This window comes from Hemiscyllium ocellatum, chromosome 13 (genome assembly GCF_020745735.1).
Source record: "Hemiscyllium ocellatum isolate sHemOce1 chromosome 13, sHemOce1.pat.X.cur, whole genome shotgun sequence".
NCBI classification, from domain to species: domain Eukaryota; kingdom Metazoa; phylum Chordata; class Chondrichthyes; order Orectolobiformes; family Hemiscylliidae; genus Hemiscyllium; species Hemiscyllium ocellatum.
Genome location: NC_083413.1, coordinates 31,887,394 through 32,008,026, shown reverse-complemented (window position 1 = coordinate 32,008,026; position 120,633 = coordinate 31,887,394). Strand labels below are relative to the sequence as shown.

The window sequence follows — 120,633 nt, the reverse complement described above, 5'->3', positions numbered from 1 at the left end:
AAGTCCCTTGAGTGAATTTAACTATATATGATCATAGTGAATGTCAGAACAGGGTAGAAGGGTCGAACTGCCAACACTTGCTCCAATCTCCTATATTTCTATACAGAATTTTTGTGCTTACTGAAAGTAGGCACAGCTAATTATATAAGATGCATGCACTGAATTGAATGCATCATTTCACTTCTTTTGTTCTCTCAACAGGGTTTCAGCAGCTCACACCCATCTCCGGGAACAGAATATCTTGTGAAACCTGACCAACAAGAATTATTGACCAACAAAGCACAATTCTGTGGATACGGGAAATTACAAATAAAATAGAAAAAGACATAATGATTTAAGAATTATTTACTTTCTGTCGCTGTTCATTTAATTATCACTGGATAGTCATACAATCTTCTTGTAAGTATTTTAAAGCTGGTGCACTTTGATATGTTGCATTTAAATTCTATGGCAATTAGTAACATAAATGAGTCTGATATAGTGACAGTCAACTGTGTCAGACAACATTCTGGACTAGAAGGATTTGGGTATATGAATAGGAAGGGTTTAGAAGAATATGGCCAAATGCTGGCAAATGGGACTGGATTAATTTAGGATATCTGGTCAGCAAGGATGAGTTGGACTGAAGGGTCTGATACCATGCTATACAATTCGACGACTATGACTCTATCCTGCAGTTCTACTTTGACGTGGGACCATCTATTCCTCTCATCAGCTACATCACCACCCAGGGTATTTAAGAATAACGACAGACATTGCTTTCTGCGTTATTTGTTTTATTGTCCAGTACCACTGAATTTAGCTGTAAGAAATCAAAATGAAACAGTTTTAAAACATTTTAAACCATCTTAAGAAACTTATTTTACAATATAAATGAAAACAAAATGAGTCAGTTGTCAAACATCATCACTGAGCAAGGAGGAGATCAATGTTTGGTAATTTAAGTTGATGATTAAGGTAGTGCACAACTGGCTACCTATAAAATCACCTGGAAACTTGCTGTTGTCTAACATTGAAACAAAAGTTTTTTTATGAGCTTTCTTTTTAATAATCATGACAAAAAATATTCTTGTGTGTGAAAACATGAGATGAACATTCTGAGCTAGGCTTGCAGGCCCTACATCATTTTTTTGCCAATACTTCTAGTTGGGAAATCATTCCTGGATCTTGTTGCCACCTTCACAAATAGGTTTGTATCCAAGATACAGATGGGAACAACCTCTCAGATGTGCATTATGCAGTGACTGACATCTTCGATTTTTCCATTCATTTTTATTAATCATCACCGCTGCCACACATGACAGCTGCACACATTTGCAAGGCCGCTCTGAAATATTAATTTTTAACTTGATTACCAGAAACTGTACTTGGTGTAATTGTTCACAAAGTTCACACAGGCTATAATCTGTTTTCGACCAAATTTGAGATTTTGCACATGTTGCTGCTGTCACGGGGACTCACAACTGAACAACTTTAGAGAATAACCTGATAAATGATCAGTTTTATCTTGTATTTACTTAAGGAGGTGATGTTTTAGTTGCTATGGCTGCAATTGTTCACTGCCTGGCTCAACAGCTTTATGTTTGATCAGTAATTACCTGTTGTTGAATAGACCTTCAGGAATGTAAACATTCACAAAGCAAGAGATGGTGATTGTCTGATGACATACTTCACTTACTGTTGAAAACAATAGTCAAGAAACCTTAAACACTAGTCCACCATATTCCCAAATTATATATATATATATACACACACACACACACACAAACACACACACACACACACACACACACACACACACACACACACACACACACACACACACACACACACACACACACACACACACACACACACATATATATATATATAAAAATTATAATAAGGACCTCAGAAGGTCCTGAGGAAGTAATGTACAATTTGGCCTCTTATCTATTTCACATGCGCAGTTGTGCAACAAGATTTAAATGAAACAAACCAGCCTCTCACCAAAAGAAAAATTGCTTGGATCTCAGGACATATTAATTTTCAGATCAGCCTCTCATGAGGGACAAAATCATAGGCCTTGTGAAAATCAATATTGATTATACCAAATGCGCTATCTTCATTAACTCTCCTTCTAGCTCCTCAAAAAAATTAATTCAACTTAGTCTGATACAAGCTTCTCTTATCAAATATTTACTAACTGTAAATGAGAATTTTTGCTGTTTTAATTTAACTTGACCACCCCGCAGCTTAGGTTGACAGGTTTGAATTACTCTGGTTATCTCTCTTCATGTTTTAAACAACAATGCAACATTATAGCTCTGAAGACAACTCGACGCATTAAGTCTGTTTTTCGCTCCATAGGTGCTGTTGAGTTTCTCCAACATTCTCTGTGTTTATTTCAGATTTTCAGCATCTATAGTATTTCGCTTTTATTCCAACTCTGGTAATGCTCTAACCCTCTGAAATCATGATGTTGCCTAACAGGATTTGAAAATGATGATTAAAGCCTGTGCTATTTTCTATCTTGTTCAAATTACTAACTTGGGACACATTTTATTTTCAGTGCTTGTTTATCCAGTTGTAAGGATAATAAATACTTCAATCTTCACAGGATGTATTCCATCCAATACCTCACATACCTTTTCCTTCATTACAATGCCCGAAATCTTTGGATCTGGGTTGGAATGCCTACTTCGGAACCAAACTCACCAAACGCAGAAATCTTTGGAAGGCTTCTTTGCAGAAGCCAAACCTCAGCACTTGCTGCTGTTATCTGGTTTAAAAGAAAAGATAGTTTAAAGGCTCCAGGTGTCATGGAGAAGATGCAGAGAGAAGCTAAGTGTGTGAAGTTAGTGGGTGAGGAGTAGGATGCCACATATGTGAGAGTTAGGCAATAGGTGAACAGTTAGGGAGTCTGATGAAGGGCTTTTGCCTGAAATTCTCCTGCCTCTCGGATGCTGCCCGACCTGCTGTGCTTTTCCAGCACCACACTCTTGGCTCTAATTTCCAGCATCTGCAGTCTTCACTTTCACCGAGTGAGGGGGTCTGGCGAAGTCACTGAGGCCTCTACTCATGTTCTGACTAAACAGGATGAGCAAGCTCTCGAAGTTTGTCAAATTCGAGAACTTAAGTAGGGAGGAAACTGTGCTGTACATCTCTGTTAGTCTATGACTCCATGATTGCCAGGGCATGTAAGAACGATGGGTTCCTCAGAGCCATCAGAATGAATGAAAGGTGGTGGGGCTCTTGGACTAGAGGTGAACGCCTCCGTTTGGATCACTGGTGTTGTGGGGATGGCTTTCGATGTCTGTGACCTTTTCCTTTCGACTACAGTTCTGGCTCCAATGGATTTGTGCAAACAGGCTGCCTCCATAAAGCTGGCAGCTGTGGATGGAGTGAGGCATCATTCAGCCACTGGCAAGATGCTGACAAGGAAGGAAAATTGCTTCAATATGGGACATAAGAAGGTAAATTGGCTGCCCCTGAATTTTAAAAAAATGTACCTTTCTATTATTCTATTATTTGCGTGGCAAAAATAGTCCCATTTATTTCTGTGTAATCCTCATCTATTCTAATATTCATGAGCATATAGTTGGTGTAGTTAAGAAGGTGTTTAGCATGCTTGCCTTCACTGCTCAGATCTTTGAGTATAGGAATTGGGAACATTATGTTGAGGTTGTACAGGATGTTGGTGAGGCCTCTTTTGGAGTACTGTGTCCAGCTTTGGTCTCTCTATTAAAAGAAGGCTAATGTTAAGCTGGAGAGGGTTCGGAAGAAATTTACCAGGATGTTGCCAGGAATGGAGGGTTTGAGGTATAAGGAGCAGCTGGATAGGCTGGGACCTTTTCGCTGGAGCCGTAGGACGTTGGGAGATGACCTGAAATAATGAAGGGTACAGATAAGGTGAATGGCAGGTGTCTTTACCCTCAAGTGGGGAATTTCATGATTGGGGGCATGTATTTAAGGTGAGAGGAGAAAGATTGAAAAAAGGCATGAGGGGAAACATTTTTTAAGCAGGGAGTGGTTTGTATGTGGAATTAACTTCCAGAGGAAGTGATGGATATGGATACAGTTACAACTTTAAAAAAAAAATTTAAATAAGTACATGAATAAGAAATGTTTGGAAAGATATGGGCCAATGCGAGTGGGTGGTAGTAGTTTAGTTTGGGGTTATGGTCAGTATGGACTGGTTGGACTAAAGGGTTTGTTTCCGCGCTGTACAACTCTATAAAAAAAGCACCATTTTGCAACATAAAACCCAACCAAAGCAGCCCGATTTAACAGACTAATGTCCTGCTGCTTCTATAATGTAGTTGCCATTAAGACTGTTTTATTTTGTATAAACTTCCTCAGCATCCCACTGCACCTCTTCTGTCCACTTTCACGCACCTTTCTCAGCTCTCTAAACCCTCTTTCTATGCCCCCCAATTCCTTAGAAAACATCCAGCCATGGGTTGTGAAATAGTCCAAGAGCCCCACCACTTTTCATTCATTCTGATGGCTCTGAGGAACCCATCGTTTTTACATGCCCTGGCAATCATGGAGTCATAGACTAATAGAGATGTACAGCACAGTTTCCTCCCTACTTAAGTTCTCGAATTTGACAAACTTCAAGAGCTTGCTCATCCTGTTTAGTCAGAACATGAGTAGAGACCAGTTTAGACCAGGAAAATAATTCTCTGCATGTGAAATAATATTCATAGAAATAAACACAAGATAATACACATTTCAAGTAAAAGGATAATCAATCACCTCTCCCTGATTTTCAGGAACCACAATATCGCTGAGGTACTGCCATTGACTAGTAGCTAACTGAACTAGGAGAGAGTGAGGACTGCAGATGCTGGAGATCAGAGTTGAGAGTGTAGTGCTAGAAAGGCACAGCAGGTCAGGTAGCATCCAAGAAGCAGGAAAATCGACATTTTGGGCATAAGTCCTTCATCAGGAATGAGGCTTGTGGGCTAGGGAGGCTGAGAGATAAACGGGAGGAGGGTAGGATTGGGGTGGAAGGCAGCTGAGAATGTGGTCGGTAGATGAAGGTGAAGGAAAAGGTCGGAGGGAAGGGTGGAGCTATCCACTATCCCCCAACACCCCCCCTTCACCCCCCATTTATCTCTCAGCCCCCTGGTCCACAAGCCTCATTCCTGGTGAAGGGTCTATGCCTGAAACATCGATTCTCCGATGCTACCTGACTTGCTGTGCTTTTCCAGCACCACATTCTCGACATTTAACTGAACTATCAACACACTGGAAATCATACAGCTGAAACAAACAATTTAGAATAATGTGATAAATGGTGTGAAAATATGTAGTACTCTATATACCCACTGTTAATTCTTACAAATTCTCAATTAAGATAAGGATTTCAACTAGCTGTAGAGGTCAAATTTCGCAGTATCTTCAACTTTATTCTGCTCAGATTACAGTTCTAAAATATTTATAATCAGTTTACTTTATCGTTTCCTTCTTATTCACTGAAATTGAGTGTTACTTCCTCATATTCTTATCCCCATTGTCTTGAGCAACAAGCAAGTACCTGTTTCTATCTGAAATTGCTATTCTGATTATGAATGGCATGACAACCTTGTTAGGCTTGCTTTTATTATTGTACTCTTCCTTAGAACATTTTCAGATTCTACAATGTCATTCTAAAATTAAGGTAAGCTCAAACAATAGTTTGAATGCTTTACCAATCACAAACAGCTAAAATACTCATTTTGTGTTTGTCACTGGTCCCCTGAATCTCATCCTGTATCTTGAGACATAACAAACCAATTAACAATAGCCTTTAGATACTTTCAATGAATGGTCTTTTCATATTTTCATTACTCTCCCTTTCTTTCCTGAACATGCTGATTTATACTGGTGTAGAATTCCTCCTGTATTGTCAGCACTCCGTTGCCTTACTCAAGGGAGCATTCTTCATGTGTATACCTTGACAATGATGTAGCCTGACTATGTGTCACACATCATCAACATAAAGGCACCTTTCAGCATTAGGTCACTAAATAATGATCAGAATAGAAGCTACAGTTGAGTCCGCTCCCCTCTCACTTACCACAGGCTGAGACCAATGCAATTACAAACTCAAATACAGGACAGATGGCTTCAATTATTTTAGCATTGGTTATGAAGTCTGGATCCAAGTGATCCTAGCAGAACCCAACTGGATATCCATGAGCAGGTTGTTGCTGAGTAAATGTTGTTTGGTCACACTGTCAAGGACACTTTCTATTACTAAGGAAAGATTGAGAGTAGATTGTTGGGGTGGTAACTGGCTCAATTGGATTTGTCCTCCATTTTATAGGCAGGACATACACAGCCAATTTTCCATTTTGTTTGGCAGTGATTATACTTTATTGTCACCATATTGGTAGCTGGTTGTAGAGTAGCCACCATTTTACGGAGTCAAAATATCTCATCATGATAAAATGGTGCTGGGGAGTCCAATTTTCTGGTTTTGGCATTTGTTACCCAAGATCTAATAAAATGAATGAATGTTATCCTTATATTGAAAACACTGTACAGATCCAGTTCTTTATCTTTCATGCCAAAGCTCTTCTAGTATAAAACGCAAGGGCTTTTACTTTTGTTGCACAAAACCAAAATATTTTCTAGTCATTGGTGATTTTCCTAAGTTAATTTATTCAGGTGATTTTTACTTAAACTGTGAAATTATCCAGCACTGTAGAAATTACACTTATCTTTTCTCTTATCTTTGGCTCTTTACAAATCAGCAAGTCATACTTTATTTCCTCATTCCATTTGTACTAAACCCAGGTGAGTAATTGGGACATTCAAGAAATGTCTGTGGATTCATCAGGATTGACAGTAGTTGATTAACTGATTACAAAACTATTTCTTCCAAAAGTGAATTAACTCATCACTGAGAGTCATTTGACGTTGGTATTTTTTCAGTGCCATTTGATATAGGTATCTTTTCCATTCTCTTGCTTTCCTGTTCTCCAAATGTTTCCTTTAAAATTTTATGAAGCAGACAACATTATCAACTCAGTATTAAACTCAGTATTTGTGGGTGGCACGGTGGCACAGTGGTTAGCAGTGCTATCTCACAGTGCCTGAGACCCGGGTTCAATTCCCGACTCAGGCGACTGATTGTGTGGAGTTTGCACGTTCTCCCCGTGTCTGCGTGGGTTTCCTCCGGGTGCTCTGGTTTCCTCCCACAGTCCAAAGATGTGCGGGTCAGGTGAATTGGCCATGCTAAATTGCCCGTAGTGTTAGGTAAGGGGTAAATGTAGGGGAATGGGTGGGTTGCGGGTCGGTGTGGACTTGTTGGGCCAAAGGGCCTGTTTCCACACTGTAAGTAATCTAATCTAAGCATAAATTTTTGTGCTCCCTATTTTCTGTACCACTATGTAGAATGAAGCTTGTTATCAGCAGTGGTTAAGGATTTCATTACTGTTTTAGTATTAGCTGCGTTTTAGCCATTGGTCTAAAACCACAGAAAATTGCGAATATAGCCCAGACCATCACACCAGCAATCATCCATCCACTGACTCCATCTACTCTTCTCAATGCTGCAGAAAGGCAGCCAACATCATCAAAGATGCCTCCTACTCCAGATATAATCCTTCTAACCTCTTTCATCAGGCAGAAGAAACAAAAACTTAAACGTATGTTCCAACAGGTTCAAGAACAGCTTCGACTCCACTGTTTTTCGACTCTGCGATTCTATCAAATCCGGAAGAGTCCCTGAAGATTGGAGGGTTGCTAATGTCACTTCAATATTCAAAGAAGGAGGTAGAGAAAAACCAGGGAATTACAGACCAGCAAGCCTAACATCGATAGCCAGGAAAAACCTTGAATCCATTCTCAAAGACTTTAGAAAGCAGTGACGGGATCAGACCGAGTCTGCATGGATTTATTAAAGGGAAATCATGCTTGACAAATCTGTTGGAATTCAATGAAGATATAACTATTAGAGTTGACAAAGGGGAACCAGTCACTGTGGTATATTTGGACTTTCAGAAAGTGTTTGACAAAATCCCACTAAAGAGATTATTATGCAATATTAAAGTGCATGGGATTGTGGGAGGGGTATTGAAATGGATAGAAAACTGGTTGACAGAGAGGAAGCAATGAGTAGGAATTATTGATCATTTTCAAATTGACAGACTGTAAATAGTAGGGTGCCACTGGGATCAGTGCTGGGACCCCAACTATTCACAATGTATGTTAATGATTCGGATGAGGGAACAAAATCTAACATATCAAAGTTTGCAGATGATTTGAAGTTGGATGGGAGGGTGACGTATGATGCAGATGCAGAGATCCTTCAGTATGATCTGGACAGGTTGGGTGAGTGTGCAAATCAATGGCAGATGCAGTATAATATGGATAAATGTGAGGCTATTCAATTTGGAAGCAAAAACAAGAAGGCAGATTACTATTTGAATGGCTGTAAATTGGGAGAGGAGAGTGTGCAGTGGGACCTGGGTGTACTTGTGCACCAGTCACTGAAGATAAGCATGCAGGTGCAGCAGGCAGTAAAGAAAGCAAATGGTGTGTTGGCTTTCATTGCGAGAAGTTTTGAGTACAGGAGCAGGTATGTGTTGTTGTAGTTATACAGGTTTGTGGTTAGGCCCATCTAGAATATTGTGTGCTGTTTTGTTCTCCTTTTCTGAGGAAGGATGCTCTTGCTCTCAAAGGAGTGCAGCGAAGGTTTACCAAACTGATTCCAGGGATGGTGGGATTGACATATGAGGAGAGATTGACTAGGTTAGGATTGTTTTCACAGGCATTCAGATGGATGGGGGTAATCTCATCGGGACTTATAAAATTCTAACAGAACCAGACAGGGTAGATGCAGGGAATTTATTCCCGATGGTGAGTGTGTCTAGAATCAGCAGTCACAGTCTGAGGATTATGGGTAAATCATTTAGGATGAAGATGAGGAGATATTTCTCCATCCAGTGGAATTCATTACAACAGGACGTAGTGGATGTCAAAACATTGGGTGCATTTAAGAGGCGATTGGATATAGCACTTGGGGGGAAATGAGATCAAAGGTTATGGGGAGAAAGCAGGACTAGGTTATTGAGTTGGATGTAAAAAATGAGGTCTGCAGATGCTGGAGATCCATTCCTGATGAAGGGCTTATGCTCGAAACGTCGAATTCTCTATTCCTGAGATGCTGCCTGGCCTGCTGTGCTTTGACCAGCAACACATTTTCAGCTATTGAGTTGGATGATCAGCCATGACCATGATGAATGGTGGAGCAGGCTCAGAGGGCTGAATGGCCTTCTGCTCCTATCTTCCATGTTTCAGTGTTTCTGAATGGACCTCTCAAATTTTAAATTTAATGTTGATCTGGCATTTTGAGCCATAATTGCAGCCATAATTTTGTATTCCTCACTCTGTTCAATCATCCAATGAACAGTGAACACATCTTGGTGTGTTATGATCTGTCTGTACTGCAAGCAAAACAAAACTTTTTACTTTGCACTAAACTAGGTTAGCAATAAGTCAGCTTTAATTAACAGTCTAAAGGTGTGTGCATATTTAGTAGCAAATGCAGTGTGATCAAGTTGAAAACAATTTTTAGAAGGGAGAAACACAAAACAGTTCCTGACATTCTAGATTTCGGCGAAGCTGTTTTCAGTAGGATGGAAGGGAAACTGTTTCCTGCGTACAGTGCAACACATGGGTCCGAATTTTACATTTCTTCGGTTAAATGTCAGTTGCGATCAAATTTTTTAGGAGGGCTTTTGTTACAAGGCCCAGTGAAATTTCTTGCTGTATCTTTGCCTCATTAACTACCTACCCACTTCTGTGGTGTCCCTTATGTGCGATTTTCCCTCTATTTTCCCAGAACTATTTAATACTATACAGATAACCACTGTCTGTTGTATTTGCACCATCTTTAAAGGGTGGTATACACTCATACAAGTGTTGGCAATCAGTGTTGCCCCTCACCAGCAGTGTTTTGGCACCATAACCATAAAACCATTCTGCTCACGGCTGATAGGGGGCATGGCTTACTTTTCCCCTCACATAGAGCTCACCCGAGTCTGTTTAACCATCAGGCCATACAGTTTACCTGTCCTTAGCTACCGTCTCAGCTAAATACCCCTCTAGATCACCTCTCGTCTGTCTCCAGTACCCACTCCAATGAATCCAAAGATGGTCATGTTGCAGCTAGGACCTTTAAATCAAGGCAAGTAATTCAATACTTGTAAACTGGAGTTTTTAATGACAATCTGCAAAAGTGAACACAAACAAAATGAATAAAGGCTGCAGTTTGCCTTTCTTTCAGCCTGAGACAAGGTAATCAATCTCCACAGGAGGAGGTGATTAGTTAACTTGATAAATTGGTTCAGTCCTGTTCTCGCACAATAGTTACAAGCAGTATACATATTGAGGTTGCTGTGCACCCGGCAAGTGGAGTGCAGACTTCATGCAGAGTGAGTTCTATTAATGTGAGTTGGATGACAAAGGGAGAAGATACATTTTACTTTGCATTTTTAAATCTTTTTATTTACTTTCTTCAATGTCCAGTAAATGGCTCCTACGCCAGTGCAGTAAAGAAGCTATTGTTGCGTTACTAATAAACTATTCAACTTGTAATAAATAATGTGTACAATAACAATGTGGTAGGGCAGTTTGGCCAAGTAGACTGTAGAGCGTATAGTGTGTGAGAAGATGTAAATTCACCATCCGTTCCAGATAAACACATGCAAGAAGTCTCACTATCTGCATAAGTGGAGTTTGAACTCCACATTTCAAAACTCAAGTCACAGCTGGAGATAGCATGTGCATCTGTGAAGCAGAGAAATTATGTGGACAACACATTGAGAGGGGTAGTTACACTTCAGCTTAAAGTTGCGTTGGCAGATAAGGAATGGGTGACCACCAGACAGTACAAGATATCAAGGCAAATGGTATTGCGGAAGTCTCTTTAGGCAATCTCATTCAGTTTTCTGCTTTGGATACTGGTTTGGGTGGGAGAAGGTGGGGAGGTGTTGACGGTGATGGTCTGGTGAGATACTCTTAGAACAGTTCTTGTACACTCAATGGGTTGAATTGCCTCTTTTTGCACTGTAGGGATTCTATGATTTTACCTGACTGGTGATAGTTTATCTGAGGGGCATCTTATCTCAGATGAGGGAAGAGGCTAAAAAGAAGAGTCATTCATGGTAACCTGAGTCAGTGCGGTATTGAACTGTTGGCATCTCTCCATACTGCAAACCAGCTGGGTCAAGCCAGTACAAGCACTGAAGTCCAGGAGTGTTTACAAAATGGGTTTCTGGGACAGTATGTTGAGGAGCCAACTAGGGATCAGGCCATTTTAGATTTGGTGTTTTGCAATGATTAAAAACTAATTAATAACTTGTGTAAAGGGGCTTTTGGAAAATAGTGATTATAATAATAAAGTGAAACAGAATGTGACATAGTTCATTCTGAAACCAGGTCTTAAATTTGAATAAAGGATTAGAGGTAAGTTGGTTGGAGTGGATTGGGAAAATGCATTAAATGATTTAAAGGTAGACAGGTAATGCCTCATAGTTAAAAAAACCTCACCAAGTTAACAACAGATATACATTTGAGGCATGAACATCTAAAAGAAAAGGTGAATCACAATTCAAATGAAATACTTTAAAGAGTGCATTATATCACAGGCAATGATTATATGAATGCCAAAAAATAATGATAATCAAAAGGATTGCAACCAAGGTATGACCCAGCAAAGGAAGTGGCATAGAGATTTTGTCACTGGACCTCCCTGATGAAGGGGTTTTGCCCTAAATGTGATTTTCCTGCTCCTCAGATGCTGCATGATCTGCTGTGTTCTTCCAGCATCACACTCTTGACTCTAATCTCCAGCATCTGCAGTCTTCACTTTCACCTGGTAATTCAGGCTCCAGACTAAAAGTCTAGGTATATGTTAGTGAATTCCACCATAGCAGACAGTGAGCTTACCTGGTCTGGTCTGCAGGAGATTCCAAACCCATTGTAATGTTGCAGATTCTTAATTGTTCTTTGAAATAGCTCCAGCAAACAATCAATTCAAAAGGCAATTAGGTTTGGACGCTGGTGCAGCCTGTGATGCCTGTATCTCATTTATAAAAAGTACTTGAAATATTAACTGGATTGATCAATCTATCAGACGAGATTCACCTCAGATTTTTACAGGAAACAGCAGCACAGATAATGGACACACAGGTGGTTATCTTCCATAATTCCATGGATTCTGGAAAGTTTGCTGTTGACTGGAAGGTAACAAATGTAACTTTGCTATTTGAAAAAGGATGAAGAAGATCGGGGGTTAGTTTGATGTCAGGAAGAGGAAAAATATTAGAATATGTTATAAAGGAAGTGATATTAAAAATTTTAAAAATGGCAAAGTTGGACAAAGTCAACATGGAATTATGAGATAGATATTATGTTTGACAAACATGGAGTTTGAGAATGATACTTGCAGCATAGATGATGAAGATCCAGTGATATGGTGTGTTCTGATATCCAGAAGGCCTTTAGCGGTCTCGTAGGAGGTTAGTGAATAAAATTAAAGGACAAGAATTAAGGGGAATCTACTAATGTAGATGGAGAACTGGTTAATAGTTAAAAAGTAGATAATGTGAATAATGGGGCATCCTCAGGATGGCAGGCTGTACCAGCAGTGTACTACAATGGTCAGTGCGAGGTCCACAACTGTTTCCATTTATGTAAATTATTTGGATGGGAATGTAAATTGCAATATTTTCAAACTTTCTGAAAACTCCAAACTAGTGATAATATAAGTTGTGACAAGGACACAAGGAGGTTTCAAGGGGATTTGGACAGGCTAAGTGAATTGGTTAGAACATGGCAGATGGAATATCATGTGAGCAAGTGTGAAGTTTTTACTTTAATAGAAAAGCGAAAGAGAGAATATTTCTTAAATGGTTGGAGCTTGGAAAGTGTAGGCATCTAAAGGGGTCTATGAGTCAGTAAAAGGTGCATGAGTCATGCAGGTACAGCAAGCAGATAGAAATACAATACATTGATATTCATTCCAAGGAGATTGGGCATGAAGGAACTGTTTTATGAGGAGAGATTCAAAAAACTAGACCTGAACTCTTTGGAGTTTCGAAGATGAGAGGTGATCTCTTTAAAACATACAATGTTTTTACCGTGTGCATGCAGGTAGGAGGCAAATAGTAATTCTAGAAGCATGAGACAATCTCAAGACTAAGGGCATCGCAGGAACAGTAGCAATGAATCAGAATTTCTTCACTCAGATTCTTTGGGATTCCCCAACCAAGAAGTTTGTGGAAACTCAATCACTGAGGAGATTCAATGCAGAAATCAAGAGGCTTATGGAGATTAATGACATTAAGGAATGAGAAGTAAATATTAGGAAATAGCTTTGAGGAGATGGCCAGCCAAGATCTGGAATGGTGGAACAGGCTGAATAACCTGATTATATGATCATGTAAAATGTGCTCTTTCCGATTACGCATTTGATAGGTATACCTTCAAATGCATATTTGAACCATGGAAAGGAGAAATGTGCCTGGTTTCAATCCTTGCTTTAGATTTCACTACCAGATCTGAGCTGAACTGGCAGTAGTGATGCTACAATTGTTTCCTCTTATTTAAACTCCAACAAACCCTTCCAAGAATACATGGATATGTGGTATGCCCATTCTTCAGTTATAGTCCCTCCCTCCCTCTCTCAACCACCAGGCTATTAAAATAAAAATAACCTGGTTTCAACCATACAATCTCTAGGAATCACAAAATCTGATCACATTCATTCACTCCCTGAAGCAAATAGCTTTCACACACTTGAGCAATTACAAAAGGTAATGAACTAGAAACATGAGTAATTATAATACATAGCTGGAAATCTCAGGATAAAGGGAAAGAACAGGGTATAAAGAAATACTAGCTCAATGAAGCACTGAGTTTCCTACACTGACTCAAACTGGAAGAGATCCTAATTAATAGAATTGTTAATTGATTGAAAAACAATTAATAAAATTGTTTGATTCAGTTGTTAAAAAGCGTGAGTTGGACACATTTATAAGGATGGAAGCATTATACAAATAAATTTGCAAGATAAATAAGAAGGCAGTGATATGTACAAGAACGCAAAAGAACAATCTTACAACTTACACAACACCAGGTTCTAATCCAACAGGTTTATTTGGAAGCACTAGCTTTCAGAGCACTGCTCCTTCATCAGGTGGTTGTCTGATGAAGGAGCAGCACTCCAAAAGCTACTGCTTGTAAATAAACCAGTTGGACTATAACGTGATGTTGTGTGATTTTTAACTTTGTCCACCCCAGACCAACACTGGTTCCACCACATCAATTTTGCAACTGGCATTGAACAATGAGAACTTGTATAGCACAGAGTCTTTGTATCTGAGACTATACCAAACAACTCATATGCAAGGGAAAAGGGAAGATTACCAATGAGACAATCCAAACCAACCTACAAGCTAATAATGGAACAACTTACGATCTTTGTGCTGTTGGTAGAATCTCACAAAATTTGGCAATTAATCAGAAAATCATGGAGAGCAGAAATTCAACATTTGGCTATCCATTCAGGCAACCAAGTGGTGAAAATTGGGAATGTCTTGGTGTACCTCACCACTTCTTGGATACATAAGATCTGTCTGACACATTTTCAGGCAGCCTGTAAACAAGAAAGCAGCCCAGTCATCTGAAACAGGTATCATTCTGCTTTATATTAAAATTGGCGTCCATAGACACTTGTGGAAACATGATACTCCTGGACTTTCTGAAATCTTCTCCAAGACTCCTGGATCAGCATGTAACCCCAGCTCAGAATGCTAATCCAGGATTCCCTTGTAAAGAAAAGTTGACACAGTCAACATCTCATGTAAGATCTATTGAGCCAATTTATTCATCAGATACAATAATTGCAAACATACTCTTATTTGATACTGTTTCAATTTGCTCCTCCCTTCTGTTCATCTCCACCTTCTTTATCAAGTTTTTGATTCCTCTTTAGTTTATCCATATCAGACCTCAGGATCAGGGCATGACTGCAATTTCAAACAGAAGACTTGAGCAAGTAATGATGATTCAGTCTATTTCCCAAGCCAACCCACTCAATGACTGAATTTGTGCTGGGGGGAGATGTCAGAGGAAGGTTCTTAATGCAGAGAGTGGTGGGTGCGTGGAATGCGCTGCCAGCGGTGGTAGCAGAGTCCGAGACATTAGGGTCATTTAAGCGATTGTTGGACATGCGCATAGATGGCAGTAAATTGAGGGGTGTGTAGATTAGTTTATCTTAGATTTGTATAAATGTTTGGCATAACATCGTGGTCTGAAGGGCCTGTACTGTGCTGTACTGTGATATGTGGTCCACTTATGGTGGTCAGCAAATATTTTTATCTTGTTTTGGGGTCAGTGCTCCTCTGCATCCCACCCCGTGCCCTCCCACCTCACCACCACCACCACCCCACCAAAAGAAACAGAGGCCTCAATAGTTACAATCTTTATTCTGTGCAGAATGGGTGGGCCTTTAGCCATGGATTTGAATGAGGCCGAGCTTCATTCAAAAGCCCTAAGCCTCTTCCTTCCACTGGTGATATTTCAACTGAGATAAGTACACAGTTACACAATGCTGCACCCCTAGTTATGGTTATAGCAAAAAAAGATGAACTTCTTGTTTTGGATGCCAAAATCTTTACCACACCTCTCAGTTTGTTATAAAATATTAAAAGAATATTTGTTAGTCATATTACTGCAATGTTATTTAAGTACTATCATCATGGCTGGGATTCTGCCAATAGCACATCATTCTTTATCTGCAGCAATTCTAGAAGACAGCTCATTCTCACCTTCTTCAGGGTAACCAGGGACAGGGCAATAAATGCTGGTCCAGCCAGTAACACCCATGTCCCATGAGTGAATTAAAAAGAACGTTCCCAATGTCACATCCTGAATTGTGAACCCGTTCAATTTTCTTTCATTTTGCTGTTTCTCATTTGATTATAATTAACATTCGGATTAACAGTTGCATGCATGAAACAGTTGTTCAATTTATTGAAGCTTGTCATTGGTGAAACCCCATCATATGACTATGTTACATCCTATGCAGCTGAACAAAGAGCGTCCTGGTCAAAGAGACTCTTCACCTGATATATCCTGCAGCATTAACAAAAGACTGGAGGGCACAAAGAGGCATGGGTGTTTTTTAAAATTAAATTTCACTTGCAAATATTTCACACTTCAATAGTTTCACTTTAAACACGTGCATCATTGTTACTTGTTTATATCTCTAGCTAAGAGATATAAAGTTATGTACACCTCATGTTTGGTATGCATTGAAGGAAGTTATTTCCTTTATTGTGAAAGAAACCTCTTTGTTCACTTCTGTTGAATGCTGTTGTTACTGTCCAATGTTATACTTGGAGCATTGTGGGACATTGCTGATCTTGCAGGTTCCGTGATCCTTCCTCTTTCGCATTACAAAAGAGCATTGCCAAGATCAATGTCTGAGTAGGTATAGTTGAGATATTGGGGGTGATGAAGGCCTTATCCCCGAAACATCGATTCTTCTGCTCCTCGGATGCTACCTGACCGGATGTGCTTTTCCAACACCACACTCTGGACTCTGAGCTCCAGTATCTGCAGTCTCACTTTCTCATAATTGAGATGTTGCCAGTGAACTCAAAGTTCTGTCAGAATGTCACCAGCTAACAACTGAGAGCACTGTTCTTTTGGATAATATTGATACTGTGGTTTAAGCCACTGCTTTTTAAAACTTGATTGTCTGGGGAGTGTTGGCGAACAGAGAGACCTAGAGCTGCAGGTACATAGCTCCTTGAAAGTTGCATCATAGGTAGACAGAGTGGTGAAGAAAGCATTTAGCATGCTTGCTTCCGTTGCTCAGAGTAGTGAGTATAGGAGTTAGACATGGGACATCATGTTGTGTTTGTGGAGGAGGTTCGTGAGGACGTTTGGACAATTCTGGTTGCCCTAGTAGAGGAAGGATACTATAAAATTGGAGAGGGCGAAGAAAAGATTTACAAGGGTTTTATTGGGAACTGGGGTATTTCAGTTTTAAGGAGAGGATGGATAGGTTGGGACTTCCTTCATTAGAGTGTAGGAGCTTGAGGGGTGGCTTTATCATGGTTTATAAAATCACTAGGAGCATAGATAAGGTGAATAGCAAAGGTCTTTTCCCTAGGATAGGCAAGTTGAAAACGAGGGGACGTACTTTTGAGATGAAGGAAATTATTTAAAAAGGACCCGAGGGACAACTTTTTCACATAGTATGTGGTGCATATGCAGAATGAACTGTCAGAGGAAGTGATAGATGCAGGTACAGTTACAACATTTAAAGGCTTAAACCACAGTATCAATATTATCCAAAAGAACAGTGCTCTCAGTTGTTAGCTGGTGACATTCTGACAGAACTTTGAGTTCACTGGCAACATCTCAATTATGAGAAAGTGAGACTGCAGATACTGGAGCTCAGAGTCCAGAGTGTGGTGTTGGAAAAGCACATCCGGTCAGGTAGCATCCGAGGAGCAGAAGAATCGATGTTTCGGGGATAAGGCCTTCATCACCCCCAATATCTCAATTATACCTACTCAGACATTGATCTTGGCAATGCTCTTTTGTAATGCGAAAGAGGAAGGATCACGGAACCTGCAAGATCAGCAATGTCCCACAATGCTCCAAGTATAACATTGGACAGTAACAAGAGCATTCAATAGAAGTGAACAAAGAGGTTTCTTTCACAATAAAGGAAATAACTTCCTTCAATGCATACCAAACATGAGGTGTACATAACTTTATATCTCTTAGCTAGAGATATAAACAAGTAACAATGATGCACGTGTTTAAAGTGAAACTATTGAAGTGTGAAATATTTGCAAGTGAAATTTAATTTTAAAAAACACCCATGCCTCTTTGTGCCCTCCAGTCTTTTGTTAATGCTGCAGGATATATCAGGTGAAGAGTCTCTTTGACCAGGACGCTCTTTGTTCAGCTGCATAGGATGTAACATAGTCATATGATGGGGTTTCACCAATGACAAGCTTCAATAAATTGAACAACTGTTTCATGCATGCAACTGTTAATCCGAATGTTAATTATAATCAAATGAGAAACAGCAAAATGAAAGAAAATTGAACGGGTTCACAATTCAGGATGTGACATTGGGAACGTTCTTTGATAGATACATGAATAGGTAAGGTTTAGAGAGATATGGGCCAAACGCAGGCAAATTGGACTAGTTTATTTGGGAAACTTGGTCATAGAATCATAGAATCCCTACAGTGTGGAAACAGGCCATTTGGCCCAACAAGTCCACTTGGACTCCCTGAAGGACTCTCCGTTCAGTCTCATCCCCCCCATCCTATCCTAACTCTATAACCCTGCATTTCCCATAGCTAACCTACAACTCCCTGTGATGGTATGGGCATTTTAACATGTCCAATCCACCTGACCTGCACATCTTTGGACTGCGGGAGGAAAAGGAGCACCTGGAGGAAGTCCACAGAGACATGGGGAGAATGTGCAAACTCCACACAGTTGTCTGAGGCTAGACATGGACAAGTTGGACCAAAGGGTTTGTTTTCATGCTATATGACTTTAAGACTGGCCCCATCATTCATGACCACATTCAGGGTGCCAGGCTCACCACTTTATGCTCTTCCATTCTGCTAACCCCATTCTCTGTCCTCCCCAGACCTCTCCTCCACTCTTCCATGAGGCCGATGCCATTCCAAAACTCCCCACTAAGTCATCTTTCCCAGTCCTGAGTCTCCATGTAAGCTGCTATTTTCTTGCTCCCCCTTCTTTGTGCAAGGCATCGTCAAATGATGGTTAAAAAGGATGCTACAAGATGCTCATGCACCGCTGATTTAATCTTGAAGGTATGTGACAATTAAAAATAGTTTTGCTTTGATGAGTATTCATGGTAGACAAACGTATTACAAATACGAATGTTACTACTGCTTGGTGTGCTGCAAACATTCCTCTGGCTTCATCTCTGCAGTGCAACCTGTCATCAGGAAATTACAATTCCACTGAGTTAAGTCACCCCACAATCACACATGTCACAGAAGCAGGCTCCATAAAATCCTCTCACTTCCATGTTAATACTGCACAAACATAGTCTTCCAAACCCACCAACTTATGGCCAAAATTTAGCACGCTTCTCATTTATCTTACATAAAGTTTATCTTTTATCTTTTCTTACCATGTGTGTACTATTCTACATTCTCTTCAGTCTTTCAGTATATATAACAAAGTATAAACATCAGAAATGTACTGCCATGGTAGAAAGGATTGTCTCTGAAATATGAGAAGTTCACTTAACCCGGAAAAAAGTGTCAGAAAAAGAAATCACAACTGGAAAAATTCCAGAGGAGGGAGGAGTTTTCACAGAGACTGAAGGCTGTTAACAGACTGAAACTGAATCACTTGCTTTAAAAAAATTAATGAAGACTACAGTATCATTCTGTCCAAAGGTGCAAGGGAACCAGCGATATGGGGAGAGCAGCAGTGTGGACATATCTCGTTCTTTTGTTGGTAATCAGCGACTTGATTCATGGAGAGAGTACAACAGGTAAACAAACCGGGCATCTTTGTTGTCAGTGATTCATTTTAGCTGAGGTATAAAAAACAGAGTTTCACATAAAACTAAAAATCAAGGGTTGACTGTATTAGATGTTGAAAAATACGTTCTTTATATTTTATTGCACTTTTATGGCAAGATGCATGATTTTAGCTGGTTAAACTTTTGTGAACATTTGCGAAGGTCTCTAAGTTTTGCTATTGCCAACCTGTGCCTGAAAGCTCCTAGGCTTGGATTAGGTGTGTGTCTATGAGGGAGAACATGCACTCTCTGTCAGGTGAACAGAAACTATGTGGATTGAAAAATTAAATTGTAAATGTGTACATGTGACAGTCAGTTTCTCAGCAAAAACATATCTTTGATGCAAATATCACTTTGAAACTTCCCCTTATTTGTTCGACAAAGTGGATTTCTTTTTGAGTTCCACATTCACTATCTTTTATCCTTTCATGGGAGCATGATCTTTGCTGGCAAGGCCAGAATTTGTTGTCCATCTCTAAATATCATTGAGAAGGTGGTGGTGAGTTCCAGCAGCAGTTGCTTCAGACAATGGATTGACATGGATTTATTTTATCCACAATAGAGTTAAGAGGGGACAAAATAGACTGTGGCCCGAACAGGTAAGACGCCAACAGTGGATTGCTCAGTACATAAACTGGCACAGCCGGGAGTGTGAGCTGCATGAAGTTTCATTTTTATGGAAATCTTAAATAATGTCGCCAGCAAATAGAGCTTGCTGGTTTGGGTCTGAAATATATGATAGGGCTCCAACATCCAACCACTTTCAGGCTGGGCTCCCAGTGGTGATTCGGATTGTTGGCGTGGGATATGAAGCTAAAGGTTGTGAGCCCAGGTTTGGCACAACACACAATATTTTTCTGGAATGAGGAGGAGACAACAGAATCATGACTTTGACAATGTTTTACAGTTGTTTTCAAGGTTTCACCAGCAGTCACACCTGAATTTCAGAGTGATTCACTGACTCCTGAACCCCAGTTTTGTAAAGCAATATTATACATGCTTCAGGTACATGGGCTACTCATTCATTTAGTGACCTGCATATAATTGGACTCAGGTGGTCAATGAGCTTCCACAGCTCCGTAAGGTGTACGCTATGTCTCCATCCTCAATTTTGAACTTCTATTTGCCCGAACAGCTCAAAGTATAATTTCTTCCCCCCGGTTCTTTGATGAACTGCCTATTTGTGAAAAACCTACTAAATCTGACATCTCAGGAAATTCCAGCGTAACAATATTCTGGTATAACTTGCATTTACAACATTAGGTTCAACTAGCTTGTGAAGGAGATGCAATTTTGGGAGGGACGTGGGGAAAGGTGAGGATCCTTGTCATAGTGTCATAGAGATGTTCAGCATGGATAGAGACCCTTCAGTCCAACTCATCCATACTGACCCAATGACCTAAATTAATCTCCTCCCATTTGCTAGCACTGGGTCCATATCCCTCTAAACCTTTCCTATTCATGTACCCATCTAGATGTCTTTTAAATGTCATCATTGTACCAGCTTCCTCCATCTCCCCAGCATTAATTCAATACATGCACCACCCTCTGCAGGAAAAAGATAACCCTTAGGTCCCTTTTAAATCTTTCCCTCTCATTTTAAACATATACTCTTTAGTTTTCAATTCCCCTAACCTTGGCTATTCACAGTATCCATGCCCCTCATGACTTTTCAAGTTTCACAACATCTCTCCGATAGCAGGAAGACCAGAATTGCACACAGTATTGCAAGAGTGGCCTAAACAATGTGCTGTACAGCAGCAACAATGCCATGAGAGTGTGTCAGGCTTGAGGGACCAGCTGGTGTTACCTTGCTGGTCAGTTTTGCATGTTCACCCTGTTTTATTTGCTTTGATGGACCACATCAGCTGTATCAGTACAACTTGTTCAAGGTGAAATGAAGCCAGCTGCATGTGGGTTGCTGTATGTTGCTGTATGTTATTCAGTGGGGAGGGGGGTGCATTCAGTTCCTCCTGTTTATTCTGGACTTTCCTCTTTCTTGGTTTTCATCTCACACTCTCATTCCTTCAGAGGTGTGGAGCAGCCTGTGAATTGTGGGGGTGTGGGGGACGGGGGGTGTGGGGGGCGGGGGGCGGGGGGGGGGGTGTGGAGGGGGGGAGGGGCGTGTGGAGGGGGGAGGGGCTTACTGATGGATGGGACAACTTTGATGTGGATTGTAGCTACGAAGTTGATTGACAACTGTAGGAGGTAGCACCTGACTGGGAATGCAGACTCAGGAGGCAGGCATGATTCAAGTGAGTGAAAGACTTCAATTCGTGTAAAAACTGGTTAATGCAGGGAGAGGGCCAAAGGATCTTCCCTGAATCTGGCTTTGACGTACGAGCTTAATTATTCAATAATCTTTAACTCACATTGGAAGAGAGATCAATGACACACTCTGATTTTACAGTAAAAAAAGGTATTCTTACACATTTTGAGTTACAATGATCACATGCAATTTTAAAAATCACACAACACCAGGTTATAGTCCAACAGGTTTAATTGGAAGCACACTAGCTTTTGGAGCGACACTCCTTCATCAGGTGATTGTCACATGCAATTTGGTCACTATGTCCTTCCCTCTTAATCCATATACCCAATCCTATCAGACACTTAATCAATGATTGACATGCCAAAAGACAAAGCCAGATTCAGGGAAGATCCTTTGGCCCTCTCCCTGCATTAACCAGTTTTTACACGAATTAAAGTCTTTCACTCGCTTGAATCATGCTTGCCTCCTGAGTCTGCATTCCCAGTCAGGTGCTACCTCCTACAGTTGTCAATCAACTTCGTAGCTACAATCCACATCAAAGTTGTCCCATCCATCAGTAAGCCCCCATGATTTTATGGTGTTTAACAGACACTATCGTCTGTAGGCTTTGGGATCTTCTTATGCATTCTATTTATTCACATTACAAAGTGACTTGCTATTGTTCTTCAGGTCTGTCCCAGACATGCTTATCTCTAAGGACAGCCTGAATTCTGTTATTCATTGTATTCCATGTGCTGCCTTTATCACGTTCAGTTACTTCTCATATTTCCCACTGTCCTAATTATATATGTAAAAGTGCAAAAGCAGTTACATAGATTACTTACAGTGTGGAAACAGGCCCTTCAGCCCAACAAGTCGACCCCGACCCTCCGAAGAGCAACCCACCCAGACCCATTCCCCTACATTTACCCCTTCTCCTAACACTAAGGGCAATTTAGCATGGCCAATTCACCTAACTTGTGCATTTTTGGACTGTGGGAGGAAACCGGAGCACCTGGAGGAAGCCCACGCAGACACGAGGAGAATGTACAAACTCCACACAGTCAGTCACCTGAGGCGGGAATTGAACCCAAGTTTCTGGCACTGTGACAGCAGTGCTAACCACTGTGCCACTGTGCCACCCATACTACTTGCTATAAGACCTGTAATATTGATTTCTGTTCTGATGTTTGTTATAACGTGATAGTCCTAACACTGAGTCTTACAGAAAACCACTTGTCACTGGCTGCCATCCTGAGGAGGACACTTTTATCCCCAATCTCTGCTTTCTTCCAGATAGCCAAGCTTCTATCTTGTCTCTAACACTATGGGTCCTTACCTTACTCAATAGCCTCCTGTGTGGCACCTTGTCAAGGCCCTTCTTGAAGCCAAGGTAGATCACATCCACTGGCTGTCCTTGGTCTCACCTGCTCATTACTTCCTCAAATGCTTCTAGTAGATTTGTCTCTTGAAATTGTTAACAATATGGAGGAGGAAGTGGTGGATGTCTTGAAATGCTTATAAGTGGATAAATCCCCAGGACCTGATCAGATATACCCCAAAACTCTGTGGGAAGCTAGGGAAGTAATTGCTGGGCCCCTTGTTAAGACATTTGTGTCATCGATACTTACAGGTGAGGTGCTGGGAGACTGGAGGTTAGCTAACGTGGTGCCACTATTTAAGAAAGATGGTACGGACAAGCCAGGAAACTATAGACCAGTGAGCCTGATGCCAATGGTGGGCAAGTTGTTGGATAGAACCCTGAGGGACAGGATGTACATGTATTTGGAAAGGCAAGGATTGATTGGGATAGTCAACACAGCTTTGTGCCTGGGAAATCATGTCTCACAAACTTAATTGAGTTTTTTGAAAAAATATCAAAGAGGATTGATGAGGGCAGAGCGGTAGACATGATCTATATGGACTTCAGTAAGATGTTCAACAAGGTTCCCCATAGGAGACTGGTTAGAAAGGTTAGATCTCATGGAATACAGGGAGAACTAACCATTTGGATATAGAACCTGGCTCGAAGATAAAAGACAGAGGGTGGTGGTGGAGGGTTGTTTTTCCGACTGGAAGTCTGTGACCAGTGGATTCCCATAAGGATCGGTGCTGGGTCCACTACTTTTCATCATTTATGTAAATGATTTGGATGTGAGCATAAGAGGTATAGTTAATAAGTTTGCAGATGACACCAGAATTGAAGGTGTAGTGGACAGCAAAGAAGGTTACCTCAGATTATAATGGGATCTTGATCAGATGGGCCAATGGGCTGAGAAGTGGCAGATGGAGTTTAATTTAGATAAATATGAGGTGCTGAACTTTGGGAAAGCAAATCTTAGCAGGACTTATACACTTAATGGTAAGGTCCGAGGGAGTGTTGCTGAACAAAGAGACCTTGGATTGCAGGTGCATAGCTCCTTGAAAGTAGAGTCACAGGTAAATAGGATAGTGAAGAAGGCGTTTGGTATGCTTTCCTTTATTAGTCAGACTATTGAGTACAGGAGTTGGGAAGTTATGTTGTGGCTGCACAGATGTTGGATCGGCCACTTTAGGAATATTTCATGTAATTCTGGTCTCCTTCCTTTTGGAAGGATGTTGTGAAACTTGAAAGGTTTCAGAAAAGATTTACAAGAATGTTGCCAGGGCTGCAGGATTTGAGCTATAGGGAGAGGCTGTATAGGCTGGGGCTGTTTTCCCTGGAGCGTCGGAGGCTGAGGGGTGACCTTATAGAGGTTTACAAAATTATGAGGGGCATGCAAAGTTAAAAATCACACAACACCAGGTTATAGTCCAACAGATCTAATTGGAAGCACACTAGCTTTCGGAGTGACGCTCCTTCATCACCTGATCATTATCCTTATAATGCAGCTTGATAACACGGGTTGGGGTGATTTTTGTTCTGGCTTGAAGGTGGTGACAGCTGAATAATTTTCTGCTGGTTCTGTAGGTTAGCTCCGGCGGGGAGCTTGTTGGCAGTGAGGCAAACCATTGCAGTGATGTAGATCAAGAACAATGCTGGGTGATGACACAGCCCTGTTTGACACCGGTCCGAATGGGGAGTGGGTCGGTGGTGGAGCCATTTGTCATTACCACAATGCCCATGTCATCGTGGAGCAGGCGAAGGAGGGTGACAAACTTCATGGTGCAGCCAAAGCAGAGGAGGACACCCCATAGTGCTTCCCGATTGACAGTGTCAAAGGCTTTTGTAAGGTCGAAGAAGGCCGGGCACAGGAATAGTTTCTTTTCTCTACATTTCTCCTGCAGCTGTTGTGTGATGAAAATCGGGCCCATTGCTCCCCATTTTGGCCAGAAACTGCACTGTGATTGTGAGAGGAGCTGCTTATCCATAGAGAGGAGGTAGTTGAGAGGGACGGTGGTGATAACTTTTCCAACAGTTATCAAGGTTGGACATGTTCCCTTTTTTGAAAATGCTCATGACTGTGGCATCTTGGACCACTCTCAGGATGCTCTCCCCCATCCAGATACACCACATAAGGGTGTGCAGCTGCAGCAGCAGCTCCTTGCCTCTGTACTTCAATGCCTCAGTGGGGATACTGTCTGCTCCAGCAGCCTTGTTGTATTTAGATGGCCTTCTTGGTGCAGGGCTGGGGTGCTGCTGAGCTCATAGCATGTAGCATGCTGCGGGATGTAGTCAAGGAGACTTGGATTGAAGACAAAGCCTTGGCTGAGGATGTCTCTGAAGTGGTCCCCCCAAGCATTGTTCGATGCTGTTGCTGGCCAGCAGTGGAAAAAAGCCTTTCGGTCCATAAGTAGATTTAGATTACTTACAGTGTGGAAACAGGCCCTTCAACCCAACAAGTCCACCCCACCCTTCCAAACAGCAACCCACCCAGACCCATTCCCCGACATTGACCCCTTCACCTAACACTACGGGCAATTTAGCATGGCTAATGTTTTGGACTGTGGGAGGAAACAGGAGTACCCAGAGGAAACCCACGCAGACAATGTGCAAACTCCACATAGACTGTTGTCTGAGGCAGGAATTGAACTGTGAGGCAGCAGTGCTAACCACTGTGCCACCATGCCTTAACAGCACAGAAGAAAGCCTACATGTTATGATTGTCTGCCATTCGTTGTGCTTCCAGAGCTTATTCCAACCCCCCCCACCCCCACTAGTCCTTTATGTCACAGGTTCATTTTTGACTTTTGTGTCAAGTTACCTACAGGCCTGACTTTTCTCTTCTGTGTGTGGTTGTTGTTTTACTCTCAGACATTCCATGCTCTTCCAGCTTATCAGTTTTTGGATCTCTTGATCATTCTTGTCAAATCAGTTTGATATTTCCTGGTTAAGTGTCTGACTGTATGTTGCACGAAGTGATGATGGTGGCCTTGAGAGTGGACCAGAGACTGTTGGAGGAATCCTGCGACTTGGTGTTGCCAAGGGTCGTTAAGTTTGGAGAAAGGGGCTGGTTGTATGACATTAACTTTCCCAAGCATTTGACTGCCTCAATGTTGAACTTCTTGCGGCACTTTTCTTTGTCTCCATTGAGGCAGGGCTATCTTTACGTGGATTCTGGCTCGAATTAGGCAATGGTCCATCCAGCAGTCGTCAGCTCCTGTCATGGTGTGGGTGATTCTAAAATGTTTCCAATCCCTTGCTCTGATGATGACATTGTCAAGGAGGGCCAGTGTTTGGAGCTCAGGTGTTGCCATGTTGACTTGTATTAGTCCTTTTGAGGGAACAGTTTGCTTGTCATAAGGAGGTTGTGTTCTCGGCATTTGATCAGGAGCAGGGTGCCATTGGAGTTTTGCTTCCCTACCTCCTCTTCCCCAACTACATCATCCAAAAGGTCTGCACTTTTGCTGACTCTGGCATTGAAGTCACCAAGAAAGATGAGTTTGTCTGCTGCAGGACTCATGTGAGAGAGAGATTGGTCAAGGCTGGAGTAGAATTGTTCTCAGCTGCTGCATCGAACATTACTGCATTTGCTCTGAATACCGTGACATTCAGGTTCCAAGCAAGTCGGAGAATGTGAGGGCTGCAGATGCTGGAGATGCTGGAGAGTTAGAGTTGAAAAGCAGGGCACTGGAAAATGCACAGCGGGTCAGGCAGTATCCCAGGAGCAGCAGAGTTGACATTTCAGGCATTAGCCCTCAGATGCTGCTTGACCCACTGTGTTTTTTCCAGCACCATGCTTTTAGGTTCTGAACAAGGATGAGTCAGTGAGTCATGGGGCGTTCTGCAGGTGGAGTCTGTGTGTTGATCCGTCAGTTTATTTTTGATGGTGAAATCAACTCCAGGAAAAGGTGTATTTCCAGAAAAAGATGTAGCCCTCACCTTGCTGTCTGAGTTGCCCTTCCCCTGTCCATCGGGTTTCACTCAGGGAGGCAATGTCAATATTGTAGCACCTAAGTTCCCAGGCAATGATGGTAGAGCAGTGTTTCAGTCTGTCACTGGCAGGATTATCCACAAGGGTCCTGACATTCCAGGTCCCAAACTTCATCCTGTGTGTGGACATGCGGAAACCGTTGCATACTTGCTACCTGACGGGTTCAGCAGCGCAAGGTTTTGCTCCAGTGATGAGTGGTTTCTAAGATAACTGGAGACCAAGCACTACTGCTTGGCCTGGAATGGAATGCAGACAAAGTGTGGCACTGGGCAGCACCCCCTGCTGGGGCAGTGTGAGCTGTACAGAATGTTTGTTCAGTGACAGTTGGAGTACTCATGGATTACTGGTAGCGACACTATAGGAAGGATATGATTATCTAAAGACAGTGATAATTATACCAGAGATGGAAGAAATTCAGCAGGACATTGCTTGCCTACAATGATTCAGCTATGAAGTAAGACTGGATAGGTTGGCCATGATTTGGAGGTGCTGGTGTTGAACTGGGGTGGACAAAATTAAAAATCATACAACACCAGGTTATAGTCCAACTGTAAGCATTAGTTTTCAGAGCACTGCTTCTTCATCAGGTGGTTGTGAAGCAGGGCCAAAAGACACAGAATGTATAACAAAAGATTACAGTGTCATGCAATTGAAATGATATATTGAAAAAACATAGATTAAGTCTTTCATCTTGTACAACGGATCTGCTGGTTTCGATCCTTTAATATGTAGATCCTAGAACTTCTTTTAAGTCACATTCTCAAGACAGCTCAAGGTTCTATAATAAAAGGTGCTATCTCAGCTCAGACAATGCATTAAATGTGTGAGGTTAAAGTCTGTCTGTATCTCAATTTTGAGACAGAGTGGTTCTATTTCTACAGTGAAATTTACATAATATTATATGGATTGACTGCCTGTAGGTTATGCATTTTTTCAGCAAAATAGAATATATCTGCAAATATAATTCTGCAAATACAAATTCACCCTACAAGCTTATATCTGTATGCACATGCAGGAGAGAGACAGGGTACGTGTGTGCATGTGAGTGTGTGCGTGAGTGCATGTGATGGAGTGTCTGTAAGCTTGGTAGAGTGTGTGTGTGTGTGTGTGTGTGTGTGTGTGTGTGTGTGTGTGTGTGTGTGTGTGTGTGTGTGTGTGTGTGTGTGTGTGTACGCGCACGTGTGTGTACGCGCGCGTGTGTGTGTGAGAGAGATGGAGTATAAGCCTGTGAGAGAGTGCGTGCATGGGTGTGAGTGTGGCAGGTGTATGTGTGTGCATATGAGAGAAACCGTGTGTATGAGAGAAGGTCTGTGTTCGTGTATGAGTATGTAAGAATGTGTGTGTGAGAGAGAGTATGTAGTGCAGTGGGGTCACCTGTAGTGTAACATGAACCCAAGGTCCCAGTTGAGGCCATCCCTATGGGTACCAAACTTGGCTATCAGCCTCTGCTCAGTTACTTTGCGTTGTTGCCTGTCCTAGAGTCTGCCTTGGAGGATGGTCACCTGAAGATCCGAGGCTAAATGTCCCTGACTGCTGAAGTGTTCCCTGACTGGGAGAGAACAGCCCTGTCTGGTGATTATTGTGTTGTGTATATTTATCCGTTGTTGTAGCATCTGCTTGGTTTTGCCAATGTACCATGCCTCAGGACATTCTTGTTTGCAACGTAACATCTGAACTACATATGAGATACGCTGCAGGCAAGGTTGCCCTGTGGCATGATACATTGGCAAGACCAAGCAGACACTATGACAAATGTTGAATCTACACTGCACAACACTCATCAGACAGGGGTACTCCCTCCCAGTTGGGAAGAACTTCAATGGTCAGGGACATTCGGCCTCGGATCTTTGGATGACCATCCTCCAAGGCAGACGTGGGAACAGGTACCCATGAGGATGGCCTCAACCAGAACCTTGGGTTCATGTCACATTACAGTGACCCCAACTGCACTATACACTCTCTCTCACACACACATACACACACACATATTTGTACATACTCACACAATGACACAGACCCTCCCTCATACACAAACTCTCTCTCATACACACATACATACACACCCACCCCATACTCATCCCCATGTACATACCCTCTCATGGGCTTATACTCCATCACACTCACACACTATACCAGCTTGCACACATGCAAATACACACACTCTCATGCACTCAAACACACACGCACATAAACACTCTGTCTCTTTCTCTCCTGCACGAGCACATAGATATAAGTTCATGAGGTGAATTTATATTTGCAGATATAAACTATTTTGCTCAAAAATTCATAACAGACAGGCAGTCAATCCATATAATATTTCACATTTTAGAAATGGAACCAGTCTGACTCAAGTTTGGGATACAGACTGACTTTTAACCTCACAGCTTTAAAATATTGTTGGAGCTGAGCTGACATTTTTTGTTCTAGAACCTTGGGTTGTCTTGAGAATGTGACTGAAAAGAAGTTCTGGGATCTGCATATTAAAGAACCAAAACCAGCAGATCCATTGTAGAAGATGAAAGACTTAATCTATGTTTGCTCAGTATATCATTTCAGTAATCTTTCGTTATAAATTCTGTGCTTTATGGTCCTGCTTCACAACCACCTGATGAAGAAGCAGTGCTTCGAAAGCTAGTGCTTCCAAATAAACCTGTTGGACTATAACCTGGTGTTGGGTGATTTTTAACTAAATAGGCTGAGTTTGTTTTCCTTACAGCAGAGAAAGCTGAAGGGGATCTGACTGAGGAGCATTGACAAGGTTAATGGGTAAAACTTTTCCCTTGAGTAGAGGATCAGTAACCAGGGAACAAAAGGGTTAAAGGGGATTGGAAGAAAAATGTTTTCACCCAAAAGGTCATGGGTATCTGGAGGTGTCGGGGAACCTGCCTGACACAGGTCCTCTCTACCCTCTCTACCTTCATTTCTGACTCCAATTCCACTTCTATTGGACTGGTAAAATTTTACCCAGATATTCTTGCAATGGAGAAATATCAATTAATTAATCCTCTTGTTTTATTTTTAATAGTTTGACAAATTTTGGTTTGCCTTACTGTGGTTACTTTACACGGCATCACCAGATGGTAAACATGATGATGCTCATTTGAAGGGAGTACAGATGAATAGATTGCGTGGCTTCTGAGATAATTCTGTGGTTCTGCAATTCTATGAATGTCAGATAGCGAATTTCACTTGATCGACGCAGAGAAACAAACCCACTGTGCAGCATCCATTTTTTTCTTAAATGAAGTTTTATATCCAAAACTGTATCTGGGAGGTTATGTTGCATTGAGATCAGCATTTGAGTGAAGATGAATTTCCAAAAATGTTTTAAAATTATTTAGTTTAAATCTATTTGAAATTAAACGTTTTTAACAAAACCTGCCAAACTGGCTTCATATTCCAGCAAGGAGTCGGTCAAGTTTGTCGTGGTGGCGAAATAGTGTTCATCACTAAGTTACACCATGACCTGACTTCCTTCTCCTCAGGTATGCTCTTCTCCTTTGTACATCTCGCTCATCTTATTCCTTTTTCTCATTTGTTTTTAAAAATCACAGTTTCCCAACACTCTCTGAACCATTTTTACAAAATAAATCTTTATTTCTTCACTTAGCCTCTGTGCCAACAGCTTGTTCTCTTCAATGATTTGAAATTCCAACTCAATTCCTCATGTTCTCCTCCTGAGTTCACTGCCTTCTTTCCTTCTTTATGGCTCTCCCTTCGTGTAAACTTTCAAACTGCCTTGACCGTGCCAAACTATGCCTTATTTCTAGTTCCATTGAATTAGTTTCAGGTAAAGCCACCTCTAATTACTTTCTTCTATAACTCCATACTTATTTCCCCAAACCCAATCCCATCTTTTTCTGTACCTGTCTCTGCAAAAAAGTAAATTCAGTTACCATTACAAAATTATAGCCACATAGCCTCTGGCTCTTTGCATGCCTCAACATTTCTGCAGCTATTGTTTTGCTTAACTGTACCTTCGCCTCCATTGATGCCCTCAATTAAAGCATTTCTCTCTCTCATCTCTGCTTCCTTAGTTCACATGACACAGGCTGAAAAGGGTAATGAGGATGACAGATCTGGCTGGACCACCTTAAACAAAGTCTCACAGGTTTTTCTTATTTACAAAATTTGCTCACTATTCTAGCATCACTCCTAATCCAAACCATCTCCTGTAAACCAAAACCTCCTCCTCCCCCCCCGCCCCCCCCCCACCCCCCACCAACTCATCTCCAACAATAGTTGTGAGATGTTCACGGGCAATGTTGTGATCATCTCATTGGTTGCTTCGATCTCCTGTTCACTCACCCTCCTGGCCAAACCTCTCCTAAAAGTGACCATCTTCTCTAGTGCTGAACTCATTGCTCTGTTCTCTCAATCCCACTTCCACTGAACTGATTGTCCTTCAGAAGGTGATGATGGAGCACAATTTGGACTGCTGTAGTCTATGCCATATAAATGCACTCATAGTGCTGATAGGAAGTGAGTTCCTAAATGTTGAACCAATGACAATGAAGAAATTATGGTATATTTCTCAGCCAGATACTAACTATTTGTAAAGGAACTTACAGGTAATAGAAGATAGTTAGAATTTAGAATACCACGTCAATGGTTCTTGTCCCTGTTGCACACTGTTCTCTGTCCCCATTTTCCCTCCTCATTCTATAAAACTGTTTGTTCTTTATACTTGCAATCTTATTCTGTCTGAACAAAACCAATGGTAAATGAAGCATGAAGAGTTATATGTTTAAGTGTAATTGTTCTTGCCAGAGAATGTTGTATGGTATAGTCAATGTGATACATTTAGCACTTGAAGCTGATGTGACAATCATAGACTTTCAGAATAATTAATTGTAGTGCAGAGTGAATAAACAAGAGAGTGTGCTTGATCATGGAAGTGCCCATTCAAAATTCTTTAAACTTCAAATAAAAAAAACCAGAAGAAGCAACTGGGTCACTCCAAGTCAGGTGGGTACTTTGGCCAGGGGCAATAAGATCAGGAAGAGTCATGTGGGGGGTGGTTGTGTTGGTTGGATTGTTAGCTGGCTCAAGTCAAGTCAGATTAGGTCGTAGTCAGTTTGAGGGGCTGTGCTTAGGCACATAAGGACTGTAGCTGAGTTACAGGCAACTATGAGGGAGTCAGTTGTTATGTAGTTGGCTGGCTAAATACTGAGTTAAACCAATAAGGTTAACATTTCCAGGTCTGATATTCTGATTTTCCTTACTGAAGTGGATGATTGAATACTTATCCACATTTTCCTACATCGGCCCCAATATTGGCCCACTCACTCAACTTATCTAAATCACTGCGAAGTTGTTTTAACACCACCATGTCTGCTCACAGTCCCATCTTGTTTGGTGATATCAGCAAACATGGAAATATTACATCTGATTCCCTCATCAAATTCATGAATATGTTTTGTCCATGAGGATAAAAATTTTCGATATGCAGGATTGGGATCTGGAACGTAATGCCTTGGAATGTCGTAGAGGCAGGTTGAATCGTGGCATTCAAAAAGAAACTGGATATTTCAGCAAGGGAAAAGCAGCTTCAGGGTTTTGGGGAAAAAGGCACACCAGTGGGATTAGCTGACTTGCTTTTACTTCTTGACCTTCACTCATCAGCACAGGTATTGATAGATTAGCACATTGTTGTTTCTTTGGTGATTTGATGTTTTTTGCGATTCTGTCCTGATGAGTGTAAGTTAGAAAAGCTTAACAGCATGCTTCCTTTTCAGCAGTACACAACATCCTAACTATGGAAAGGGTTCTTGATTTGAAATGGCAATATTGTATCAGGATATTATGCCAGACTTAATATTACTTTTGGATAGAACAAGTAAAATACAACCTCAGTTATAATTCAAGATTTAATTTTGATTTTGTTTACACTGCTACATCAAATGTTTCTATAACTACTGTTGCTGAGACCTCAACACTTGTACAATCAACTAGTGCGACACCAATCTCTACATCCATAATAGAACCAACAACTGACACCACCACTCAGCCAGTAACCAGTGAGTTCACAACTACAACAGCAATAATTCAACTCATGCCAGAGTTTATAATTGAATTAAAAATTATTACATTTTGTTGCTTCATCGTCTGGAATATATAACAACTTAAGTGCACAGGTCATTCTAATTGACAAAATACCATCACACCACATAGGAAGGGCATGAGTTAGATCATTTTGTACTTGAATGCTAATATTTAGTTTTGTTTAAGCAGCTTCATTAGATAATCTTATGAATTCAGATATCACATGGCTTATGAAACCAATACTTGCCTTGTTTAAAAAAAGTGACAAAATCTTTTCATTGATTTAAATAAATCCAGGTATTCATTACTCTCAAAATTCAAGCCCACAAATATAATTAAATATGCAGCCTTATATCATTTCCATGCTTAGCGTAAAGAAACAGCATTTTCAAATGGATTTCTTCCCAAAGTTCTACGTATTGAATCTTTACAGTGTGGAAACAGGCCATTTTCACCCAACATGTCCATACTGACCCTCTGAAAAGTATCCTACCCAGACCCATTCCCCTACTCTATATTCCCCCTGACTAATGCACCTAACCTACACATCCCTGAACACTATGCACAATTTAGCATGGCCAATTCACCCAAGCTGCACATCTTTGGATTGTGGGAGGAAACTCACCCAGACACAGGGAGAATGTGCAAGCTCCACACAGACAGTTGTCCGAGGCTGAAATCAAACCTAGGTCACTGGCGCTATGAGGCAGCAGTGCTAACCACTGGACCATTAAGACATCTGTACACACTCACCTTCATTTACTTCTTATCTCCTTGTTAATGATATAGCTATGGAGGAGAAAGTGAGGTCTGCAGATGCTGGAGATCAGAGTTGAAAATGGGTTGCTGGAGAAGTGCAGCAGGTCAGGCAGCATCCAAGGAACAGGAAATTCGACGTTTCGGGCATAAGCCTGATGAAGGGCTTATGCCCGAAACGTCGAATTTCCTGTTCCTTGGATGCTGCCTGACCTGCTGCACTTCTCCAGCAACACATTTTCAGCTCTAATGATATAGCTATCTCCATTTTTGATGTAGATTTAGCTTTTTGGTGAAGTAGCCCATAGACTTATTTATACCTGGCTCATCTCCCTCTTAGATTGTATCCACCACAAAATCATTGGGATTGCTTGTAAGCTTGAAGGATTTAGTGTAATTAGGAACAGCCAATATTGGTTCAGTGATTAAAGTGAATTTCAACCCATCAAAAACTAATTGGTATTCCCTTAACTACACTACATTGGCTCTGTTTTGCCATGGTTAATGATTAACATTGTCCCATGATTAATAAAGGAGGAAAGAGCAAGGAAGTTACCTCTGTGGTGGGAAATTTATTAGAAAGCTATTTTATTCTGATGGCAGGAAAAATAATTTGATTCTTGTTCAAGGTGTAATTGAATTTAAAATATATTATGTTTTGTTCCCTCAGAATCATTGTTTAAAAGTAGTCCTAATTATAAACCATAACATAACATTGCTGTGTATGTCAAAGTCATTAACTTTGTAAGTATGCTGTAGCTTGCGGTCACGGCAAGTGGATACTATTGGAATTCCTTGGGTAGAATCATTGTTATCAATCGTTCCTATTGGTAACTGGGCTTGTTAGTTTATTGCTGCAAAGTGAAGATGGATGCCCCCCACAAAGTGTTCAAGAAAAGATAGGCTTAATCTTAAAATTTGAAGAGGTTGTTCCATTGTACTGGTTCAATACAGAGAGTGCAGGAGGGCACATTAGGAGCAGTACAAACATACCTGAAGTTGAGGTGGCAACCTGATGAAGCCACTAACCATGAGAGAGAGTGAGGACCATAGATGCTGGAGAGCCAGACTCGAAAAGTGTGGCATTGGAAAAGCATAGCAGGTCAGGCAGCATCTGAGGAGCAGGGGAGATGTTGTTTTGGGTATAGGCCCTATATCAGGACTGGTTTTAAAAAGAAGTTGACAAACATGGCACTGTAGCTGAATTCGGCTTCAGAGTAAGGATGGCATGAAAGGAAGTGCATAGTAAGAAGGGACAGAAGGGAACACTGTACATTGGCTGGTAATCAAACCCGGGTCTCCGTGTGGCAGGCGAGAATTCTATCACTGAATCACCAATGCAAATGGAGCCTTTTCTTCCTGATGAAGGACTTATACCTGAAACATTGACTCTCCTGCTCCTCGGATGTTGTCTGACCTGCTGTGCTTTTCCAGCACCCCACTTATTGATTCAGGATTACTTGCATGCCAAGCAACATAAGCAGCAAGTAATAATAAGACTTAAATGATCCCACAACCAACAGATCAGATCTAAGCTCTGCAGTTCTGCCATGCCCAGTCATAAATGGTGGTGGACGACGAAACAACTCACTGGAGGAGGAGGCTCCATAAATATTTCCCATCCTCAATGATGCAACAACCCTGCACATCAATGCAAAAGGTGAGGCTGAGCTTTCACCTCAATCTTCAGCCAGAAGTGCCAAATGGATGATCATTCTCACCCTCCTCCATTACAAGAAACATTTGGAACCACTGGATGCTGCAAAGACTACAGGCCCTGACAGTATTCTGGCAATAGTACTGAAGAGTTTTTGTTCCAGAACTTGCCACTCCCCTAGCCAAGCTGTTCCAGTACAGATACTAAACTGGCATCTACCTGACAATGTGGAAAAGTGTCCAAGTATGTTCTGTGCATTAAAACAGGACAAATCCAACCTGGACAATTACTGCCCCATCAGTCAACTCTCAATCATTACTAAAATGATGGAAAGTATCATCAACAGGGCTACCTAGCAGCACCTGCTCAGCAATAACCTGGTCAGTGATGCCCAGTTTAATTTCCGCCACTCAGCTCCTGACCTCATTAAAGACATGCTTCAAACATGGACAAAAGAGCTGAATTCCAGAGGTGGGGTGAGAGTAACAGTCCTTGATATCAATGCTGCATTCGACTGAGTAGGGCATCATGGAGCACTGGCAAAACTGGAATCAGTGGGTAATCAGGGGCAAACTCTCTACTGGTTAGAGTCATACCTGACACAGGAAGATGGCCGTGATGGTTGCAAGTCAGTCATTGCAGTTGCAGGACACCTCTGCAGGAGTTCCTCAGGGTAGTGTCCTCACTCAACTATCTTCAGCTGCTTCATCGATGACCTTCCCTTCATCATAAATTCAGAAATGAGGATGTTCACTGATGATTGCACAATGTTCGGCACCATTCGTGACTCCTCAGGCACTGAAGCAGTCCATGTCCAAATGCAAGAAGATCTGGACAATATCCAGGCTTGAGCTGACAAATGGCAAATAACATTTGTACCATACAAATGCCTGGCAATAACCATCATGAATAAGAGACAATCTAACCACTGCCCTTTGATACTCAATGGAGTTACCATCACTGAATTCCCCACAATCAACTTCCTGGGAGTTATCATTGACCAGAAACTCAGCTGGACTCACCATATGAATGCAATGGATACCAGAGCAGGTATAGGCTAGTAACTCACCTCCTGACTCCCCAAAGCATGTCCACAATATACAAGACACACGTCAGGAGTCTGATGGAATACTCCCCACTTGCCTGGATGAGTGCAGCCGCAACAACATTCAAGGAGTTTGGCACCATCCAGGACAAAGCATCCCATTTGATTGACACTGCATCCCCAAGCATCCACTCCCTCCAGCACCAACGCTAAATAACAGCAGTGTGTACTATTTACAAGATTACTGCAGAAATTCACCAAAGTTCCTCAGACAACACCTTTCAAACCCACAACCACTTCCATCTAGAAGGACAAGAGGAACAGATACATGGGAACACCACTACATTTAAGGCTCCCTCCAAGACACTCATCATCTTGACTTGGAAATATATCGCCGTTCCTTCACTGTCACTGGGTCAAAATCCTGGAATTCCCTCCCGAATAGTATTGTGGGTCAACCCACAGCAGGTGGACTGTAGCCATTCAAGAAGGCAGCTCCCCACCACCTTCTCAAGGGCAATTATGGATGGGCAATAAATGCTGGCCCAGCCAGTGGCAACCCACACCCCACAACATGAATACATTTTTTAAAAAAACTTAATATTTCGTAGCTTTGGAGTTCCTGCCTTTTAGATAAGATGGTAACTGGAAAATTCTTTGCCTGCCTTGCTGAATGTAAAAAACCTCCAAGGCACATTTGTGATGAAGTGTGGAGCATATATCATGGCCAGTCTTGATCTCTCAACCAGCAGGCTGATGTAATCCTTGGTGTGGAGAAAGTGAGGACTGCAGATGCTGGAGATCAGAGCTGAAAATGTGTTGCTGGAAAAGCGCAGCAGGTCAGGCAGCATTCAAGGAGCAGGAGAATTGACGTTTATGCCCGAAACGTCGATTCTCCTACTCCTTGGATGCTGCCTGACCTGCTGCGCTTTTCCAGTAATCCTTGGTGTGAGCAAGATGGTGTCAGTAACCTGGTCTGTAACCCCCTGAGAACACAACTGCCTGCTTGCCCTCTGTCTGCCACCTTATGTTACCTTCTCATACTCTGCTGCTCACACAGCTGCCAGGATTGAGCATCACAGCCCCCGTCTTCTGGCTGCCTCCGAACTGGATCCCCTAGCACCTGGACTGGGGCCTGGCTGTGGCTGCAATGATGATCGATGATAATGCTGATGATGATGAATATAGTTTTCCAGTATTAACTGTCGTATGCATAATATATCTGTGAGATGCTAACTTCATGCCAGTAAGGTAGGGCAAACATTTTTCAGCACATCTTGAAAGACACAAAACTTAAATTTTGTTTGCACAGCTGCATTGAGTGTTTTAACGGTTTCTTTTCCTGAAACACCTAACAGCTGTACATTCAACAACTACAGTACCAGTTTTTACATCACCAACAGCACTCACAAGTCCACCCGAACCACCAACTTCTCTGCTATAAACATGTGATTCCCTAACAGCAACCTTAAGAACAGTAATTGGGTCAATAATAACCAATGTTAGTAACTGTAAGATGATTCATGTTTCTGATATTTTATACTGATTTTATTACAATTGATTGAACTCACATCAGTATTTATAATTGAAGTAAAAACTAATGATATCTTCTCACGTCAGAGATACAGCTTGAAAAATGACACAGAGCAACTGCATTACACAAGCGCCTGGTGATCAGGTATCATGATATTTCACAGGTCAGAATGTAAACGAAGGGTTAGTGAGAGACAACTAATGAAATAATTAATTATTATACTTTGAATTTGGTTTTACAGCTACAACAAGTATATCAGCTCCTGAGACACCTTCAACAGTTGAACAATCAACAACGACAACATCCATACAAGAATTGACAAGTACACCAGAACCAACAAGCTCCACCGAGCCATTAACAAGTGAGTCCTCATCAACAACCTGGACAACAGTGACCAATGTGACTACAACAGGAAATACAAAGCATCGGTCTTTTTGCATCACAGCGATTCAAAAGAATCCAAGACTTGAGAGAAAGGTTGATTAGTTTTTAATCAGTTTAGGTCCAGTTGCTTATAAATGGGTGGCACGATGGCTCAGTGGTTAGCACTGCTACCTCACAGTGCCAGGGACCCAGGTTCGATTCCCACTTTGGGCAACTGCCTGTGTGGAGTTTGTACATTCTCCCCGTATTTGTGTGGGTTTCCTCCTACAGTCCAAAAGATGTGCAGGTCAGGTGAATTGGCCATGCTAAATCGTCTATAGTGTTAGATGTGTTAGTCAGGGATAAACATAGAATAGGGGAATGGGTCTGCTTGGGTCACTCTTTGGAGGTGTGGACTTGTTGGGCCAAAGGGCCTGTTTTCACACTGTAAGGAATTTAATCTAATAACATTGCTATATATGTCAAATTTTGTCAGTACACTGTAGCTTGCAGTCATGACAAGGGGATACATTTGGAATACATTGGGGAGAATCAGTATCATGAGAATCCTTCTAACTTGGTTTGTTAAATTATTAATACAAAGTGGAGAAGGACGCCCACACGAAGTGTTTAAGAAATGATAGACTCAGATGTAAAAAGCAGAAGAGGTTGTTGAGTTGTGCTTAATATGTAGTGCTTAAATTCATACCATACTTATTTAAGTTGGTTACATTGCTCTTAAATTACTTGCCAAATGGATAAGAGTCCTCTTGAAGACTTTTATCCAAAACTAAGAGTCAGTGTATATTTCTGCTAATGATACCATTGAGATAAGAACTTAGAAACAACTGAGAAATTGATCCACTTTTCGCAGGATGAGTTCATTATATTGAGAAAGGTTTTCATTAATGTTTGGTGTCAGTTACAGGTTTCAGGTATTAACTGTCCTACACAGAAAATATTAGTGAGTGTTTTACTTCTTGCCAGTAAGGTAGGGGTAAGATGTTTCAACACATCTTGAAAGACACAAAAATTAAATTTTGTTTGCACGACTGTATTGAGTATTTTTACACATTATTTTGTTGAAACACTTTCTACAGCTGTACATTGAACAACTGCTATATCAGTTTTTACAACTACAATGCCACTAACAAGTACACTAGAGTGAGTAACCTCACTGGTATTGGAAGTGAGCTCCCAACAATAACCTGAAGAACAGTAATCAGGTCAGTAATAACGATGGTAGGAACAATCAGATCATTCCTGTTGCTGGTGTTTTAGACTGGTTGGATTATAAATAGTTGAACCCATACCAGAATTTATTACTGAACTTAAAAATAGATGGATGTCTTCTTGCCTCAGAGACACAGCTAGACTGAAATGACACTGAACAACAGCATTACACAAAGGCCTCATAATCAGATATCACGATATTACATTTGTCAGAATCTAAAACAAGACATTTCTGAAGGGAGAGTAAGAAACAACCCAATGTAAAATTAATAATTATACTTTGATTTTGATTTTACAGCTACATCAAATTCATCAATCACTGAGACACCTTCAACATTTGATCAATCAATGACAACATCTACACAAGAAGTGATAACTACATCAGAACAAACAACGACACAGAGTTCCACTGAGCCATTCACAAGTAAGTACCAACCAAAACCTTGAATTACAGTGAACAATAGAGGGGAATAGAAAGCGCCATTTTCTGTTGCAATACTTTGCTACTGACAGTATTCAAGAGAATTCAATGCATGCTAGAAATTGTGTTTAAATTAAGAGCACATTAGGTGTAGCTACCATACAATCCACAGTAGTAAAATAATGATTGTCAATATGCGCATCGAAAAGAGATGCTGTTGGGAAAAGCAAAGTTGTATCTACTAGAATTAATAAAATGCAATAAAGGAAGGACAACTACGAGTTCATTACTGTTGCTTTGACTATTTTTGCAGAAACATATCTTCCAAGGGTACATGCAGAATCTACGTTAACGATGTTAACATCCACAACAGCATGAACAAGTACATCAGAACTAACAAACAGAGAGATCTCTGACAAGTACAATTGAAAGAGATGTTTCAGTATGTTAACCTAATCTTGCATATTAACAAGAAAGTAAACAGCTTCAATCCATTCAATAAGATTTGAAATGAATACTTACCAGACCTTTACTGTTAGAGCTGTTGTGTTGTGACAGTAGGGAAAGTAATTCCGGTCCTGCCAAAGTTGTCAATGAATTTTAAGCATATCATGGAACAGATTTTTTCAGCAGCAGCTATTCTATTGTGATATTCAGGAAAATAGTTCTATTTCTGACTAAGCTGTCAAAGAATTTTAAGCATTTAACATTTGGTTACCTCAGAATCACAGCTGGTAAAATAACAGCGAGTAACTTCATTCTTAAAAATATTCCCGATTGCAAATCATGATATAAATTGCTACATATGTTAAAATTATTAACGGTATCAGTACACTGTCGCTTACATGGCAAGTGGATACTTTTAGAATGCTGAAGATAGAATCAGTGTCATTATTTCATCTTATTGATAATTTATTTTGTAAAGCTATTGACATGAAATGGGGAAAGATGCACACACGAAGTGTTCAAGAACAGATAGGTTCAGTTATAGAAACAGAAAAGGTTGCTGTATTGTGCTCCAAATTTTGTGCTTAAATTAACATTCTTATTTCAATAGCAAACATTGCTCTTAAATTACTTGTCAAATGCAAGAGTACATTTGTCAAGAGTACATTTGAAGACACTTATTTAAAATTAAAAGTCAGTGTACATTACTGCTACTGATAACATTTGTATGACAACTTAAAAAGAAGTGAAAAAATTGATTGATGTTTGAAGGAAGACTTCAGTTTAAGGTGAAAGATACTCATTATCATTTGATATCTGTTGAAATTTACAGGTATTTACTGTCGTATGCAGGAAATATCAATGAGATTTTAACCTCATGCCAGTGAGGTAGAGCAAATATGTTTCAGCACATCTTGAAATGTACAAAAATTAAACTATTTCTGCACAGATGTATCAAGCGTTTTAAGAATTTCTTTTGCTGAAACAAGTTCTTTAGCTGTTGTTTCAACATCTACACTACCAAGTTTTACATCATCAACAGCACGTCCAAGTACAACAGAAACACTAACCACTTTGCTGTAAACGTGTCACTCCCTAATAACAACCTCAAGAACAATATCATGAGGCAATAACAACAGGTGGTAGTAACAACCAGATAATTTGTGTTGCAAATGTTTAGTATTGTTTTTATTATAATTTATTGAACTCACATCAGAATTTATAATGAAGTAAATACAGATGATAGCTTCTCACCTCAGAGACACAGCTGGACAATGACACAGAGCAACCCCAGTACACAAAGGCCTCATGATCAGATATTATGATATCCCATTCAACAGATACTAAATCAAGACATTTATGAAGGGAGAGTAAGAAACGATTCATGGCATAATTAGTGACAATCCTTTGACTGATTTTACAGCTACATCAGGTACATCAGTGTCTGAGACACCTTCAACGTTTGAACAATCAGCAATGACAACATCCACAGGTGTGCTGACAACGACAGCAGGGACAACTACACCAGAACTGACAACAACTGGAGCAGGGACAACTACACCAGAATCGACAACAACTACGCAGACTTTCACTGCACCATTAACAAGTGAGTTCTGTTAAAAACCTGAATAAAAGTAAACAGTATGACAACAGCTGGAAATAGAAAGCATTGGTCCTTTCTTTTTCGCAGCCCTTTACTCCTGATGATAGTCAAAATAATCCAATCCACGCCCAAAATTCCAATTAAATTGAGATGAGATTTAGTGTAGCAACTTCAGAGTCAGGTGTAGCAAAATGTCATTTGTCAATATGCATATCCAAAAGAGATGCTGATCCCCCAAGAATGTACTATCCACCAGTATTGATAAAAAGCAATTAAGAAAGGAGAATTGTGATTTAATTCCTGTTGGATTTAAAAGCAACATTTTATTACACAGGCTATAATAAATAGTTTGAGCATTCCTGCTGAATCATATATTTTAAGGGCAGAACTAATGAGCTACAAATTAATTTTACATCCACAACAGCATGAACAAGCTTATCAAAACAAATAAAAAACACAGAAACTTGTGCCAAGTCCCAATGATAGAGATGTTTCAGCATGTTAAACTAATCATGTATGTCAGCAGCATGGTTAACAGTATCAATCAATTTAATGACATCAGAAATTAATGGGCAACAGATTATTTCAGCAGCAGCAACTCTATTGCGGTATTCAGAAAAATAATTCTATTTCTACCAAAGCTGTCAATGAATTTTAAGTCTTTCACTTTTAGTTATGGCAGAATTGCAGCTGGAATAATAACAATGAACATCATCATTCTTTAAACACAGTCCTGATTCTCAATCATGATATACGTTCAAATCATTTACTTGGTTAGTATACCATAGTTGCAGTTATGGCAAGTGGATATTTTTGGAATGCCAAGGATAGAATCAGTGTCATCAATTTTTCTTTTTGATAATTTGTTTTGTTAGGTTATTGATACAAAGTGGAAAAAAAATGTCCACAAAAGTTTTCAAGAAAGGATAGGCTCAGATGTAGAAACAGAAAAAGGTTGTTACAGAAACATTTATCCTTCATATTTATTGCTTAGATTTCAATTTCTTATATCAATTGCTAACATTGTTCTAAATTACATGCCAAATGCATTGGAGTCCATTTGAAGACGTTTATTTAAATGTAAAGTCAATGTATTTTTTTGTGAGAGATAACACTTGCGTGACAACTTAGAAACAAGTGAAAAAATCGATTGCTGTTTGAAGGAAGAAATCATTTTAACGAGAAGGGTACTCACTGTCATAGAGTCATAGAGATGTACAGCATGGAAACAGACCCTTCGGTCCAACCCATCCATGCCGACCAGGTGTCCCAACCCAATCTAGTCCCACCTGCCAGCACCTGGCCCATATCCCTCCAAACCCTTCCTATTCATATACTCATCCAACTGCCTCTTAAATGTTGCAATTGTACCAGCCTCCACCAGATCCTCTGGCAGCTCATTGCATACACGTACCATCCTCTGCGTGAAAAAGTTGCCCCTTAGGTCTCTTTTATATCTTTCCCCTCTCACCCTAAACCTATGCCCTCTAGACTCCCTCTGGACTCCCCAACCCCAGGGAAAAGACTTTGTCTATTTATCCTATCCATGCCCCTCATAATTTTATAAACCTCTATAAGGTCACCCCTCAGCCTCCGACACCCCAGGGAAAACAGCCCCAACCTGTTCAGCCTCTCCCTGTAGCTCAGATCCTCCACCACTGGCAACATCCTTATAAATCTTTTCTGAAACCTTTCAAGTTTCACAACATCTTTCCGATAGGAAGGAGACCAGAATTGCACGCAATATTCCAACAGTGGCCTAACCAATGTCCTGTACAGCTGCAACATGACCTACCAACTCCTGTACTCAATACTCTGACCAATAAAGGAAAGCATATCAAACGTCTTCTTCACTATCCTATCTGCCTGCGACTCCACTTTCAAGGAGCTATGAACCTGCACTCCAAGGTCTCTTTGTTCAGCAACACTCGCTAGGACCTTACCATTAAGCGTATAAGTCCTGCTAAGATTTGCTTTCCCAAAATGCAGCACCTCGCATTTATCTAACTTAAACTCCATCTGCCACTTCTCAGCCCATTTGCCCATCTGGTCCAGATCCTGTTGTAATCTGAGGTAACTCTCTTCGCTGTCCACTACACCTCCAATTTTGTTGTCATCTGCAAACTTACTAACTGTTCCTCTTATGCTCGCATCCAAATCATTTATGTAAATGACAAAAAGTAGAGGACCCAGCATCGATCCTTGTGGCACTCCACTGGTCACAGGCCTCCAGTCTGAAAAACCCTCCATCACCATCCTCTGTCTTCTACCTTTGAGCCAGTTCTGTATCCAAATGGCTAGTTCTCCCTGAATTCCATGAGATCTAACCTTGCTAATCAGTCTCTCATGGGGAATCTTGTCGAATGCCTTACTGAAGTCCACGTAGATCACATCTACTGCTCTGCCCTCATCAATCTTCTTTTTTACTTCTTCAGAAACTCAATCAAATTTGTGAGACATGATTTCCCATGCACAAAGCCATGTTGACCATTTGTAATCAGTCCTTGCCTTTCCAAATACATGTACATCCTGTCCCTCAGGATTCCCTACATCATCTTGCCCACTACCGAGGTCAGGCTCACCGGTCTATAGTTCTCTGGTTTGTCTTTACCTCCCTTCTTAAACAGTTGCACCATGTTTGCCAACCACCAGTCTTCCAGCACCTCACCTGCGACTATCCATGATAGTCTACCTTCCCACAGAGTTCTTGGGTACACCTACCAGGTCCTGGGGATTTGAAATTTTCAGATATTAACTGTTGTATGCATGAAATATCAGTGAGATTTTAACTTCATGCCAGTAAGATAGAGCAAATATATTACAGTACACCTTGAATGACACAAAAATTAAACATTCTGCACAGCTGCTTGAGTGCTTTATGTATTTCTTTTGTTGAAACAACTTCTATAGCTGTACAGTCAACAACTACACTAGAAGTTTTAGATCATCAAATGCACTTACAAGTTCAACAGAATCACCAACCACACTGCTGTAAACACACCCTAAAAGAAAACTCAAGAATAGTAATCCAGGGCAATAACAATGGGTTATAGTAACAATCAGATCATTTGTATTGCTGATGTTTCATATTGATTTTATATAACTTATTGAATTCACATCAGAATTTACAATTTATGTGAGATCAGTTGATATCTTCTCACCTCAGGGACACAGCTGGAAAATGACACATTGCAACCCCATTCCACAAAGGCCCGGTGATGAGATATCCTGATATCACATTCATTAGATACTTAATCAAGACATTTATGAAGGGAGAGTCATGGCATAATGAGTGACAATCCTTTGACTGTGATTTTACAGCTACAGCAAGTACATCAGCATCTGAGACACCTTCAACATTTGAACAATCAACTGCAACAACATCCACAGGAGTGGCAACAACTACAGCAGGGACAACTACACCAGAACCGGTAACAACTACAGCCGGGACAACTACACCAGAACCGACAACTACAGCAGGGACAACTACACCAGAACCGACAATTACAGCAGGGACAACTACACCAGAACCGACAATTACAGCAGGGACAACTACACCAGAACCGGTAACAACTACAGCCGGGACAACTACACCAGAACCGACAACTACAGCAGGGACAACTACACCAGAACCGACAATTACAGCAGGGACAACTACACCAGAACTGGTAACAACTACAGCCGGGACAACTACACCAGAACCGACAACTACAGCAGGGACAACTACACCAGAACCGACAACTACAGCAAGGACAACTACACCACAACTGACAACTACAACAGGGATAACTGCACCAGAACCAACAACTACAACAGGGACAACTGCACCAGAATCGACAACTACAACAGGGACAACTGCACCAGAACCGACAACTACAGCAGGGACAACTACACCAGAACTGACAACTACAACAGGGACAATTGCACCAGAATCGACAACTACAGCAGGGACAACTACACCAGAACCGACAACTACAGCAGGGACAACTACACCAGAACCGACAACAACTACAGCAGGGACAACTACACCAGAACCGACAACTACAACAGGGACAAATGCACCAGAACCGACAACTACAACAGGGACAACTACACCAGAATCGACAACTACAGCAGGGACAACTACACTAGAACCGACAACTACAGCAGGGACAACTACACCAGCACCGACATCTACAACAGGGACAACTGCACCAGAATCGACAACTTCAGCAGTGACAACTACACCAGAACCGACAACAACTACAACAGGGACAACTGCATCAGAACCAACTACAGCAGGGACAACTACACCAGAATCGACAACTACAGCAGGGACAGCTACACCAAAATCGTCAACTACAGCTGGGACAACTATACTAGAACCGACAACTACAGCAGGGACTACACCAGTACCGACAACAACTACAACAGGGACTACTGCATCAGAACCGACAACTACAGCAGGGACAACGACACCACAACCGACAACTACAACAGGGACAACTACATCACAACCAACAACTACAACAGGGACAACTGCACCAGAAACGACAACTACAGCTGGGACAACGACACCACAACCGACAACTACAGCAGGGACAACTACACCACAACCGACAACTACAACAGGGACAACGGCACCAGAATCGACAACTACAGCCGGGACAACTACATCAGAATCGACAACTACAGCAGGGACAACCACACCAGAATCGACAATTACAGCAGTGACAACTACACCAGAACCATCAACACCTACAGCAGGGACAACTACACCAGAACTGACAACTACAGCAGGGACAACTGCATCAGAACCGATAATTACAACAGGGACAACTGCACCAGAACCGACAACTACAGCAGTGACAACTACACCAGAACTGACAACAACTACAACAGGGACAACTGCATCAGAACCGACAACTACAGCAGGGACAACTACACCACAACCGACAACTACAACAAGGACAACTACACCAGAACCGGTAACAACTACAACAGGGACAACTGCATCAGAACCGACAACTACAGCAGGGACAACTACACCAGCACCGACAACTACAACAGGGACAACTGCATCAGAACCGACAACTACAGCAGGGACAACTACACCAGAACTGACAACTACAACAGGGACAACTGCACCAGAATCGACAACTACAACAGGGACAACTGCATCAGAACCGACAACTACAACAGGGACAACTACACCAGAACTGACAACTACAACAGGGACAACTGCACCAGAATCGACAACTACAGCAGGGACAACTACACTAGAACTGACAACTACAACAGGGACAATTGCATCAGAATCGACAACTACAGCAGGGACAACTGCACCAGAACCGACAACAACTACAACAGGGACAACTGCATCAGAACCGACAACTACAGCAGGGACAACTACACCACAACCGACAACTACAACAAGGACAACTACACCAGAACCGGTAACAACTACAACAGGGACAACTGCATCAGAACCGACAACTACAGCAGGGACAACTACACCAGCACCGACAACTACAACAGGGACAACTGCATCAGAACCGACAACTACAGCAGGGACAACTACACCAGAACTGACAACTACAACAGGGACAACTGCACCAGAATCGACAACTACAACAGGGACAACTGCATCAGAACCGACAACTACAACAGGGACAACTACACCAGAACTGACAACTACAGCAGGGACAACTGCACCAGAATCGACAACTACAGCAGGGACAACTACACTAGAACTGACAACTACAACAGGGACAATTGCATCAGAATCGACAACTACAGCAGGGACAACTGCACCAGAACCGACAACAACTACAACAGGGACAACTGCATCAGAACCGACAACTACAGCAGGGACAACTACACCACAACCGACAACTACAACAGGGACAACTGCACCAGAACCAACAACTACAGCAGGGACAAGTACACCAGAACCGACAACAACTACAGCAGGGACAACTACACCAGAACCGACAACTACAGCAGGGACAACTACACCAGAACCGACAACTACAACAGGGACAACTACACCAGAACCGACAACTACAGCAGAGACAACTACACCAGAACCGACAACAACTACAGCAGGGACAACTACACCAGAACTGACAACTACAGCAGGGACAACTACACCAGAACCGACAACAACTATAACAGGGACAACTACATCAGAACCAACAACTACAGAAGGGACAACTACACCAGAACCGACAACTACAACAAGGACAACTACACCAGAACTGACAACTACAGCAGGGACAACTACACCCGAACCGACAACAACTACAGCAGGGACAACTACACCAGAACCGACAACTACAGCAGAGACAACTACACCAGAACCGACAACAACTACAGCAGGGACAACTACACCAGAACCGACAACAACTACAGCAGGGACAACTACACCAGAACCGACAACTACAGCAGAGACAACTACACCAGAACCGACAACAACTACAGCAGGGACAACTACACCAGAACCGACAACTACAACAGGGACAACTGCACCAGCACCGACAACTACAGCACGGACAACTACACCAGCACCGACTACTACAACAGGGACAACTGCACCAGAAATGACAACAACTACAGCAGGGACAACTACTCCAGAACCCACAACTACAACAGGGACAACTACACCAGAACCGACAACTACAGTGGGGACAACTACACCAGAACCGACAACAACTACAGCAGGGACAACTACACCAGAACCGACAACTACAACAGGGACAACTACACCAGAATTGACAACTACAGCAGGGACAACTACACCAGAACCGACAACTACAGCCGGGACAACTACGCCATTAACAAGTGAGTCCTGTTAACAACCTAAATAAAAGTAAACAGTATGACAACAACTGGAAATAGAAAGCATTGGTCATATTATTTTGCAGTGCTCTGCTCCTGATGACAGTGAAAATAATTCAATATACGCCCAAAATTACAATTAAATTGAGATGAGATTTAGTGTAGCAGCTTCAGAGTTGGCTGTAGTAAAATGTCAATTGTCAATATTCGCAACCAATAATGGTGTGTCCACCAACATTGATAAAAAGCATTTAAGAAACGAGAATTTTGAGTTAATCCAGTTGGATTTGAATCCAACCTATTATTACACAGGCTATAATGAATGGTTTGAGCATTCCTGCTGAATCATATATTTTAAATATAGAACTAATGAGTTCTAAATCGATTTTTACATCCACAACAGCATGAACACGAATATCAGAACAAATAAAAAACACAGAAATTTGTGACAAGTACCAATGATGGAGATGTTTCAGCACGTAAACCCAATGGTGTATGTCAGCAGCATGGTTAACAGTATCAATCAGTTTAATAACATCAGAAATTAATGGGCAACAGATTGTTTCAGTAGCAGCAACTGTATTGTGATATTCGGAAAAATAATTCTATTTCTACCAAAGCTGTCAATGATTTTTAAGTTTTTAACTTTTAGTTATCACAGAATTGCAGCTGGAATAATAACAGTGAACATCATCATTCTTTAAACACTGTCCTGATTGCCAACCATGGTATACGTTCAAATCATTAACTTTGTTAGTATACTGTAGTTGCAGTTATGGCAAGTGGATACTTTTGGAATGCCAAAGATAGAATAGGCGTCATCAATTTTTCCTTTTGGATAATTTGTTTTGTTAGGTTATTGATACAAAGTGGAAAAAAGAAATGCCCACACAAAGTGTTCAAGAAAGGATAGGCTCAGATGTAGAAACAGAAAAGGTTGTTGCATTGTCCTTCATATTTTGTGCTTAAATTAACATTATTTCAATTGCTAACATTGCTCTAAATTCTTGTCAAATGCATTTGAAGACTCTTATTTAAAAGTAAGAGTCAGTGTACATTTCTGTGACTGATAACACTTGCGTGACAACTTAGAAACAAGTGAAAAAAATTGATTGCTGTTTGAAGGAAGAGTTTATTTTAACGAGAAGGGTGCTTACTATTGCTTGATGTCAGTTGAAATTTTCAGATATTAACTGTTGTATGCATGAAATATCAATGAGATTTTAACTATATGAAACTTTCCTCGGATGGAAGTGACCTGATCAAGATGGATGGATTGTGTCTGAATTGGAAGGGCACGATTATACTAGCCGAGAGATTTGCTAGAGCTGCTCAGGTGGATTTAAGCCAGTAAGTTGGTGGGGTGATGGGACCCAGGGAAATATTGACAAATGAGAGCAAACTGAGACTGGTGCAGCTGGGAAAGGGAGCAAGTCAAACAGTTAGGGCCGGCAGGAACAAGGAAGAGAACAAGGTAGATCTGATAAATGAAACTGCATTTAGTTGAATGCAAGAGGATATCATAGCAAACACTGAAATATGGCTCAGGGATGGACAGGACTGGCAACTTAATGTTCCATGATGCAAATGCTACAGGAAGGACAGAAAGGGAGGCAAGAGAGGAGGGAGAGTGACATTTTTGATCAGGCATTACTGCTGTACTTAGGTCAGATATTCCTGGGAACACATCCATTGAAGTTATTTGGATGGAACTGAGAAATAAGAAAGGGATGATGACCTTATGGGGATTGTATTATAGACCAGTTAATAGTCAGCAGGAAATTGAGAAACAAATTTGTAAGGAGATCTCAGTTATCTGTAAGAATAATAAGATGGTTATGGTAGGGGAGTTTTACTGTCCAAACATAAACTGGGACTGCCGCAGTGCAAAGGGTTTAAATGGAGAGGTATATGTTAAGTGTGTGCAAGAGAATTATCTGCTTCAATATCTGGATGTACCTACTAGAGAAGGTGCAATACTTGACCTACTGTTGGGTAGTGAGGCAGGGCAGGTGGGGGGGATTGACAAGGGCAAGTCTACCGGCTAGTATATTAGCCCACTTCCAATTCAGGTGCAATCCACCCTTCTTTTACAGCTCTCATCTACACCAGAAGAAATGCCAATGATCCAAAAATGTGAACTCTTTTGCCCTGCACCAGCTCTTCAGCCACACATCCATCTGCTTCATTCTCCTATTCCTCCCCTCACGAGCTCATAGCACCAGCAGTAATCCAGATATTACTACTCTCGAGGAACTCCTTTTTAAATTTGTGCCTAACTTTCTATATTCACCCTTCATAATCTCATCTTTTTCCCCTCGTATGTTGTTAGTTCCAATGTGTATAACAGCCCTCTGCTGGTCCCTCTCCCTTTTGAGAATATTTTGCACTCTCTCTGAGATATCCTTGATCCTGGCACCAGGGAAGCAACATACTATTCTGATTTCTTGCTGTCAGCTACAGAAATGTTTGTCTGTACCTTTGACTGGAGAGTCCCCTAACAAAATCACTTGAAACCTGATGTACCCTTCATTACATTAAAGCCAGTCTTGATACCAGACTCTTGGCTGTTTATGCATATCCCTCTGAGAGTTCAACACCCCCTACATGCTTGTTTGTCATAGGGATAGTGACAGGAGACTCATGCATGACCTGCCTCCTTCTCCTACCTTTCCAGGAGCTAACTTATCTACCTTCCTTTAACTGACATTAATCACACCCTCTACCTCCTGTAAATTCCACATTTCCTCTAACTACGTCTCCAAGCTATCCATGCAATTTGATGGGATTCGCAACCAAACACGCTTCCTGCAGACATAATCATCAGTAACATGGAAACTCTCCCTAATCTCCCACATCTGACAGGAAGAGCACATCACTCTACCAAAGGCCATCTTTGCACCTTAACAATCTACAGACCCAGAAACTAGCACAGTCCGTATGCTCTAAAAAACATTGCTCCTGGCTAACTTAGTCCGTATGTTTATATAATTTTTAAATTTAATGAAAAGACAGATCTCAATGAAATAAATAATCAAGAAAGAACCCACTCTACTCACTATTGTAGATTGACAAACAAAAGAACAGCACAGTTACACATAAAAACTAAGCACTTTTCTGCTCCTGTGCAGTGACCCCTCTCACACAGGTTCCTCCAAAGTCAGCTGTGAATGTCGCTGTTTGTTAATATTTCTTAGAAGTGCTCCGATACTTGAGATGCTTGAACTCTCTCAGCAAAAACAGTAGATGTGTAGATTTACTGCTGGGTCAGACAGCAGTGTAAGCTTCTTTCTCCGTTTAAATCACTGTCCATGTTATCACTACCTTTGTCTCTCTTCCTCCATTATAAAGTGCTGTTGTTTTGATCTTTCTTTTCCCCCAAAAGTTCCAAAACAATGCAACAGCTTTTAAAGCAGTAATTACTGCTCCTGGATTTTTTTTTGCACAGTTCTATCATGTGAATACCTTCTAAGGCTGTACATTCAAGCATTTTGATACCAATCTTTACATCATCAACAGCACGAACTGTAAACCAGAACCAACAGCCACTCTGTTACTAACATGTGACTCCCCAACCACAATGTCAAGAACAATAACCGGGTCGATAATAACGAGTGATAGTAACAATCAGATCATTCCCATTACTGATGTTTTATACTGATTTTAATATAAATGATAGAGTTCACAGCAGAATGCATAATTGATGTAAAAACAGATGATGTTTTCTTTGCTTCTGAGACACAGCTGTCAAAAATCACAATGAACAATACCGTTACACAAAGAAATAATGACATTATTTTCAATGGAATCTAAATCAAGTCATTTATGGAGGGAGAGTAAGAAAGAACCCATGGCATAATTAATGTTTATACTTTGATTTTGATTTTTATAGCTATAGCAGGTAGATTAGATTACTTACAGTGTGGAAACAGGCCCTTCAGCCCAACAAGTCCACACTGACCCGCCGAAGTGCAACTCACCCATACCCCTACATTTACCCATTACCTAACATGACGGGCAATTTAGCATGGCCAATTCACCTGACCCGCACATCTTTGGACTGGGGGAGGAAACCGGAGCACCCGGAGGAAACCCAGCAGACACGGGGAGAATGTGCAAACTCCACACAGACAGTCGCCTGAGGCGGGAATTGAACCCAGGTCTCTGGCGCTGTGAGGCAGCAGTGCTAACCACTGTGCCACCGTGCCGCCCACTGAGACTATCAAAGGTACTTGTCAGAATTCTTTATGTTTCTTTTGGAAACTGAGGTACATCAACCCCTGAGACATCTTCAACGATGACAACATTCACATCAGAGCTGATAAGTACACTAGAATCAACAACCACAGGTAAATCCTGCTATCAGAAAGTAAAGTGTTCCTGTGAAATCAAAATGGCATAAAACAAAGAAGAATTAATGTATATGGGAGAAATTTTGCATATTTTCCAAACAGCAAAAATCCTCTTTGGATTTCTTTTGGTGTTTGAAAACAGGTACTAATATTGGTCTTTCGTGAAAGTAAAGTAGTGTAAAGTGAAGTAATGTAAAAGCGGGTGATACATCTACTCAGAGTTCCACTGAGTCATTAACAAGTGAGTCCCCATCTACAACCTGAATAACAGTGAACAATATGACAAGAACCGGAAATGGAAAGCATTGGTCATTGTGTGCCACAACACTTTGCTACTGATAATATGCAAAACATTCTAATACATGCCAGAAATTATGATTAAATTAAGATTAAATTCAGTGTACCTGCCTCATAATCTGCTGTAGTAAATATCAATATGCGCACCCAAAAGAGATGCTGGTGGGAAAAGTAATGTTTTATCCACCAGAATTAATAAAATGCAAGAAAGGAGAATTATGATTCAATTCCTGTTGGACTGAAAAGCATCCTTGTACTAAACAGCCTCCAACAAATGCTTTCAGCCTTCGTGCTGAATCATAGCTTCCAAATGTAGAACTAACGAGTACAACATCAATTTTTACATCCACAACATCATGAACAAGCATATCAGAACCAAAAGAATAATAAAGAATTCTGACAAGTACCTTTGATAGAGATGTAGTCATAGAGATGTACAGCATGGAAACAGACCCTTTGGTCCAACCGCTCCATGCCGACCAGATATTCCAACCCAATCTAGTCCCACCTGCCAGCACCCGGCCCATATCCCTCCAAACCCTTCCTATTCATATATCCATCCAAATACCTGTTAAATATTCCAATTGTACCAGCCTCCACCAATTCCTCTGGCAGCTCATTCTATACACGTACCATCCTCTGCGTGAAAAAGTTGCTCTGTAGGTCTCTTTTATGTCTTTCCTCTCTCATCTTAAACCGATGCCCTCTAGTTCTGGACTCCCCGTTGCCAGGGAAAAGACTTTGCCTATTTACCCGATCCATGCCCTTTGTAATGACCTCTATAAAGTCACTCCTCAGCCTCCGACGCTCCAGGGAAAACAGCCCCAACCTGTTCAGCCTCTCCCTGTAGCTCAGATCCTCCACCACTGGCAGCATCCTTGTAAATCTTTTCTGAAACCTTTCAAGTTTTGCAACATCTTTCCGATAGGAAGGAGACCAGAATTGCACGTAATATTCCAACAGTGGCCTAACCAATGTCCTGTACAGCTGCAACATGACCTACCAACTCCTGTACTCAATACTCTGACCAATAAAGGAAAGCATATCAAACGTCTTCTTCACTATCCTATCTGCCTGCGACTCCACTTTCAAGGAGCCATGAACCTGCACCCCAAGGTCTCTTTGTTCAGCAACACTCCCTCAGACCTTACCATTAATTGTATAAGTCCTGCTAAGATTTATCTGAATTAAACTCCATCTGCCATTTCTCATCCCATTGGCCATCTGGTCAAGATCCTGTTGTAATCTGAGGTAACCCTCTTCACTGTCCATTACATCTCCAATTTTGGTATCTTATGTTTTAGCATGTTACCCTAATCGTGTGTGTCAACAAAATTAACAATTTCAATCAGATTAATAAGATCAGAAATTAACAAGCACCAGATGTTTTCAGTCACAGCTACTCTGTTCTGATAATTCTATTTCTACCAAAGTTGCCAATGTATTATAAGCAGCAGATTTATAGTGCGGGAGGTGGTCATGGTTGGGTCTGTAAGAATGAATGACGGAAGATGCCATATGCAATGGTGAGAGCATGAGATTTGATGGAAGGTGAGTACAGTAGCAGAGACAGAGTAAGTGTGAGGGAGAAGAGAGAATATGGTGGTGCTTATCCTTGAATAGTCAAGAATGTCATTCACCTTCCTACGCTCCTATGTATCCCTACAAATAACTGTGATTCATTTAATCACGTAACAGTGTGAACCATTGTGCTTTAAGGTCTGCTGGAAGTTTCTAGTCCTAAGGAGTTTTATTTAAGCTTAGGAAAACATATATATGTCAGAGAGAGAGAGAGAGAGATAGAGAGAGAGGCTTTGGTTTCAGTTTTACTTTGAAAAGGCCTTGATTTCAGCCTGGGATCTGATTTGCACAGTAACTACATTAGCTGGGAGCAAAATTAGAAGAACAATGACAGAGCTTGGAAAAAAGGACTGTGTGGAGAGATCCTGTCAATAGTACAGGACACTCAACACTCTGCTCATCTTGACTCAGAGGATGACCCTCAGTGACCGTCCATGAACAATGAACTTAACGACAAATGCATTTATAGGCACGGGAGAGTAATTAGAATTTGGGAGATGTGTGAAGAATTGATAGTTTCTACTAATCTTGAGTTCATTAATAGAGACAAAAGTACACAGAAAATTGTGACAAGTTGCTTTGATAGAGATGTTTCAACATGTTAACCTAAATTGTGCATGTCAACAGCATGGTTAAAAGTATAAATCAGTTTAATGGCATCAGAAATCAATTAGCAACAGATTTCTTTTCAGTAGCAGCTATTCTGTTGTGAGATTTGGAAAGTAGTTCTGTTTCTACCAAAGCTGTCAATGAATCTTAGGCTTTTCAGTTTTAGTTCTCTCAGAATTGCAGCTGATAAAATAACAGTCAGCAGCATCATACTTACAAACAGTCCTGATACAACAATTCTACATACGTTAAAATCATTAACTTTGTCAGTACACTGTAGCATGCAGTCACAGCAAGTGGATACTTTTAGAATGCTGAGGGTGTAATCAGTCTAATTAATTCTTCTTATTGATAATTTGGTTTATTAAGTTATTGATATGAAGTGGAAAAAGATGACCACACAAAGTGTTCAAAGAAGGATAGTTTCAGATGTAGATACAGAAAAGGTTATTGCATTATGCTTCATATTTAGTGCTTAAATTAACATTCTTATTTCAATAGCTAACATTGCTGTTAAATTACTTGTCAAATGCATTAGAGTCCATTTGAAGACTCTTATGTAAAAGTAAGAGTCAGTGTACATATCTGCTCCTGATAACATTTGCGTGACAACTTAGAAACAAGTGAAAAATTTGATTGCTGTTTGAAGGAAGAATTCATTTTAACGAGAAGGTTGCTCATTACTGATTGAAGTCAGTTGCAATTTTCAGGTATTAACCGTCTTATGCATGAAATATCAATGAGATTTTTAACTTCATGCCAGTAAGATAGCGCGAATATGTTATGACACATCTTTAAACATCAAAGATTAATCATTTGGTGAACTGCTGTGTCGAATGTTTTAAGAATTTCTTTTACTGAAACACCTTCTATAGCTGTACATTCAACAACGGCACTACCAAGTTTTACGTCATCAACAGCGCTTTCAAATACAACAGGAGCACTAGACAGAGTTCCACTGAACCAATAACAAGTGAGTCCTATTAACAACCTGAATAAAAGTAAACTGTATGACAACAACTGGAAATAGAAAACATTGGTCCTTTTGTTTTGCAGGGCTTTGCTTCTGATGATATTTAAAAGAATCCCATACATGCCGAAATTACAATTAAATTGAGATTCAGTGTAGGAATTTCAGAGTCTGCTGTAGTAAAGCACCAATTGTCACTATGCGCACCCAAAAGAGATGCTTTTCTGAAACGTCATGTTGCATCCAGCAGTATTAATAAAAAACAATTAAGATAAGAGAAGTATGACTTGATTCCTGTTGGACTGAAAAGCGTCCTTTTTGATACACAGCCGACAACACATGCTTCCTGAAGAAGGGCTCATGCCTGAAACGTCGATTCTCCTGCTCCTTGGATGCTGCCTGACCTGCTGCGTTTTTCCAGCAACACATTTTCAGCTCTGCTCTCCAGCATCTGCAGTCCTCACTTTCTCCGGCAACACATGCTTCAAGCATTCCTGCTCAAGCATATCTTCCAGATGTAGAACTAACAAGTACCACATCAATTTCTACATCCACAACAACATGAACACCATATCAGAACCAAACCAAAAGTATAGAAAATTCTGACAAGTGCCATTGATAGAGATGTTTCAGCATGTTAACTTTAACGTGCATGCCAACAGGATGGTTAACAGTATCAATCAGTTTAATGACATTAGAAATTAACAAGTAACAGATTGTTTTTACTCTTTATTGCTTCAGAAGCTCAGCTGGTAAAATAATTGTGAGCAACATCATTCTTAAAAATAGTCCTGATTGTAAATTCTCCTATTTTCCATGCATCTCAAACAGTAACTGTTGCTCCTGGAATTCGAGCAAATCACCTCCAACACCTAAAATACTTAAAAAAATGTGCAGCTCCTGCAGCCACAAATTTATCCCTTCCTCCATCTTGGTAAGCTTCCCCGTAGGACACTGGTTTGCAATGTTAGATCTCATGGAATACAAGGAGAACTAGCCCTTTGCGTACAGAACTGGCTCGATGGTACAAGACAGAGGGTTTTGGAGGAGGGTTGCTTTTCAGATTGGAGGCCTCTGACCAGTGGAGTACCACAAGGATTGGTGCTGGGTCCACTACGTTTCATCATTTCTATAACTGATTTGGATGTGAACATTGGAGCATAGTTTGTAAGTTTGCGGATGACACTAAAATTGGAGGTGTAGTGGGCAGCAAAGAAGGTTAGAGCTGAAAATGTGTTGCTGGAAAAACGCAGCAGGTCAGGCAGCATCCAAGGAACAGGAGATTCGACGTTTCGGGCATAAGCCCTTCTTCAGGAAGCCTTTCCTGAAGAAGGGCTTATGTCCGAAACATCGAATCTCCTGTTCCTTGGATGCTGCCTGACCTGCTGCATTTTTCCAGCAATACATTTTCAGCTCTGATCTCCAGCATCTGCAGACCTTACTTTCTCCTCTTCAGCAAAGAAGGTTACCTCAGTTTACAACAGGATCTTGATCAGATGGGCCAATGAGCTGAGGAGTGGCAGATGGGTTTAATTTAGATAAATGCATGGCTCTGCATTTTGGAAAGGCAAATCAGAGCAGGACTTGCAGACTTAATGGTAATGAGCCCTTCATCAGGAATAAGAGAGAGAGAGAGCCAAGCAGGCTAAGATAAAGGGTAGGGAGGAGGGACCAGGGGGAGGGGCGATGGAGGTGGGATAGGTGGAAGGAGGTCAAGGTGAGGGTGATAGGCCGGAGTGGAGTGGGGGCGGAGAGGTCAGGAAGAGGATTGCAGGTTAGGAGGGCGGTGCTGAGTTGAGGGAACCGACTGAGACAAGGTGGGGGGAGGGGAAATGAGGAAACTGGAGAAATCTGAATTCATACCTTGTGGTTGGAGGGTTCCCAGGCGGAAGATGAGGCGCTCCTCCTCCAGCCGTCGTGTTGTTGTGTTCTGCCGGTGGAGGAGTCCAAGGACCTGCATGTCCTCGGTGGAGTGGGAGGGAGAGTTAAAGTGTTGAGCCACGGGGTGATTGGGTTGGTTGGTTCGGGCGGCCCGGAGGTGTTCTCTGAAGCGTTCCGCAAGTAAGCGGCCTGTTTCACCAATATAGAGGAGGCCACATCGGGTGCAGCGGATGCAATAGATGATGTGTGTGGAGGTACAGGTGAACTTGTGGCGGATATGGAAGGATCCCTTGGGGGCTTGGAGGGAAGTGAGTGTGGAGGTGTGGGCGCAAGTTTTACATTTCCTGCGGTTGCAGGGGAAGGTGCCGGGGGTGGAGGTTGGGTTGGTGGGGGGTGTGGATCTGACGAGGGAGTCACGAAGGGAGTGGTCCTTGCGGAACGCTGATAGGGGAGGGGAGGGAAATATATCCTTGGTGGTGGGGTCCGTTTGGAGGTGGCGGAAATGGCGGCGGATGATACGTTGTATGCGGAGGTTGGTGGGGTGGTAGGTGAGAACCAGTGGGGTTCTGTCTTGGTGGCGGTTGGAGGAGCGGGGCTCAAGGGCGGAGGAGCGGGAAGTGGAGGAGATGCGGTGGAGGGCATCATCGATCACGTCTGGGGGGAATCTGCGGTCCTTGAAGAAGGAGGCCATCTGGGCTGTGCGGTGTTGGAATTGGTCCTCCTGGGAGCAGATGCGGCGGAGACGAAGGAATTGGGAATATGGGATGGCATTTTTACAGGGGGCAGGGTGGGAAGAGGTGTAGTCCAGGTAGCTGTGGGAGTCAGTCGGTTTATAATAGATGTCTGTGTTGAGTCGGTCGCCCGAGATAGAAATGGAGAGGTCTAGGAAGGGGAGGGAGGAGTCTGAGATGGTCCAGGTGAATTTCAGGTCGGGATGGAAGGTGTTAGTAAAGTTGATGAACTGTTCAACCTCCTCGTGGGAGCACGAGGCAGCGCCGATACAGTCATCGATGTAGCGGAGGAAAAGGTGGGGGGTGGTGCCAGTGTAGTTGCGGAAAATGGACTGATTCACCACGTCAGAGCTGACAAGTACGCTAGAATCAACAACCACAGGTAAGTCCTGCTATCAGAAAGTAAAGTGTTCCTGTGAAACCTTTCAAAATCCAAAACGGCACAAAATGAAGAAGCATTAATGTATATGGGAGAAATTTTGCATTTTTTTGGAACAGCAAAAGTCCCTTTGGATTTCTTTTGGTGATCGAAAACAGGTACTAATATGGGTTTTTCATAAAAGTAAAGTAGTGTTAAGCGAAGTAGTGTAAAAGCAGAGGATAACTCTACTCAAGAGTTCCACTGAGTTATTAACAAGTGAGTCCCCATCTACAACCTGAATATCAGTGAACAATATGACAAGAAGAGGAAATGGAAAGCATTGGTCATTGTGTGCCACAATACTTTGCTACTGATAATATTCAAAAGAATCTGTCACCTAGACAGGAGATGAAACGTCTGCAACACAAATTCCCAGCTCGGCGAACAGAACCACAACAACAAGCACCTGAGCTATAATTCCGTGCTTATTCTTATTTCAATTGCAAATATTGCTCTTAAATTTATTGTCAAATGCATTAGAGTCCATTTGAAGACTAGAATCTAAAAGAGTCAGTGTACATTTCTGCTCCTGATGGTATTTGCGTGAAAACGTTGAAACCAGTGAAAAGTTTGATTGTTGTTTGAAGAAAGAGTTCATTTTAACAAGAAGGGTGCTCATTATTGTTTGACACCAATTGATATTTGGAGATGTTAACTGCCGCATGCATGAAATATCAATGAGATTTTAACTCCATGAAACTCTGCTTGGGTAGAAGTGACCTGATCAAGATGGATGGTTTTCATCTGAATTGGAAGGGCACTAATATACAGGCAGGGAGATTAGCTAGACCTGCTCGGGAGGATTTAAACTAGTACATTGGTGGGCTGATGGGATCCAAGGAAATAGTGATGAATGAGATCAAACTGAGACTGGTGCAGCTGGGAAAGGTAATAAATGAAACTGCATTTAATTGAATGCAAGCGGCCTAACAGGGAAGGCAGATGAACTCAGGGCATTGTTAGGAACATGGCACGGGGATATCAACGCAAATACTGAAATATGGCTCAGGGATAGACATACTGGCAACTTAATGTTGCAGAATGCAAATACTCCAGGAAGGACAGAAAGGGAGGCAAGAGAGGAGGAAGAGTAACATTTTTGATAAGTGATAGCATTACACAGACCTACTCTTGGGAAATAAGGCAGGGCAGGTTGGGAGGAAGGGCAAGGGCAAGTCTACTGACCAGTATATTAGTCCACTTCCAATTCAGGTGCAATCCATCCTTCTTTTACAGCTCACGTCTACCCCAGAAGAAATATCAATGATCCAAAAATATGAACCCTTCTGCCCTGCACCAGCTCCTCAGCCACGCATTCATCAGCTCCATCCTCTTATCTTTTTCCCCCCTTATCTTATCTCATCTTTTTCCCCTCGTAAGTTGCTAGTTCCAGTGTGTACAACAGCCTCCTGCTGGTCCCTCTCCTTTTGAGAATATTTTGCACTCTCTCTGAGATATCCTTGATCCTGGCACCAGGGAGGCAACACACTATTCTGATTTCTTGCTGTCGGCTACAGAAACGTTTGTTTGTACCTTTGACTGGAGAGTCCCCTAACACAATCAATTGCTTGAAACCTGACGTACCCTTCATTACTTTAGAGCCAATCTCGATCCCAGACACTTGGCTGTTTGTGCTACATTCCCCTCAGACTTCAACACCCCTACATGCTTGTTTGAGATAGGAATAGTGACAGGAGCCTCATGCATGACCTGCCTCCCTCTCCTACCTTTCCAGGAGCTAACCCATTTGCCTTCCTTTAACTGACATTAATCACACTCTCTAGCTCCTATAAATTCCTCATTTCCTCTAACTGCCTCTCCAACCGATCCATGCAATTTGATGGGATTCACAACCAAACACACTTCCTGCAGACATAATCATCAGTAACATGGAAACTCTCCCTAATCTCCCACATCTGACAGGAAGAGCACATCACTCTACCAAAGGCCATCTTTGCACCTTAACAATCTACAGACCCAGAAAATAGCATAGTCCGTATCCTCTAAAAAACACTGCTCCTGGCTAACTTAGTCTGTATGTTTATATAATTTTTAAATTTATTGAGGGGACAGATCTCAATGAAACAAATAATCAAGAAAGAACCCACTCTACTCACTATTGTAGATTGACAAACAAAAGGACAACACAACATAAAAACTAAACACTTAACTGCTCCTGTGCAGTGACCCCTCTCACACAGGTTCATCCAAGGTCAGCTGTGAAAGTCGCTGTTTGTTAATATTTCTTAGATGCGCTCCGATACTTGAGATACTTGAATTCTCACAGCAAAAACAGTCGGCATGCAGATTCACAGCTGGGTCAGACAGCAGTGTACGTTTCTTTCTCCATTTGAATCACTGTCCATGTGATCACTGTCTTTGTCTCTCTTCCTCTATTATAAAGTGCCATTGTTTTGATCTTTCTTCCCTCCAAGATCCAAAACAATGCAACAGCTTACAAAGCAGTAATTACTGCTACTGGATTTTTTTTTTGCACAGCTCTATCGTGTGAATATCTTCTAAGGCTGTACATTCAAGCATTTTGATACCAATCTTTACATCATCAACAGCACGAACTGTAAACCAGAACCAACAGCCACTCTGTTACTAACATGTGACTCCCCAACCACAATGTCAAGAACAATAACCGGGTCGATAATAACGAGTGATAGTAACAATCAGATCATTCCCATTACTGATGTTTTATACTGATTTTATTATAAATGATAGAGTTCACAGCAGAATGCATAATTGATGTAAAAACAGATGATGTTTTCTTTGCTTCTGAGGCACAGCTGTCAAAAATCACAATGAACAACACCATTACACAAAGAAATAATGACATTATTTTCAATGGAGTCTAAATCAAGTCATTTATGGAGGGAGAGTAAGAAAGAACCCATGGCATAATTAATGTTTACACTTTGATTTTGATTTTACAGCTATGACAAGTACTTCAAACCCTGAGACAACTTCAACGTTGACAACATCCACATCAGAGCTGACAAGTACGCTAGAATCAACAACCACAGGTAAATCCTGCTATGAGAAAGAAAAGTGTTCCTGTGAAACCTTTCAAAAGCCAAAACAGAAATTTTGCATTTTTTCAGAACAGCAAAGATACCCTTTGGATTTCTTTAGGTGTTCGAAAACAGGTACTAATATGGGTGTTTCGTAAATGTAAAGTAGTGTTAAGCGAAGTAGTGTAAAAGCAGAGGATAACTCTACTCAAGAGTTCCACTGAGTCATTAACAAGTGAGTCCCCATCTACAACCTGAATATCAGTGAACAATATGACAAGAAGAGGAAATGGAAAGCATTGGTCATTGTGTGCCACAACACTTTGCTTCCAATAATATTCAAAAGAATCTGTCACCTAGACAGGAGATGAAACGTCTGCAACACAAATTCCCAGCTCGGCGAACAGAACCACAACAACGAGCACCTGAGCTATAATTCCGTGCTTAAATGGACATTCTTATTTCAATTGCAAATATTGCTCTTAAATTTATTGTCAAATGCATTAGAGTCCATTTGAAGACTAGAATCTAAAAGAGTCAGTGTACATTTCTGCTCCTGATAACATTCGCGTGAAAACTTTGAAACCAGTGAAAAGTTTGATTGTTGTTTGAAGAAAGAGTTCATTTTAACAAGAAGGGTGCTCATTATTGTTTGACACCAATTGATATTTGGAGATGTTAACTGCCGCATGCATGAAATATCAATGAGATTTTAACTCCATGAAACTCTTCTTGGGTAGAAGTGACCTGATCAAGATGGACGGTTTTCATCTGAATTGGAAGAGCACTATAATACAGGCAGGGAGATTAGCTAGACCTGCTCGGGAGGATTTAAACTAGTACATTGGTGGGCTGATGGGATCCAAGGAAATAGTGACGAATGAGATCAAACTGAGACTGGTGCAGCTGGGAAAGCTAATAAATGAAACTGCATTTAGTTGAATGCAAGAGGCCAAACAGGGAAGGCAGATGAACTCAGGGCATTGTTAGGAACATGGCACTGGGATATCATCGCAAATACTGAAATATGGCTCAGGGATAGACATACTGTCAACTTAATGTTCCAGAATGCAAATGTTCCAGGAAGGAGAGAAAGGGAGGCAAGAGAGGAGGAAGAGTAACATTTTTGATAAGTGATAGCATTACACAGACCTACTCTTGGGAAATAAGGCAAGGCAGGTTGGGAAGAAGGGCAAGGGCAAGTCTACTGACCAGTATATTAGTCCACTTCCAATTCAGGTGCAATCCATCCTTCTTTTACAGCTCACGTCTACCCCAGAAGAAATATCAATGATCCAAAAATATGAACCCTTCTGCCCTGCACCAGCTCTCAGCCACGCATTCATCAGCTCCATCCTCTTATCTTTTCCCCCCTTATCTTATCTCATCTTTTTCCCCTCGGAAGTTGCTAGTTCCAGTGTGTACAACAGCCTCCAGCTGGTCCCTCTCCTTTTGAGAATATTTTGCATTGTCTCTGAGATATCCTTGATCCTGGCACCAGGGAGGCAACACACTATTCTGATTTCTTGCTTTCGGCTACAGAAACGTTTGTCTGTACCTTTGACTGGAGAGTCCCCTAACACAATCAATTGCTTGAAACCTGACGTACCCTTCATTACTTTAGAGCCAATCTCGATCCCAGACACTTGGCTGTTTGTGCTACATTCCCCTCAGACTTCAACACCCCTACATGCTTGTTTGAGATAGGAATAGTGACAGGACGCTCATGCATGACCTGCCTCCCTCTCCTACCTTTCCAGGAGCTAACCCATTTACCTTCCTTTAACTGACATTAATCACACTCTCTAGCTCCTATAAATTCCTCATTTCCTCTAACTGCCTCTCCAACCGATCCATGCAATTTGATGGGATTCACAACCAAACACGCTTCCTGCAGACATAATCATCAGTAACATGGAAACTCTCCCTAATCTCCCACATCTGACAGGAAGAGCACATCACTCTACCAAAGGCCATCTTTGCACCTTAACAATCTACAGACCCAGAAAATAGCATAGTCCGTATCCTCTAAAAAACACTGCTCCTGGCTAACTTAGTCTGTATGTTTATATAATTTTTAAATTTAATGAGGGGACAGATCTCAATGAAACAAATAATCAAGAAAGAACCCACTCTACTCACTATTGTAGATTGACAAACAAAAGGACAGCACAGTTACACATAAAAACTAAACACTTAACTGCTCCTGTGCAGTGACCCCTCTCACACAGGTTCATCCAAGGTCAGCTGTGAAAGTCGCTGTTTGTTAATATTTCTTAGATGCGCTCCGATACTTGAGATACTTGAATTCTCACAGCAAAAACAGTCGGCATGCAGATTCACAGCTGGGTCAGACAGCAGTGTACGTTTCTTTCTCCATTTGAATCACTGTCCATGTGATCACTGTCTTTGTCTCTCTTCCTCTATTATAAAGTGCCATTGTTTTGATCTTTCTTCCCCCTAAGATCCAAAACAATGCAACAGCTTACAAAGCAGTAATTACTGCTCCTGGATTTTGTTTTGCACAGCTCTATTGTGTGAATATCTTCTAAGGCTGTACATTCAAGCATTTTGATACCAATCTTTACATCATCAACAGCACGAACTGTAAACCAGAACCAACAGCCACTCTGTTACTAACATGTGACTCCCCAACCACAATGTCAAGAACAATAACCGGGTCGATAATAACGAGTGATAGTAACAATCAGATCATTCCCATTACTGATGTTTTATACTGATTTTATTATAAATGATAGAGTTCACAGCAGAATGCATAATTGATGTAAAAACAGGTGAAGTTTTCTTTGCTTCTGAGGCACAGCCGGCAAAAATCACAATGAACAACACCATTACACAAAGAAATAATGACATTATTTTCAATGGAGTCTAAATCAAGTCATTTATGGAGGGAGAGTAAGAAAGAACCCATGGCATAATTAATGTTTACACTTTGATTTTGATTTTACAGCTATAACAAGTACATCAACCCCTGAGACAACTTCAACGTTGACAACATCCACATCAGAGCTGACAAGTACGCTAGAATCAACAACCACAGGTAAATCCTGCAATGAGAAAGAAAAGTGTTCCTGTGAAACCTTTCAAAAGTCAAAACAGCACAAAATGAAGAAGCATTAATGTATATGGGAGAAATTTTGCATTTTTTCGGAACAGCAAAGATACCCTTTGGATTTCTTTAGGTGTTCGAAAACAGGTACTAATATGGGTGTTTCGTAAAAGTAAAGTAGTGTTAAGCGAAGTAGTGTAAAAGCAGAGGATAACTCTACTCAGAGTTCCACTGAGTCATTAACAAGTGAGTCCCCATCTACAACCTGAATATCAGTGAACAATATGACAAGAAGAGGAAATGGAAAGCATTGGTCATTGTGTGCCACAACACTTTGCTTCCAATAATATTCAAAAGAATCTGTCACCTAGACAGGAGATGAAACGTCTGCAACACAAATTCCCAGCTCGGCGAACAGAACCACAACAACGAGCACCTGAGCTATAATTCCGTGCTTAAATGGACATTCTTATTTCAATTGCAAATATTGCTCTTAAATTTATTGTCAAATGCATTAGAGTCCATTTGAAGACTAGAATCTAAAAGAGTCAGTGTACATTTCTGCTCCTGATAGCATTTGCGTGAAAACTTTGACACCAGTGAAAAGTTTGATTGTTGTTTGAAGAAAGAGTTCATTTTAACAAGAAGGGTGCTCATTATTGTTTGACACCAATTGATATTTGGAGATGTTAACTGCCGCATGCATGAAATATCAATGAGATTTTAACTCCATGAAACTCTTCTTGGGTAGAAGTGACCTGATCAAGATGGATGGTTTTCATCTGAATTGGAAGGGCACTATAATACAGGCAGGGAGATTAGCTAGACCTGCTCGGGAGGATTTAAACTAGTACGTTGGTGGGGTGATGGGACCCAGGGAAATAGTGATGAATGAGATCAAACTGAGACTGGTGCAGCTGGGAAAGCTAATAAATGAAACTGCGTTTAGTTGAATGCAAGAGGCCAAACAGGGAAGGCAGATGAACTCAGGGCATTGTTAGGAACATGGCACTGGGATATCATCGCAAATACTGAAATATGGCTCAGGGATAGACATACTGGCAACTTAATGTTCCAGAATGCAAATGTTGCAGGAAGGAGAGAAAGGGAGGCAAGAGAGGAGGAAGAGTAACATTTTTGATAAGTGATAGCATTACACAGACCTACTCTTGGGAAATAAGGCAAGGCAGGTTGGGAAGAAGGGCAAGGGCAAGTCTACTGACCAGTATATTAGTCCACTTCCAATTCAGGTGCAATCCATCCTTCTTTTACAGCTCACGTCTACCCCAGAAGAAATATCAATGATCCAAAAATGTGAACCCTTCCGCCCTGCACCAGCTCCTCAGCCACACATTCATCAGCTCCATCCTCTTATCTTTTCCTCCCTTATCTTATCTCATCTTTTTCCCCTCGTAAGTTGCTAGTTCCAGTGTGTATAACAGCCTCCTGCTGGTCCCTCTCCCTTTTGAGAATATTTTGCACTCTCTCTGAGATATCCTTGATCCTGGCACCAGGGAGGCAACACACTATTCTGATTTCTTGCTGTCGGCTACAGAAACGTTTGTTTGTACCTTTGACTGGAGAGTCCCCTAACGCAACCAATTGCTTGAAACCTGACGTACCCTTCATTACTTTAGAGCCAATCTCGATCCCAGACACTTGGCTGTTTGTGCTACATTCCCCTCAGACTTCAACACCCCTACATGCTTGTTTGAGATAGGAATAGTGACAGGAGACTCATGCATTAGCTGCCTCCCTCTCCTACCTTTCCAGGAACTAACCCATCTACCTCCCTTTAACTGATATTAATCACACTCTCTAGCTCCTATAAATTCCTCATTGCCTCTAACTGCCTCTCCAACCGATCCATGCAATTTGATGGGATTCACAACCAAACACGCTTCCTGCAGACATAATCATCAGTAACATGGAAACTCTCCCTAATCTCCCACATCTGACAGGAAGAGCACATCACTCTACCAAAGGCCATCTTTGCACCTTAACAATCTACAGACCCAGAAACTAGCATAGTCCGTATGCTCTAAAAAACACTGCTCCTGGCTAACTTAGTCTGTATGTTTATATAATTTTTAAATTTAATGAGGGGACAGATCTCAATGAAACAAATAATCAAGAAAGAACCCACTCTACTCACTATTGTAGATTGACAAACAAACGGACAGCACGGTTACACATAAAAACTAAACACTTAACTGCTCCTGTGCAGTGACCCCTCTCACACAGGTTCCTCCAAGGTCAGCTGTGAATGTCGCTGTTTGTTAATATTTCTTAGATGCGCTCTGATACTTGAGATACTTGAATTCTCACAACAAAAACGGTAGGCATGCAGATTCACTGCTGGGTCAGACAGCAGTGTACGTTTCTTTCTCCATTTGAATTACTGTCTGTGTGATCACTGTCTGTCTCTCTTCCTCTATTATAAAGTGCCATTGTTTTGATCTTTCTTCCCCCTAAGATCCAAAACAATGCAACAGCTTACAAAGCAGTAATTACTGCTCCTGGATTTTTTTTTTGCACAGCTCTATCGTGTGAATACCTTCTCAGGCTGTACATTCAAGCATTTTGATATCAACCTTTACATCATCAACAGCACGAACTGTAAACCAGAACCAACAGCCACTCTGTTACTAACATGTGACTCCCCAACCACAATGTCAAGAACAATAACCGGGTCGATAATAACGAGTGATTGTAACAATCAGATCATTCCCATTACTGATGTTTTATACTGATTTTATTATAAATGATAGAGTTCACAGCAGAATGCATAATTGATGTAAAAACAGGTGATGTTTTCTTTGCTTCTGAGACACAGTTGGCAAAAATCACAATGAACAACACCATTACACAAAGAAATAATGACATTATTTTCAATGGAGTCTAAATCATGTCATTTATGGAGGGAGAGTAAGAAAAAACCCATGGCATAATTAAAGTTTATATATTGATTTTAATTTTACAGCTATGACAAGTACTTCAACCCCTGAGACAACTTCAACGTTGACAACATCCACATCAGAGCTGACAAGTACGCTAGAATCAACAACCACAGGTAAATCCTGCTATGAGAAAGAAAAGTGTTCCTGTGAAACCTTTCAAAAGCCAAAACAGCACAAAATGAAGAAGCATTAATGTATATGGGAGAAATTTTGCATTTTTTCGGAACAGCAAAGATACCTTTTGGATTTCTTTAGGTGTTCGAAAACAGGTACTAATATGGGTCTTTCGTAAAAGTAAAGTAGTGTTAAGCGAAGTAGTGTAAAAGCAGAGGATAACTCTACTCAAGAGTTCCACTGAGTCATTAACAAGTGAGTCCCCATCTACAACCTGAATATCAGTGAACAATATGACAAGAAGAGGAAATGGAAAGCATTGGTCATTGTGTGCCACAACACTTTGCTTCCAATAATATTCAAAAGAATCTGTCACCTAGACAGGAGATGAAACGTCTGCAACACAAATTCCCAGCTCGGCGAACAGAACCACAACAACAAGCACCTGAGCTATAATTCCGTGCTTAAATGGACATTCTTATTTCAATTGCAAATATTGCTCTTATTTTTATTGTCAAATGCATTAGAGTCCATTTGAAGACTAGAATCTAAAAGAGTCAGTGTACATTTCTGCTCCTGATAACATTCGCGTGAAAACTTTGAAACCAGTGAAAAGTTTGATTGTTGTTTGAAGAAAGAGTTCATTTTAACAAGAAGGGTGCTCATTATTGTTTGACACCAATTGATATTTGGAGATGTTAACTGCCGCATGCATGAAATATCAATGAGATTTTAACTCCATGAAACTCTTCTTGGGTAGAAGTGACCTGATCAAGATGGACGGTTTTCATCTGAATTGGAAGAGCACTAATATACAGGCAGGGAGATTAGCTAGACCTGCTCGGGAGGATTTAAACTAGTACATTGGTGGGCTGATGGGATCCAAGGAAATAGTGACGAATGAGATCAAACTGAGACTGGTGCAGCTGGGAAAGCTAATAAATTAAACTGCATTTAGTTGAATGCAAGAGGCCGAACAGGGAAGGCAGATGAACTCAGGGCATTGTTAGGAACGTGGCACTGGGATATCATCGCAAATACTGAAATATGGCTCAGGGATAGACATACGGTCAACTTAATGTTCCAGAATGCAAATGCTCCAGGAAGGAGAGAAAGGGAGGCAAGAGAGGAGGAAGAGTAACATTTTTGATAAGTGATAGCATTACACAGACCTACTCTTGGGAATTAAGGCAAGGCAGGTTGGGAGGAAGGGCAAGGGCAAGTCTACTGACCAGTATATTAGTCCACTTCCAATTCAGGTGCAATCCATCCTTCTTTTACAGCTCACGTCTACCCCAGAAGAAATATCAATGATCCATAAAATATGAACCCTTCTGCCCTGCACCAGCTCTCAGCCACACATTCATCAGCTCCATCCTCTTATCTTTTCCCCCCTTATCTTATCTCATCTTTTTCCCCTCGTAAGTTGCTAGTTCCAGTGTGTACAACAGCCTCCAGCTGGTCCCTCTCCTTTTGAGAATATTTTGCATTCTCTCTGAGATATCCTTGATCCTGGCACCAGGGAGGCAACACACTATTCTGATTTCTTGCTGTCGGCTACAGAAACGTTTGTCTGTACCTTTGACTGGAGAGTCCCCTAACACAATCAATTGCTTGAAACCTGACGTACCTTCATTACTTTAGAGCCAATCTCGATCCCAGACACTTTGCTGTTTGTGCTACATTCCCCTCAGACTTCAACACCCCTACATGCTTGTTTGAGATAGGAATAGTGACAGGAGCCTTATGCATGACCTGCATCCCTCTCCTACCTTTCCAGGAGCTAACCCATTTACCTTCCTTTAACTGATATTAATCACACTCTCTAGCTCCTATAAATTCCTCATTTCCTCTAACTGCCTCTCCAACAGATCCATGCAATTTGATGGGATTCGCAACCAAACACGCTTCCTGCAGACATAATCATCAGTAACATGGAAACTCTCCCTAATCTCCTACAACTGACAGGAAGAGCACATCACTCTACCAAAGGCCATCTTTGCACCTTAACAATCTACAGACCCAGAAACTAGCATAGTCCGTATGCTCTAAAAAACACTGCTCCTGGCTAATTTAGTCTGTATGTTTATATAATTTTTAAATTTAATGAGGGGACAGATCTCAATGAAACAAATAATCAAGAAAGAACCCACTCTACTCACTATTGTAGATTGACAAACAAAAGGACAGCACAGTTACACATAAAAACTAAACACTTAACTGCTCCTGTGCAGTGACCCCTCTCACACAGGTTCATCCAAGGTCAGCTGTGAATGTCGCTGTTTGTTAATATTTCTTAGATGCGCTCCGATACTTGAGATACTTGAATTCTCACAGCAAAAACAGTCGGCATGCAGATTCACTGCTGGGTCAGACAGCAGTGTACGTTTCTTTCTCCATTTGAATCACTGTCCATGTGATCACTGTCTTTGTCTCTCTTCCTCTATTATAAAGTGCCATTGTTTTGATCTTTCTTCCCCCTAAGATCCAAAACAATGCAACAGCTTACAAAGCAGTAATTACTGCTCCTGGATTTTTTTTGCACAGCTCTATCGTGTGAATATCTTCTAAGGCTGTACATTCAAGAATTTTGATACCAATCTTTACATCATCAACAGCACGAACTGTAAACTAGAACCAACAGCCACTCTGTTACTAACATGTGACTCCCCAACCACAATGTCAAGAACAATAACCGGGTCGATAATAACGAGTGATAGTAACAATCAGATCATTCCCATTACTGATGTTTTATACTGATTTTATTATAAATGATAGAGTTCACAGCAGAATGCATAATTGATGTAAAAACAGGTGATGTTTTCTTTGCTTCTGAGACACAGTTGGCAAAAATCACAATGAACAACACCATTACACAAAGAAATAATGACATTATTTTCAATGGAGTCTAAATCAAGTCATTTATGGAGGGAGAGTAAGAAAGAACCCATGGCATAATTAATGTTTACACTTTGATTTTGATTTTACAGCTATGACAAGTACATCAACCCCTGAGACAACTTCAACGTTGACAACATCCACATCAGAGCTGACAAGTACGCTAGAATCAACAACCACAGGTAAATCCTGCTATGAGAAAGAAAAGTGTTCCTGTGAAACCTTTCAAAACTCAAAACAGCACAAAATGAAGAAGCATTAATGTATATGGGAGAAATTTTGCATTTTTTCGGAACAGCAAAGATACCCTTTGGATTTCTTTAGGTGTTCGAAAACAGGTACTAATATGGGTCTTTCGTGAAAGTAAAGTAGTGTAAAATGAAGTAATGTAAATGCAGAGGATACATCTACTCAAGAGTTCCACTGAGTTATTAACAAGTGAATCCCCATCTACAACCTGAATATCAGTGAACAATATGACAAGAAGAGGAAATGGAAAGCATTGGTCATTGTGTGCCACAACACTTTGCTACTGATAATATTCAAAGCATTCTAATACATGCCAGAAATTATGATTAAATTAAGATTAAATTCAGTGTGGTTGCCTTATAATCTGCTATAGTAAATATCAGGAGTCAATATACGCACCCAAAACAGATGCTGGTGGGAAAAGTACTGTTTTATCCACCAGAATTAATAAAATTCAAGAAAGGAGAATTATGATTCAATTCCTGTTGGACTGAAAAGCATCCTTGTACTAAACATCCTCCAACAAATGCTTTCAGCCTTCGTGCTGAATCATATCTTCCAAGTGTAGAACTAACGAGTGCAACATCAATGTTTACATCCACAACAGCATGAACAAGTATATCAGAACCAAAACAAAACACAGAATTTTGACAAGTACCTTTGATAGAGATGTTTCAGCATATTACCCTAACTGTGTATGTCAACAAAGTTAACAATCTCAATCAGATTAATAACATCAGACATTAATAAGCAGCCGCTCTATTGTGATGTTCGGGAAAATAATAGGTCTTGGGCCTATTCCTGTGTTGGGTGGCTTACCACACAAATTTTCAAATGGGCTAAGATTGGCTCTTCCTCTCCTTCTCAATCTCATATACGTTAGCACAATTAGAAGTGCCTTTGTCCATGTTACAACTAGTTTCTCACAACATTTTGTCAATTTATTTTTTAGAGTAGCATTTTCTCTTTCCACTGCCCCACCGCTTGCTGGGTTGTAGGTACAGTGTTATCTCATGTTTATTTCCAATAATCACTGATTTGCTATAAGGCATTATTGACAAATGGTGTCCCATTGTTGCTATTGAGCCTTTCAGGGATGTCCCATCTCGGGATTATTTCAGTTAGCAAAGCCTTGGCTGCTGCACTGGTATCCTGTTTAGACGTGGAAAACATTTGGAAAACATATCAACTATTACTAGACATCAGACAACTGTCTGTATGGAGTTTGCACATTCTCCCCGTGTTTGCGTGGGTTTCCTCCCGGTGCTCCGGTTTCCTCTCACAGTCCAAAGATGTGCAGATTAGGTGAACTGGTCATGCTAAATTGCCCATAGTGTTGTGTGCATTAGTCAGAGGGAAAGGTTCTGGGTGGGTTACTCTTCGGAAGGTCGGTGTGGACTTGTTGGGCCGAAGGGCCTGTTTCCACATTGTAGGTAATCTAATTCCCCTTCGCTGGGTGTTAGTTCAATAAAGTCCATCTGTAAATGTTCAAAGGGTTTTTGGGGGTGGGGATGTGCTGCCTGACTCATCTGTATTCTCCTCCCCACATTATTAGTGGCACAGATAACACATCATTCACAATATTTCTGGGAGTAATGAGTAAATCCCTTAGGGTACCAGTGTGCCGAAACACTGTCATACATCCCCCTTTTGACACATGGTCCTTACCATGTGTCAGTTTGGCATAGAATGAAAATAATGATCGTGGTAGACAGGGTATACCATTGTGGCCGCACCATCTTCCTTCCCGCACACAGCACCTTTCTTTTGCCCATTCATGCTTTCCTTCCGGTGTGGCCTGTGACTGTAACTCCCATACGTCTGCTGGTGGGGTACAGATTTTTGTCATACACATGTCAAACTGATCACTTGTTGGCTGATGGGCTGCCGTTCTTGCTGCTGAGTCTGCCCTTGCATTACCTTGGGAAATAGAATCTTTATTTTTTGTGTGGGCTTCACACTTACATACAGCAATTGATTTAGGCAACAGGACCGCTTCCAGGAGGTCAGAAATCAGGGCTTTCTAGTCAAGAAGATTTTCCACATGGTTCCAAAATCATGTACAACCTCGAATACGATTCTACTATCGGTGTAAATATTCACTGTCTTTCCCTCAGCCAACTTACACGCCTCAGTCAAGGCAATCAGCTCTGCTGCTTGCGCTGACAAATGAGAAGGGAGTGATCCTGCTTTGACTACCTTGTGGGTAGCTACTACAGCATACCCAACACAATTCTGGCCTGTCTCCTTGCTCCTGAATGCTGACCCATCCACAAAAAAACTCCATATCTGGATTCTGAAGTGGTGAATCCTGCAAATCTGGTCTGGGGCTGCAAATTTCATTAGTTACAGCGACACAATCATATGGGTCTCCATCTCCTTCTGTGGGGAGAAGGCTAGCAGGGTTAAGGACGTTACATCTCTTTACTGTAATGTTAGGCATCTCCAATAACACAGTATTGTATCTAGGCCAACGTGCTGCTGACATGTGTGCTGTCCTTTACTCGGAAAGCAGTAAGGATACTGCATGTGGGACCAGAAGGGTTAATTCACCGTAGCCAACTATGTCCCTGGTCATGGCTCGCAGGCATTTAGGCAATCCTGCCGCTATGGGGTCTCGCTCTGCCAAAACATAAGCTACCGGCCTCAATTTTCCCCCATGACTATTGACTATCTGGGTGTACCGGTACACTAAAGAAGGCATTTGCTAAATCCACAATAGAGAACCATTTACTGTCCGGTAGAGTTTGAGCTAATATAGTATAGGGGTTGGGAACATTTGGGGTGCACGGACCAACCGCATTATTGACTGCCTGCAGGTCTTGAACAAACCTCCATTCCTCCGGTTCACCTGGAATGTTTGCCTTTTTGACCGGAAAAATGGAGACGGGCCGCCTACTTGCGGAACGCTTCAGGGAACACCTCTGGGACGCCCGGACCAACCAACCAACCCAACCACCCCGTGGCTCAACACTTTAACTCTCCCTCCCACTCCACCAAGGACATGCAGGTCCTTGGACTCCTCCATCGGCAGAACATAACAACACGACGGTTGGAGGAAGAGCGCCTCATCTTCGCCTGGGAACCCTCCAACCACAAGGGATGAACACAGATTTCTCCAGTTTCCTCATTTCCCCTCCCCCCACCTTGTCTCAGTCGATTCCCTCGAACTCAGCACCGCCCTCCTAACCTGCAATTTTCTTCCTGACCTCTCCGCCCCCACCCTACTCCGGCCTATCACCCTCACCTTGACCTCCTTCCACCTATCACATCTCCATCGTCCCTCCCCCAAGTCCCTCCTCCCTACCTTTTATCTTAGCCTGCTGGACACACTTTCCTCATTCCTGATGAAGGGCTTTTGCCCGAAATGTCGAATTTCCTGTTCCTCGGATGCTGCCTGACCTGCTGCGCTTTAACCAGCAACACATTTTCAGCTCTGATCTCCAGCATCTGCAGACCTCACTTTTTATTCGAAAATAATGAATAAGAACATGATTCGTCAGGATCTTCGCGGTGTATGTGTGCTGTGCAGTGTAGCATATCTCCAGCAAGAAAACTGATGTTAATAGGATTAACATGGTTACTTGCTTCCAGGGGGAGTGAATTGCTCACTGAACCTATCGCTCTCTGGTTTAATTTTCACTCATAGACATATACCAGGGGTCGTGGGTCGGACTTTACAGCCTGCATGGGTCAATCTTCCCTTTGAAATACCTGCAAGCCTGTCAGGGTACTGAGCCAATCCAACCCCAGTCTCGCTATGAGATCCCGAGCCATCAAATTTAAAGGACAGAATTCCGATAACAAAAATGAGAATTGGAATGTTTCCCCATTACTGGTTTCGCACAATAGGGGTGCGGTAAATCTCTCTCATATCATGACTCCTGATGCACCCACTGAGTTCAGGAGCCTTCCACTCATCTTTATTTGCGTTGACTCTCTGAACTGGCTTGATTTAAGGATTGAATATGTTGCCCTTGTATCTACCAAAAAGGTAACTGGTTAACCTTCCACATACAACATAGAGATAGGCATTGACTTACACGCATCATTGCCATATTGGACATATAGTCCACTCTTCGCAACCTCAGTGTTCAATATAGAAGTGGGACATGTTTCAGTGCCCATAAGGTTAGTAGAAGATATTAGCATAAGCGAGTCTTCGTTGCCAAGCATAAAGGAAAGAGGCTTACCTGTCCCTTGTGGGCTGCCACCTCCACCTCAGCCTTCCCCTGTCAGTTACCCTGCTGTCCAGCCTCCAGGGCTGATTGAGGCTGTCTGTACGGGCACTGCCTCGCCCAGTGGTCCATTGCTCCGCAAACAAACCACCCGCCAGATCTACCTCTGCCAGCCTCTCTCTTTTCTCGCAGTACCTCCCTCCAATGACTGGGTGACCATCTGCATCAGAGTAAGCTGAGCTTTATGTGCTTGCTGTTCCATCTTTAGTTTCCGCTTATCCTTCTCTTGGGCCAGCGATTTTTCAGCATGTATCGCGTGTTGTTCTATTAAATTCAGCTTTCCCATGTCCCAGGTAATACATGTGTCTTTGACCTTTTTTTGCTATTTCATCCTTCATTCCATTGATGAAGTTGTTCCTCAGGTGCCTTATACGGCGTGATTTCTGCCGTCGTTATGTCCTTGGGTGGTCTCAGTCCACTATGGGCATTATGGACTTCAGTGAGGCGTGTAAGGTACTGGGACACTGTCTCACCTTCCCGTTGTTTACACATTGCTATTTTGGTCATGTCCCTTCGTACTGGGAATGTCTCCCTACAGGCGGTTGCCAGCGCTTCAACAAAATCATTAAAGTCTCCATTCTCTCCCTCTTGTGGGTCGGCTGCTCTGGTATGGACATTTACGGCTGGCCATTTATACTTGATTTTGGTGACATCGGCACCTAGTTTTCATCCCAGGAGACTTCTTATCTCATGTGACATGGGACGGAACCTGACACAGAACTTTATCACTTCCTTGGCAAACTTATTACCTCCAACCTCGTGTGGGTCAGGCAACTGCCCATAGGCACTGTCCAAATCCTTTATGGCCCATGATCGATGGGCCAGCACTGGGCGCCCTTCTGGACCTGTAACTTCAGCCATTGGTGCTTGCAGAACAACAGCACATCAGTACTCTCGCTGTCTCACTCATTGTCTGTTGTGGAGTGATCACAAGCAGGCCCTGGATGCCATTCCATCTTGGAGTGGCCGTCCTTCTTTTGGGTTTCTTGCTTCAATTGGTTGCGGGTACGATATGCTACCATTGATCGAACAGACCCTGAGGCAGTGGCCGCTCACTCGGATCCTTCGCCAGGTGGATCTCATAGGGGGGCTGTAAGTCTCAGAGGGCGGTCATCAATGTCAGGATCTGAAACAGATTAAGACACTGTACAGCTTCATTAGGTCTGTTTTCACGCACGTCTGCATGTGTGCTAGTGTTTGTACGTGTATTTGATCTATCTTTTACTTGAGATGTCCTTTTTCTGATATCAGCCTCAGTCTTCCACATTTTAGAAGCACTCCAATTCATAGGTTCTATTTTTTCCTTCCGTCTCTTCTTCTCTCTCTTTCCTCCAACTGTGATCTCAGTATTTCCAACTTCCTTTTACTAAAACCTCCTCCCTCTAGAAAACCACATTCCTTAGTGCACAATTCTAACTGCTTTACAGACTCTGGGCCGTAATTGTTGAGCATGTATTGTATTTTTGGTTGACCATTCCAAGTCTTCTCTGGACCCTCTTTTTGTTTGCTCTTGCTGGAGCCCATTTTCAGCATTACTGGAAAAGTGTTCAGCTCTCTCTCTCGGTACCATTATCTTTTTCCTTTGACTTGCTTTTTACCTCTGGAGGTTCCCTCTCCTATTGGGCGCATCCGCCTCAATGCCTTGGTTTGTGTAAACCAAGAAACCACGTACCCAGTATGTCGTTGGCGAGTCCAACTCAGCCAGTGGTGGTTCCAAGTCTAAAACCACCCTTAAACTAGCTGTCTCTTAAGCACTGTAGAGATGGCAATCCCTTCCCTTGGGTTTTACTCGAATACCATGCGAGAGTTCACTGGACCCTCTTCCTGCTTTATTTATTCTCTTAGAATGAGTCCCTTATGTAGGATTATTTAAGCCATGACTCTTACCCCGAGCCTATTCGGTTCAGACCCCAGCGCTGGGACGATCCACAGATTCCCAGTCCTCTCACGCAAAGGGGCCAATTCAGCGTTCGAGATGAAGTGAAAGTCCTTCAAGGCCCTGGCACCTACGCCTCCTGGGAATCTTCAGAATCTCACCCAGTCGCAGGGTTTCGGGCAAGCCCCCAAGTTTACTGTCGTGGAAATTGAATCGACCTCGACTCAACTGCTAGCAAGAGCAAAGAAAAAGCTTTATTTTTAACCTCTGCATGCAGAGGCCCAATGCACTTAGCAAAAACACCGTGTTGTAAGGGCCCTGAACAAATTTCACACATTCTTTTTATACGATTCTTATCACATGCTCAAGGACAAGAGCTGGGAAACATTCAAGTTCCTTATTTTCTCATTCCCTTGCCTTGGATATAATTGCTTACTATCTTTATGTTTCCCTTAGCATTTTTGCTGAATTCGACTGCTCTCAAGGTCAGGTTAAATGTTTGCAAAGTTCAGCAAAGCCAAGCTGTCTCCTCGACTGCAAGATTCAGCAAAGCATTAAATTTAGCAAAGCATTCTCTTTCAGATTTCACAGTAAATGTTAATTTGGTTAATTTTCCATTACAACTGTTTTCCCTGGAGCATTGGAAGCTGAGGGATGACCTTATAGAATTATGAGGGGAATAGATAAAGTCTTTTCCGTAGGGTGGGGGAGTACAGAACCAAAGCGCATATGTTTAAGGTGAGAAACGAAAGATTTGAAAGGGACCTTGGGGCAACGTTTTCATGTAGAGGATGGTGTGTGTATGGAATGAGCTGCCAGAGGAACTGGTGGAGGCTGGTACAATTGCAACATTTAAATGCATCTGGATAGGTATATGAATAGGAAGGGTTTGGAAGGATATGGGCCGAGTGCTGGCAAATAGGACTTGATTTGGTTGGGATATCTGGTCGGCATGGATGAGTTGGACCGAAGGATCTGTTTCTGTTCTGTACATCCCCATGACTCAATGGCTCTCAATCATGATGTAACATTGCTACATATGTTAAAATCATTAACTTTTGTCAGTACACTGCAGCTTGTAGTCACAGCAAGTGGATACTTTGGAATGCCAATGATAGAATCAGTGTCATTAATTCGTCTTATTAATAATTTGCTTTGATAATTTATTGATACAAAGTGGAAAAAGATGTCCACACAAAGTGTTCAAGGAAAGATAGGCTCAGATGTAGAAACAGAAAAGGTTGCTATATTGCCCTTCATATTTAGTGCTTAAATGAACATTCTTATTTCAATTGCAAACATTGCTCTTAAATTTCTTGTCAAATGCATTCGAATCCATTTGAAGGCTAGTATCTAAAAGAGTCAGTGTACATTTCTGCTCCTCATAGCATTTGTGTGAGAACTTTGAAACCAGTGAAAAGTTTGATTGTTGTTTAAAGAAAGAGTTCATTTTAACAAGAAGGGTGCTCATTATTGTTTGACACCAATTGATATTTGGAGGTGTTAACTGCCGCATGCATGAAATATCAATGAGATTTTAACTCCATGAAACTCTTCTTGGGTAGAAGTGACCTGATCAAGATGGACGGTTTGTATCTGAATTGGAAGGGCACTAATATACTGGCAGGGAGATTTGCTAGAGCTCTTTGGAAGAATTTAATCTAATAAGTTGGTGGGGTGGTGGGACCCAGGGAAATAGTGACAAATGAGATCAAACTGAGACTGGTGCAGCTGGGAAAGGGAGCAAGTCAAACAGTCAGGGCAGGCAGGAACAAGGAAGAGACCAAGGTAGAACTGATAAATAAAACTACATTTAGATGGATACAAGAGGCCCAACAGGGAAGGCAGATGAACTCAGGGCAAGGTTAGGAACATGGAGGGGGTGGGGAAGAGGAAAGGGAAAGGACAAGGGCAAGTCCACTTCCAATTCAGGTGCAATCCATCCTTCTTTTACAACTCACATCTACACCAGAAGAAATGCCAGTGATCCAAAAATGTGAACGCTTCTGCCCTGCACCAGCTCTTCAGCCACACACTTATCTGCTTCATCCTCCTATTCCTACCCATAGCACCAGGAGTAGTCCTACTCTCGAGGACCTCCTTTTTAAATTCCTGCCAAAATTTCTATATTCTAACTTCATAATCCCCATCCTATGTTGTTATTTCCAACATGTACAACAGCCTCCTGCTGGTCCCTCTCCCTCTTGGGAATATTTTGCACTCTCTCTGAGATATCCTTGATCCTGGCACCAGGGAGGCAACACACTATTCTGATTTCTTGCTGTCGGCTACAGAAACGTTTGTCTGTACCTTTGACTGGAGAGTCCCCTAACAAAATCAATCACTTGAAACCTGATGTACCCTTCATTACATTAGAGTCAGTCTCGATACCAGAGAATTGGCTGTTTGTGTTACATTCCCCTGAGAGTTCAACACCCCCTACATGCTTGTTTGAGATAGGATTAATGACAGGAGACTCATGCATGACCTGCCTTCCTCTCCTACCTTTCCAGGAGCTAACCCATCTACCTTCCTTTAATTGATATTAATCACACTCTCTAGCTCCTGTAAATTCCTCATTTCCTCTAACTGTCTCTCCAACCGATCTATGCAATTTGATGGGATTCGCAAACAAACATGCTTCCTGCAGACATAATCATCAGTAACATGGAAACTCTCTCTAATCTCCCACTCTACTCACTATTGTAGATTTACAAACAAAAGAAGAGCAAGGTTACACTTAAAACTAAGCACTTAACTGCTCCTGTGCTGTGAGGTCTCCCACACAGGTTTCTCCAAGGTCAGCTGTGAATGCCGCCATTTGTTAATTATTCTTAGATGCGCTCCGATACTTGAGATGCTTGAACTCTCACAGCAAAAACAATAGGTGTGCAGATTCACTGCTGGGTCAGACAGAAGTGTAGGTTTCATTTTCTGTTTGAATCACTGTCCATGTGATCATGATCTTTGTCTTTATTCCTCCATTTTAAAGTGCCATTGTTTTGATCTTTCTTTTCCCCCAAAGTTCCAAAACAATGCAACAGCTTATAAAGCAGTAATTACTGCTCCTGGATTTTTTCTTTTGCACAGCTGTATCGTATGAATACCTTCTAAGGCTGTATATTCAAGCAGGAGAAAGTGAGGACTGCAGATGCTGGGGATCAGAGCTTAAAAATGTGTTGCTGGAAAAGCACAGCAGGTCAGGCAGCATCCAAGGAGAAGGAGAATCGACGTTTCAGGCATAAGCCCTTCTTCAGAAATTCCTGAAGAAGGGCTTATGCCCGAAACGTTGATTCTCCTTCTCCTTTGATGCTGCCTGACCTGCTGCGCTTTTCCAGTAACACATTTTTAAGCTCTGTACATTCATGCACTTTTATACAAATCTTTACATCATCAACAGCACGAACTGTAAACCAGAAGTAACAGCCACTCTGTTATTAACATGTGACTCCCCAATCACAATGTGGTAAAAACAATGACTGCGGATGCTGGAAACCAGATTCTGGATTAGTGGTGCCGGAAGAGCACAGCATTTCAGGTAGCATCTGAGGGACGGCTCCTCGGATGCTGCCTGAACTGCTGTGCTCTTCCGGCACCACTAATCCAGAATCCCCAACCACAATGTCAAGAACAATAACCAGGTCGATAACAATTGGTGGTAGTAATAGTTAGATCATTCCTGTTACTGATGCTTTAAACTGATTTTATTATAAATGATAGAGTTCACAGCAGAATTTATAATTGATGTAAAAACAGATGATGTTTTCTTTGCTTCTGAGACAGCTGGCAAAAATCACAATGAACAACACCATTAAACACAAAGAAATAATGATATTATTTTCAACAGAATCTAAATGAAGTCATTTATGGAGGGAGAGTAAGAAAGAACCCATGGCATAATTAATGTTTATACATTGATTTTGATTTTACAGCTGGAACAAGTACATCAACGCCTGAGACACCTTCAACAACAACAACATCCACATCAGAGCTGACAAGTACACAGGAACCCACAACCACAGGTAAATCCTGCTATCAGAAAGTTAAGCTTTCCTGTGAAACCAAAATGACGTAAAACGAAGAAGCATTAATGTGTTTGGGAGAAATTTTGCATTTTTTCATAAAAACAAAAATCCTCTTTGGATTTATTTTGGTGATTGAAAACAGGTACTAATATAGGTCGTTCGTAAAAGTGACGTAGTGTAAAGTGACGCAGTATAAAAGCAGGGTATACCTGTACTCAGAGTTCCACTGAGTCATTAACAAGTGAGTCTATAATACAATCCTTGCTGTTATCCTTGCACAGTCAAGAATGTCATTTACCTTTTTCCTACACTCCCATGTATTCCTTCAAATAACCAAGATTCATTTTACAGCTTAGCAGTGTGAACCATTGCGCTTTAAGGTCTGCTAGAAGTTTCTAGTCCAAAGGAGTTTTATTTAAATTTAGGAAAACATATATATGTCAGAGAGAGCGAGAGAGAGGGAGAGGGACTTCGGTTTCAGTTTTACTTTGAATAGGCCTTGATTTCAACCTGGGGTCTGATTTGCACAGTAACTACATTAGCTGGGAGCAAAATCAGATGAACAGTGACAGAGCTTGGAAAAAAGGACTGTGTGGAGAGATCCTGTCAATAGTACAGGACACTCAACACTCTGCTCATCTTGACTCAGAGGATGACCCTCAGTGACCGTCCATGAGCTATGAACTTAAGGACAGATGCGTTTATAGGCACAGAAGAGGGAGTAGAATTTGGGAGATGTGTGAAGAATTGATACTTTCTACTAATCTTGAGTTCATTAATAGAGATATAATTGATAATCATAATTACTAAATAATCAGCATCTCAACAAAATATTTTGCACCTTTCTGCTTTGTAGACATGTTCATTTGTAGAATGTGGGACCAATTTAGGGAAAGCAATTATGCTGCGTTTGAAGAATTCTCAATTTTGGCTTATAGGCATGTCTTGTATTTTTTCCGCATGCCATTAATCAATTCAAATCTAGTTTAACTTGGGACAGAAAAATGATAATTTAGTAAGGAGAGAAGGATCAAAATTATAGCCACTGGCACCAAGATACTGAGTGAACTGAAAGAAACTGTATTTTATATTTAATAGAATTCTCAAAAGGTATTGTCAATTTACAAATGTTTTCGAGGTGATAGAGTATACAGGGATTTTTGTTAACATGTGACATAGATTGTCAAGGTATGGTCTAATGACAAGCAAAGTAAAGAAGAAAATATTGCAATTAATTCTCCAGATGGAATAGATTTCTCGGCAATTGCTGACATGGATTCAGCACCGATATGAAACTCACTTCCCTTTGTGATGCAAGGAAAGTTTGAACAGCGCAGATATTCAGCCACCAATGGTATTGTAATTACATTCTAATCAAGAGCTACCAATACTCTGTAAATGTCGATAGATGGAAAGCAAAACTTTAGAGCTCCTTATTAAAATTGAATCAGTAAGAGAGCCACCTGCCATCTGAACAGAGAGCCAACTATCATCTGACGAGTAAATAATGGGATCTCACAGAAATCTTCAAGTGCCATATAAAGGTACAAGGCACTCTTAACTAATATTCCTGACTAGAATTTGACAGAGAGAGGCATTTTGGACATCAGAAATCGTTGAAGAAAGGCATTTGTAATGTGAGATCAACTGAAGAAAGATGGGAGATGAAGCAGAGATGATATAGACTGTGTGAAATTGGAGAGATTAAGTTTAAATTTATAATTTCCCTTTTAACTATGTTTACATAAATGGGAATTGTGTTTATCTGAACAGCATTGTATCCAGTAGAATTTAGTTCAGTTTGGGAATAGTTGGTACTTAGGGAGGAATTGTTCAGTTTGGTAGTAATTCTGTTAATTTGTTCACTGTTGGAGTGAGATAAACAAATTGTTAATTATAGAGTAAGTGAAAGGACTTTATTTCATTTAGCCATTCCTTTATAACAGATTGAGTGGGGGTGGTGAGAGGTAGGTTATACCACTTGTCAAATTACTTTTATCAGATTTTGAAGCAAGGTGGTCACCTCTGGATGTTTCGGCTTTAATGATAAGAGCAATATTGACCTCCACTTCATGACAAATAGGGAGGATGCGCTCTGCCAATTTTCAAAAATCTCAGTTTTATATACTCCTGTGACATATTAAATTTTTATAATTTGGTTGGCTTCTGCGTGTCAAAGCAATCCGTTTTAAATTCAATTGTTCCTTAGTCTCCAAGTGTCTTTTTAAATTACTTGGGCTGAATTTAAACTGTTGTCTGGGCAAAAATATTGCTTCGGCCTGCTAACTGAAAAGTCTTTTGATACACTAGTTTCAATTTTTGGACTCTGTGTACAATGCTTGCAAACTTCCCAGCACGGACAAAGCACAATCTTGTAAAGGCACCATGCACTGCTTTTCAACCCATTTTACAATTTTACCATTTTTACGCACTAACTTCGTGACACTGCATAAACCAATTCCCTCAAAAATAGCAACCGTTTTGAGGAAGGGTCATTCGACCTGAAACGTTAGGTCTGTTTTTTTTCTCTGCAGGTGCTGCCAGACCTGCTGAACTTTTCCAGCAATTTCTGTTTTTGTCCCTCAAAAGTAACCTCTGGTCTTGAACATTTGAGATTTTTGAAAACTGAATATAACGTGTACAGGGAGAAACATGTCATCAGTAGTTGATGGTTTAAATTAAGCCATGTACTTTGTGCCTCTCAGCAATCAATTTTGTTGCTGAGCCCAAACTGTAGCAAGAGCATGATAGATAAGAGAGAGAAAAATGCAGAAAATCAAAGATAATATCACTACAATTGCATAGCACTATATGGTCATATGATGTATTTGTGAGTAAAGCAATGGGCATGTGCAATGATTCATGGCCAATGGCACGAAAATTCTGAGTTGAGTTTGGAGAACCATCGATTATACTTAATGGAAAGAGGTCATAAAAGATATTGTTGTCAATTTGCAGAAGATGCTCACATGATAAAGTTCTGAGAAAGTGATGAAATGATTTGATGTGATTTTCAACATACAGTCCAATGTTGAAGAAAGTGAGCATAAAAATGGTGCACTTTTTTTGGGAGATATTGATGATTGTGCAACCAACACATCGAATTGTGAACAAGTCTGCACAGTTGAAAGCTTCACATGCAGCTGCTTTCCTGGGTACAGCATCAATCTGACATATAGTTCACTTTGTGATGGTAGGAAATTTTTATATACAGAAATACTACATGATTAATGATTTTAGAATATATTTCAAATGGTATTTAGAAATACTTCTGTGCTTATGAACAACAAGATAATAAACATCTTACTTCAATAGTCTGTACTTTTGTGCTTTGTAGTTAAGTTCTTGGCAATATTATGATGCCAACTGTGGTAAAAAAATTATTCTTAAACATTTTGAAGAATTCACAATTTCTGTTGTGGTTCTGTTCGCCGAGCTGAGAATTTGTGTTGCAGACGTTACGTCCCCTGTCTAGGTGACATCCTCAGTCCTTGGGAGCCTCCTGTGAAGTGCTTCTGTGATGTTTCCTCCGGCATTTGTAGTGATTTGAATCTGCCGCTTCTGGTTGTCAGTTCCAGCTGTCCGCTGCAGTGGCCGGTATATTGGGCCCAGGTTGATGTGTTTGTTGATTGAATCAATGGATGAGTGCCATGCCTCTAGGAATTTCCTGACTGTTCTCTGTTTGGCTTATCCTATAATAGTAGTGTTGACCCAGTCAAACCCATGTTGCTTTTCATCTGCGTGTGTGGCTACTAAGGATGCAAGGACTGCACAAAACACTACATAGGACAAACAGGAAGACAGCTAACAATCCGCATCCATGAACACCAACTAGCCAAGGAATGACACGACCAGTTATTTGCCTTTCCAAATACATGTACATCCTGTCCCTCAGGATTTCCTCCAACAACTTGCCCACCACTGAGGTCAGGCTCACTGGTCTATAGTTCCCTGGCTTGTCCGTACCATCTTTCTTAAACAGTGGGACCACGTTAGCCAACCTCCAGTCTTCCGGCACCTCATCTGTGATTATCGATGATACAAATATCTCAGCAAGAGGCCCAGCAATCACTTCTCTAGCTTCCCACAGAGTTCTCGGGTACACCTGATCATGTCCTGGGGATATATCCACCTTTATGCGTTTCAAGACATTCAACACTTTCTCCTCTGTAATGTGGATATTTTTCAAGGTGTCACCATCTATTTCCCTACATTCTATATCTTCCACATCCTTTTCTACAGTAAATACTGATACAAAATACTCATTTAGTATCTCCTCCATTTTCTGTGGCTCCACACAAAGGCCGCCTTGCTGATCTTTGAGGGGCCCTATTCTCTCCCTAGTTACCCTTTTGTCCTTAAAATATTTGTAAAAACCCATTGGATTCTCCTTAATTCTATTTGCCAAAGCTATCACATGTTTCCTTTTTCCCCTCCAGCTTGCCCTCTTAAGTAAATTCCTACTGCCTTTATACTCTTCTAAGGATTCACTCAATCCATCCTGTCTATACCTGACATATGCTTCCTTCTTTTTCTTAAGCCAACCCTCAATTTATTTAGTCATCCAGCATTCCCTATACCTACCAGCCTTTCCTTTCACCCTGACAGGAATATACTTTCTCTGGATTCTCGTTATCTCATTTCTGAAGGCTTCCCATTTTCCAGATGTCCCTTTACTTGCGAACATCTGCCCCCAATCAGCTTTCGAAAGTTCTTGCCTAATACTGTCAAAATTTGCCCCTTTCCAATTTAGATCTTCAACTTTTAGATCTGGTCTATCCTTTTCCATCGCTATTTTAAATCTAATGGAATTTGTGGTTTCTGACCCAAAAGTGCTCCCCCACTGACACCTCAGTCACCTGCCCTGCCTTATTTCCCAAGAGCAGGTCAAGCTTTGCACCTTCTCTAGTAGTTGTATCCACGTACTGAATCAGAAAACTTTATTGTATACGCTTAACAAATTCCTTTCCATCTAAACCCTTAACTCTACGGCAGTCCCAGTCTATGTTCGGAAAGTTAAAATCCCAGACCATAACCCCCATATTTTTCTTACAGATATCTGAGACCTCCTTATAAGTTTGGTTGCCTCTGACTATTGGGGGGTCTATACTACAATCCCCATAAGGTGATCATCCCTTTCTTATTTTTCAGTTCCACCCAAATATCTTCCCTGGATATATTTCCGGGAACATCCTCCCTCACTACAGCTGTAATGCTATCCCTTATCCAAAATACCACTCCCCCTCCTCTCTTGCTTCCCTTTCTGTCTTTCCTGTAGCATTTGTATCCTGGAACATTAAGTTGCCAGTCCTGCCCATCCCTAAGCCATGTTTCTGTAATTGCTATGATATCCCATTCGCATGTTCCTATCCATGCCCTGAGTTCATCTGCCTTCCCTGTTAGGCCCCTTGCATTGAAATAAATGGCAGTCCAATTTATTAATCCTACCGTCTCCCTGCCTGTCCTGACTGTTTGACTCGCTTCTGTTCTCAGCTGTACCCATCTCAAATTGAGTTCTTTCCTCACTATCTCCCTGTGCCCCCCCCCCCCCCCCCCCACCTCCCACCTTACTAGTTTAAATCCTCTCGTGCATCTCTAGCAAATGTCCCTGCCAGTTGCTTAGTCCCCTTCCAGTTTAAATGCAATCCTGGACGTATTGAAACTCATGAAGGTGAATAAATTCCTGAGATCTGATCAGGCATACCTAGAACTCTGTGGGAAGCTAGGGAAGCGTTTGTGGGACCCCTTGCTGAGATATTTGTATCATCAATAACCACAGGTGAGGTGTTGGAAGACTGGAGATTGGCTAATGTGGTACCACTATTTAAGAAGTCTCGTAAGGAAAAGCCAGGGAACTGTAAACCAGTAGTGGGCAAATTGTTGGAGGGAATCCTGAGGGACAGGATTTACATGTATATGGAAAGAGAAGAACTGATTAGGGATAGTCAGCATGGCTTTGTGCGTGGGAAATCATGTCTCACAAACTTGGTTGAGTTAAAAAACACACAACAGCAGGTCACAGTCCAATAGGTTTATTTGGGAACACTAGCTTTTGGAGCGCTACTTCTTCATCAATTGGTTGTCAACCACTTGATGAAGAAGCAGTGCTCTGAAAGCTAGTGCTTCCAAATAAGCCTGGTGTTATGTGATTTTTAACTTTGCCCACCCCAGTCCAACACTGACTTTCCACACCATAACTTAATTGAGGTTTTTGAAGAGGTAACAAAGAGGATTGATGGCACTGAGCAATGGACGTGATCTGTATGGACTTCAGTAAGATGTTCGACAAGGTTCCGCATGGGAGACTGGTTAGCAAGGTTAGATCTCATGGAATACAGGGAGAGATCTCCATTTGGATACAGAGCTGGCTCAAAGGTAGAACACAGAGGGTAGCTGCAGTGGGTTGCTTTTCACACTGGAAGCCTGTGATCAGTGGTGTTCCACAAGGATCAGTACTGGGTCTACTACTTTTTGTCATTTATATAAGTGAGTTAGATCTGGTCATAGGAGTTGTCATTAGTAACTTTGCAGATTACATCAAAATTGGAGGTGTTAATGGACAGCGAAGAAGGTTACCTCAGAATACAATGGGATGGTGATCAGGTGGGCCAGTGGACTGAGGAATGGCAGATGGAGTTTAATTTAGATAAATGTGAGGTGCTGCATTTTGGAAAGGCAAATCAGGGCAGGACTCATACACATAATGGTAAGGTCCTGGAGTGTGGTGCTGAAGAAAGAGATCATAGTTCCTTGAAATTATGAGAGTGAAGAAAGCATTTGTTATGCTTGCCTTTATTGGTTAGTGTTCTGAGTACATGAGTTAGGAGGTCAGGTTGTGGCTGTACTGGACATTGGTTAGATCAGTTTTGCAGTATATGCAATTTTGTTCTCTCTGTTATAAGAGGGACGTTATAAAACTTGAAAGAGTTGGGGTGGCATGGTGGCTCAGTGGTTGGCACTGCTACCTTACAGCATCAGGGACCTGTGTTCAATTCCAGTCTTGGGCGACTGTCTGTGTGGAGTTTGCACATTCTCCCTATGTCTGTGTGGGTTTCCTCCCACAATCCAAAGATGTGCAGGTCAGGTGAATTTTATATTCTAAATTGTCCGTCGAGTTAGGGGGAATGGGTATGGGTGGGTTATTCTTCGGAGGGTCGGTGTGGGCACTTTAGGGAATCTAATCTAAAGACATTTACAAGGATGTTGCCAAGGTTCAAGAGTTAGAGCTCTTGGGAGAGACTGAATGAGCTGGAGCTATTTTTCTTGAAACATCAGAGGCTGACGGATGACCTTATAGAGGTTTATGAAATCATGAGGGACATGGATAGTGTGAAAAGACAAGATCTTTTCCCCAGGATGAGGGATTCCAAAATCGAGGGCGTAAGTTTAGAGTGAGAGGGGAAAGTTTAGAAAGGGACCTAACGGGCAACTTTTTCATGCAGAGGGTGTTGCATGTATGTAATGATCTGCCAGAGAGAGTGGTGGAGGCTGATACAAAATTATAACATTTAAAGGGCATGTTGATGGATGAATGCATAGGAAGGCTTTAGAGGGATATGGACCAAGTGCTGGCAAATGGGAATAGATTTATATAGGATATCTGGTTGGCATGGACAAGTTAGAATGAAGGGTCTGTTTATAAGTTAAACAGCTCTATGACTGACTCGAAGTCTATTTTGTACTTTTTCAGCATGCTATTAATTCATGCTTATGACATATTTCTTAACATGGGGAGAAAACTTGTGTGTCTGTGAGGACACAATGACTTTTTATCACAGCAAAGGAAAGCAAATTTTGCAATTACTGAGAAGTTTTTGATAAACTACTGATGTTAATTCTCAAAGGATTTTAACAGAGCATTAGAGATGCAGTCGACCTGTGTGATAAGTTTTCAAGCTGCGTCTAACCTTCAGAGAAATAAGTGAGAAAACAATGCACATTTTTCTGCAGATATAGATAAATGTACAATTAACATATCAGGCTGAGAAAAAATCTGCAAATGAGAACTTCATCCATGTAGTTGCCAACATGGAATCAACACTGAGATGAAAATCACCTTCCTTTGTGATGGAAGGAAATCTTTAATTGCACAGATATTCAGCCACTGATGATATGAATTAAGAGCTGCCAATACCTTGTAAATGTAAGTAGATGGAAGGCAAGTCTTTACAGCTCCTTATGATGAAGAAACCAATTCTGTCAAAAGTGATCCCTGGCCTTGATCATTTGATTTTTATGAAAGCAGAAAACAATGTGTACAGGGAAAGAGAAGTCACCGGTAGTTGATAAACAGTTGCCAACGTGCATCAAAAGCCCATGTAATTTGCACGTTTCAACTAGCCATCAACCAATCCTGTCATTTAGTCCAAAATGCAGTCAGGGGATTGTAGATAAGAGAGGGAAATGTAGATAATCAAAAGTGCCTTCAGTATTACGATCACATGGCACTACATGGCCATATGATATATGTGGGGAGAAAGCAAAAGACCATGTGCAGCTGTTCATGGTCAGTCATGGCCAAGGTGTAATCTTCTGGCTAGCAATCAGTAATTTGCTAATTTTGGGTGGTTCTAATCACCCCTAGATCCTAGGTTCTCGACACTAGACTTACTGCGGAATGTGAAATGAAGAAAGCAGTGGGCAGGTTTTGTGTTTATTTAAATACAAAAAATAAGTATAAGAGATATAGGTTAAAGCAATAAACAGTGAAATTACCGCAACCAGTTATACAGAGGACAGGAATTAAATACATTAATAAATTAAGCACTTTAAACATAATTAGAACTGAAATAGCAGTTTTAGTCATAGAAACTTTAATCAGGCTTCCTAACCTTGGAGTTCCATGCATTGTCACCACCCACCTTCCTTTCCCTGCTAGCTTGGTCAGAAACTTTGGGATCATGGGAGATTAAGCCTACTAGTGAGGAAAATGCAATTATGAAGTACAGCTGGCTGTTGAAACTTTTTCTCTCGATTCTATTGGGTCAGAAGATGCTTGTGTCTGGACACTCTTTCACTTTCTGGATAGCGCTTGGCTGGCTTCCCCATTTTGGATGTCCTTTGTTGCAATGATGCCCTGGGTTTGGCCTTCTGATTTAGCTTCTCTGTTCAGCCCCTGTGGTTCTTGGTTGCAAAGCTGCTTGTTCGGGCTGGAAACCTGTGGGAAACTGTTTCCGCAGAATCTTGTTGTTGACAAAGGCTCTCTCCCAGGCAAGATCAGGGCTGGCAGTTATACAGACTCTGTGCCCTGTTATCTCCTCTCAAATCTGTGTTGTCCATTGTTTCTTTCTGAAGTTTCCTGATAGTTAAGAGTATGTGTGAATGGATTTTGATTGAAGTTGAATGTTTGATATCTCTGTGAAGGCCCTGTATTATTTATGCTGGGTAGCCTGAAGTGTAAAAGTTAATTTCAGTCAAGAGTGTTAAGTTTGGTTGATTGTTCTCCTAGAATAGAAGTGGAAATTGGAAATCCAGGCTGAACAACAGCCCCAGACTAAAATCATTCTGGCTCTGTGTGTATTTATTGCAGTCCAAGCTCAGGACTTTTGTTTACTATCTTAGATGTTAGGTTTGATGATGGGGATTTTTGCTCAATCCTACAAATGGCACAAAGAATCTGAGTCAGACTTGAAAAACCATAGTTCATATTTAATGGAAAGGCATAACAAAAGGTATTGTTGTCAAAGTACAGAAGATGTTTACATGAAAAATTAAAAACAAGTGATGATATCATTTGACCTGGATTTTCAATGCATGGCCTAAAATCAAAGAAAGAAAGCATTAAAAGATTGCACTTTATTCTGTAGATATCGATGAATGCGCAATCAACGCATCAAATTGTGAAGAAAGCTGCATAAACACAATTGGAAGCTTCACATACAGTTGCCTTCCTGGCTATAACATCAATGCAACAAACAGTTCACTTTCTGATAGTTGTGTCATTCTTCTCTCTACTGATACTATGCTATTAATGATTTTTGAATTGCGGAACATTTTTTCCAATAGCTTCACCAGAGACTTCAGTGTATATGAATAACAAGATAGTCAGCATCTCACAACAATATGCTGTACTTTTTTGCTTTGTGGGCTATTTCATGGCAGTATTGTGATAAAGAATTTATTCTTATACATCTTGAAGACTTCTCAGTTTCTTTTTGGAAATTTGTTTTGTACTTTTTCAGTATGTTGTTAATCCATGCTCATGACATATCATTTGACATGGGAAGAAGAATTGGAAGCTAGTGACGACACATTGATCAAATTCACGGCCCACTTCAACAAAGTACCCCTTCACAACAAAGGAAAACAAATTGTACACTTAATGGCAAGTTTTTGCAAGTTACTTGATGTCAATTTACATCAGACATTCACAGAGCATTAGAGGCACATTAAGATGTGAGATGGATTGTCAACACTGATCTTACATCAAGGAATGTAAGTGAGAAAGCATAGAACATTTTACTGTAGATGCTGATGAATTTGCAATATGTATGTCAGGTTGTGAACAAATCTGCAGAAACTCAAATGGGAGCTTTACCAAGATAGTTGCTGAAATGGATTCAGCACAAACATAACAAATATTTCCCTTTGTGATGCTGGGAAATACTTAATTACACGTTTGTTCATTCACTGTTGATTCTGGAATTACAATCGAAGCAGGAAACACCGATGCCCTATAAATGTACATTGGTTTGAGGAAGGTGTTTCAAGCTCCATCTGACTGAAATAAACAATTATTTCAAAATTAAACCATGTCACTATGCAATTTAGTCAGTTTAAAACCAGAATGAGTTTTATTAAAGATGAAAAGTTCATCAGTCAGTGATGGGTTAAAAAATTACCAAAAGTGATATATTTTGTGCCTATCAACATGCCACCAACCAATCTTATTATTAAACACACATTGTATTAGGAGCACGGTAAATAAGAGGGGGAAATGTAGAAAATCAGAGATAATGCCACTAATACAGTGGCATATCACCAAATGGCCATATGGTATATTTGTGAGGAAAGCAAATGGGCATATGCAAATATTCATGGCCATTTTCATCTCTTGTTGCCACAGAAAGGCTGGGAACATTATCAAAGACCAATGTCATCCTAGTAAAGCTCTCCTACAATCTCTTCCATCAGGCAGATGACATAGAAGCTTGAACACATGCACCAGCAGATTCAAGAATAACTTCTTCCCTGCCATCATTAGATTGACAAATGGGATCTCTAATTTCTAATAATGTTGTTCTTGCTATTGTTGATCTTGCGTTAGGCACATCTTGTGCAGTGTGACCTGTATGCTTTAGTCTGGTCCAAGTGTTTTGTCACCCTATGGTCTGTAGGTCCTTGCTTACAATGATCAACCTGTACATGTGACACTGAATCAAATCAAATCAAATCAAATCTCATGTCAAGGAAGCAGAGGGGAAAAGAATAGCAGATATTTCGATAGACATTGATGAATGTCCAAAAATCACATAATTTTGTGATGAAATCTTCAACAACACAAATGGGTGCTTCATCCACATTGTTGCTGGAATGAATTCCACACCCACAAGAAATACTTCCATTAGTGATGCTAGAAATATTTAATTGCATGTGTGCTCAGCCACTGATGATTTTGGTATTCCAAAAAAAGCAGGAAACACCAACGCTCTTTCAATGTACATTGGTTGAAGCCAAGTCTTTTGAGATCCATCTGAATGAGATAACCAGCAGTTTCAAACTTAAACCCTGTCACTGTGCATTTGAGTTTGTCTAAATTCAGAATCAGATGTGGACAAGGTGAAAGAAGTTTCAGTATGTGATGGTTTCAAAGAATACTTTGACTTCGACCAAAAAAGTTACGCAGGTCTTCATGTCACATCACAGCTACTTTCTCTAAAATTCTGAGTCTAGCTTGAAGAACCCTAGTTTATGTTTCATTTAGAGAGATCAAAAAAGATATTGTTGTCTGTTTACAGAAGATGTTTACATGACAGAGTCCTGAGGTGGTGATGAGATCATGTGATGTATTTTCCAACGTATAGTCCAATGTCAAACAAAGTGAGTAATCACTTTTTTCTCATATAAGTGAATGCACAACCAATACATCGAATTGTGAACAAGTCTGCACCAATACAATTAGAAGCTTCACATGCAGCTGCCTTCCTGGGTACAGCATCAACGCAACAAACACTCCATGTTGTGATACTAGGATATTTCTATACATATTATATATACATATTACGCTATTAATGATTTCAGATAAGCACGATGTGGAACATAAATCAAATAGTTTAAATTGTGACATGTAAACATGCCGAACAAGACAATCAGCATCTCAGTACAATACACGACACTTCGGCCCTTTGTAGACAGGTTGATGGCGGTATGATGGCACCAAATGCGGTGAAAAAATGTATTATGATGCATCCTGAGGAATTCTCCATTTATGCTCATAAGTCTGTTTTGTTCTTTATCAACATGCTGTTAATGCTCATGACAGATAACTTTTAACTTGGTGAGAAATTTTATTTCTTATTGAGGACACAACAACCAATTTCATGTGTATGTTTAACAGGATTCTTTATCACAGCAGAGGAAAACATATCTCACAATTCACAGAATGTGTTTGCAGTCTATTGTCAGTTGACAGTGGATGTTAACAAAATAGATTGCACTGGCTATATAGTCAGCATGATTAATAGATTGGAAAAGCTGGGCTCACGGCAAGGAAACAAAGGGAGGAATCATTGGAAAGGTTTCCTTAGACATTGATGAATGTTCAAAAATCACATAAAATTGCACTGAAATCTTCAACAACACAAATGGGTGTTCCATCCACATTGTTGCCAAAATCGATTTTGCACCCAGAAGGAACGCTTCCATTTGTGATCCTAGAACTATTTAATTGCATATGTTCTCACCCACTGATGATTTTGGAATTCCAAACAAAGCAGTGAACACCAACACTCTATCGATGTAGATGGGTTGAAGATAAGTCTTTTGAACTCCATCTGAATGAAATGAAAAGGAGTTTTAATCTTAAACCCTGTTGCTGTACAGTCGAGTTTGTTTAAATTCAGAGTCAGTGGTGGACAAGGTGAAAAAATTCATCAATGGGAGATGGTTTCAAAGATTTTTGACTTGGACCAAAAAAAATTTGCATTTTGTTCTCATGGATTCAACATTAACCAATCTTTGGTTAGAGCAGAAATTGTAGTCGGAGCCTTGTAGGTGTGAGGGGGGAGTGCAGAAAGTGAATGGTTATGCCACTAATACAGTCGCATGGCATCACATGGTCATGTGATATATTTGTGAGTGAAGGAATGCAGTTATGCAGGTTTACATGTCCAATCACAGCTACGTTTTCTAACATTCTGAGTCAAGCTTGAAGAACCATAGTTTTTATCTCATTTAGAGAGATCATAAAAGTATTGTTGTCAGATTAGAGAATGTGTTTACATGACAGACTCCTGAGAAACTGGTGAGATCGTGTGATGTAAATTTCCAAGGCACTGTCGAATGTCAAAAAAAGTCAGTAATCAAAAATTGGACCTTTTTCTGTAGATATAGATGAATGTGCAACCAGCACATTGAGTTGTGAACAAGTCTGCAATAATACAATTGGAAACTTCACATGCAGCTGCTTTCCTGGGTACAGCATCAACGCAACAAACACTTCACGTTGTGATGGTCAGATAGTTTTGTACACATATTATATGCATATTATGCTATTAATTGTTTAAGATTAACACTTTGTCAATTGTACATCAAACAGTTTCAACTGTGACTTGCATATGACTGACAAGATAATCAGCATCTTACTACAATGCATGACACTTTTGTGCTTTGTGGACAGGTTGATGGCTGTGTGATGGCAGTGAAACATTGTATTCTTAATCATTCTGAGGACCTCTATGTCTATGCTCATAAGTCTGTATTGTTTGTTATCGTCGTGCTGTTAATGTTCATGACATATCACTTAGCTTGGTGAGAAATTTAGTTACTTAATGAGGACACAGTAACCAAGTTCGTGTGTACTTTCAACAGGATTTCTTTTAAAACAGAGGAAAACATATTTCATAATTTACCAAATGGCTTTGCATTCTATTGTTGTCAGTTGACAGTGGGCATTAGCAAAACAGATTGCACTAACCGTGTAGTCAGCATGATTAATAGATTGGCAAGACCGGCCTCATGGTAACGGAGCAAAGGGAGGAAGCTTCAGAGAAGTTTCCTTAGACATTGGTGATTGTGCAACAATCACATAATATTGCGATGAAATCTTCAATAACACAAATAGGTTGTTGCTGAAATGATTACTGCACGCACAAGACACATTTCTGTTTGTGATGCTAGAGATGTTAAATTGCATATGTACTCAGCCATTGATGATTTTGAAATTACAAACAAAGCAGGAAACACCATCGCTCTGTCAATCGAGATTGGTTGAAGCCAAGTCTTTTGAGCTCCATCTGAGTGAAATAACCAGGAGATTCAAACTTAAACCTGTCGCTGCGCAGTTGAGTTTGTCAACATTCAGCGTCAGTGTGGACAAGGTGAAAGTATTCATCAGTATGTGATGGTTTCACAGATTGTCGACTTGGACCAAAAAAAGCACAATGACCAGCCATTAACCAATCTTACTGTTGAGCAGTAATTGCAGTCGGTGCCTTTTAGATGTGGGGGTGGGGGGGAGTGTAGAAAGTGAATGGTTATGCCACGAATAAAGTTGCATGGCGCCATATGGTCATGTGATATATTTGAGAGAAAAGGTAATGGTGATATGCAGGTGTTCATGCACAATCATACCTAATTTCTCTAAAATTCTGGGTCAAACTTGTGGAACCAGAGTTCATGGTTCATTTAGAGAGATCGTAAAATGTACTGTTGTCAGTTTACAGAAGATGTTTACACGACAGTGTCCTGAGATAGTGATGAGATCATATGATATATATTTAAAGGTTTGGTCTAATGTCAAACAACGCGATTAAACAAATATTACAATTTTTTTTCCATAGATGTAGATGAATGCGCAACCAACACATCAAATTGTGAACAAGTCTGTACTAATACAATTGGAAGCTTCACATGCAGTTGCTTTCCTGGGTACAGCATCAACGTAACAAACACTTCACATTGTGATGGTAGGACATTGTTATCCAAATATTACATACATGTCAATCTGTGAATGATTTAAGATAAGCACTTTGCAGAATGTACATTAAATAGTTTTGATTGTGAGCTGTTAACTTATGACTTACAAGACAATCAGCGTCTTGTCCCAATGCTGTACACTTCGGCGCTTTGCAGACAGGTTGATGGCAGTATGGTGGCACCAAGTGCGGTGAAGCAACATATTCTTAAACATTCTAAGGACTTCTCCATTTATGCTCATAAGTCTGATTTGTTCTCTGTTGGCATGCTGTTAATGCTCATCACAGATTTCTGGACTTGGTGAGGTATATTCCTTCATGAGGACAGAATAACCAAGATTATGTGCATGTTCAAGAAGTTTCTTTCTCATATATTTCACAATTCATAAAATGACTTTGAAATCTTTTGTTGCCAGTTTAGAGTGGATATTAACAAAACAGATTGCACGGGCTGTGCAGTCAGCATGAGTAGTAGATTGGCAAGACTGGTCTCAGAGCAAGGGAGCAAAGGGAGAAAGCATTGGAAAGGTGTCCTTAGACATCGATGAATGTTCAAAAATCACATAAATTTGCAATGAAACGTTCAACAACACAAATGGGTGCTTCATACCCATCATTGTCAAAATGAATTCCACACCCGCAGCGCAGATTTCCATTTGTGATGCTAGAAATATTTAAATGCTTGTTTACTAATCCATTGAGGATTTTGGAATTTCAAGCAATGCAGGACACACCAACGCTCTGTCAATGAAGATTGGTCCAAACTTAGTCTTTTGAGCTCCAACTGAATGAAATAAGAAGTAGGCTCAACCTTAAACCCTGTCGTTGTGCCGTTGAGTTCGTCAAATTCAAAGTCAGTTGTGTACAAGGTGACAGAATCCATCAGCAGGTGATAGTTTCAAATATTATCAAGCTGAACCCAAAAAGCTAGGCATTTTGTGCCGATCGACCCACCATTAACCAATCATATTTTTGAGGCGAATTTGTAGTCGGAGCCTTGTAGGTGTGAGGGGAGAATGCAGAAAGTGAAAGGTTATTCCACTAATACAGTCGCATGACCATCACATGGTTGGATTAGATTAGATTACTTCCAGTGTGGAAACAGGCCCTTTGGCTAAACACGCCGACACCGAGCTGCCGAAGCGCAACTCACCCAGACCCACCCCGCTACATTTGCCACTTCAGCTCACACTGCGGGAAACTTAGCATGGCCAATTCATCTATCCTGCACATTTTTGGATTGTGGGAGGAAACTGGAGCACCGGTCACGTGATATATTTGAGAGAAAAGGTAATGGAGATCTGCAGGTGTTCATGTCATATCATGGCTACTTTCTCGAACATTCTGAGTCCAGCTTGCAGAACCATAGTTCATATTTCATTTAGACAGATTATGAAAGTATTGTTGTCAGTTCACACAAGATATTTACATGACAGAATCCTGAGACACTGATGAGATCATGTGATGTAAATTTCTAAGGCACTGTCAAATGTCAAACATAGTGAATAATCAAAAATTGGAATTTTTTCTGTAGATATAGATGAATGCGCAACCAACACATCGAATTGTGAACAAGTCTGCAATAATACAATTGGAAGCTTCACATGCAGTTGCTTTCCTGGGTACAGCATCAACGCAACAAACACTTCACATTGTGATGGTAGGACATTGTTATCCAAATATTACATACATATCAATCCGTTAATGATTTAAGATTAGCATTTTGCGGAATGTACATCAATAGTTTCGATTGTGAGCTGTTAGCTTATGACTTCCAAGACTATCAGCGTCTTGTTCGAATGATGTAAACTTCGGCGCTTTTTAGAAGGGAGCAAAGGGAGAAAGCATTGGAAAGGTGTCCTTAGACATCGATGAATGTTCAAAAATCACAAACATTTGCAATGAAACGTTCAACAACACAAATGGGTGCTTCATTACCCTCGTTGTCAAAATGAATTCCACACCCGCAGCACAGATTTCTATTTGTGATGCTAGAAATATTTAATTGCATGTTTACTCATCCATTGAGGATTATGGAAATTCAAGCAATGCAGGACAGACCAATGCTCTGTCAATGAAGATTGGTCCAAACTTAGTCTTTTGAGCTCCAACTGAATGAAATAAGAAGTAGGCTCAACCTTAAACCCTGTCGTTGTGCCGTTGACTTTGTCAAATTCAAAGTCAGTTGTGTACAAGGTGACAGAATCCATCAGTAGGTGATAGTTTCAAATATTATCAAGCTGAACCCAAAAAGCTAGGCATTTTGTGCCGATCTACCCACCATTAACCAATCATATTTTTGATCCGAATTTGTAGTCGGAGCCTTGTAGGTGTGAGGGGAGAATGCAGAAAGTGAAAGGTTATGCCACTAATACAGTCGCATGACCATCACATGGTTAGATTAGATTAGATTACTTCCAGTGTGGAAACAGGCCCTTTGGCCAAACACGCCGACACCGAGCTGCCGAAGCGCAATTCACCCAGACCCACCTCGCTACATTTGCCACTTCAGCTCACACTGCGGGCAACTTAGCATGGCCAATTCATCTATCCTGCACATTTTTGGATTGTGGGAGGAAACTGGAGCACCGGTCATGTGATATATTTGAGAGAAAAGGTAATGAAGATCTGCAGGTGTTCATGTCATATCATGGCTACTTTCTCGAACATTCTGAGTCCAGCTTGCAGACCATAGTTCATATTTCATTTAGACAGATTATGAAAGTATTGTTGTCAGTTCACACAAGATATTTACATGACAGAATCCTGAGACACTGATGAGATCATGTGATGTAAATTTCTAAGGCACTGTCAAATGTCAAACATAGTGAATAATCAAAAATTGGAATTTTTTCTGTAGATATAGATGAATGCGCAACCAACACAGCGAATTGTGAACAAGTCTGCAATAATACAATTGGAAGCTTCACATGCAGTTGCTTTCCTGGGTACAGCATCAACGCAACAAACACTTCACATTGTGATGGTAGGACATTGTTATCCAAATATTACATACATATCAATCCGTTAATGATTTAAGATTAGCATTTTGCGGAATGTACATCAATAGTTTCGATTGTGAGCTGTTAGCTTATGACTTTCAAGACTATCAGCGTCTTGTTCGAATGATGTAAACTTCGGCGCTTTTTAGAAGGGAGCAAAGGGAGAAAGCATTGGAAAGGTGTCCTTAGACATCGATGAATGTTCAAAAATCACATAAATTTGCAATGAAACGTTCAACAACACAAATGGGTGCTTCATTACCCTCGTTGTCAAAATGAATTCCACACCCGCAGCACAGATTTCTATTTGTGATGCAAGAAATATTTAATTGCATGTTTACTCATCCATTGAGGATTATGGAAATTCAAGCAATGCAGGACATACCAATGCTCTGTCAATGAAGATTGGTCCAAACTTAGTCTTTTGAGCTCCAACTGAATGAAATAAGAAGTAGGCTCAACCTTAAACCCTGTCGTTGTGCCGTTGACTCTGTCAAATTCAAAGTCAGTTGTGTACAAGGTGACAGAATCCATCAGTAGGTGATAGTTTCAAATATTATCAAGCTGAAACCAAAAAGCTAGGCATTTTGTGCCGATCTACCCACCATTAACCAATCATATTTTTGATCCGAATTTGTAGTCGGAGCCTTGTAGGTGTGAGGGGAGAATGCAGAAAGTGAAAGGTTATGCCACTAATACAGTCGCATGACCATCACATGGTTAGATTAGATTAGATTACTTCCAGTGTGGAAACAGGCCCTTTGGCCGAACACGCCGACACCGTGCTGCCGAAGCGCAATTCACCCAGACCCACCTCGCTACATTTGCCACTTCAGCTCACACTGCGGGCAACTTAGCATGGCCAATTCACATATTCTGCACATTTTTGGATTGTGGGAGGAAACCGGAGCACCGGTCATGTGATATATTTGAGAGAAAAGGTAATGGAGATCTGCAGGTGTTCATGTCATATCATGGCTACTTTCTCGAACATTCTGAGTCCAGCTTGCAGAACCACAGTTCATATTTCATTTAGACAGATTATGAAAGTATTGTTGTCAGTTCACACAAGATATTTACATGACAGAATCCTGAGACACTGATGAGATCATGTGATGTAAATTTCTAAGGCACTGTCAAATGTCAAACATAGTGAATAATCAAAAATTGGAATTTTTTCTGTAGATATAGATGAATGCGCAACCAACACATCGAATTGTGAACAAGTCTGCAATAATACAATTGGAAGCTTCACATGCAGTTGCTTTCCTGGGTACAGCATCAACGCAACAAACACTTCACATTGTGATGGTAGGACATTGTTATCCAAATATTACATACATATCAATCCGTTAATGATTTTAGATTAGCATTTTGCGGAATGTACATCAAATTATTACGATTGTGAGCTGTTAGCTTATGACTTATAAGACTATCAGCGTCTTGTTCGAATGCTGTAAACTTCGGCGCTTTTTAGACGGGTTGACGGCAGTACGGTGGCACCAAGTGCAGTGAAATAACGTATTTTTAAACATTCTAAGGACTTCTCCATTTATGCTCATAAATGTGCTTTGTTCTTTATTGGCATGCTGTTAATGCTTATCACATATTACTTAACTTGGTGAGGAATGTTCCTTCATGACGACAGAATAACTAAGATTATGTATAATTTCAAGAAGTTTCTTTCTCACATATTTCACAATTCATAGAATGTCTTTGAAATCTATTGTTGTCAGTTTAGAGTGGATATTAACAAAAGAGATTGCACGGGCTGTGCAGTCAGCATGAGTAGTAGATTGGCAAGACTGGCCTCAGAGCAAGGGAGCAAAGGGAGAAAGCATGGGAAAGGTGTCCTTAGACATCGATGAATGTTCAAAAATCACATAAATTTGCAATGAAACGTTCAAAAACACAAATGGGTGCTTCATTACTCTCGTTGTCAAAATGAATTCCACACCCGCAGCATAGATTTCCATTTGTGATGCTAGAAATATTTAATTGCATGTTGACTCATCCATTGAGGACTATGGAATTTCAATCAATGCCGGACATACCAACGCTCTGTCAATGAAGATTGGTCCAAACTTAGTATTTTGAGCTCCAAATGAATGAAATAGGAAGTAGGCTCAACCTTAAACCCTGTCGTTGTGCCGTTGAGTTTGTCAAATTCAAAGTCAGTTGTGTACAAGGTGACAGAATCCATCAGTAGGTGATAGTTTCAAATATGATCAAGCTGAAACCAAAAAGCTAGGCATTTTGGGCCGATCGACCCACCATTAACCAATCATATTTTTGAGGCGAATTTGTAGTCGGAGCCTTGTAGGTGTGAGGGGAGAATGCAGAAAGTGAAAGGTTATGCCACTAATACAGTCGCATGACCAACACATGGTTAGATTAGATTAGATTCCTTCCAGTGTGGAAACAGGCCGTTTGGCCGAACACGCCGAAACCGAGCTGCCGAAGCGCAACTCACCCAGACCCACCCCGCTACATTTGCCACTTCAGCTCACACTGCGGGCAACTTAGCATGGCCAATTCATCTATCCTGCACATTTTTGGATTGTGGGAGGAAACCGGAGCACCGGTCATGTGATATATTTGAGAGAAAATGTAATGGAGATCTGCAGATGTTCATGTCATATCATGGCTACTTTCTCGAACTTTCTGAGTCCAGCTTGCAGAACCATAGTTCATATTTCATTTAGACAGATTATGAAAGTATTGTTGTCAGTTCACACAAGTTATTTACATGACAGAATCCTGAGACACTGATGAGATCATGTGATGTAAATTTCTAAGGCACTGTCGAATGTCAAACATAGTGAGTAATCAAAAATTGGACTTTTTTCTGTAGATATAGATGAATGCGCAACCAACACATCGAATTGTGAGCAAGTCTGCAATAATACAATTGGAAGCTTCACATGCAGTTGCTTTCCTGGGTACAGCATCAACGCAACAAACACTTCACATTGTGATGGTAGGACATTGTTATCCAAATATTACATACATATCAATCCGTTAATGATTTTAGATTAGCATTTTGCGGAATGTACATCCAATCGTTTCGATTGTGAGCTGTTAGCTTATGACTTACAAGACTATCAGCGTCTTGTTCGAATGCTGTAAACTTCGTCGCTTTTTAGACGGGTTGACGGCAGTATGGTGGCACCAAGTGCAGTGAAATAACGTATTCTTAAACATTCTAAGGACTTCTCCATTAATGCTCATAAATGTGCTTTGTTCTTTATTGGCATGCTGTTAATGCTCATCACATATTACTTAACTTGGTGAGGAATATTCCTTCATGACGACAGAATAACTAAGATTATGTGTAATTTCCAGAAGTTGCTTTCTGACATATTTCACAATTCACAGAATGTATTTGAAATCTATTGTTGTCAGTTTAGAGTGGATATTAACAAAAGAGATTGCACGGGCTGTGCAGTCAGCATGAGTAGTAGATTGGCAAGACTGGTCTCAGAGCAAGGGAGCAAAGGGAGAAAGCATTGGAAAGGTGTCCTTAGACATCGATGAATGTTCAAAAATCACAAAAATTTGCAATGAAACGTTCAACAACACAAATGGGTGCTTCATTACCCTCGTTGTCAAAATGAATTCCACACCCGCAGCACAGATTTCCATTTGTGATGCTAGAAATATTTAATTGCATGTTTACTCATCCATTGAGGATTATGGAATTTCAAGCAATGCAGGACATACCAATGCTATGTCAATGAAGATTGGTCCAAACTTCGCCTTTTGAGCTCCAACTGAATGAAATAAGAAGTAGGCTCAACATTAAACCCTGTCGTTGTGCCGTTGATTTCGTCAAATTCAAAGTCAGTTGTGTACAAGGTGACAGAATCCATCAGTAGGTGATAGTTTCAAATATGATCAAGCTGAACCCAAAAAGCTAGGCATTTTGTGCCGATCGACCCACCATTAACCAATCATATTGTTGAGCCGAATTTGTAGTCGGAGCCTTGTAGGTGTGAGGGGAGAATGCAGAAAGTGAAAGGTTATTCCACTAATACAGTCGCATGACCATCACATGGTTAGATTAGATTAGATTACTTCCAGTGTGGAAACAGGCCCTTTGGCCGAACACGCCGACACCGAGCTGCCGAAGCGCAACTCACCCAGACCCACCCCGCTACATTTGCCACTTCAGCTCACACTGCGGGCAACTTAGCATGGCCAATTCATCTATCCTGCACATTTTTGGATTGTGGGAGGAGACCGGAGCACCGGTCATGTGAGAAATTTGAGAGAAAATGTAATGGAGATCTGCAGATGTTCATGTCATATCATGGCTACTTTCTCGAACTTTCTGAGTCCAGCTTGCAGAACCATAGTTCATATTTCATTTAGACAGATTATGAAAGTATTGTTGTCAGTTCACACAAGATATTTACCTGACAGAATCCTGAGACACTGATGAGATCATGTGATGTAAATTTCTAAGGCACTGTCGAATGTCAAACATAGTGAGTAATCAAAAATTGGACTTTTTTCTGTAGATATAGATGAATGCGCAACCAACACATCGAATTGTGAACAAGTCTGCAATAATACAATTGGAAGCTTCACATGCAGTTGCTTTCCTGGGTACAGCATCAACGCAACAAACACTTCACATTGTGATGGTAGGACATTGTTATCCAAATATTACATACATATCAATCCGTTAATGATTTTAGATTAGCATTTTGCGGAATGTACATCCAGTCGTTTCGATTGTGAGCTGTTAGCTTATGACTTACAAGACTATCAGCGTCTTGTTCGAATGCTGTAAACTTCGGCGCTTTTTAGACGGGTTGACGGCAGTATGGTGGCACCAAGTGCAGTGAAATAACGTATTCTTAAACATTCTAAGGACTTCTCCATTAATGCTCATAAATGTGCTTTGTTCTTTATTGGCATGCTGTTAATGCTCATCACATATTACTGACCTTGGTGAGGAATATTCCTTCATGACGACAGAATAACTAAGAATATGTATAATTTCAAGAATTTTCTTTCTCACATATTTCACAATTCACAGAATGTCTTTGAAATCTATTGTTGTCAGTGTAGAGTGGATATTAACAAAAGAGATTGCACTGGCTGTGCAGTCAGCATGAGTAGTAGATTGGCAAGACTGGTCTCAGAGCAAGGGAGCAAAGGGCGAAAGCGTTGGAAAGGTGTCCTTAGACATCGATGAATGTTCAAAAATCACATAAATTTGCAATGAAACGTTCAACAACACAAATGGGTGCTTCATTACCCTCGTTGTCAAAATGAATTCCACACCCGCAGCACAGATTTCCATTTGTGATGCTAGAAATATTTAATTGCATGTTGACTCATCCATTGAGGATTATGGAATTTCAAGCAATGCAGGACATACCAATGCTATGTCAATGAAGATTGGTCCAAACTTAGTCTTTTGAGCTCCAAGTGAATGAAATAAGAAGTAGGCTCAACCTTAAACCCTGTCGTTGTGCCGTTGAGTTCGTCAAATTCAAAGTCAGTTGTGTACAAGGTGACAGAATCCATCAGTAGGTGATAGTTTCAAATATTATCAAGCTGAACCCAAAAAGCTAGGCATTTTGTGCCGATCGACCCACCATTAACCAATCATATTTTTGAGCCGAATTTGTAGTCGGAGCCTTGGAGGTGTGAGGGGAGAATGCAGAAAGTGAAAGGTTATGCCACTAATACAGTCGCATGACCATCACATGGTTAGATTAGATTAGATTCCTTCCAGTGTGGAAACAGGCCGTTTGGCCGAACACGCCGACACCGAGCTGCCGAAGCGCAACTCACCCAGACCCACCCCGCTACATTTGCCACTTCAGCTCACACTGCGGGCAACTTAGCATGGCCAATTCATCTATCCTGCACATTTTTGGATTGTGGGAGGAAACGGGAGCACCGGTCATGTGAGAAATTTGAGAGAAAATGTAATGGAGATCTGCAGGTGTTCATGTCATATCATGGCTACTTTCTCGAACATTCTGAGTCCAGCTTGCAGAACCATAGTTCATATTTCATTTAGACAGATTATGAAAGTATTGTTGTCAGTTCACACAAGATATTTACATGACAGAATCCTGAGACACTGATGAGATCATGTGATGTAAATTTCTAAGGCACTGTCGAATGTCAAACATAGTGAGTAATCAAAAATTGGACTTTTTTCTGTAGATATAGATGAATGCGCAACCAACACATCGAATTGTGAGCAAGTCTGCAATAATACAATTGGAAACTTCACATGCAGTTGCTTTCCTGGGTACAGCATCAACGCAACAAACACTTCACATTGTGATGGTAGGACATTGTTATCCAAATATTACATACATATCAATCCGTTAATGATTTAAGATTAGCATTTTGCGGAATGTACATCAATAGTTTCGATTGTGAGCTGTTAGCTTATGACTTTCAAGACTATCAGCGTCTTGTTCGAATGATGTAAACTTCGGCGCTTTTTAGAAGGGAGCAAAGGGAGAAAGCATTGGAAAGGTGTCCTTAGACATCGATGAATGTTCAAAAATCACATAAATTTGCAATGAAACGTTCAACAACACAAATGGGTGCTTCATTACCCTCGTTGTCAAAATGAATTCCACACCCGCAGCACAGATTTCTATTTGTGATGCAAGAAATATTTAATTGCATGTTTACTCATCCATTGAGGATTATGGAAATTCAAGCAATGCAGGACATACCAATGCTCTGTCAATGAAGATTGGTCCAAACTTAGTCTTTTGAGCTCCAACTGAATGAAATAAGAAGTAGGCTCATCCTTAAACCCTGTCGTTGTGCCGTTGACTCTGTCAAATTCAAAGTCAGTTGTGTACAAGGTGACAGAATCCATCAGTAGGTGATAGTTTCAAATATTATCAAGCTGAAACCAAAAAGCTAGGCATTTTGTGCCGATCGACCCACCATTAACCAATCATATTTTTGATCCGAATTTGTAGTCGGAGCCTTGTAGGTGTGAGGGGAGAATGCAGAAAGTGAAAGGTTATGCCACTAATACAGTCGCATGACCATCACATGGTTAGATTAGATTAGATTACTTCCAGTGTGGAAACAGGCCCTTTGGCCGAACACGCCGACACCGAGCTGCCGAAGCGCAATTCACCCAGACCCACCTCGCTACATTTGCCACTTCAGCTCACACTGCGGGCAACTTAGCATGGCCAATTCACATATTCTGCACATTTTTGGATTGTGGGAGGAAACCGGAGCACCGGTCATGTGATATATTTGAGAGAAAATGTAATGGAGATCTGCAGGTGTTCATGTCATATCATGGCTACTTTCTCGAACATTCTGAGTCCAGCTTGCAGAACCATAGTTCATATTTCATTTAGACAGATTATGAAAGTATTGTTGTCAGTTCACACAAGATATTTACATGACAGAATCCTGAGACACTGATGAGATCATGTGATGTAAATTTCTAAGGCACTGTCAAATGTCAAACATAGTGAATAATCAAAAATTGGAATTTTTTCTGTAGATATAGATGAATGCGCAACCAACACATCGAATTGTGAACAAGTCTGCAATAATACAATTGGAAGCTTCACATGCAGTTGCTTTCCTGGGTACAGCATCAACGCAACAAACACTTCACATTGTGATGGTAGGACATTGTTATCCAAATATTACATACATATCAATCCGTTAATGATTTTAGATGAGCATTTTGCGGAATGTACATCAAATTATTACGATTGTGAGCTGTTAGCTTATGACTTACAAGACTATCAGCGTCTTGTTCGAATGCTGTAAACTTCGGCGCTTTTTAGACGGGTTGACGGCAGTATGGTGGCACCAAGTGCAGTGAAATAACGTATTTTTAAACATTCTAAGGACTTCTCCATTTATGCTCATAAATGTGCTTTGTTCTTTATTGGCATGCTGTTAATGCTCATCACATATTACTTAACTTGGTGAGGAATGTTCCTTCATGACGACAGAATAACTAAGATTATGTATAATTTCAAGAAGTTTCTTTCTCACATATTTCACAATTCATAGAATGTCTTTGAAATCTATTGTTGTCAGTTTAGAGTGGATATTAACAAAAGAGATTGCACGGGCTGTGCAGTCAGCATGAGTAGTAGATTGGCAAGACTGGCCTCAGAGCAAGGGAGCAAAGGGAGAAAGCATGGGAAAGGTGTCCTTAGACATCGATGAATGTTCAAAAATCACATAAATTTGCAATGAAACGTTCAAAAACACAAATGGGTGCTTCATTACTCTCGTTGTCAAAATGAATTCCACACCCGCAGCACAGATTTCCATTTGTGATGCTAGAAATATTTAATTGCATGTTGACTCATCCATTGAGGATTATGGAATTTCAATCAATGCCGGACATACCAACGCTCTGTCAATGAAGATTGGTCCAAACTTAGTATTTTGAGCTCCAAATGAATGAAATAAGAAGTAGGCTCAACCTTAAACCCTGTCGTTGTGCCGTTGAGTTTGTCAAATTCAAAGTCAGTTGTGTACAAGGTGACAGAATCCATCAGTAGGTGATAGTTTCAAATATGATCAAGCTGAAACCAAAAAGCTAGGCATTTTGGGCCGATCGACCCACCATTAACCAATCATATTTTTGAGGCGAATTTGTAGTCGGAGCCTTGTAGGTGTGAGGGGAGAATGCAGAAAGTGAAAGGTTATGCCACTAATACAGTCGCATGACCAACACATGGTTAGATTAGATTAGATTCCTTCCAGTGTGGAAACAGGCCGTTTGGCCGAACACGCCGAAACCGAGCTGCCGAAGCGCAACTCACCCAGACCCACCCCGCTACATTTGCCACTTCAGCTCACACTGCGGGCAACTTAGCATGGCCAATTCATCTATCCTGCACATTTTTGGATTGTGGGAGGAAACCGGAGCACCGGTCATGTGATATATTTGAGAGAAAATGTAATGGAGATCTGCAGATGTTCATGTCATATCATGGCTACTTTCTCGAACTTTCTGAGTCCAGCTTGCAGAACCATAGTTCATATTTCATTTAGACAGATTATGAAAGTATTGTTGTCAGTTCACACAAGTTATTTACATGACAGAATCCTGAGACACTGATGAGATCATGTGATGTAAATTTCTAAGGCACTGTCGAATGTCAAACATAGTGAGTAATCAAAAATTGGACTTTTTTCTGTAGATATAGATGAATGCGCAACCAACACATCGAATTGTGAGCAAGTCTGCAATAATACAATTGGAAGCTTCACATGCAGTTGCTTTCCTGGGTACAGCATCAACGCAACAAACACTTCACATTGTGATGGTAGGACATTGTTATCCAAATATTACATACATATCAATCCGTTAATGATTTTAGATTAGCATTTTGCGGAATGTACATCCAATCGTTTCGATTGTGAGCTGTTAGCTTATGACTTACAAGACTATCAGCGTCTTGTTCGAATGCTGTAAACTTCGTCGCTTTTTAGATGGGTTGACGGCAGTATGGTGGCACCAAGTGCAGTGAAATAACGTATTCTTAAACATTCTAAGGACTTCTCCATTAATGCTCATAAATGTGCTTTGTTCTTTATTGGCATGCTGTTAATGCTCATCACATATTACTTAACTTGGTGAGGAATATTCCTTCATGACGACAGAATAACTAAGATTATGTGTAATTTCCAGAAGTTGCTTTCTGACATATTTCACAATTCACAGAATGTATTTGAAATCTATTGTTGTCAGTTTAGAGTGGATATTAACAAAAGAGATTGCACGGGCTGTGCAGTCAGCATGAGTAGTAGATTGGCAAGACTGGTCTCAGAGCAAGGGAGCAAAGGGAGAAAGCATTGGAAAGGTGTCCTTAGACATCGATGAATGTTCAAAAATCACATAAATTTGCAATGAAACGTTCAACAACACAAATGGGTGCTTCATTACCCTCGTTGTCAAAATGAATTCCACACCCGCAGCACAGATTTCCATTTGTGATGCTAGAAATATTTAATTGCATGTTGACTCATCCATTGAGGATTATGGAATTTCAAGCAATGCAGGACATACCAATGCTCTGTCAATGAAGATTGGTCCAAACTTAGCCTTTTGAGCTCCAACTGAATGAAATAAGAAGTAGGCTCAACATTAAACCCTGTCGTTGTGCCGTTGATTTCGTCAAATTCAAAGTCAGTTGTGTACAAGGTGACAGAATCCATCAGTAGGTGATAGTTTCAAATATTATCAAGCTGAACCCAAAAAGCTAGGCATTTTGTGCCGATCGACCCACCATTAACCAATCATATTTTTGAGCCGAATTTGTAGTCGGAGCCTTGGAGGTGTGAGGGGAGAATGCAGAAAGTGAAAGGTTATGCCACTAATACAGTCGCATGACCATCACATGGTTAGATTAGATTAGATTACTTCCAGTGTGGAAACAGGCCGTTTGGCCGAACACGCCGACACCGAGCTGCCGAAGCGCAACTCACCCAGACCCACCCCGCTACATTTGCCACTTCAGCTCACACTGCGGGCAACTTAGCATGGCCAATTCATCTATCCTGCACATTTTTGGATTGTGGGAGGAAACGGGAGCACCGGTCATGTGAGAAATTTGAGAGAAAATGTAATGGAGATCTGCAGGTGTTCATGTCATATCATGGCTACTTTCTCGAACATTCTGAGTCCAGCTTGCAGAACCATAGTTCATATTTCATTTAGACAGATTATGAAAGTATTGTTGTCAGTTCACACAAGATATTTACATGACAGAATCCTGAGACACTGATGAGATCATGTGATGTAAATTTCTAAGGCACTGTCGAATGTCAAACATAGTGAGTAATCAAAAATTGGACTTTTTTCTGTAGATATAGATGAATGCGCAACCAACACATCGAATTGTGAGCAAGTCTGCAATAATACAATTGGAAGCTTCACATGCAGTTGCTTTCCTGGGTACAGCATCAACGCAACAAACACTTCACATTGTGATGGTAGGACATTGTTATCCAAATATTACATACATATCAATCCGTTAATGATTTTAGATTAGCATTTTGCGGAATGTACATCCAATCGTTTCGATTGTGAGCTGTTAGCTTAGGACTTACAAGACTATCAGCGTCTTGTTCGAATGCTGTAAACTTCGGCGCTTTTTAGACGGGTTGACGGCAGTATGGTGGCACCAAGTGCAGTGAAATAACGTATTCTTAAACATTCTAAGGACTTCTCCATTAATGCTCATAAATGTGCTTTGTTCTTTATTGGCATGCTGTTAATGCTCATCACATATTACTTAACTTGGTGAGGAATGTTCCTTCATGACGACAGAATAACTAAGATTATGTGTAATTTCCAGAAGTTGCTTTCTGACATATTTCACAATTCACAGAATGTATTTGAAATCTATTGTTGTCAGTTTAGAGTGGATATTAACAAAAGAGATTGCACTGGCTGAGCAGTCAGCATGAGTAGTAGATTGGCAAGACTGGTCTCAGAGCAAGGGAGCAAAGGGAGAAAGCATTGGAAAGGTGTCCTTAGACATCGATGAATGTTCAAAAATCACAAAAATTTGCAATGAAACGTTCAACAACACAAATGGGTGCTTCATTAGCCTCGTTGTCAAAATGAATTCCACACCCGCAGCACAGATTTCCATTTGTGATGCTAGAAATATTTAATTGCATGTTTACTCATCCATTGAGGATTATGGAATTTCAAGCAATGCAGGACATACCAACGCTCTGTCAATGAAGATTGGTCCAAACTTAGTATTTTGAGCTCCAAATGAATGAAATAAGAAGTAGGCTCAACCTTAAACCCTGTCGTTGTGCCGTTGAGTTTGTCAAATTCAAAGTCAGTTGTGTACAAGGTGACAGAATCCATCAGTAGGTGATAGTTTCAAATATGATCAAGCTGAAACCAAAAAGCTAGGCATTTTGGGCCGATCGACCCACCATTAACCAATCATATTTTTGAGGCGAATTTGTAGTCGGAGCCTTGTAGGTGTGAGGGGAGAATGCAGAAAGTGAAAGGTTATGCCACTAATACAGTCGCATGACCATCACATGGTTAGATTAGATTAGATTACTTCCAGTGTGGAAACAGGCCGTTTGGCCGAACACGCCGAAACCGAGCTGCCGAAGCGCAACTCACCCAGACCCACCCCGCTACATTTGCCACTTCAGCTCACACTGCGGGCAACTTAGCATGGCCAATTCATCTATCCTGCACATTTTTGGATTGTGGGAGGAAACCGGAGCACCGGTCATGTGATATATTTGAGAGAAAATGTAATGGAGATCTGCAGGTGTTCATGTCATATCATGGCTACTTTCTCGAACATTCTGAGTCCAGCTTGCAGAACCATAGTTCATATTTCATTTAGACAGATTATGAAAGTATTGTTGTCAGTTCACACAAGATATTTACATGACAGAATCCTGAGACACTGATGAGATCATGTGATGTAAATTTCTAAGGCACTGTCGAATGTCAAACATAGTGAGTAATCAAAAATTGGACTTTTTTCTGTAGATATAGATGAATGCGCAACCAACACATCGAATTGTGAGCAAGTCTGCAATAATACAATTGGAAGCTTCACATGCAGTTGCTTTCCTGGGTACAGCATCAACGCAACAAACACTTCACATTGTGATGGTAGGACATTGTTATCCAAATATTACATACATATCAATCCGTTAATGATTTTAGATTAGCATTTTGCGGAATGTACATCCAATCGTTTCGATTGTGAGCTGTTAGCTTATGACTTACAAGACTATCAGCGTCTTGTTCGAATGCTGTAAACTTCGGCGCTTTTTAGACGGGTTGACGGCAGTATGGTGGCACCAAGTGCAGTGAAATAACGTATTCTTAAACATTCTAAGGACTTCTCCATTAATGCTCATAAATGTGCTTTGTTCTTTATTGGCATGCTGTTAATGCTCATCACATATTACTTAACTTGGTGAGGAATATTCCTTCATGACGACAGAATAACTAAGATTATGTGTAATTTCCAGAAGTTGCTTTCTGACATATTTCACAATTCACAGAATGTATTTGAAATCTATTGTTGTCAGTTTAGAGTGGATATTAACAAAAGAGATTGCACGGGCTGTGCAGTCAGCATGAGTAGTAGATTGGCAAGACTGGTCTCAGAGCAAGGGAGCAAAGGGAGAAAGCATTGGAAAGGTGTCCTTAGACATCGATGAATGTTCAAAAATCACAAAAATTTGCAATGAAACGTTCAACAACACAAATGGGTGCTTCATTACCCTCGTTGTCAAAATGAATTCCACACCCGCAGCACAGATTTCCATTTGTGATGCTAGAAATATTTAATTGCATGTTTACTCATCCATTGAGGATTATGGAATTTCAAGCAATGCAGGACATACCAATGCTCTGTCAATGAAGATTGGTCCAAACTTAGCCTTTTGAGCTCCAACTGAATGAAATAAGAAGTAGGCTCAACCTTAAACCCTGTCGTTGTGCCGTTGATTTCGTCAAATTCAAAGTCAGTTGTGTACAAGGTGACAGAATCCATCAGTAGGTGATAGTTTCAAATATGATCAAGCTGAACCCAAAAAGCTAGGCATTTTGTGCCGATCGACCCACCATTAACCAATCATATTGTTGAGCCGAATTTGTAGTCGGAGCCTTGTAGGTGTGAGGGGAGAATGCAGAAAGTGAAAGGTTATTCCACTAATACAGTCGCATGACCATCACATGGTTAGATTAGATTAGATTACTTCCAGTGTGGAAACAGGCCCTTTGGCCCAACACGCCGACACCGAGCTGCCGAAGCGCAACTCACCCAGACCCACCCCGCTACATTTGCCACTTCAGCTCACACTGCGGGCAACTTAGCATGGCCAATTCATCTATCCTGCACATTTTTGGATTGTGGGAGGAGACCGGAGCACCGGTCATGTGAGAAATTTGAGAGAAAATGTAATGGAGATCTGCAGGTGTTCATGTCATATCATGGCTACTTTCTCGAACATTCTGAGTCCAGCTTGCAGAACCATAGTTCATATTTCATTTAGACAGATTATGAAAGTATTGTTGTCAGTTCACACAAGATATTTACATGACAGAATCCTGAGACACTGATGAGATCATGTGATGTAAATTTCTAAGGCACTGTCGAATGTCAAACATAGTGAGTAATCAAAAATTGGACTTTTTTCTGTAGATATAGATGAATGCGCAACCAACACATCGAATTGTGAACAAGTCTGCAATAATACAATTGGAAGCTTCACATGCAGTTGCTTTCCTGGGTACAGCATCAACGCAACAAACACTTCACATTGTGATGGTAGGACATTGTTATCCAAATATTACATACATATCAATCCGTTAATGATTTTAGATTAGCATTTTGCGGAATGTACATCCAGTCGTTTCGATTGTGAGCTGTTAGCTTATGACTTACAAGACTATCAGCGTCTTGTTCGAATGCTGTAAACTTCGGCGCTTTTTAGACGGGTTGACGGCAGTATGGTGGCACCAAGTGCAGTGAAATAACGTATTCTTAAACATTCTAAGGACTTCTCCATTAATGCTCATAAATGTGCTTTGTTCTTTATTGGCATGCTGTTAATGCTCATCACATATTACTTAACTTGGTGAGGAATATTCCTTCATGACGACAGAATAACTAAGATTATGTATAATTTCAAGAATTTTCTTTCTCACATATTTCACAATTCACAGAATGTCTTTGAAATCTATTGTTGTCAGTGTAGAGTGGATATTAACAAAAGAGATGGCACTGGCTGTGCAGTCAGCATGAGTAGTAGATTGGCAAGACTGGTCTCAGAGCAAGGGAGCAAAGGGAGAAAGCATTGGAAAGGTGTCCTTAGACATCGATGAATGTTCAAAAATCACATAAATTTGCAATGAAACGTTCAACAACACAAATGGGTGCTTCATTACCCTCGTTGTCAAAATGAATTCCACACCCGCAGCACAGATTTCCATTTGTGATGCTAGAAATATTTAATTGCATGTTGACTCATCCATTGAGGATTATGGAATTTCAAGCAATGCAGGACATACCAATGCTCTGTCAATGAAGATTGGTCCAAACTTAGTCTTTTGAGCTCCAACTGAATGAAATAAGAAGTAGGCTCAACCTTAAACCCTGTCGTTGTGCCGTTGAGTTCGTCAAATTCAAAGTCAGTTGTGTACAAGGTGACAGAATCCATCAGTAGGTGATAGTTTCAAATATTATCAAGCTGAACCCAAAAAGCTAGGCATTTTGTGCCGATCGACCCACCATTAACCAATCATATTTTTGAGCCGAATTTGTAGTCGGAGCCTTGGAGGTGTGAGGGGAGAATGCAGAAAGTGAAAGGTTATGCCACTAATACAGTCGCATGACCATCACATGGTTAGATTAGATTAGATTACTTCCAGTGTGGAAACAGGCCGTTTGGCCGAACACGCCGACACCGAGCTGCCGAAGCGCAACTCACCCAGACCCACCCCGCTACATTTGCCACTTCAGCTCACACTGCGGGCAACTTAGCATGGCCAATTCATCTATCCTGCACATTTTTGGATTGTGGGAGGAAACGGGAGCACCGGTCATGTGAGAAATTTGAGAGAAAATGTAATGGAGATCTGCAGGTGTTCATGTCATATCATGGCTACTTTCTCGAACATTCTGAGTCCAGCTTGCAGAACCATAGTTCATATTTCATTTAGACAGATTATGAAAGTATTGTTGTCAGTTCACACAAGATATTTACATGACAGAATCCTGAGACACTGATGAGATCATGTGATGTAAATTTCTAAGGCACTGTCGAATGTCAAACATAGTGAGTAATCAAAAATTGGACTTTTTTCTGTAGATATAGATGAATGCGCAACCAACACATCGAATTGTGAGCAAGTCTGCAATAATACAATTGGAAGCTTCACATGCAGTTGCTTTCCTGGGTACAGCATCAACGCAACAAACACTTCACATTGTGATGGTAGGACATTGTTATCCAAATATTACATACATATCAATCCGTTAATGATTTTAGATTAGCATTTTGCGGAATGTACATCCAATCGTTTCGATTGTGAGCTGTTAGCTTAGGACTTACAAGACTATCAGCGTCTTGTTCGAATGCTGTAAACTTCGGCGCTTTTTAGACGGGTTGACGGCAGTATGGTGGCACCAAGTGCAGTGAAATAACGTATTCTTAAACATTCTAAGGACTTCTCCATTAATGCTCATAAATGTGCTTTGTTCTTTATTGGCATGCTGTTAATGCTCATCACATATTACTTAACTTGGTGAGGAATGTTCCTTCATGACGACAGAATAACTAAGATTATGTGTAATTTCCAGAAGTTGCTTTCTGACATATTTCACAATTCACAGAATGTATTTGAAATCTATTGTTGTCAGTTTAGAGTGGATATTAACAAAAGAGATTGCACTGGCTGAGCAGTCAGCATGAGTAGTAGATTGGCAAGACTGGTCTCAGAGCAAGGGAGCAAAGGGAGAAAGCATTGGAAAGGTGTCCTTAGACATCGATGAATGTTCAAAAATCACAAAAATTTGCAATGAAACGTTCAACAACACAAATGGGTGCTTCATTAGCCTCGTTGTCAAAATCAATTCCACACCCGCAGCACAGATTTCCATTTGTGATGCTAGAAATATTTAATTGCATGTTTACTCATCCATTGAGGATTATGGAATTTCAAGCAATGCAGGACATACCAACGCTCTGTCAATGAAGATTGGTCCAAACTTAGCCTTTTGAGCTCCAACTGAATGAAATAAGAAGTAGGCTCAACCTTAAACCCTGTCGTTGTGCCGTTGAGTTTGTCAAATTCAAAGTCAGTTGTGTACAAGGTGACAGAATCCATCAGTAGGTGATAGTTTCAAATATGATCAAGCTGAACCCAAAAAGCTAGGCATTTTGTGCCGATCGACCCACCATTAACCAATCATATTTTTGAGCCGAATTTGTAGTCGGAGCCTTGTAGGTGTGAGGGGAGAATGCAGAAAGTGAAAGGTTATGCCACTAATACAGTCGCATGACCATCACATGGTTAGATTAGATTAGATTACTTCCAGTGTGGAAACAGGCCCTTTGGCCGAACACGCCGACACCGAGCTGCCGAAGCGCAACTCACCCAGACCCACCCCGCTACATTTGCCACTTCAGCTCACACTGCGGGCAACTTAGCATGGCCAATTCATCTATCCTGCACATTTTTGGATTGTGGGAGGAAACCGGAGCACCGGTCATGTGATATATTTGAGAGAAAATGTAATGGAGATCTGCAGGTGTTCATGTCATATCATGGCTACTTTCTCGAACATTCTGAGTCCAGCTTGCAGAACCATAGTTCATATTTCATTTAGACAGATTATGAAAGTATTGTTGTCAGTTCACACAAGATATTTACATGACAGAATCCTGAGACACTGATGAGATCATGTGATGTAAATTTCTAAGGCACTGTCGAATGTCAAACATAGTGAGTAATCAAAAATTGGACTTTTTTCTGTAGATATAGATGAATGCGCAACCAACACATCGAATTGTGAACAAGTCTGCAATAATACAATTGGAAGCTTCACATGCAGTTGCTTTCCTGGGTACAGCATCAACGCAACAAACACTTCACATTGTGATGGTAGGACATTGTTATCCAAATATTACATACATATCAATCCGTTAATGATTTTAGATTAGCATTTTGCGGAATGTACATCCAGTCGTTTCGATTGTGAGCTGTTAGCTTATGACTTACAAGACTATCAGCGTCTTGTTCGAATGCTGTAAACTTCGGCGCTTTTTAGACGGTTTGACGGCAGTATGGTGGCACCAAGTGCAGTGAAATAACGTATTCTTAAACATTCTAAGGACTTCTCCATTAATGCTCATAAATGTGCTTTGTTCTTTATTGGCATGCTGTTAATGCTCATCACATATTACTTAACTTGGTGAGGAATGTTCCTTCATGACGACAGAATAACTAAGATTATGTGTAATTTCAAGAAGTTTCTTTCTCACATATTTCACAATTCACAGAATGTATTTGAAATCTATTGTTGTCAGTTTAGAGTGGATATTAACAAAAGAGATTGCACGGGCTGTGCAGTCAGCATGAGTAGTAGATTGGCAAGACTGGTCTCAGAGCAAGGGAGCAAAGGGAGAAAGCATTGGAAAGGTGTCCTTAGACATCGATGAATGTTCAAAAATCACAAAAATTTGCAATGAAACGTTCAACAACACAAATGGGTGCTTCATTACCCACGTTGTCAAAATGAATTCCACACCCGCAGCACAGATTTCCATTTGTGATGCTAGAAATATTTAATTGCATGTTTACTCATCCATTGAGGATTATGGAATTTCAAGCAATGCAGGACATACCAACGCTCTGTCAATGAAGATTGGTCCAAACTTAGCCTTTTGAGCTCCAACTGAATGAAATAAGAAGTAGGCTCAACCTTAAACCCTGTCGTTGTGCCGTTGAGTTCGTCAAATTCAAAGTCAGTTGTGTACAAGGTGACAGAATCCATCAGTAGGTGATAGTTTCAAATATGATCAAGCTGAACCCAAAAAGCTAGGCATTTTGTGCCGATCGACCCACCATTAACCAATCATATTTTTGATCCGAATTTGTAGTCGGAGCCTTGTAGGTGTGAGGGGAGAATGCAGAAAGTGAAAGGTTATTCCACTAATACAGTCGCATGACCATCACATGGTTAGATTAGATTAGATTACTTCCAGTGTGGAAACAGGCCGTTTGGCCGAACACGCCGACACCGAGCTGCCGAAGCGCAACTCACCCAGACCCACCCCGCTACATTTGCCACTTCAGCTCACACTGCGGGCAACTTAGCATGTCCAATTCATCTATCCTGCACATTTTTGGATTGTGGGAGGAAACCGGAGCACCGGTCATGTGAGAAATTTGAGAGAAAATGTAATGGAGATCTGCAGGTGTTCATGTCATATCATGGCTACTTTCTCGAACATTCTGAGTCCAGCTTGCAGAACCATAGTTCATATTTCATTTAGACAGATTATGAAAGTATTGTTGTCAGTTCACACAAGATATTTACATGACAGAATCCTGAGACACTGATGAGATCATGTGATGTAAATTTCTAAGGCACTGTCGAATGTCAAACATAGTGAGTAATCAAAAATTGGACTTTTTTCTGTAGATATAGATGAATGCGCAACCAACACATCGAATTGTGAGCAAGTCTGCAATAATACAATTGGAAGCTTCACATGCAGTTGCTTTCCTGGGTACAGCATCAACGCAACAAACACTTCACATTGTGATGGTAGGACATTGTTATCCAAATATTACATACATATCAATCCGTTAATGATTTTAGATTAGCATTTTGCGGAATGTACATCCAATCGTTTCGATTGTGAGCTGTTAGCTTATGACTTACAAGACTATCAGCGTCTTGTTCGAATGCTGTAAACTTCGGCGCTTTTTAGACGGTTTGACGGCAGTATGGTGGCACCAAGTGCAGTGAAATAACGTATTCTTAAACATTCTAAGGACTTCTCCATTAATGCTCATAAATGTGCTTTGTTCTTTATTGGCATGCTGTTAATGCTCATCACATATTACTTAACTTGGTGAGGAATGTTCCATCATGACGACAGAATAACTAAGATTATGTGTAATTTCAAGAAGTTTCTTTCTCACATATTTCACAATTCACAGAATGTATTTGAAATGTATTGTTGTCAGTGTAGAGTGGATATTAACAAAAGAGATTGCACGGGCTGTGCAGTCAGCATGAGTAGTAGATTGGCAAGACTGGTCTCAGAGCAAGGGAGCAAAGGGAGAAAGCATTGGAAAGGTGTCCTTAGACATCGATGAATGTTCAAAAATCACATAAATTTGCAATGAAACGTTCAACAACACAAATGGGTGCTTCATTACCCTCGTTGTCAAAATGAATTCCACACCCGCAGCACAGATTTCCATTTGTGATGCTAGAAATATTTAATTGCATGTTTACTCATCCATTGAGGATTATGGAATTTCAAGCAATGCAGGACATACCAACGCTCTGTCAATGAAGAT

At 41.0% G+C, this 120,633-nt stretch overlaps 1 protein-coding gene across 1 annotated transcript; it reads left to right on the top strand.

Annotated features, from left to right (window-relative positions):
- The first annotated feature begins 19,462 nt into the window (after positions 1 to 19,462).
- Positions 19,463 to 108,335, top strand: LOC132821730 (mucin-2-like). Its single transcript, XM_060834439.1, has 13 exons — positions 19,463 to 19,555; positions 38,469 to 38,588; positions 40,122 to 40,247; positions 42,115 to 42,297; positions 45,616 to 49,116; positions 62,898 to 62,987; positions 65,947 to 66,036; positions 69,029 to 69,118; positions 72,110 to 72,199; positions 82,313 to 82,402; positions 97,405 to 97,530; positions 99,074 to 99,199; positions 108,241 to 108,335. Exons 1-13 carry the CDS (start codon positions 19,477 to 19,479, stop codon positions 108,333 to 108,335), a joined length of 4,806 nt encoding a protein of 1,601 aa, XP_060690422.1. The 5' UTR covers positions 19,463 to 19,476.
- Positions 108,336 to 120,633: the final 12,298 nt, after the last annotated feature.

Bases quoted from the DNA above. Each gene is read 5' to 3' on its own strand.
- LOC132821730 (XM_060834439.1), top strand. From the start codon at position 19,477: ATGGGGAGAGCAGCAGTGTGGACATATCTCGTTCTTTTGTTGGTAATC. The intron at 38,589-40,121 runs GTGAGTCCTCAT...TTGATTTTACAG, and splicing joins CTCCACCGAGCCATTAACAA to CTACATCAAATTCATCAATC. The intron at 62,988-65,946 runs GTAAATCCTGCT...TTGATTTTACAG, and splicing joins GCTAGAATCAACAACCACAG to CTATAACAAGTACATCAACC.